Source organism: Pristiophorus japonicus, chromosome 8, assembly GCF_044704955.1.
Source record: "Pristiophorus japonicus isolate sPriJap1 chromosome 8, sPriJap1.hap1, whole genome shotgun sequence".
NCBI lineage: Eukaryota > Metazoa > Chordata > Chondrichthyes > Pristiophoridae > Pristiophorus > Pristiophorus japonicus.
Window position 1 is genome coordinate 206264704 of NC_091984.1, and position 144179 is coordinate 206408882.

General features: G+C 43.6%; 1 protein-coding gene across 2 annotated transcripts; it reads left to right on the forward strand.

Moving 5' to 3' along the window:
* The first annotated feature begins 9853 nt into the window (after positions 1–9853).
* On the forward strand, positions 9854–120881 carry LOC139268952 (sarcoplasmic/endoplasmic reticulum calcium ATPase 2). 2 transcript variants are annotated; one of them, XM_070887837.1, is made up of 21 exons: positions 9854–10455; positions 11102–11119; positions 11227–11309; positions 29677–29781; positions 41414–41552; positions 80360–80440; positions 81923–82008; positions 86873–87337; positions 88493–88581; positions 92557–92659; positions 93547–93678; positions 93763–93888; positions 94304–94522; positions 97377–97712; positions 107840–108060; positions 111238–111440; positions 112211–112296; positions 113370–113503; positions 114590–114707; positions 116043–116163; positions 120084–120881. In XM_070887837.1, exons 1-21 carry the CDS (start codon positions 10338–10340, stop codon positions 120110–120112), a joined length of 3012 nt encoding a protein of 1003 aa, XP_070743938.1. In that variant the 5' UTR covers positions 9854–10337; the 3' UTR covers positions 120113–120881. The 2 variants fall into 2 exon arrangements, with proteins under 2 accessions (XP_070743938.1, XP_070743937.1); XM_070887836.1 differs by lacking the exon at positions 120084–120881 and having other exon boundaries at positions 116043–117190.
* The last annotated feature ends 23298 nt before the right edge of the window (positions 120882–144179 follow it).

Below are 144179 nucleotides of genomic sequence, written 5' to 3' on the forward strand. Positions count from 1 at the left end.
ATGCAAGTCTTTCAAATTTCATAAAATCTTTCACCCAACACTGGATCATTTAAGAAAGATCAGGTTGCGAGCTGTCACATACTAAATTGTTATATTTTTCTGTTGCCTCAAAGTTGGATATACTGGTTTATTAATTCTCTCTGCAAATAAAAAGAAACTTCAAATTCCAGCCACTTACATGGTGATCCCTTGTCAAACATGTCCTTCCCTTCCCTCCCCTCCCCGCTTTATTGGGGAACCATTTCCTCTGGGACACCCTTGTTTATTCTCCATCACCCTGACTTGCAGATGCTCTGTCCCATGCAATAATAGCAAATTCAACTCTGTTACTTCTCCTTTTCCCAGAGCGGGATGTGGGCACCGCTGGCAAGGCCGGCAATTATTGCCCTAATTGTCCTTGAGAAGATGGTGGTGAGCCACCTTCTTGAACTGCTGCAGTCCTGTGGTGAAGTTAGGCCCACAGTGCTGACTTCGTCGTAGAGTTTTGATACAACTAAGTGGCTTGTTTGGCCAATGCAGAGGGCAGTTTCATTGCAGTGGGTCTGGAGTCACATGAGGACCAGACTGGGTAAGGATGGCAGGTTTGCTTCCCTAAAGGACATTAGTGAACCAGTTGTTTTTTTTCGACAATTGGTAGTTTCATGGTCACCACTACTGATACTAGCTTTTTAATTCCACATTTATTTAATTAACTGAATTAAAATTCCCCAGCTACTGTGGTGGGATTATGAACTCATGTCTCCTGGATTATTAGTCCAGTAACATTAATTACCACTATGCCACAATTGCAATTGTGTGCAATTGGCTGCTGCATTTCCTATCTTAAACAGTGCCACAATTGCAATTGTGTGCAATTGGCTGCTGCATTTCCTATCTTAAACAGTGACTACACTTCAAACGTATTTCATCGGCTGTAAAGCACTTTGGGACATCCTGAAGTCATGAAAGGCGCTATATAAATGCAAGTCTTTCTTTCTTGTGCCATCATGTCTTCCCTCCTCATTTTATATCTTAGTTGCAAGTCACTTCAAAATATATTTTACATCAACTTCTCCCTGCAGTGGTATTAGGGAGACCTGCTCTCGTGGCACCTCAAATCGGAGCAGTGGATGGTGGGCAGCACAAATCATATTTTTCTTCTCTGACGTAGCTCCCAGCAGTTCCACTGAAAGCAACATGCACAACATGTGCTAGGATTGCATACAGACTATACAAATGTCACAATCTGGCAAGAAAATAGTGGCCCAATCAGGATGCCACCTATCCTTTGTAGCTTTTATTTTGTTAATTGTTTGGGCATTTTGACAAGAATACTTGAGAATAAGCCTGTTATGGAGTCTCATAGTCGAATATGTCTTTAAGTGGCTACCATAGGGTTTCTATGCTCTAAGCATCCACCAGAAATAATTACATGAGGCATCTGTTGTGAAAGTTGTCACTGGGTGCATCCTGTTATTATGCCACCTAAGATGCAGACCAAAAAAAGTGCATAAGAGTGTAATTACAAATGTTAATTAGATAGCACTGCTGTTGGATAAACTGGGAACATGCACTATAAAAAGATTTGAAAATGACCTGCTTACAAGTCAGTGAAAATTAAATGTTATTCAAAGTTAAATAGCTGATTATTGGCAAGTGGGTTTGGGCCCAAAGTATACCCTGTGATTTAACAAAAGCATATTTGAGACATTGACCCTTGACCTGTGCTGGGGAAAGAAAGCCAAAAAAAGTTTGCATGTAAGAATAGTATTGTGAGGGAGCCTGTTATCATGCAAAATAACTGACTTACGGTTAATTTTCACAATCTATTAAAGAATATTTATAATTTCCTTGACTATCTTGTATAAAAGATGCTATAATTTAGGAAAAAAATTGATGTCAATCCTTCCCTTAGGCTGCAAATATACTGTAATGGTGACATCAATCTGAAGTCAGGCTTCACAACACCAGGATGAAGTGAAGTGAGATCCCCTGGAGTAGGGAGTCTCACTTTGCTTTACTCAGGATTTACAGCAGGCACTGACTCTGGATTTACAACTAGGGGTCACAGTCTCGGGATAAGGGGTGCGGCCATTTATGACAGAGATAAGGCGGAATTTCGAATTTCTTCACTCAAAGAGTTGTGAATCTTTGGAATTCTCTGCCCCAGAGGGCTGTGGATGCCGAGTTTCTGAATATATTCAAGGCTGAGATAGATAGATTTTTGGAGTCTAGGGGAATCAAGGGATATAGAGATCAGGTGGGAAAGCTGAGTTGAGGTCGATTATCAGCCATGATCTTAGTGAATGCGGAACAGGCTCGATGGGCCGTAAGGCCTACTCCTGCTCCTATTTCCTACGTTCTTAACTTTTGTACTGCTGCTGCAATTGCAGTGTAAATACTGCAGGCCAAGTACTCTGTAGGAAAGGAATCACAGCCCTTACTGGAACTTTCAAATCCACAACTTGGAGAAGGGAATATTATAAACAAAACTGCATTTGTAGTATAGAATTATACAACATGATCTATTTTAAAGGGAAATGAAGAAGTATTGATTAATGTCCACTCTGTAGACTGTTTGCTGTAGTGTGTTACTTAAGTAGACTCTGCTGATTAAACAAACTTTTGTAGTGTATTTACATCATGGATTGTTTGCTTAAAGAATTCACAGCTGCACAATTGCTGCAAAGAACTAGCTGGTTTATTAATAAAGGTTTAACAATCAAACTATACACTACCAGTTAATCCACCATGTTTACAACTGCATGCCTCATCGTGAAGAACCTGAACTCAACAGACTGGGGTTTTATTGAGTCTTTTGAATATCACATAACTGGCTAAGCCCCTCACAGTGCAACAGCTCTGCAAACCTTTGGGCATGCTCACAGATGCATACATTACAACTTTTTTTGTTGAAAAATAGACTGTTTGCTTTGAGTCCTGCCGTCAGTCCCACCCCATCTCCAACTCATTGGTTGACACACTGCTACTGATTGGCTGACACAGTTGTGTCACTAGACTCTGATGAATTTACAGGCAATACATATATTATGTAAAATTCCAAAACTCTTTGGGTACATTTGTATTTTTACTTGGAGAAAGTATATTTTCTCCCTCCACAAGTTGATGAATTATCATGAGGTATGATTTAAAGAGTGCTGACAGCTCCCTGGCACTTTACTCATTTGACTGTTCTTCATCGGTGAGGCTAAATAATGAGTGTTAGTAAGCAATGGGGGCATCAATGCCAAATCCAACCATGTACTGATCCGACATCCACATTTGGACTTTTCAGCAGTAGTGGTTAAAAAGGCATACAGGTTACTTGCCTGTATTAGTCGAGGCATAGAATATAAGAGCAGGTAGGTAGGTTATGCTTGAACTGTATAAAACACTAGTTAGGCTACAGCTAGAGTACTGCATGCAGTTCTGGTCACCACATTAAGCAAAGATGTGATTGTACTAGAGAGGGGACAGAGGAGATATATGAGAATGTTGCCTGGAGTGGAGAATTTTAGTTATGAGGAAAGATTGGATAGGCTGGGGTTGTTTTCTTTGGAACAGAGGAGGCTGAGGTGTATAAAATTATGAGAGGCCTAGATAGAGTGGATAGGAAGGACCTATTTCCCTAAGCAGTGGGGTCAATAACCAGGGGGCATAAATTTAAAGTAATTGTACGAGGTTTAGAGGGGATTTGAGGAGAAATTATTTCACCCAGAGGGTGGTGGGTGTCTGGAACTCACTGTTTGAAAGGGTGGTAGAGGCAGAAACCCCCAGTAGCATTTAAAAAGTACTTGGATGTACACCTGAAGTGCTATCACCTACAAGGCTACAGACCAAGAGCTGGAAAGTGGGATTAGGCTGATAGCTCTTTATCAGCCGGCACGAACACGATGGGATGAATGGCTTCCTTCTGTGCTGTAAATTTCTATGATTTTATGATTACATGAACAGCAATCAACAGCGGGATACCTAGCCTGGGGATTCTGAAGCCAATTGCAGTGTTGCCACTGCTGCCCCAGTTAAGATCAGCTAACTCAGGAAAGAGGGATGCAGTCTGGGACCTTGCAGGCCTGCATTGCGGAGAAGCAAGGTGGCACCTGTAGTCACTGAGCCAGAAATGAAACAACACAGATTTTTAATAATGGATAACTCTGTTTGATATTTTACTTTGAGGCAGTCAATGGAAGACTGTTTGCTATCTGCTATATAATTTAGAAAAAATGTGAAATAAAAATACTAGCCTAAAACAATTGTGTCATTGTTACTATTTGTGATCAAGTCTCAGAAATGGAAAGTTTTGTTAAATGCAGGTAATCATAACATCAATACTCTGCCTTGAAAACAATGTTGTCAATTACATTGTTGTATATTTATGGTTATTCTTTGGGTCTGTGTTGTTGATGTACAATAAACTAGTATCTTACAGCACAGAAGGTGACCATTTGGCCTGTTGTGCGTGTGTTGGCTCTCAAGAACCAACTCCCACTCCCCTGCTCTTTCCCCAAAGCCTTTAAAATGCTTCTTTGTAAAATATTTATCCCATCCCTTTTAAAAGCTATTCTGGTTTCTGCTATCCCTCTGCTCGGGCATTCTACGTCCCAGCAACCCTCTGCTTAAAAACTTTCTCCCAAGCAATCCCTTCATATTCTGGCATGATCTTAAATTGATGCCCTCTAGTTACCAACTCACTGACCAGTGGAAAATACTTTTACCTGATCAAAAACCCTCAGAATTTTTAATTCCGATGCATTTACAACTTGCATTTATATAGCACCTTTAACGCAGTATAAATGTCCCATGACACTTCATAGGCATGTAAATCAGTAGATATTAGGGCAGGTGACCAAACGCTTGGTCAAAGAGAGTTTGTATGAATGAAAACTCACAACTATTCTGGTCCTGTGGTTCATGAGTCAAAAAATTGTAAATTTGATATATTTTTTCATTCGCTGAATACTATATCCTATTTATACCATATCTTTCAGTGGCTGGCAATGAAAGATTTCCACCTTCAGTGGCACTTTTAAATAATAAAAAAACATTAAGACTATGGTTGCTGCATATCGCTTCTTTATCACTCTATGAAGAAATTTTTGATGAAGGAGTAAATGAAATTCACGTGGAAAACCAACAATGCTTTTTGTTCTTGTAATACACAAAAGATATTCACCTGATACTGGAAACCAAAGTAAAGTGCTGTGGAATTGTTTCCTGCCAGCCTATTTCATTCATAAATCTCCACCTATTCAGTGATCATTATTGTGATGTCATTCTATAATATTTCTGCAGATTTTGAACCTCCATGCGATTTTGGCTAACTTGCTAATTCTGGTATATGTGAAACAGAATTTGTACTTTTCCCCCTTTTTTTCTCCTCTCCTTGAGGTTGTGAATCAAGTTGGGGTATAACTATACAGGTGTTAGCAGCCCTCCAATACTCACCTTCATATGTATTCTAGACAATGCATGTTCGCTGGCTTTGACAAGAGGAATTTTGCACCTGAGCATAATCCTGTAGTCACCTAACTCCCATATGTGAACTCTATGACAAACATAACTGGATAGTGATAAAGGAAAGGGAACCCTGGCTAATTTTGCTCTTCTAACTGTAGCATCTCTATTGTCACTCTGGCTGAGATTGAGCCACCAATTACTCTTATAGTTTATTTAAATGTTTTTTTGTGTTTTTTAATTATTTACCCAACAATGTGGTATGGTTTATTTACTCTCAGTTTTCTTCACTCCTCTCCTGATGCTGTTGGTGTACAATTCCATAGGTGCCAGCAGTGCTCGGATACCTCACTCAAGTGGTTATTCCTCTTGTGTTGCATGAGCCTAGAGAGTGAATGACTACAGAGGGTATCACAGCCAAGCCAAATCCTGTTCTCTCACAATATCCAAAGTTCGCACACATGTATTTTTTTAGCAGGGATCACAGGATAAGAATTATGAGTGGGAACTGAATGTTATTTTACTTCCCCTTTCCTTATCAAGGGCAGTGAGGCCAACAGTTATCCTGGTTAAGATCAGATAGTTTAGCACAACAAGATATTGAACCTAGGGCTTCCTGATCTGAATGGCTTAGTATTATTACATTGGGTACTGCCCGTAACCACTAGGCCATCAGGAAGCAATTCATGATTATAAACTACTAGTAAAAGCCTTTCTTGGATTTAAAAATACATGGAGGCTGCTGGTTGTTGCATTTTATTTTACTTGATAATTAGGCCTTGGTACACTCTATCATGTTGTGACTGGTAACATTGTTATTAAGACAATGTGAGTAAAAATTGTGCTGGTTGCAGTGATAGTGCTGTGGAAGTAAACCGCTACCATAGAATACACAATGGGGAACAGTGAACTAGCTAGCTTATTCCACAAGGAAGGAGGGAACCTGATGAGTCTTCAGTAACAAAGTCACAACAAGTGTGTGTTTCATCAGGAGAATGAAGAATAAACACAAATTCTACTGTTCCTCATTCTATAGTCTTTCATATAAGTAATATAGTAACATTATTCAGGGAGAATCTCTGTGTCACATTGGTGCTCATTTTCAAACAGGGTGACCAAGCAAACAGGCAACTGCAGTCTCATTACCCTTAATCCATTCAATACTATATCACATAATTGAACTGATTATCAGGTATAATTCTAAGGATTATCTTCAAATTAATACCATCATCATAGGTGGTCTCTCGAAGTGAGGATGACTTGCTTCCACGTCAAAAAGGGATGAGTTCACAGGTGTTTCAATGAAGGACCTAATATTCCAGGTCCCAAACTGCATCGTGAAGGGTGGAAGATGCCTGTGCGTGGATTGTTTTAACGTGTGGTGGCTGTTGCACACCAGCCACCACACGGGCTTGACAGAGCTAGGTCTTGGTCCAGTGGCAAGGGTTAACCAGGACGACTGGAGGCCAGTTCTGCTGCACAGAGCGAGCGCGCACATCTATAACAGTGTGGGCTGGCCCGTTCTGCCCTTGGGCCCTTGCCTCTTCTGGGCCCCAGATTCATGCCTCTCCTGGGCCCTGGTCACTTCCCTCTATGGACGCTTCCCTCTAGGGACTCTTGCCGTTCCTTCGCCCCTCCTGCTATGCCTGCCCGCACTGCAATTAGCGACCTGACTTCGCAGCCGTCACCCTCCTGCAGTGGTATGCCACCGCACGCTGCTGCCTCCAATGGCCCCGGCCTGCTGATGGTCTTGCAGGCCGGGGCCACTGGAGGGAGCAGCGCGTGGCGGCGCGGTCGCGCAACCTAGTAATTAATAGTCAAGGTGGATTCAGATGGAGAAGATTCTACCTGACCAACATCCTTGAATTTTTTGAGGCAGTGACATTCCAAGTGGACTGTAGTAAGCTCTATGATAATCGTTACCTAGACCTCCAAGAAGTACTTCACAAACTTCCACACAAATGGCAGTTAGTTGATCTCAAAGCTGTGGGAGTTGGGGCAAATCTTGGGAATTAGGAGAAATTGGTAAAAGGGTAGAAAACAACAGATATTTTTAGAGGAATTGCATCAGAATTGGGAAGGGGGAAAAGTGCTGAGTGCAGTGGCCCAGGGACTTGTATTGAGACCACTGTTGTTTTTCATTTACATCCATGACTTAGTTTAAATACTCAATTCAAATTGGTAAAATGTGCAGATAACATTAAATTATGAGGGGCATTGGATTTGGTAGTAGCTCAGAAATTACAAAATTAATTGGATAAAATATGTAAGTGGACCTTTAAAGTACGGCACATCAGAAGGAAAAATGGTTGACCGAAATACTCCATGAATGATGCTGAAATAGCTAAGGATGAAGTTGAAAGAGACCTAGGGACATTAATAGACTTGATATTCAACTAGTCCAGCCATTGCAAGCAGCAATCAATAAAGCAAGTAGGATGCTGAACCACATAGTCAAAACAATAATGACAAGTCAGAGGAGGTCATGTTCAAACTGTGTAGTGGTCTGGTCAGACCACACCTTGAGAACTGTATGTTTACTGGTCCCTGAAACACTGGGGATCTCTTCAAGCTTTGGAGGCAGTACATGAAGCATGAAGCCACAAGGCCGATGCCTACTAAAATCTCAGTTATAAGGCAAGACCAGTGAAACTTGGTTTCAACTTTGAAAGAAATTTCTGAATTACCTATTTACCTTTTCTTGGATATATTGCCCTGGTCTGGAATTCTAAGCAGCAGAAAGACTCACTTACTTCCAACTTATCAACTCTTTCTAATCTTTCTAACCAGAAATCTGGGGACTTAAAAAAAAAGTTCCATCTTTAAATTACCAATTTAATGAGTTTTACAAGCAAAGAAAGCACCTTAATACTCCACATTGTGTCATGCAAACTAACTCTTGCCAGATATGACCGTCCACTATGTTAATTAAAGCCCTTAAACAAATATTCAGTTTAAAATTCATGAAATGCTGCAACTCTCATTATTGGATCAGGAAGTATCTCTGTTACACAATAGAAAGATAAGAAGTTTAAATATATTATTGGCTAAATTAGTTTATCCAATGAATAGCCACAAACTCCGTTCCCTAGCTGCCGACTCCATTCCTCTCGCTGGCCTGAGGCTGAATCAGATGGTTTGCAACTTTGGCATCCTATTTGACCCCAAGCTGAGCTTCCGAAGCCATATCCTCTCCATGACCAAGACCGCCTACTTCCACTTCGGTAACATCACCCCTCTCTTCCCCTGCCTCAGTCTCGTCGTCAAGAACATGCAGAAACCAAATGCAGACAGCGGAAGGAGCGTGCGGGAAACCAGACTACCCACCCACCCTTTCCTTCAACGACTGTCTGTCCCACCTGTGACAGAGACTGTAATTCCCGTATTGGACTGTAGAGTCACCTGAGAACTCACTTTTAGAATGGAAGCAAGCCTTCCTCGATTTCGAGGGATTGCCTATGATGTTGATGATTTGCTGACCTATACTGGCTCCCAGTCCAGCAATGCCTCTCTTTTAAAATTCTCATCCTTGTTTTCAAATCTCACATGAGCACTTGGGTGAAGTACAACAGCAGGGCTGGTACCTGTGGAACAGTACTCTAGCAAAGTCAATCGAAAGAAGAAAGAAATTGCATTTATGCCTTATCACATCCTTGGATATCCAAAAGCCTTTTACAGCCAATGGATTACTTTTGACGTACTGTTATGTAAGAACATGTCGCGCAAACAGCAAATGAATGAATGACCCCCAAATCTATGGCAATGTTAGTTAGGGTGCCAGGAGAATTCGATCGTGGAATAAATATCTTCAGAAGAGAGCAGGAGAGAAAATTCATGAGGACAAAAGTGTTGAGATTTTCTTTTGGCCAGTGCAGGTATAAACGCTGATCTGTGACTCGTGCTGTGCAGCATGGTGCAAACGCGGTAGAACTACATGAAAAGCGCCTGAAAATAGCAGATACATTGCATTATTCAGGAAGTGAGAAATCGTTACAGTTTCTGACATTAATAAAGTGTGACATTTTCGGTTACAATGCATTAGGGTTTTTTTTTCTCTGTCTGATGGGATTTATCCAAACACCTGTTGTATAAATAACACAAAAGAAGCACGTTAAAGTTATGTAACTTTAAAAAGTTACTTCACTTGTAACTTATATAATAGAAAAAATATAGTCTTTCTTCCGTCATAAGGCTGAGCAACCCCCGAGACAAATGATACTGTTGCACTTCACCGTCGCCAATATGTTTGGCGAACGTCACTCCTCCTCAGCTTGGACTTGCTCCCCTCCTATTTCCCGGGAATTCAGGAACATGAGGAGGAGCCGCCGGGAGACGTCAGCTCTGCGGGGTCCTGACGGCTGTAAACTGGGCCAATGAGCTCTCTCCACATGCGGCCACTCGAGGAACCGCCGTGAGAAAGGCCCCTGCCACTCGAGTGTTATAAACGTGCTGCTGCCGACGCCTGGCTGCTCACATTCATTCAGATGAGCGAGGCGTTGCGATCTTGCCGGCTTTAGAAGCGCAGCACCAACTCGGGTCCCCGTGTCGCAGTCCAGTCACTGCGGCTCCTCGCTATACCCAACCTTCTACATCAAGGGGGAAACAAAAACATAACAAAAAAAAAAGCCAAGGACATCGATCTCTGTTTAAATTATATTCACTGAGGGAGAGGAAGAAAAGAAGCAAGAGATAGAGTGCAAAAGAAACATTTAAAAGTATTTTTTTTTGTTTAAACCTATCAAAGTGGTTGACCCGAACCTTGCCTGCCTCCGTCCAGCCCGCTTGTCTTTCTCCCCTTTTAGTGTGTGTGTCAGCTTGTTTCTCTGTGAGGAAGGAAGCCTCTCTCCCTCCCTCCCTCGAACAAGAAACCGCAACAGTAAAGGAAGGAAACCTGGAGTGAAACCATGGAGAACGCGCACACAAAGACTGTGGATGAAGTTTTAGCCCATTTTAACGTCAATGAGACGACGGGGCTGAGTTTGGAGCAAGTCAAGAAACAGAAGGAGAGATGGGGACCGAATGGTATGTGTCGGGACGCTGCTTGCCGTTTATCTCGATGCTGGATGTGTTTGCGTGTTTTTTTTTTAAAGTTGTCTTTCGCTCATTTTTTGTGTGTGTTGCATTAGGGCCTTCCTGCAATGTGTGGAGCCGGCATCTGTGCGTGAGGCAACCCGAACATGGCTGACTCACCGCGATCTCTGAATTTTAAATTGTATTGAAAGTCACAGCTTGTGTGGGGGTGGGGGAGATGCAGTCTAATCTAAAATGTTAAATATTTTGTCTTTTGTTTTGCTTTTTAAAAAAAAATCGGGAGATCGCAAAACCTTTACATTATTAGAAACCAAAATCTTGCCGGTTCCAATCGCCAGTCACAGCGGAAATCTTATAATTTGTGTTCCAAAATGTAAACCTCTTAAGTAAAGGAGTCGTCGTAACGCAGTCAGTTGGGTTAGCATCATGTTTTTTAAAAATTAAAACTGCGCTTTCTACCTCGGTTGTGCTGTACATCTCTTTATGGCACGACGATTGCAGGATACTCATGGTCTAAATGGTTCCGTTTTCTCTCGAGCGTGACTTTGTGCCCTTGTACAGAAGTCCAACGAATTTGCATGTTTTAACGCAGTTTTCTCTTTCTCGCATATTCCATGGCGGCGCTACTCATTAACAGAACTACCAGCAGAAGAAGGTATAGCAGATCGCAATATTTTTCTTTTAAGACTATAATAATTTTACAAAATATTGAGTTGAGAGATTATTTTTAATGTTGAACTGACAGCTTGTGTTTTTTTGCAGGCAAATCGTTATGGGAGCTTGTGATAGAACAGTTTGAAGATTTATTGGTCCGAATTCTACTCCTGGCAGCTTGTATATCATTTGTAAGTATTTTCTTTTATCAAACAAAGTGTCTCCATGTCCAGCCTTTTCCCCTACCCAGGATTATGTATTTTTTTTATATAGGCATATTTAGGTTTATTATTAGAAAATTGAGTACTGTGGGCTGAGTACGAACTAATCTGTACCCTTGCACAGTAACCATGACTGGAATGGTGTGTGGAATTCTGGTCCAGTCTGTCTTGATAAAAGTAAGGTGACAATTGCAGCTTTTTGACGAGGACAAGACTGATGTCTGCAAAGATGATATACTTCTGTGACCAAATTTGGCCAGTGACCTTCATGGGGGACATGTGTGGTATCTCCACTCTCCTTGACTTTTAAGGTTTATAGGACACCAGTTAAAATGGTTTTGGGTCGGCATGACAATAATAGAAAACAATGTTCAGTGCTGGATTGGGTTACACTATTTAATGCAGTAGCTATACTTGTTGCAATGGTTACCCAATGGCAGACAGAAATAAATGTTCTAGGCAGATATGTGTGTGTACCAAATGTTCTGCTAAATTGAGTTTTAATTGAAGTAGTTATCAGTTGCTACTTTGGAGGTGCAAAGCAAAATCTTCATGAGGTTATTTGCACACATGAGCTAGTCATAGTGAGTTTCTCTTATGAAATGGGAATTAAACGCTTTGTGAAATAACTTGGACAAGTACATAACCTTTAATTTATTCAGTTTGTTTAAACTCTGGCTTTATACTGTTGTCACAATTCTGCAGAAAGCATGAACCGTTTGCAAGAAAACTAGTTTTAATATTTTGTGCGTGTGGTTGAACTCAGACTTCAGAAGGTAGAGCCCTTCTCATTGGATGAAATGCTTCACTCCATGGTAACACACTCACTCAGTGTTTCCATTTATCAACAACATTATTGCAATTGATACTATCGAGCTGTGGCTTATCTGTAAATCACATAAGTGACATTGAGGTATATAAATTTCCAGAGTTGAGTGGCTTATCCTGCTAGTGAGTTTTGTAATGTCTGATTTCTAACTGAATCTAGGTCACGTATATCCAGTTTATAATCATAAACACTTGGGAAGAAAGAACAGTTGAACATGTAGAGTATTAATGGGAGAGCTCTTATTGGGGAGAGTGAAATTATATTAATAATGTCCAAGTTTTGTAAAAATACAATCTCTAAAGGATAATAGCTTTTTGAAATACAATCTTGGAGAGCAACTATTTTGAACAATTGAATAAGATTTCTTTGATTTAGTATACAGTAATGACTTTGCCAAGAGACTTCAACAGTAGGGAATATTGCTTATATATTTGGTGGGTGGGGGTGGTGTCTATCAACAGGCTGCTAGAAGAGTGAACCCTTGGCCAATGATTAAAGATATTTTGGGGAGAAGAAGTGCTAGAAATGGCCAGGGTATAATTGACTATAAATACGAGGTTCAAGTTCAAATGTACTGAAAAGAAGAGTTGAAGCTGTGAGTCATTTATAGCCTACAGTATTATACATGGGTTTAAGGAAGTTGGTGCAATGTGCAAGAGTTTCTAACCATCTTGGAAATTCACAGAAAATCCATAAAAAATTAAAACACAGAATATAATGTGGGAACAATGTTGAAGTACTAGAATATGAGAAATGCACTGAGAAACAGTCAGACAGACATATAATGCCAGTTTGTACTTTCAGTTTTTTTCAGGGGTGTGGCAGCTATGTTAAATGTTGGACATTCAACTAATAAAGAACCTGAGTTTAAGTTTCACTTTCTAGTGCCAGAGGGGGCTTGTTCTGCTTGTCATAGCTGGACTTGTTGGGGAAGAAAGAAATGTTGGAGAGGAAGATTACATCCTTCGTTGCTGAAAAGCACCTTTTCCCACCTTCCTCAATTTTTCTTCTCTCCTGAACACATTAGTTCCTTGCGGGGTCATCCTCCAGTACATTCCCCAAGTGGCCATTCATCAAGCGTGAGTGTTGGCAGAAGCCACTATAACTAACAGCTTAATGTTGCTGTTGCCCAGTCCCAGTGTTTGCACGTGTGCACTTTCAAGAGGGGGTGGGGGGGAGGAACCTTAAAAAAAAAAACAAATGTATTAAATAGAATAAAACGGTATGAACAAAAAATCAAAACAGTTCCTTTAACATCAAAACCTTGGATTGAAACTACAATACTAAACTAGTTCAAATACTAAAATTAAAACACATTGTTCAAAAAACGCAGTGGGCAGTTAGCATCTGTAAAAGAGAAAACACTGGTTACAGTTTTGGCTGTGGATGCTTAGTCGGAACTTAAATTTAATTGAACTGAACAAAGAGAAAGGGGGAAATTAAGTTTTTAACTAGTAGATTGGCCACAAAGATTTTTTTTCAATGGCTGGAAGAAGTGAAAGCTGGTCATCTTAGTGAGGCAGTTGACATTAAAAGAGCAGCAGGCAGTGAAAATAACTAACTAAGGTAGTGAAATTTAAAGAAAAAATATTGAAACACCCAAGACAATGTGCCAGTCCCCCAAAAGAGACCAGCATCCTGGGTGCAGACCTCATGTCAGAATTGAATATTGATGAAGGCTCTGCATCCAAAACACACTACTACTGTACTTGCCTACTTTCACTATCATTTTTATGAATTGCTACACTGAGATAATTTTTACTATGCTTCAGCTTTTCAAAAAGCCTGTTTTTTGTCTTTCGAATGAGACGTTAAACCTCTCTCTTAGGTGGATGTAAATGATCCTATGGCATTATTTCTAATATTTCGAAGAGCAGCAGGGCAGTTATCCCCAGTGTCCTAGTCAATATTTATCCCTCAATCAACATTACTAAAACAGATTATCTGATCATGTCACATTGCTGATGGTGGGAGCTTGCAGTAATCAAATTGACTGCTGTGTTTCCTACATTACAGCAGTGACCACACTTCAAAAAGTAATTCAATGGCTGTAAAGCATTTTGGGACATCCGGTGGTCGTGTAAGGTGCTATATGAAGTCTCTTTTGACATTTGTACCAATTTCCCCTCCCCCCCCCCCCCCCCCCGCCTCTGTGCGTCACTCACTCTCTCTCTCTCTCTCTCTCTCAACGACACCCAAATTGTTAACCTGCATTGTCTCTCTAGATGCTGATGGACTTGCTGTGTGTACTTCTAGCATTTTCTGTACTATTGTTTAGATTTTCAGTTTCTTTCTATTAGTACCAGTAGTATCTCGGAATCCACTGCTGTGATCCACTGTATTTCCAGCACATTCCATCATTTGTATGTGTAATACATGCCCTGGTAATAGTGGAGTCTCATGCAAGGCAACAGCAGCCCTGATCATGGGGTTTAACTCCCACTTAAAAAGAAATTGGATCAGACTTGTATTATTTTGGTAGCAATCCAAAACTCCTTCTTCTTCTTCTTCAGTCCCTTGGAGTCTAGGATGATTTGCTTCCACACTAACATGAGTTCTAAGGTCCATGAGGGTCGTGGCGTTCCAGGTTCCAAACTTCATTTTAGGGGGTGGAAGATACCTGTGCGTGAATTCTTTTAACGTGGGGTAACCGTTGCACACCAGCTACCACACGGACCTGACAAAGCAAGGTTTTGGTCCAATCGGGACCTAATACGATTGACACATGTTAGCATCGCTAGCTCAGTACCAGTTGATATTGAGTAATTATGACTTTTAGGCCTAGATTTCCAAACGAATCTGTTCCTACCTGGAAGCAACAAGTTACTAAGACTTAGCCAGCTGAGTACAGGAAAACAACAATGAATGCTGGGGTAATAGCAAATAAATTCAGATTTTGGGAAATAATTCAGACTCTAATGGGAAACTGAAAAAGCAAGTGGGTTATTTCTAAAACTGAAGATGAATAGAGAAGCAAAGTATTTTTCTAACACTCCCTTTCAATTGAGGCTATGTTAAAGCTGCTCATCAACTAAAGGGTACACTACATATTAAGGGTAGGGGCAGTCCCCTTACTTAGCATGTCAGGAAATGCTGTGAAGATGTTATAGAATGTCCTGCTGCAGTGGAAGGTTCTTATTATTCTAGCCTGTCAAAGCATGCTGTAGTTCTGTATTGCACCCTACAAGAAGTCATCCCACTTAGCTCTTGAGTCAAGTGCAAATGTTTGACCTACAATTAAACTTGTCTGTTTTTACCATCTCTTGCATTGCAGTGTCTGTATTGCTGAAGCACATCAGTGCAGCTTAGTATGGCTGTCTGAAACGCATCTTTTATTTAGGCTGAGATTTAGGAAAAAGATGACTGGCTGGAGTAATGTGGATTTAGGAGAAAAACAAACATTTTGCTGCAAAGTTATTGTACTCTCCTTCCATTATTTCAGCCCAAATGAAGTTTATTTTGGTTCCTCTAACCTCCTGATCAGAGTTGAGTGTGTACACATTTTTTTTTTGCCTATTGTGTTCAATCTGCTGACTGGCTTCAATGCAGTGAAGGTGTATGGAGAAGGAAAATTGGCGACCAAGTTGCATCAGGCCCTCGCACACAGTCAGTTATTAAGATGCATTGGTGGAGGTCTGGTAGCTGGTCCACCTGACTGGGAAGAAGATGCATAGTGCCAGGAAGAGAGAGAAAGAAAGTTTGTGTCCACAAAGAGGGCCCAAGTTTCCACATGATTTGTGCCTGATTTTTAGGAGCAACTGGTGGAGAACGGACTATCTTAGAAATCGCAATTCTCCACATTTTTTTTCTGCAGTTCTAGTCAGGTAGAACAGTTCTACTTTGGAACAGAATTTTTTCTTCACAAGGGGGCATGTCCGGCCACTGACGCCTGATTTCAAAGTTTCCACAGTGAAAACGTACTCCAAACTAACTTAGAATGGAGCAAGTGAAGATTTTTGTAGAACTGAAAAAAACCTGTTCTACACATTAAAAATTCAGGCGCAGGTTACAAATTAGGTGTCCAGAACGAGAGGGGAGGGGGGGGGGGAAGTCATTAAATTCTACAATAAATCCTTATTTATACTTCTACAAATATTATACAAATAAATCCAACCTGAATAAACATTTATAAGCAAAGAAAAGATTAAATAAACCATCTTCCTACCTGTGTGAAAGTACTTCAGCCAGGGAGAATGCTGCAGGCGTTCGTTCCCGGGGGGGAGGAGGAGAAATGGGGGGGGGGGTGGGTGAGGAGGAGAAAGCCGTTCGTTCCCGCGCGGGGGGGGGGGGGGGGGGGGAAGAAGAAAGCCGTTCGTTCCCGTGGCGGGGGGGGGGGAGGAGAAAGCCGTTCGTTCCCGCGTGGGAGGGGAGGGAGGAGGAGAAAGGTGTTCGTTCCCGCGCGGGGTGGGGGGGAGGGGAGGAGAGGAGAGGAGAAAGCCGTTCGTTCCCGCGTGGGAGGGGAGGGAGGAGGAGAAAGGTGTTCGTTCCCGCGCGGGGTGGGGGGAGGGGAGGAGAGGAGAGGAGAAAGCCGTTCGATCCCGCGGGAGGGGGAGGAGAAAGCCGTTCGTTCCCGCGGGAGGGGGAGGAGAAAGCCGTTCGTTCCCGCGGGAGGGGGAGGAGAAAGCCGTTCGTTCCCGCGGGAGGGGGAGGAGAAAGCCGTTCGTTCCCGCGGGAGGGGGAGGAGAAAGCCGTTCGTTCCCGCGGGAGGGGGAGGAGAAAGCCGTTCGTTCCCGCGGGAGGGGGAGGAGAAAGCCGTTTGTTCCCGACGGCGGGCGGGGAGGGGGAGGGAAACGGCTGCCTCAACTTTGAGGCTTCCTGCAGCCTTCTCAGTGCTGATGTGCTGATGGCAATGTGCTTTTATTAAAAAATGTTCAAAAATTAAACGGCTACAAAGAACTACAAAAATGGCCGAGTGCCAATGTTTCCTTCACACTGCGCGAACGCTCCAACGCGCACGCGCAGCGTTGCCGGCAGGAAAAAAACTAATTTAAATGGTACCCGCCCCCTTCCACTTACAAAATCGGCTCCACCCCCCTGGGCGCCACGCCAAACAGACGAGCTGCAGGGCGCTCCAGAATCGCAAGTTTTTTTTCCGGCGCCGTTTTAGGTGCAAAAAACGGGCGCCCAGCTCGGAGGGGCGCCCGTTTTTTATCGTGTGGAAACTTGGGCCCGTAGTTCTTAAAATTTTATTTTCCAATAAAGATATCTAAGAATAACTTAATTTCTGTACTGTACATCTTGGATTTGTAGTTTGATCCATTTATATGACTCTAGTAAATTGATATTCAATGTGTTGCCTCTCTTTTTAGTGGGTGACTTGAAGCTCCTATCTAAACAAAGTGTGGCTTGATGCTCAAGAATGCAGTTAGTTTTTCTGTGGGTTAAATATAAATGTTTTCGCATTCTCTGCCTTTCTGGCAGTGTGTCTGTGCGCATGTGTTTATGGGTGGGTTGTTGGTGCATTTAATTTATGCTGGTTGTACTTTTTAGTTTTAAGCCATCCATTTACTTCTGCAGTTGCAGCTCTGTGTAATATAATATAAATTGTTTAATAACAAAAACTAAAATACTAGCTTTCATTTATGTTGCAGCTATTGGTCTTAGACCTGGGTTACATCCAGACAATACGCTGTTAGTGCTGTCTGGCTGCAATTCTTTTGCTCGGGAGTGAGCTCTGTACATGTGTGGTTAAGTGTATGTGCAAATGTCCTCTCAGCAATTTGGGTTCGTGTTTACAAAAGTGATCGGTCCATACTTGCAACATTTCAATGAACTCCAGATAGGTTTAAATAGTGCCCAGGATGACCACGGTACCACCCTTTAACCCTGATTTCATGCCACAGTAGAGATGCACATGGATAGCTGAAGGGATTTAAAAAGACAGTAATTGGACCGTTCCATTGTTTAGACATGTTTTGCCTTGTTACCTTTTTAGGAAGTAAATTTTCCAAGGAGTTTTACACCACTTCAGTCTGGATTCAGGACAGGCCCGGACTCTGGATTTGTACCTCGACTTTTAAGTTGTTATACAAATGTACATTTAAAACAACTCTATGTCCTACAGTGTTGAGACATCGATCAATTTTTACTCCTCAAATGTAAGATGCTCGGTAGGTTATGATCTTTTTGGTGTGGGGAGTCCCTGATGTCTCCACTCTTAACTCTGATCAAGCAAAGGCAAATATGTGTTCTACTTGAAGCAGTTACACTCAAAATTAGGTGTTAAGCTACCACGTGTTGATTGTTGATCGTTAAGCAGTGAAGCCTATGCAGGATTAATTAAATAGCAGTCCCTACAGTGCAAGACCGCATTACGTTCTGAGGTCATGATTGATAAAAATTTGTACCTCAGGAGAATGAATGCATAGAAGGTGTTTGTGCATCAAAAGTATACCCAAGGAGAATAAATACTATCAAGTGGACTTGCTGATCCAAAGGGATTCAAACAGTTAATCAGGCCTTTTGCACTGCTTATAATCTCATGTTTTGGCTTGTGTTGCCTTTTTGGAAGTAAACTAAAAGGAAACGTTAATGAGACAGTGCAGCTGCTAATCATGGATGGCATTTCAAATGAGGCAATGTTGAATCAACAGTGGATATGGCATTAAATAAAAACATTTGGAATGTCAGAACACTTCTTCTTCTGCCCCCAAAGATAAATCAGATTAGGGAATCAACAGTATTTCATACTCTATCCTACTGGATGCTATACTACTGGATTCTATACAGTGGTAAACGTTGGGTCAGAAATGAAAATATGTGAACAAGGCTGGAACAGCTAAGATGGGAGTTTAAATAAAGATTAGCAGCCAAGGCAGTGGAAATGCTAATTAAATTTGATTAGTAGTAAACACGTCTGGAAAGTATTCAGAGTTTCTTGGGGGCTGGGGGTTGTGCACGTCTATTCATTAGAAACGGAAAATTGTTGGTTTAGACATGATTGTTCCTGTGTAGCAAAATGAAACATCTATTTATAAAGAATGTGTTTGTGAATTCATGGCATACAAATTTCCCCCAGTGTATTTGCCAGGACGATCAAAATGGTGCATTGTGTTGGGGACTGGCTTAAGATTATCTAAAAATGGTTGCAATTGAGCTGACAGTGTGATGAAGATGGGCGTATCCGGTTCCAGGCATTTTGTGTGTCATTTTTGAAATGGTGTCAAATCTCTGCTGTGGGATTTTGCCCTGAAACTGAGAGGTGAGTCCTGATGGCAAGTAGAGAATATCTAAAAAGGCCTGCACCACAATGGGGTGGGCATAAGTTGTACAGTCTTTGTTTTAATGTAGTTCAGCATTTTCATGTTTTGAATTCCACTTCAGAGTTTGTACTTTAAAGTACTACCTGAACGTTTATGCTGATATACCCTCACAGCTGCAGTAACCCTTGAAGATTTGCATTTTATTTGCGATTTGGGTGTGCGTGTGCACCTGTAATGGGTTGGGTCTTCTGTTTTCCTTCTCATCTCATTGGGTTATGATCCATTCTGAGCAAGTGATCTACTCCAGGCATGATTCATCAGTTCTTCTCTTCCCAGAAAGATGTGCTTGACACCATAAGATTATGACTGAGCTATGATTGTGCATTAACTCTGCCTTACCATGCTGTTGTGCATTCTTTTGGTTGTTTCTCAGTCTTACTGTCCTGTAAGATAATTTATGACTGTCATTCATGTGGATAATGGGAAATATAATCTCCCTTAACCAAAAAGCCAGTAGGCAACACCTCCCAGGCTTCTCTCGATGCTGCTGGGGCTGAGTAACCTTGCCTATTCCCTTCCTCCTATGGAAAAGTTATGGTTTATGTTTGGTATATTCCAATGTTTGTACGATGGTGATCAGAAATTCAACAAGTAGGAATCCTAAAGGGAACTTCCAATATGCTGTCACCACACTTGCCATTGTGTAGTTTCAATAATTCATAGGAATCCTTCTTGCTTTTGAGTTCTTTATTATACAACTCGTGTATATTATTTTGAAAAGTGCATATTTTTAAGGGAAATAGCTGGTGCAGATAGTTGGCAAACTGCCTTTCATTTCTAGGATCTGAATTCAACACGAGTCTGTTAAGGTACTGTGTTGAAATTCCGAGTGAACCATGGGGGTCACAAGGCAAAATTGACTTGGAACTAAATTGGCAATTTTGCTGAGACTATAATGGCCAATATTGGGAACCATGTCATGCAACAGCATTACAGGGTGCTCTTCTTGGGGTATAGAGTACAGGTAGTTTTATTTTGCATCTTGCTTTGCTGTACATAGCTTAGGAGTACTTTGACGTGGAAACTGGGGAAGTGCTCCATGCCCCATCATTAAAATCTTTGTCTGCATCAGTGCAAACATATACCAAAAATTTAAAATTCATGGTTTCCTAGCTACAGTCGTCCCTGGTAGGTTTGGCACTAACTAACTAGAATCTGTTATTAAGGATGTGTTAACCGGGCACTTAGAAAATAATAATAGGATTGGGATTTATGAAAGGGAAATCACATTGAACAAATCTCTTTTTTTGGAATTTTTTGAGGTTGTAACTAGCAGAATAGATAAGGCGGACCAGTGGATGTGGTGTATTTTGGATTTTCAGAAGGCATTCGATAAGATGCCACACAAAATTAGGGCTCATGGGATTGGGGGTAATATTGATTGAGGATTGGTTAACAGACAGAAAACAGAGTAGGAATAAACGGGTCATTTTCGAGTTGGCAAGCTGTAAATAGTGGGATGCCGCAAGAATCTGTGCTTGGGCCCCAGCTATTCGCAATCTATACCAATGATTTAGATGCGAGGACCAAATGTAATATATCCAAGTTTGCTGATGATGCAAAGCAAGGTGGGAATGTAAGTCGTGAGGAGGATGCAGAGAGACTTCAAGGGGATTTAGACAGGCTAAGTGAGTGGGCAATAACATGGCAAATGGAATCTAATGTGGAGAAATGTGAAGTTATCCACTTTGGTAGGAAAAATTAAAAAATACTCTGCTTTTCTAATGATGAGAGATTGGGAAATGTTGGTGTTCAGAGGTACCTGGGTGTCCTTGTACACAAATCACTGAAAGTTAACATGCAGGTACGGCAAGCAATTAAGAAAGCAAATTATATGTTGGCCTTTATTACAAGAGGATTTGAGTATAAAAGTAAAGACTTCTTCATGCAATTATATAGGGCCCTGGTGAGACTGCACCTGGAGTATTGTGTACAGTTTTTGTCTCCTTATCCAAAGAAGGATATACTTGCCATTGAGGGAGTGCAACAAAGGTTCACCAGGCTGATTCCTGGGTTGGGGGGAATTGTCCGATGAGAGATTGCGTCGATTAGGTCTATATTCTTTAGAGTTTAGAAGAATGAGAGGTGATCTCATTGAAACATACAAAATTCTTACAGGGCTTGACAGGGTAGATGCAGGGAGGATGTTTCCTCTGACTGAGGAGTCTACAACCATGGGTCACAGTCTCAACATAAGGTATCGGCCATTGAGGACTGAGATGAGGAAAAATGTCTTTACTCAATGTGGTGAATCTTTGGAATTCTCTACCCCAGAGGGTTGTGTAGGGCTCAGTCCTTGAGTATATTCAAGTCCGAGATCGATAGATTTTTGGATATTAAGGGAATCTAGGGATATGGAGACAGTGCAGGAAAGTGGAGTTGGGGTAGAAGAACACAAGAACATAAGAAATAGGAACAGGAGTAGGCCATTTAATAAGATCATGGCTGATCTGATCATGGACTCAGCTCCACTTCCCTGCCTGCTCCCCATAACCCTTTATTCCCTTTATTGCTTAAAAATCTGTCTATCTCTGCCTTGCATATATTAAATGACCCAGCCTCCACAGCTGTCTGGGGCAGAGAATTCCACAGATTTATAACCCTCAGAAGAAATTCTTCCACAACTCAGTTTTAAGTGGGTGGCCTTTTATTCTGAGCCTATGCCCCCTAGTTCTAGTTTCTCTTATGAGTGGAAACATCCTCACTTCATCCACCTTGTCGAGCCCCCTCATTATCTTATATGTTTCGATAAGATCACAACTCATTCTACTGAACTCCACTGAGTATAGGCCCAATCTACTCAACCTATCTTCATAAGTTAACCCCTCATCTCCAGAATCAACCGAGTGAACCTTCTCTGAACTGCCTCCAATGCAAGTATATCCTTTCTTGAATACGGAGACCAACACTGTACGCCATACTCTAGATGTGGCCTCACCAATATCCTGTACAGTTGTAGCAGGACTTCTCTGCTTGTATACTCTCCCCATTGCAATAAAGGCCAACAATACCTTTGCCTTCGTGATTACTTGCTATACCTGCATACTCACTTTTTGTGTTTCAGCACTGCAGCACTTTGCAATTTTTCTCCATTTAAAAAATAATTTGCTTTTCTATTTCTGCCAAAGTGGATAACCTCACATTTTCCCACATTATACTCCATCTGCCAAATTTTTGCCCACTTACTTAACCTGTCTAAATTCCTTTGCGGATCTTTTGTGGCCTCCTCACAATTTGTTTTCCCACCCATCTTTGTATCATCAGCAAACTTGACTATATTACACTCGTTACCTCCATACAAGTCATTAATATAGATTGTAAATAGTTGAGGCCCCAGCACTGGTCCCTGTGGCACCCCACTAATTACTGTTTTTGCCAACTGGAAAATTACCCATTTATCCCAACTCTGTTTTCTGTTAGTTAGCCAATCCTCTATCCATGCTAATATATTACCCCAACCCCGTGAACTTTTATCTTGTGCAGTAACCTTTTATGTGGCACCTCATCGAATGCCTCCTGGAAATCCAAATACACCAGATCCATTGGTTTCCCTTATCCACCCTGCTCGTTACATCCTCTAAGGACTCCAGCAAATTTGTCAAACATGATTTTCCTTTCATAAAACCATGCTGACTCTGCTTGATTGAATTATGCTTTTTTAAATGTCCTGCGACTGCTTCCTTAATAATGGGCTCCCAGCATTTTCTCAACCACAGATGTTAGGCTAACTGGTCTATAGTTTCCTGCTTTCTGTCTGCCTCCTTATTCAAATAGGGGTGTTACATTTGCTGTTTTCCAATCTGCTGGGACCTCTCCAGAATGCAAGAAATTTTTGTAAATTACAACCAATGTATCCACTATCTCTGCAGCCACTTCTTTTAAGACCCTCGGCTAGAATTTCCTCAAAGCCCGCCAGCGCCCGATTGCCGCCCAAAAAAACGCTAAGGATGGGAAGATTGTTGCCGGAGCGAACTTCCCGTGGGGAAAAAAAAATGGAAAATCTGCCCAGCGAAAAATCTGGGCAGAAAAGTGCAATTTCGGCTAGATTGGGCGATGCCTAAAGAAAATGGGCGAAAAATAATAACATCTATAAAAATTTACACCGAGGCTGCGGGTTGGGCCTAACACCAAAAAAGAATAAAATTTTTTCAAAAAACCTAACTCAAAAATCCAAAAAACATTCCCAAGACACTTTAAAATTAAATCACCCCAACAGATTTTGAAAATAAATAGTTAAAAAAAACAATCACGTACCTTTTTCTTGCAGATCTACTTACCTACCGCCCAGCTCCGCTGATCCTCGTGGGCAGTTTTTGACTTCTTTTTTTTTATACTTAATTACGAGTCCCCGCTCAGCCAAAGATCGCGCCAGGGTGATCTGTGGAAGTTGCACGCCGGCGGTCTTCTCCCCAGCGGGACTTTGAAACCGCCAGCGTGCCTCAGGTAGGGAATTTTTCGCTGAACCGGTTCTCGCCCAAAATGGCCAATACTGCCGAGAAACCGGGCGATGATGGAGTGCAAATTCTAGCCTCGGATGTAAGTCATCAAGTCCAGAGAACTTGTCCGCCTTTAGTTCCATTATTTTGCCGAGTGCTAGTACTTTAGTGATTGTTAAGTTCCTCCCTCCCTATAGCCCCTTGATTATCCACTATTGGGATGTTTTTAGTGTCTGCTACAGTGAAGACCGATACAAAATATTTGTTCAAAGTCTCCGCCATTTCCTTGTTCCCCATTATTAATTGCCCTGTCTCATTCTCTTAAGGGGCCTCCGTTTACTTTAGCCACTCTCTTTCCTTTTTATATACCTGTAGAAACTCTTACTATCTGTTTTTATAATTCGTGCTAGTTTACTTTCATAATCTATATTCCCTTATTTTTTTAGTCGTTCTTTGGCTTTTAAACATTTCCCAATCCTCTGGCCACTTTGTATGCCGTTGTTTTCAATTTGATACCATTCTTTATTTCCTTCGTTAGCCACGGATAGTTATCCCTTCTCTTACAGTCCTTCTCATCAGAATGTATTGAGAGTTATGAAATATCTCCTTAAATGTCCGCCACTACTCATCAACTGTCCCACACTTTAATCTATTTTCCCAGTCCACTTTAGCCAACTCTGCCTTCATAGTCTCCTTTATTTAATCTTAGGACACTGGTTTGAGATCCAACTTTCTCACACTCCAACTGAATTTGAAATTCAACCATGCTATGGTCACTCATTTCAAGAGGATCCTTAAAGGAGATCGTTTATTAATCCTGTCTCTTTACACAGGACCAAATCTAAGATAGCCTGCTCCCTGGTTGGTTCCGCAACATACTGTTGAAGGAAACTATCCTGGATACATTCTATGAATTCTTCCTAAAGGTTACCCTGGCCAATTTGCTTTGTCCAATCAATATGAAGGTTAAAATCACCCATGGTTATTGCCATTCCTTTTTTGCAAACCTCCATTATTTCTTGATTTATACTCCGTCCACCAGTGTAGCTCCTTTTAGGGGGTCTATAGACTACGCCCACCAATGACTTTTCCCCTTATTGGGCCCAAGTTTCGAGCCGCGCCTAGAACGGCGCAGTCCCGACCTGGACGCCAGTTTTTCGCGCCACAAAGTGCGCCTAAAAAAAACCCTCCAGATTCTCCAGCTCCCTGCAGGTCCTCTGGCCCTCGGCGCAGCGCAGCAGGAGCTGTAGGGGGCGGAGCCAAGTCCCTGCGCTGAAAACAGTGCCGGGACCTCTGCACATGCGCGCTACAGTGGGCGCGCATGTTCAGTAGCTCCAGGCGCCCAAGACTGTGTGGGAGGGGCCAAAGCACGCAGCCCCTAGCCCTGGCAGAATGTCCTCACTGGGACTGCGTGAATAAGGCTCCTCCCACGGCCAGCTCCTGCTTCCTCCCGACGCGACTCGACTCCCGCTTCCCGCCTCCGGACCGGACCCGACACTGACCCGACTCCCGCTTTCCCCCCCTCCCCGGCCCCCGGACCCGACCCGACCCCCCGGACTGGACCCGACCCGACTCGACTCCCGCTCCCCCACCCCCGGACTGGATCCGACCTGACCTCCCTCTCCCTCCCTCCTTTCCCCCCCCCCCCCCATCTCCTTTCCCCCCCCCCCCATCTCCTTTCTCCCCCCCCCATCTCCTTTCTCCCCCCCCCATCTCCTTTCCCCCCCCCCCATCTCCTTTCCCCCCCCCCATCTCCTTTCCCCCCCCCCATCTCCTTTCCCCCCCCCCCCCCCATCTCCTTTCCCCCCCCCCCCCATCTCCTTTCCCCCCCCCCCCCATCTCCTTTCCCCCCCCCCATCTCCTTTCCCCCCCCCCATCTCCTTTCCCCCCCCCCCCATCTCCTTTCCCCCCCCCCCATCTCCTTCCCCCCCCCATCTCCTTTCCCCCCCCCCCCATCTCCTTTCCCCCCCCCCATCTCCTTTCCCCCCCCCCCATCTCCTTTCCCCCCCCCCCCATCTCCTTTCCCCCCCCCCCCATCTCCTTTCCCCCCCCCCCCATCTCCTTTCCCCCCCCCCATCTCCTTCCCCCCCCCCCATCTCCTTCCCCCCCCCCCCCATCTCCTTCCCCCCCCCCCATCTCCTTCCCCCCCCCCATCTCCTTCCCCCCCCCCCATCTCCTTCCCCCCCCCCCCCATCTCCTTCCCCCCCCCCCCATCTCCTTCCCCCCCCCCCATCTCCTTCCCCCCCCCCCATCTCCTTCCCCCCCCCCCCATCTCCTTCCCCCCCCCCCATCTCCTTCCCCCCCCCCCCATCTCCTTCCCCCCCCCCCCCATCTCCTTCCCCCCCCCCCATCTCCTTTCCCCCCCCCCCATCTCCTTTCCCCCCCCCCCATCTCCTTTCCCCCCCCCCCATCTCCTTTCCCCCCCCCCCATCTCCTTTCCCCCCCCCCCATCTCCTTTCCCCCCCCCCATCTCCTTTCCCCCCCCCCATCTCCTTTCCCCCCCCCCATCTCCTTTCCCCCCCCCATCTCCTTTCCCCCCCCCATCTCCTTTCCCCCCCCCATCTCCTTTCCCCCCCCCCATCTCCTTTCCCCCCCCCCATCTCCTTTCCCTCCCCCCCCATCAGATTTCTAAGATACTCCGTTCGACACCAGTTGCTCCTTAAAAAATCATGTGGAAACTTGGGGCCATTATTCCTTCTATTTACCTAAACTTATTCAACATCTTGCTCTTTTGAGCCAATATTGTTCTCACTATCACACTGATCTTCCGAATTGTCAAATATCCCATAATATTTAGTTCCCAGTCTTGGTCACCTTGCAGCCACGTCTCTAATGGCTATCAGATCATACCTATTTGCAACTCTTTGTACCGTTAACCCACCTATTTTGTTACGAATGCTGTGTGCATTCTGATAAAGAGCTTTTTAAATTTGTTTTTTTAAACATTTTTTCCTGCTTTGACTCCACTTTCTGATTCACTTATGTTTATACATTCTGTCCCTTCATGGCATGCTCTGCTTTTCATTTTCCCAAGTGCCACCCTGCTCTATTGCCTTCTCCTTATTTAACTTTTGAAATTTCTGCTCACCTGAACCCTCCCCCCTCGACCCCCACCAATTATTTAGTTTAAAGCCCTCTCTACAGCCCTAGTTATTTGATTTGCCAGGACCCTAGTCCCAGCACGGTTTAAGTGGAGCCTGTCCTAACGGAACAGCTCCCTCTTACCCCAGTACTGGTGCCAGTGTCCCATGAACCAAAACCCATTTCTCCCACACCAGTCTTTGAGCCACGTGTTTAACTCTCTGATCTTATTTACCTTGTGCAAATTTGCTTGTGGCTCAGGTAGTAATCCAGAGATTATTACCTTTTGTGGTTCTGCTTTTTAATTTGGCCCCTAGCTGCTCAGAATCCCTCAGCAAAACCTTTTTGTTTGCCTTAACTATGTTGTTGGTGCCCATGTGGACCACGGCAACTGGATCTTCCCCCTTCCTCTCCAGCCCAGAGGAGATGTCATTAACCTTGGCACTGGGCAGGCAACACATCCTTCAGATCTCATGCTTTCGGCTGCAGAGAGCCTTATCTATCCCCCTAACAATGTCCCCTACCACTACAACCTTTCTTTTCACCACCCCCTCCCCCCAACTTGACTGTACCATGCTGCTGTGGTCAGTTTGCTCATCGTCCCTGCAGTCTCTGCTGTTATCCACACAGGGAGTAAGAGCCTCGAACCTGTTGGACAAGAGCAAGGGCTAAGGCTCCTCCATCATTACCTCCTGCATCCCCATACCTTCCTCACTTGTAGTCACACCCTCCTGTCCCTGACCACTGACCAAATTTGAATTAATTAATCTGAGGGGTGTGACTGCCTCCTGGAACACAGCGTCCAGGTCACTCTCCCCCTCCCTGATGTGTTGCAGTGTCCGCAGCTCGGACTCCAGCTCATCAACACAGAGCCGATGTTCCTCGAGCTGCAGACACTTGCTGAAGATGCGGTCACCGTGGACCTCAATGGAGTCAACCAGCTCCCATATGCAGCAGCAGAAACACATCTCCTGCCCTGCCATCCTAATGTATTTAATTAAGTTTTCAAGTTTTGTTTTCAGTCGCAGCTCTTAATTCAAACCAGTGTCCCAGAAAAGAGAGAACAAGTCACCAACCAATCACTTCCCATCTTTCCTGTGATGTCACACTTTGATTTTGGTTCTTTTTTGCTGCTTGTCTTCAGGTCAGTTGGTGCTGGTTGAGCCCTGGCTCCTGCTCGCGCTCTCTCTATCTCTGCTCCGATCGGCTGCTGGTCTTGCGGTGTTTTGCCCCAGCTCCTGCGCGCGCTCTCGCGATCAACCATGATCTCATTGAATGGTGGAGCAGGCTTGAGGGGCCAAATGGCCTACTCCTGCTCCTGTGCCTGTTGCCCCAAAACATTTTCCCATTAAAGTTAGAAATGTGATGTTTTACGCAGAGGAATAAATTTCTATTAAAAAATTGTTATTGGAAAAATTTAGAACTAAAATCAATATGCTGTCACCTTTTTATGACCTCCAAACTAATAGAGATTATTGAATTTTTTACTGATTTTTTTTTTTTTTGTACTCTAGTTTCTGTTTGAGGGCCGTAAGTTGCGGCCCGAGTGTGTACGAGTTACGCAGGCGCCCAAAGAGGCCTCGCAAGTTCCGGGTTTAGGGTGCACTGCGCATGCGCCTAAAGGGCTATTTGCCCATCTCTAAAACAGACGCAAGGCCTGCTTTTACCAGCGTAAGAGTTTCAAAAGATAGAAAAAATACATTTTATGACTTATTTTTATATTAAAAACCCTGTCCATTAAGGTAAGTTTATTTTTAATACTATTAAAACATATTTAAATATTTAAAAAAATATATTTTTTCTTTAACAATAGAAATTGAATTAATGTTTAATAAGTGAGGTGTATTTTATTTATGTGAAGTGTTTTTTTTTTGTTTTGGGGGGTATTTCCATTCATAGTAGCTCAAGACTGGAGTTAAAAGAAAATCGGGGGCGTGGCCTATTCAAATGAACCTCTTTTACAGGTCATGTGGGCGGTACTGTTTCCTGAATGAAGCCACAGGCCTCGCGCGTGCAGTGTTCCTGGGCAGCGTGACGCCATGTGCTGCCCAGGACTCTGCCGGTTGAAAACGGAATTCCCTGCGTGGTGGTCGGAGGCTTCTATCCGCGGGAAGCCTCCGACCATAACTTTTGCCCCAGAGTATAACCAATAATTCTTCTGTGAGCTGTTATGTCAATTCACAAGTGAGATTCTGTTCAGCTATATGATTTTACATTTTAACTAATTTATCCACTTATTACAGTGTGTAAATTATAAGCACTTTTTTATGATGTTTATATCTTGTATGTTATAATTGTCCAAGTTGAAATGTAGGCAACAGTTTTATAAGTGAACCTGCTTTGTGTTATAAGTTAAATGCATTCACCAGTCTCCTTTCATGCTTTGAATTATTTTAATTAAATATGCTTTTATAAAAAAGAAAATGCATCCAGAAGATACAAAAAGTTCCAAAGGGTTCATTTAAAAGTCTTTGAACTTGGAGTGCTGCAGTTTGCATTCATGAAATGTATTTGGGTACAGTAAATGAGAGAATAAAGAAAAACCTTTTTTTTATCAATATGTGTACTTTTTTCAATGCTTGAAAAGATAAAATACAGCCTGAAGACACTTCAAAAAGAAATTGTGTAAGAAATACAATAAAATGAGTTAAATACAAACAAATGTTTGTGTGCTACAGCCTTATTGAGTAAGCCGTACATTTCATAAAACCTTATCTTATCATTTGCAGGTTCTGGCCTGGTTTGAAGAAGGTGAAGAAACTGTAACTGCCTTTGTGGAGCCTTTTGTAATATTATTAATTCTAATAGCAAATGCTATTGTGGGTGTTTGGCAGGTAAGTGATCTTTTTAAAAATCACTTTGCCGTGGACATATTTAGGAATATTTAGCATTGCATTTTAATTTCTGACAAACATTTATTTCATGCATTAAAGCCATTGAGGAGGTCAGTGCAGTAACATCATGTGAGGTTTTACCCTATTATGTGTGTATATAAAATTGGAGTGGCTCCCCTTAAAAGAAAGTGTTGGTATGTCCATGTCCATGTGCATTACCACCTGGAGGGGAAACCTGGCAGCAGATATACTGCTAATATTGCCACTTCCTGAGATCAAAGAATTGCTCATAAAACAACCTATTACCCCCCCCCCCCCCCCCCCACTTGTGAGGCATTTTCATCCTGCTTTTAAAATTATTTTGCTAACTTTATAAACTAGGTTCTATAATTGTGCACATTTCTGAATCATGGGCTTGGGTCCTTGTACTAATTATGCCTGGGGGGGGGGTGGGGGGTGGGGGGGGCGGGGGGCGGCATAATCTTAGATTAGAGCTAGACCGGTTGGGAGTGAAATCCGGAAACATCTTTTCACAGTGCTCAGTCTTTCTACCTGCACAATGGATGCTGGCCAATTGAAAATTTAAAGATTGAAATTGATAGACTTTTGTTGGTAAGGGTATCGAGGGACATTGGAGAAAAGGCAGGTAAATGGAGCTGATGTACAGATTATCCATGATCTGATTGAATGGTGAAGCAGGCTTAAGGGGCTGAATGGCCTCCTTCTTTTCCTTTGTTCCTACAGGATTCTTCCCTGGGGAAAATATATTTAATATTTTGTTTTTTATTCCCTAGACTTTGTCCAATTTTCTTTTCTCCAAGTCTGTAGCTGAGAAAGTGGAAGATACTTAACTGCATAATGGGAAATAATAATGTGGGACAAAGAGCACTGTTAATAAGATGTTGGGTTCTGGTTTTTTCAGCAGCAAGGCACCGTTGAGCTATTGCATTTTGAGCTGCATCTGTATTCATCAAGTTCATGGCTGTGAGGAATGGCAGGCAGCTCACTTTAAATTGGTAGTCTACCTATTTTTCCCAGGTGAAGATTGGTTGTAGAGCGGCGTTCTATTTTCGGTTGTACTTCCAGAGCTACATCTTAGAGTTCAAATACAGACAGAATTTTGATCTTCTTCGGTATTTTTGCCCCCATTCACCTCTCTTCCTGCATTCCTAACTGTTGTCCTAACATTTGAACAGAGTATTGCAGGGTAATGCGAGGCTTGTTGGGTGCAATTAGCCTTCATCCAGTTCAGTTTTGCTGACATGGGTGAGGGCCGATTGAGAAATGTGAGCAGAAATGTGTGATGATTTCATCAGAATTGGTGAACGTTTTAATCATTTGCAGTATTTTTTCCATTTTAAAAGTTGTTGAACTATAATTACAAAGTTCAGATACTTCAGCTAATGAAAGTGTTCCTGTTTGCAACTAATAACCTCCCTAATGTTACATTCTGTTCTTGAGAAAACAAGATGAACCATAAAGTTTCAAGTTTTATTTTGAGCAAAACAAATGGATGTTATTCAGGACAAGGTGTGATCAGTGTGCTTACACTGATGTAAAGAATAAATCAAAGTGTTGCAAACATACAAAACTGATGGACAGGAAAACCAGCTGGTCGATTGAATCTGTCCCACCGTCTTATTACAAAGAACCATCTTGACCCTAAATTCTCCCCACTCACCTGTGGGGGTTGGGTTGGGGTGGGCTGGGATGAAAACCCAGGCCAATTCAGCAAAGAAACAGTTCTAGAAAATTCCTGATCAAATCGCCAAATCAAAACTAGTTCCATGAGGCACCTCACCCAACACCCCACCTACCTCTTGTGTCAACGTCGGTCATGAACTCATCTGACTCACTGCACCAGCCAGAAACTTGTTGCAAAGGGCATTGACCCTCTGAAAAGAAAAGACTTCTCGCATCTAGCCTAGTTCTCTGCCTACATAATTTCATCTGCTCAAAAAAAAGGGTAAGCCAGGGAGTTACAGGCCAATTTGTTTAGCCTCCATTGCAGGGTAAACATTTAGAGTTCATAACATGGCTTGAAATTGGTGAACATTTCTGAAAGCAAGGACAGTCGACATAAATTTGTAAAGGGTAGGTTATGTTTGACTAATTTAAACTTTTTTGAGGGAATTGATGTAGTTAAATAGAAAGCAGTGGATGCTGTATTTCTGAATTTTCAGAAAACATTTTGATAATAGACTTGTTACAAAAATTGAGGTTTGTTGTAGCTGCATGGCTAGGGGATAGAAAGCAAAGACTTGGGGTAGTGAGCGTCTTTAAGATTGATGGAGTGTAGGTAGTGATATGGCTTGGAGATCTGTGCTACAACAAGGTTTGTTTCCATTTCTGAGAGTTATTAGAATGAATGTTTTATCACAAATGAACATTGAGGCAGAGACCACAACTTTAAGGGAATTGGATGGAAAAGGCAGAATGTAAAGAGTATGGGGAAAGGGCAGAAAAATAAGATTAGACTAAACTGATTTACTGAAAAGCACAGGCCTGATGGGCTGAATGGCAGCCTTCTGTACTGCACTTTTTATGTATCCACGAAAAAAGTGAATCTTCAGCATTGAGCTGAGATCTTGCAGCATATATTATGTTGCTAGTTCTCCCAAGCGAACAGAGCAAGTGTATCTCTATAGTCTTTTTTCAAAAAAAACTTGCTCCTGAAGGTCAAGCAGGGAACAACAGATCTTGCAGTGGTAGCTTAAATTGGGTCGCATGAAAGTTATGCGATCGCTGTGTAGACCCATTCTAAAACCAATTGAGGTGTACAAATTTGGATAACAAATTATTGTCATTTTCAGCAAGAACTGTCAGGTTCAATTGAACCTTTCAACTTGTTTACAATCTAAAATAAATATTTGTTTAATGACTTGATTTAAGTGGAAATAAGGAGTTCAATGCAGAATCCTCACATTTGCTTTGAGAAAAGGTAATGAGCTACAGTTTAAAATGGCTTATTTTTCTTATACCTAGGATTATTATTGACAAAAGGATGGGTTTAATGTTCACAACAGTCCATTGAATTTTGTTTGATTAGCACTGGCATTGCCACAGTTATTTGCCATTGTGCTATATTGGGGTATTCTTTGACAGGATCTGCCATATGACCACAGACAGCTTGGAGGCGAGATATAATTATCATAAACCAGGTCCCTGGCTGTGTTTTAAGTAGATGAATTTGATGAACAAAAAGCATGCACATTCCCTGGTATTGTGCTAAGAGAGATGTTCAAGTGGTTGCTATGGTTCGCTGTGGCTTTGAAAATGATTGCATAATTATGAAATGTAGAAATTGAGCACAAAAATAAATCCAAATGTTTAACTGTTGCACCACGGTAGCCCATTTTTATTACCAAATGCATAGCAATGGGGATAGGCCATTCGTCCCTCGAGCCTGTTCTGATGTTGCAGTGCACCAAATTTGCCTCCTTAGCAATATTTCACATGTTTTGTGTTGCAGTAAATTTGAAATAAATCTGACCACTCAAGTAATTGTATAGACTCATTTTGTGATGAAGCAAAGTAGCAAAATATAATGCTACCAAGCCTGGTAACGTGTCTGTAAGGTGTTGCAGGAATCAAGAATGCTTGTAATCTCTTGGTGCAGACCTGCTACACCAAGTAAGAATTAATACTGTGTCGCCAATTGCATCTCTGCTTTGATGTGGGGGGCCAGAAAAAGGGAATCTGTCCTTTCAATTCAAGGAATCGACCATTTTTGTTCGTTTCACATCACCTTATTGTGCATGTTTGAGGAGTCTTATTTGTATTCACAGCAAGGCAGTCTTGATGTCCTTTTGACTGACATTGTTTTATTAGTAGGGATGACGAGAGAAAAGGTTTGATAACGTGCTCTGACTGTCAAATTTTAATTCACAGCAGTTTGTGTATACTTTTGTAAAGGCACTTTATGATTTTTTTAAAAAGCACACAATGTTGTCTCAGTTAATATTACTGTCACAGAATCAGTTTTACAGTTAAATCCTTTCTATTCTGGAAGATTAGCTGGGCAGTACCGAAGGCAGAGCACATAAAGGTGGCAAACCTTACATAATCTAGCCGTACAGTGGCATCTATATATTAAAGGGTAGAAGTAAAATGGAAACAACGTGCCCCTTCTCTGGCTCGCTCGCTCACTTGCTCTCTGCCCTCCCTTTCTCTGGCTCGCTCGCTCTCTGCCCTCCCTTTCTCTGGCTCGCTCGCTCTCTGCCCTCCCCTTCTCTGGCTCGCTCGCTCTCTGCCCTCCCCTTCTCTGGCTCGCTCGCTCTCTGCCCTCCCCTTCTCTGGCTCGCTCGCTCTCTCTCTGCCCTCCCCTTCTCTGGCTCGCTCGCTCTCTGCCCTCCCCTTCTCTGGCTCGCTTGCTCTCTGCCCTCCCCTTCTCTGGCTCGCTCGCTCGCTCTCTGCCCTCCCCTTCTCTGGCTCGTTTGCTCTCTGCCCTCCCCTTCTCTGGCTTGCTCGCTGGTTTGCTCTCTGCCCTCCCCTTCTCTGGCTCGCTCGCTCGCTTGCTCTCTGCCCTCCCCTTCTCTGGCTTGCTCGCTGGTTTGCTCTCTGCCCTCCCCTTCTCTGGCTCGCTGGCTCACTCGCTCGTTTGCTCTCTGCCCTCCCCTTCTCTGGCTCGCTCGCTCGCTCTCTGCCCTCCCCTTCTCTGGCTCGCTCGCTTGCTCTCTGCCCTCCCCTTCTCTGGCTCGCTCGCTCGCTGGTTTGCTCTCTGCCCTCCCCTTCTCTAGCTCGCTCGCTTGCTCTCTGCCCTCCTCTTCTCTGGCTGGCTGGCTCGCTCGCTTGCTCTCTGCCCTCCCCTTCTCTGGCTTGCTCGCTCGTTTGCTCTCTGCCCTCCCCTTCTCTGGCTCGCTCGCTCGCTTGCTCTCTGCCCTCCTCTTCTCTGGCTGGCTCACTCGCTCGCTTGCTCTCTGCCCTCCCCTTCTCTGGCTCGCTCGCTCGCTTGCTCTCTGCCCTCCTCTTCTCTGGCTGGCTCGCTCGCTCGCTTGCTCTCTGCCCTCCTCTTCTCTGGCTCGCTCGCTCGCTTGCTCTCTGCCCTCCCCTTTTCTGGCTCGATCGCTCGTTTGCTCTCTGCCCTCCCCTTCTCTGGCTTGCTCGCTGGTTTGCTCTCTGCCCTCCCCTTCTCTGGCTCGCTGGCTCGCTCGCTCGTTTGCTCTCTGCCCTCCCCTTCTCTGGCTCGCTCGCTCGCTCTCTGCCCTCCACTTCTCTGGCTCGCTCGCTTGCTCTCTGCCCTCCCCTTCTCTGGCTCGCTCGCTCGCTGGTTTGCTCTCTGCCCTCCCCTTCTCTAGCTCGCTCGCTTGCTCTCTGCCCTCCTCTTCTCTGGCTGGCTGGCTCGCTCGCTTGCTCTCTGCCCTCCCCTTCTCTGGCTTGCTCGCTCGTTTGCTCTCTGCCCTCCCCTTCTCTGGCTCGCTCGCTTGCTCTCTGCCCTCCTCTTCTCTGGCTGGCTCGCTCGCTCGCTTGCTCTCTGCCCTACTCTTCTCTGGCTCGCTCGCTCGCTTGCTCTCTGCCCTCCCCTTTTCTGGCTCGATCGCTCGTTTGCTCTCTGCCCTCCCCTTCTCTGGCTTGCTCGCTGGTTTGCTCTCTGCCCTCCCCTGCTCTGGCTCGCTCGCTCTCTGCCCTCCCCTGCTCTGGCTCGCTCGCTCTCTGCCCTCCCCTGCTCTGGCTCGCTCGCTCTCTGCCCTCCCCTGCTCTGGCTCGCTCGCTCTGCCCTCCCCTGCTCTGGCTCGCTCGCTCTCTGCCCTCCCCTGCTCTGGCTCGCTCGCTCTCTGCCCTCCCCTGCTCTGGCTCGCTCGCTCTCTGCCCTCCCCTGCTCTGGCTGGCTCGCTCTCTGCCCTCCCCTGCTCTGGCTCGCTCGCTCTCTGCCCTCCCCTGCTCTGGCTCGCTCGCTCTCTGCCCTCCCCTGCTCTGGCTCGCTCGCTCTCTGCCCTCCCCTGCTCTGGCTCGCTCGCTCTCTGCCCTCCCCTGCTCTGGCTCGCTCGCTCTCTGCCCTCCCCTGCTCTGGCTCGCTCGCTCTCTGCCCTCCCCTGCTCTGGCTCGCTCGCTCTCTGCCCTCCCCTGCTCTGGCTCGCTCGCTCTCTGCCCTCCCCTGCTCTGGCTCGCTCGCTCTCTGCCCTCCCCTGCTCTGGCTCGCTCGCTCTCTGCCCTCCCCTGCTCTGGCTCGCTCGCTCTCTGCCCTCCCCTGCTCTGGCTCGCTCGCTCTCTGCCCTCCCCTGCTCTGGCTCGCTCGCTCTCTGCCCTCCCCTGCTCTGGCTCGCTCGCTCTCTGCCCTCCCCTGCTCTGGCTCGCTCGCTCTCTGCCCTCCCCTTCTCTGGATCGCTCGCTCTCTGCCCTCCCCTGCTCTGGCTCGCTCGCTCTCTGCCCTCCCCTTCTCTGGATCGCTCGCTCTCTGCCCTCCCCTGCTCTGGATCGCTCGCTCTCTGCCCTCCCCTTCTCTCGCTCGCTCGCTCTCTGCCCTCCCCTTCTCTGGCTCGCTCGCTCGCTCTCTGCCCTCCCCTTCTCTGGCTCGCTCGCTCGCTCTCTGCCCTCCCCTTCTCTGGCTCGCTCGCTCGCTCTCTGCCCTCCCCTTCTCTGGCTCGCTCGCTCTCTGCCCTCCCCTTCTCTGGCTCGCTCGCTCGCTCTCTGCCCTCCCCTTCTCTGGCTCGCTCGCTCTCTGCCCTCCCCTTCTCTGGCTCGCTCGCTCGCTCGCTCTCTGCCCTCCCCTTCTCTGGCTCGCTCGCTCGCTCTCTGCCCTCCCCTTCTCTGGCTCGCTCGCTCGCTCTCTGCCCTCCCCTTCTCTGGCTCGCTCGCTCTCTGCCCTCCCCTTCTCTGGCTCGCTCGCTCTCTGCCCTCCCCTTCTCTGGCTCGCTCGCTCGCTCTCTGCCCTCCCCTTCTCTGGCTCGCTCGCTCGCTCGCTCTCTGCCCTCCCCTTCTCTGGCTCGCTCGCTCGCTCGCTCTCTGCCCTCCCCTTCTCTGGCTCGCTCGCTCTCTGCCCTCCCCTTCTCTGGCTCGCTCGCTCTCTGCCCTCCCCTTCTCTGGCTCGCTCGCTCTCTGCCCTCCCCTTCTCTGGCTCGCTCGCTCGCTCTCTGCCCTCCCCTTCTCTGGCTCGCTCGCTCTCTCTCTGCCCTCCCCTTCTCTGGCTCGCTCGCTCTCTCTCTGCCCTCCCCTTCTCTGGCTCGCTCGCTCGCTCTCTGCCCTCCCCTTCTCTGGCTCGCTCGCTCTCTGCCCTCCCCTGCTCTGGCTCGCTCGCTCTCTGCCCTCCCCTGCTCTGGCTCGCTCGCTCTCTGCCCTCCCCTTCTCTGGCTCGCTCGCTCTCTGCCCTCCCCTTCTCTGGCTCGCTCGCTCTCTGCCCTCCCCTTCTCTGGCTCGCTCGCTCGCTCGCTCTCTGCCCTCCCCTTCTCTGGCTCGCTCGCTCTCTGCCCTCCTCTTCTCTCGCTCGCTCGCTCTCTGCGCGCCTCCCCCATCTCTCTCGCGCGCGCGCTCACTCTGCGCGACAACCCTTCTCTCGCTCGCGCGCGCGTGCGCTCTCTCTGCGCGACGCCCCTTCTCTCGCTCGCGCGCGCGCGCGCTCTCTCTGCGCGACGCCCCTTCTGTCGCTCGTGCGCGCGCTCTCTCTGCGCGACGCCCCTTCTGTCGCTCGTGCGCGCTCTCTCTGCGCGACGCCCCTTCTCTCGCGCGCGCGCTCTCTCTGCGCGACGCCCCTTCTCTCTCGCGCGCTCTCTCTCTGCGCTACGCCCCTTCTCTCGCGCGCGCGCTCTCTCTGCGCTACGCCCCTTCTCTCGCGCGCGCGCGCGCTCTCTCTGCGCGACGCCCCTTCCCTCGCGCGCTCTCTCTGCGCGACGCCCCTTCTCTCGCGCGCACGCGCGCGCTCTCTCTGCGTGACGCCCCTTCTCTCGCGCGCGCGCGCTCTCTCTGCGCGACGCCCCTTCTCTCGCGCGCGCTCTCTCTGCGCGACGCCCCTTCTCTCGCGCGCGCTCTCTCTGCGCGACGCCCCTTCTCTCTCTCGCGCGCGCGCTCTCTCTGCGCGACGCACCTTCTCTCTCGCGCGCGCGCTCTCTCTGCGCGACGCACCTTCTCTCTCGCGCGCGCGCTCTCTCTGCGCGACGCCCCTTCTCTCTCGCGCGCGCGCTCTCTCTGCGCGACGCCCCTTCTCTCTCGCGCGCGCGCTCTCTCTGCGCGACGCCCCTTCTCTCTCGCGCGCGCGCTCTCTCTGCGCGACGCCCCTTCTCTCTCGCGCGCGCGCTCTCTCTGCGCGACGCCCCTTCTCTCTCGCGCGCGCGCTCTCTCTGCGCGACGCCCCTTCTCTCGCGCGCGCGCGCTCTCTCTGCGCGACGCCCCTTCTCTCGCGCGCGCGCGCTCTCTCTGCGCGACGCCCCTTCTCTCGCGCGCGCGCGCTCTCTCTGCGCGACGCCCCTTCTCTCGCGCGCGCGCGCTCTCTCTGCGCGACGCCCCTTCTCTCGCGCGCGCGCGCTCTCTCTGCGCGACGCCCCTTCTCTCGCGCGCGCGCGCTCTCTCTGCGCGACGCCCCTTCTCTCGCGCGCGCGCGCGCTCTCTCTGCGCGACGCCCCTTCTCTCGCGCGCGCGCGCGCTCTCTCTGCGCGACGCCCCTTCTCTCGCTCGCGCGCGCTCTCTCTGCGCGACGCCCCTTCTCTCGCTCGCGCGCGCTCTCTCTGCGCGACGCCCCTTCTCTCGCTCGCGCGCGCTCTCTCTGCGCGACGCCCCTTCTCTCGCTCGCGCGCGCTCTCTCTGCGCGACGCCCCTTCTCTCGCTCGCGCGCGCTCTCTCTGCGCGACGCCCCTTCTCTCGCGCGCTCTCTCTGCGCGACGCCCCTTCTCTCGCGCGCTCTCTCTGCGCGACGCCCCTTCTCTCGCGCGCTCTCTCTGCGCGACGCCCCTTCTCTCGCGCGCTCTCTCTGCGCGACGCCCCTTCTCTCGCGCGCTCTCTCTGCGCGACGCCCCTTCTCTCGCGCGCGCTCTCTGCGCGACGCCCCTTCTCTCGCGCGCTCTCTCTGCGCGACGCCCCTTCTCTCGCGCGCTCTCTCTGCGCGACGCCCCTTCTCTCGCGCGCTCTCTCTGCGCGACGCCCCTTCTCTCGCGCGCTCTCTCTGCGCGACGCCCCTTCTCTCGCGCGCTCTCTCTGCGCGACGCCCCTTCTCTCGCGCGCTCTCTCTGCGCGACGCCCCTTCTCTCGCGCGCTCTCTCTGCGCGACGCCCCTTCTCTCGCGCGCTCTCTCTGCGCGACGCCCCTTCTCTCGCGCGCTCTCTCTGCGCGACGCCCCTTCTCTCGCGCGCTCTCTCTGCGCGACGCCCCTTCTCTCGCGCGCGCGCGCGCGCGCTCTCTCTGCGCGACACCCCTTCTCTCTCGCGCGCGCGCGCTCTCTCTGCGCGACGCCCCTTCTCTCGCTCGCGCGCGCGCTCTCTCTGCGCGACGCCCCTTCTCTCGCGCGCGCGCGCTCTCTCTCTGCGCGACGCCCCTTCTCTCTCGCGCGCGCGCGCTCTCTCTGCGCGACGCCCCTTCTCTCGCGCGCGTGCGCTCTCTCTGCGCGATGCCCCTTCTCGCGCGCGCGCGCTCTCTGCGCGACGCCCCTTCTCGCGCGCGCGCGCTCTCTGCGCGACGCCCCTTCTCTCGCGCGCGCGCGCTCTCTGCGCGACGCCCCTTCTCTCGCGCGCGCGCGCTCTCTCTGCGCGACGCCCCTTCTCTCGCTCGCGCGCGCGCTCTCTCTGCGCGACGCCCCTTCTCTCGCGCGCGCGCTCTCTCTCTGCGCGACGCCCCTTCTCTCGCGCGCGCGCTCTCTCTCTGCGCGACACCCCTTCTCTCGCGCGCGCGCTCTCTCTGCGCGACGCCCCTTCTCTCGCGCGCGCGCTCTCCCTGCGCGACGCCCCTTCTCTCGCGCGCGCGCTCTCTCTCTGCGCGACGCCCCTTCTCTCGCGCGCGCGCGCGCTCTCTCTGCGCGACGCCCCTTCTCTCTCTCTGCGCGACGCCCCTTCTCTCGCGCGCGCGCTCTCTCTGCGCGACGCCCCTTCTCTTGCGCTCGCTCTCTCTGCGCGACGCCCCTTCTCTCGCGCGCGCGCGCGTGCGCGCTCTCTCTGCGCGACGCCCCTTCTCTCGCGCGAGCACGCGCTCTCTCTCTGCGCGACGCCCCTTCTCGCTCTCGCTCTCGCTCTCGCTCTCGCTCTCGCTCTCGCTCTCGCTCTCCTCTAGGAAGCTTGGCACAATTAGCACCTGTGTGGGCCAAGTATGGTGTGTTGTTGATTAAGCAAGAGTGTGAAACGTCATGTAACAGTCAAAAGATTTGCATACAGAAAACCTTTTCAAGTATTTGCTTGTTCACAAGAGATAAAAGAAGAGGCCATTTGGAAACTCTCCCTTTGGGCATAGCTAGCTTGTTGACTGTAAACTGTCTAGCTTACTTCCATTTTTTCCCCCATGTGCCCATATGTGATGAGGAAGTTCAGTAGAAAGTGAGTGAGATCATTGGCCTTTTTCTCCTCTCTCTCCTTCCACAAGTCTGGGGATGTTCAAGCCATTTTATAATGCTCTTCTCTTTAACCACAGCCCCTCTTGCCATTCAGGTTGAGAATCAACTTGGCAAAGGATCAAAACCTTGCTGGTGCATGTGATTCAGTACTGCATCGGGTGGAGCAATTACTCATTGAGGCGGCCACTTTGTAAATTGTTTGGTTACGCAGTGAAATTTTCAGTGTTGTGAATGGAGCAAAAGGTTTTGCAATTGGAAATACCATTGCAATCCATCCACTTAAAAAAAAAATTATAGAACATATAAGATCTACATTTTAATGCATATAATATGGAACAGCTGCATTAATATAATGCCTTTCATGACCTTAGGATTTCCAAAGTGCATTGAAGTACTCTAAGTGTAGTCACTGTTGTAGGGAAAGTGGCAGCCAATTTGTGCACAGCAAGCTCCCACAAATAGCAATGTGATAATGAGCAGATAATCTATTTTTTTAAATGATGTTGGTTGAGGGGTAAATATTGGCCAGGACATCAGGGATTAGTCCCCTGCTCTTTGAAATAGTGGCATGGGATCTTTTACGTCCACTCGAGAGGGCAGATGGAACCTCTGTTTAATGTCTCATCTGGAAGATGGATGAACAAAAAGAATAAACAAAGTTATTAAGCTTTAGAGCAGTCAGAGTAAAAATACATGTGCTTAGAAGATGGATGATACGTAAAGCACCAAGTCATGAAAGTTAATACTAATTTGACAAGTTAGGCATTTTTATAATCTGTTCCTACAAGTACCAGTGCTTCAGTAGTCCTGAGAAATAACATATTTGAACCCTTTTTGTGGATTGAAAGTTAAACTTTGCCAAATGTGTTATTTTTAGATTAAACAGGAAGTAATTTATAATTCTTGGCTATTCCCATACACTCAAAAATCCTTGTCTTTAGTTGTGATGGCGGATGCTGCCAATGATGTGTTTTGAGAAACAGGCTTCCGTGGTTATTTTTATTGGCACTAGTTCACATTGTAGAACTCCAAACATTGGCACAAAATCTCATTGGCTATCTTCTGCAGTGAAAAGCTGTGTTCGAAGTATAGGTACAGCATGTGGTGAAAATCTGTTGACCAATTTTCTAAATAATGAACAATTTTTCTCCACGCTATCTGCCATTTTAGGAAAGGAATGCAGAAAATGCTATTGAAGCCCTTAAAGAATATGAACCCGAAATGGGGAAGGTTTATCGACAAGACAGAAAGAGTGTACAGAGGATCAAGGCCAGAGAGCTTGTCCCTGGAGATATAGTAGAAGTGGCAGGTAAGTGAAATTCAGTATATTGATGCATAGCCTGGTAGCTTTTTGAAATGCTGATGTTGGTTTACTTGAAACTTTATATATATATATATATATATGTATTATATAGTGTACACAAGTGATTCTTACTGGTTGATGCACATTCATATACATACAATATATACAAGTATATATATTTTATGTATATGAATGTGTGTACCAACCAATAAGAACCACTCATGTAGTCCGGTATCTAGCAAGTCTTAATTTGTGTCTACAGTTTTTCAATGTAACTCCGTAATTGTGTATTTCTTGCCCATGCGTTGGTATGGTTTTGTGCAACAGTTTTCATATTCATAAGATAGAAGGCACAGTAAGTTGTGTAGATAAGAGCAGGGCATGGACAGTCTGGGCAAAATTGTGGCGGCTGGAATTCCATGTGAGGAACGAGTGTGGTCATCCACTGTGGATCTGATGCAAATCAAAATATTTTCTTGCTAGAGCGAGACTCGGAGCTGTGGAAGAAAAAGGGATTTATGTGTCAATGTGCAAAAATCGCAGGTACAAAAAGCCATAAATAATGGCTAATGGAATACAAAATGAGGAAGTGATGCTTCAGTTGTGCAGAGCCTTGGTCAGACCCCACCTGGGGTACTCTTCAATTGCCGAACATCAGGACAGATATATTGGCCTTGGGCAGCACAGGTTCACCAGAATGACACTGGGGTTTACAGGATTAGATTGAGGACAGATTGCATACACTTGACTTGTATTCCCTCGAGTTTATAAGTTGAAGGGTGATCTAATTGAGGTATTTAAAATGATACAAGGATTTAAAAGGGCAGATACCTGGTAGGGGAATCCAGAACAAGGGGACATACTAAAATTCGAGCTAGGCCATTTAGGAGTGAAATCAGGAAACACTTTTTCATACCAAGGGTAGTGGAAATCGGAAACACTCTTGCTCCAAAAGGCTGTGGATGCTGGGTCAATTGAAATTTTTGAGACTAACAACAGTAGATTTTTGTTGGGTAAGTGTATTGAGGGATACGGAGCAAAGGCGGGTAAATAGAGTTGAGTTGCAGATCAGCCATGATCTAATTGAATGGCGGAGCAAACTTGAGGGGCTGAATGGTCTAGTCCTGCTCCTATGTTCCCATTTAAATACAAATGTGATTTCTGCTGGAATGTTTGCATCATTAGTTGGGAATCAGAATGCTAGAAACAAAGGGGTTGAAATTCAGTATTGCTCCGATTGGGGGCGGCAGCCGAGGTGAGGTGGGACTTCCTGCACCTGGCGTGGAAGTCCCACCCCAGTCGCGAAATTAGGGTTACCATCCGTGAGAGGAAGCGGAGTGCATTGTCGGGCACTCCACTTCCTCTCTGGGGCGGTAAGCACGCGCATGTTGCAACGCAATGTGGCCTCCCCGCGTAGTGCTGGTGCAAGCACAGGACCCGCCCCTTCCATTAAAGGGGTGGGCACGCTGTGAGCTCTGCAGTGGGGCGAAGGGTCTCCAGTGTGCTACCGTGGAGCTGAGTGCCGGGCTGCACCATCACGGCACGGACCCTGCTGAATGCAGCATGAAAGGCCGGGCCAGTAAGTCGGCCAGGAGGAAAAAATTACGGCGCGCACTTCCGTTTAAATTTTTGTCCCACGAGCGGAGTACAGCATGGTTCGCGACCCGTGAGGCTGGCGCGAACATCGCCTGTGGTGGCCTCACGATAGACTAGAATCAAACTGAATGGTACGGGCTAAGAGAGAATAATTGATCAGTACTGGTTTATTCTAAGAATGAACATCCCTGGTCCAACATTTAGGACAGAATCCAGGATTGCTGTTTTGGAACTATGGGCCCCAAGTTTCCACACGATAAAAAACGGGCGCCCCTCCGAGCTGGGCGCCCGTTTTTCACGCCGGAAAAAAAAAACGCACAATTCTGGAGCGCCCTGCAGCTCCATGTCTGCTTGGCACGGCGCCCAGGGGGGCGGAGCCTACCACTCGCACCGATTTTGTAAGTGGGAGGGGGTGGGTACCATTTAAATTAATTTTTTCCTGCCGTCAATCCTGCTCGTGCGCGTTGGAGCGTTCGCGCACGCGCAGTGTGAAGGAAACATTGGCACTCGGCCATTTTTGTAGTTCTTTGTCGCTGTTTAATTTTTGAACATTTTTTAATAAAAGCACATTGCCATCAGCACTGAGGCTTCTTGCAGCAGTGAGAAGGCTGCAGGAAGCCTCAAAGTTGAGGCAGTCGTTTCCCGACGGCCTCTTCCCCCCCCCCCCCCCCCCGCCGTCGGGAATGGCTGCTGAACTTGAGGCTTCCTGCAGCCTTCTCACTGTCTCCTCCCCCCCCCCCCCCCCCCCCGCGGGAACGGCTGCCTCAACTTGTGAGGCTTCCTGCAGCATTCTCTCTGGCTGAATCACTTTCACACAGGTAGGAAGATGGTTTATTTAATCTTTTCTTTGCTTATAAATTTTTATTCAGGTTGGATTTATTTGTATAATATTTGTAGAAGTATAAATAAGGATTTATTGTAGAATTTAATGAGTTCCCTTCCCCCCCCCCACCTCGTTCTGGACGCCTAATTTGTAACCTGCGCCTGATTTTTTAATGTGTAGACAAGGTTTTTTCAGTTCTACAAAAATCTTCACTTGCTCCATTCTAAGTTAGTTTGGAGTACGTTTTCACTGTGAAAACTTTGAAATCAGGCGTCAGTGGCCAGACACGCCCCCTTGTGAAGAAAAAATTCTGTTCCAAAGTGAAACTGTTCTAACTGACTAGAACTGCAGAAAAATAAAATGTGGAGAATTGCGATTTCTAAGATAGTCCGTTCTCCACCAGTTACTCCTAAAAAAATCAGGCGCAAATCATGTGGAAACTTGGGCCCTATAATTCTGGTTTTCAATTAGCTGCTTCAAGGAGGAACTAACTTTGTTGCCTTTGTTCAGCTAATTGCGGAGGGGGCAGAGGGAGCATTGCCATGGATCTTGCAAAAAGCTGAACTGTATTTTTTAATCTCAACCAGTGTGGAAAAGGGAAGCTGTGCAGATGATTTTGAGAATATTTAATTGCACCTAATGGAGATTTTTTTTCTACTGGGAATTCAGTTTTAATTTGCCCTCCATCATTTATCCTTTGCTGTGATAGAACTGTGCAAGTACTTTGCTTGGTTAGAGGACATTAGTTTATTGGTATTCAGTGTATCCTTTATCGTGTATGTGATGAGAATAATGTGCGGTTAGTAACTGAAATGTCTACATGGTATCATCGTCGGAGTGGGGGGAAATGAGAAAAGGAAAATAATAAATCAAATGTGTAACAAAGATTTGAAGGATGATCATGAGCACAAAAATAAAAAATGACAATTTAAATTGCTTAAATCATTGTATTTGTGTTGCTATAAATTTATCTGCCTTATCTTACTCGCCCTACAATATATTATTTTACATTTTTCAAAATTGATCCGAGCTTTTATCCATGGACTATGACTGAGAACACAATCATTTGAGTTAATTTGAAGAAATGGAATGTGCAATCCTTACCCATCTCCAGTCATTGTCAGCTTGGGAAGGAGCAGAGGGTGTTGGCATGAATACTAATGCTACGGTTCAAAAATATAATCAAAAGAATTGTAACATTAAAATGGGATCTTTGGTGAAAGTGATCACACATTTAGAGTAATTATAAGTATAGATAGTGCCTTTGTGTGAATTGCTTGCAGAATGTTGAATTGATATTAATAAACTTCACCTGTAAAGGTTCCCAATTTAGGTCGAGGAGAATTGAGGCTAATATCTCCATTTTGTAGTTATAGTAGTTTTTACTTTTTTTAAAAAGTATCCAGCACCCTGGTTTCTTCCCCTCTCTCCCTCTTCCCTCTCTCTTTCCCCCCCCCACCCCCCTTCTGCTTTTGTTTTTTCCAGGCCGCCTCAGCTAGGCAATTAAACTCTTGATTTTCCTTCCCTGTGAGAGAGAATTTTCCTCTGCTTGATGCCATCCATAGTGGCGGAACTAGCACAGGAGAGACTCCGGTGAATTATGGATCAAACTTCCTTCCCTCTCCCTACTTTGTGGTGTTAATGGCAAGTATAACGGGCCAAAAAGCAATAGAAAAAGCGTAAGCCGAACACAAATGGTAGGCACCAGTGAAACCGAAGAGCTTGAGAATATGAACATGGGGGGACAAACCACCTTACTGCCCCCTAACCTGCACCTTTGGATAGTGAGCTGCCCTGGTTTTGGCTTTTTTTTTTCTGCTTAAAGAATCTGACTTTCGTGAAATTATCTTGGTGAGCACAGGTTATATTTCATCAAGATTTGGTTGGGGTCAAATTTTACCAGACTGCACAATTTCCCAAATGTGATAACAACATTGGCGGTTGGAGCTTTTTGAGTCACCGTCCTGTGACGAGGCTATTTGTAATGTTTGTTTATTGGCTAGGTGAATTGTAGTGCTGCTGAGTGCAAACTTGGTGTATCACCTGATGAACTAGATCTAGCCCGTTTCCCCCTGCAATCAGTGAATTTTCTGTGCCGAGGATGAAGCTGTCCAATTCCATCTTGCCCTCTGATGGATTTATAGGATTGGATGGAATAAAGACTGATTGATGAGCTTGTCATTTAAAGCCAGCTTTTGTTTTGAGGCACTGCGGAAGTGAAAAGCTCTGTGTTAATAAGCAAGTCGATTTAAATCAACCATGTTCCATTTTAATGTGTTTTTCTTTTGGGCTAAAATGTTTACCTCTGAGATGTCAGTAAAATACAGCAAAAAAGATAAATGCGCACTCATCTAGCATATTTGTTTATTCTAGTGTATAGGTATATACAAGTTGTGTAAATAACAACTTGCATTTATATAGTGCCTTTAATATAGCAAAACGTCCCAAGATGCTTTGCAAAAGCGTTATCAAACAAAATTTGACATGGAGTCACAAGGTGTTACAACAGCTGACACAAATCTTGGACAAAAGAACATAAGAACATAAGAATTAGGAACAGGAGTAGGCCATCTAGCCCCTCGAGCCTGCCCCGCCATTCAATAAGATCATGGCTGATCTAGTCGTGGACTCAGCTCCACTTAACCCGCCCTCTCCCCGTAACCCTTAATTCCCTTATTGGTTAAAAATCTATCTATCTTTGACTTGAAAACATTCAATGAGCTAGCCTCAACTGCTTCCTTGGGCAGAGAATTCCACAGATTCACAACCCTCTGGGAGAATAAATTTTTTCTCAACTCGGTTTTAAATTGGCTCCTCCGTATTTTGAGGCTGTGCCCCCTAGTTCTAGTCTTCCCCCACCAATGGAAACAACCTCTCTGCCTCTATCTTGTCTATCCCTTTCATGATTTTAAATGTTTCTATAAGATCACCCCTCATCCTTCTGAACTCCAAGGAGTAAAGACCCAGTCTGCTCAATCTATCATCATAAGGTAACCCCCTCATTTCTGGAATCAGCCTAGTGAATCGTCTCTGTACCCCTTCCAAAGCTAGTATATCCTTCCTTAAGTAAGGTGACCAAAACTGCATGCAGTACTCCAGGTGCGGCCTTACCAATACCTTATACAGTTGCAGCAAGACCTCCCTGCTTTTGTACTCCATCCCTTTCGCAATGAAGGCCAATATTCCATTTGCCTTCCTGATTACCTGCTGCATCTGCAAACTAACCTTTTGGGATTCATGCACAAGGACCCCCAGGTCCCTTTGCACCACAGCATGTTGTAATTTCTCCCCATTCAAATAATAATCCCTTTTACTGTTTTTTTTCCCCAAGGTGGATGACCTCACACTTTCCGACATTGTATTCCATCTGCCAAACCTTAGCCCATTCGCTTAACCTATCCAAATCTCCTTGCAGTCTCTCTGAGTCCTCTACACAACCCGCTTTCCCACTAATCTTAGTGTCATCTGCAAATTTTGTTGCACTACACTCTGTCCCCTCTTCTAGGTCATCTATGTATATTGTAAACAGTTGTGGTCCCAGCACTGATCCCTGTGGCACACCACTAACCACTGATTTCCAACCGGAAAAGGACCCATTTATCCCGACTCTCTGCTTTCTGTTCGCCAGCCAATTCTCGATCCATGCTAATACATTTCCTCTGACTCCGTGTACCTTTATCTTCTGTAGTAACCTTTTGTGTGGCACCTTATCGAATGCCTTTTGGAAATCTAAATACACCACATCCATCGGTACACCTCTATCCACCATGCTCGTTATATCCTCAAAGAATTCCAGTAAGTTAGTTAAACATGATTTCCCATTCATGAATCCATGCTGCGTCTGCTTGATTGCACTATTCCTATCCAGATGTCCCGCTATTTCTTCCTTAATGATAGTTTCAAGCATTTTCCCCACTACAGATGTTAAACTAACCGGCCTATAGTTACCTGCCTTTTGCCTGCCCCCTTTTTTAAACAGAGGCGTTACATTAGCTGCTCTCCAATCCGCTGGTACCTCCCCAGAGTCCAGAGAATTTTGGTAGATTATAACGAATGCATCTGCTAGAACTTCAGCCATCTCTTTTAATACCCTGGGATGTATTTCATCAGGACCAGGGGACTTGTCTACCTTCAGTCCCATTAGCCTGTCCAGCACTGCTCCCCTAGTGATAGTGATTGTCTCAAGGTCCTCCCTTCCCACATTCCTGTGGCCTGCAAATTTTGGCATTGTTTTTGTGTCTTCCACTGTGAAGACGGAAGCAAAATAATTGTTTAAGGTCTCAGCCATTTCCACATTTCCCATTATTAAATCTCCCTTCTCATCTTCTAAGGGACCAACATTTACTTTAGTCACTCTCTTCCGTTTTATATATCGGTAAAAGCTTTTACTATCTGTTTTTATGTTTTGCGCCAGTTTACTTTCGTAATCTATCTTTCCTTTCTTTATTGCTTTCTTAGTCATTCTTTGCTGTCGTTTAAAATTTTCCCAATCTTCTAGTTTCCCACTAACCTTGGCCACCTTATACACATTGGTTTTTAATTTGATACTCCTTTATTTCCTTGGTTATCCACGGCTGGTTATCACTTCTCTTGCCGCCCTTCTTTTTCACTGGAATATATTTTTTTTGCGCACTATGAAAGAGCTCCTTAAAAGTCCTCCACTGTTCCTCAATTGTGCCACCGTTTAGTCCTTGTTTCCAGTCTACTTTAGCCAACTCTGCCCTCATCCCACTGTAGTCTTCTTTGTTTAAGCATAGTACCTCGTTTCTGATACAACTTCCTCATCCTCAATCTGTATTACAAATTCAACCATATTGTGATCACTCATTCCGAGAGGATCTTTTACGAGGAGATCGTTTATTTTTCCTGTCTCATTACACAGGACCAGATCCAAGATGGCTTGCTCCCTTGTAGGCTCTGTTACATACTGTTCTAAGAAACAGTTCCGTATGCATTCTATGAATTCCTCCTCCAGGCTACCCCCTGCGATTTGATTTGACCAGTTGATATGTAGGTTAAAATCACCCATGACTACTGTCGTTCCTTTTTCACATGCCTCCATTATTCCCTTGATTATTGCCCGCCCCACCGTGAAGTTATTATTTGGGGGCCTATAAACTACGCCGACCAGTGACTTTTTCCCCTTACTATCTCTAATCTCCACCCACAATGATTCAACATTTTGTTCATTGGAGCCAATATCATCCCTCACAACTGCCCTGATATCATTCTTTATTAACAGAGCTAACCCACCTCCTTTCCCTTCTTGCCTATCTTTCTGAATCGTCAGATACCCCTGTATGTTTAATTCCCAGTCTTGGCCACCTTGCAACCATGTTTCTGTAATGGCCACCAAATCATACCCATTTGTAATGATTTGTGCCGTCAACTCATTTACTTTATTTCGAATGCTGCGTGCATTTAGGTAGAGTGTGTTTTCATCCTGTTTTTAAACCATGATTTTTAGTTTTTACCCCTCCAGCAGCCCTTTTATATTCAGTGGCCCTTTTTGTTTCTTGCCTTTGGTTTCTCTGCCCTCCATTTTTACTCATCTCTTTTCTGCTTTTTGTTTTTGTCTCCTTTTTGTTTCCCTCTGTCTCCCTGTATTGGTTCCCATCCCCCTGCCATATTAGTTTAACTCCTCACCAACAGCACTATCAAACACTCCCCCTAGGACATTGGTTCCGTTCCTGCCCAAGTGCAGACCGTCCAGTTTGTACTGGTCCCACCTCCCCCAAAACCTGTTCCAATGCCCCACGAATTTGAATCCCTCCCTGCTGCACCACTGCTTAAGCCACGTATTCATCTGTGCTATCCTGCGATTCCTACTCTGACTAGCACGTGGCACTGGTAGCAATCCCGAGATTATTACTTTTGAGGTCCTACTTTTTAATTTAACTCCTAGCTCCTTAAATTCGTCTCGTAGGATCTCATCCCTTTTTTTTTACCTATGTCATTGGTACCAATGTGCACCACGACAACTGGCTGTTCTCCCTCCCTTTTTAGAATGTCCTGCACTCGCTCGGAGACATCCTTGACCCTTGCACCAGGGAGGCAACATACCATCCTGGAGTCTCGATTGCAGCCGCAGAAACGCCTATCTATTCCCCTTATGATTGAATCCCGTATCACTATCACTCTCCCATTCTTTTTCATGCCCTCCTGTGCAACAGAGCCAGCCACGGTGCCATGAACTTGGCTGCTGCTGCTCTCCCTGATGAGTCATCTCCCTCAACAGCACTCAAAGCAGTGTATCTGTTTTGCAGGGGGATGACCAGGTGGGACCCTTGCACTACTTTCTTTGTACTACTCTTCCTGCTGGTCTTCCATTCCCTAGCTGGCTGTGGATCTTTCTCATGCGGTAAGACCAACTCACTAAATGTGCCACTTATGTCATTCTCAGCATCGTGGATGCTCCAGAGTAAATCCACTCTCAGTTCCAATTCCGCAACGCGGTATGTCAGGAGATGGAGGCGGATACACTTCTCACACACTTAGTCCTCAGGGACACCGGAAGCGTCCCTGAGTTCCCACATGGCACAGGAGGAGCATATCACGTGACCGAGCTCTCCTGCCATGCCTTAACCCTTAGATACTCTTAAATTGGTAATAACAATGTTACAGTTCACTTACTGATATAAAAAATAAAAATAAAAGCTACTCACCAATCACCAGCCAATCACTTACCCCATTGGCTGTGACATCACCTTTTGATTCCTTTCTACTTCTATTTTGCTTTCTCTCCCGCTGTAGCTGCACCGGTACGCCTTTTATAGGCCGCTCCGACGCTGCTCCCGCCTCTCTCCAACTGCCGCTGGCTCTCGATCTCCCGCTGGGCCTTTTATAGGCCGCTCCCGCCTCTCACCAACTGCCGCTGGCTCTCGATCTCCCGCTGGGCCTTTTATAGGCCGCTCCCGCCTCTCACCAACTGCCGCTGGCTCTCGATCTCCCGCTGGACCTTTTATAGGCCGCTCCCGCCTCTCACCAACTGCCGCTAGCTCTCGATCTCCCGCTGGGCCTTTTATAGGCCGCTCCCGCCTCTCACCAACTGCCGCTGGCTCTCGATCTCCCGCTGGGCCTTTTATAGGCCGCTCCCGCCTCTCACCAACTGCCGCTGGCTCTCGATCTCCCGCTGGGCCTTTTATAGGCCGCTCCCGCCTCTCACCAACTGCCGCTGGCTCTCGATCTCCCGCTGGGCTTTTTATAGGCCGCTCCCGCCTCTCACCAACTGCCGCTGGCTCTCGATCTCCCGCTGGGCCTTTTATAGGTCGCTCCCGCCTCTCACCAAAGAGGTAGGTTTTAAGGTGCATCTTAAGAGTAGCGAGGCGGTGAGGTTTAGAGAGGGAATTCCAGTAGTAATTTGGCCTGATGACACCACTGTCCATCTCATCTACCCTTCCAAGTCTCTTATCTGTTTACTTGTCTTGATTCTGTACCTAATATTCCCTTTCCTAATAACAGTGAATCCAGTTCTTGTCAAAAACCTGCCATGGCTTTTTGTCCACCATCTCCAATGGTAATCTGTTCCATAATTCCATCACCCCGATTCTTATAAAAAAACAAATTGGCTACATTTCCTTTTTTTTTGACATCCTTAACTGTAAACTGTGTTGCCCTACTCCTCAAATCTTGGGCCTAACTGAACCTGCGCCTGGATCCAACTTCTTAGTCCTCAAGTCCCTTCTGTTCAGTGAGTAAAATCCTGGGGTAGATCATATTTCTTCATAACCCAGTCCTCTCAAATTGTTAATCTACCTCCTCTGGACTGCTCGGATAATTCCATATCTGTCCTGTAATACAGAGACCAAAAACTGAACACTGTATTGCAGATGCAGCCGTACCCTAGTCCAGATACAACTTCAGTGAAGCCTCTTTAGACTTGCAAGTCACACACCATTAGTTATACATCCCAGCATTTTATTTCACTTTATTCATTACCTGTGACCATTGAACTGATGGCTTTAATGACCTACCCAGTAGAAACCCAAATCTTCTATCTTTCAGAACTTAAAGAAGGGTAACTTTGAAGGTATGAGGCGTGAATTGGCTAGGATAGATTGGCGAATGATACTTAAGGGGTTGACTGTGGATGGGCAATGGCAGACATTTAGAGACCGCATGAATGAATTACAACAATTGTACATTCCTGTCTGGCGTAAAAATAAAAAAGGGAAGGTGGCTCAACCGTGGCTATCTAGGGAAATCAGGGATAGTATTAAAGCCAAGGAAGTGGCATACAAATTGGCCAGAAATAGCAGCGAACCCGGGGACTGGGAGAAATTTAGAACTCAGCAGAGGAGGACAAAGGGTTTGATTAGGGCAGGGAAAATGGAGTACGAGAAGAAGCTTGCAGGGAACATTAAGGCGGATTGCAAAAGTTTCTATAGGTATGTAAAGAGAAAAAGGTTAGTAAAGACAAACGTAGGTCCCCTGCAGTCAGAATCAGTACTTTGGTTCGGTATTCACTAAGGAGGACACAAACAACCTTCCGGATATAAAAGGGGTCAGAGGGTCTAGTAAGGAGGAGGAACTGAGGGAAATCTTTATTAGTCAGGAAATTGTGTTGGGGAAATTGATGGGATTGAAGGCCGATAAATCCCCAGGGCCTGATGGACTGCATTCCAGAGTACTTAAGGAGGTGGCCTTGGAAATAGCGGATGCATTGACAGTCATTTTCCAACATTCCATTGACTCTGGATCAGTTCCTATCGAGTGGAGGATAGCCAATGTAACCTCACTTTTTAAAAAAGGAGGGAGAGAGAAAACAGGGAACAGCCTGACCTCAGTAGTGGGTAAAATGATGGAATCAATTATTAAGGATGTCATAGCAGCGCATTTGGAAAATGGTGACATGATAGGTCCAAGTCGGCATGGATTTATGAAAGGGAAATCATGCTTGACAAATCTTCTGGAATTTTTTGAGGATGTATCCAGTAAAGTGGACAAAGGAGAACCAGTTGATGTGGTATATTTGGACTTTCAGAAGGCTTTCGACAAGGTCCCACACAAGAGATTAATGTGCAAAGTTAAAGCACATGGGATTGGGGGTAGTGTGCTGACGTGGATTGAGAACTGGTTGTCAGACAGGAAGCAAAGAGTAGGAGTAAATGGGTACTTTTCAGAATGGCAGGCAGTGACTAGTGGGGTACCGCAAGGTTCTGTGCTGGGACCCCAGCTGTTTACATTGTACATTAATGATTTAGACGAGGGGATTAAATGTAGTATCTCCAAATTTGCGGATGACACTAAGTTGGGTGGCAATGTGAGCTGCGAGGAGGATGCTATGAGGCTGCAGAGTGACTTGGATAGGTTAGGTGAGTGGGCAAATGCATGTCAGATGAAGTATAATGTGGATAAATGTGAGGTTATCCACTTTGGTGGTAAAAACAGAGAGACAGACTATTATCTGAATGGTGACAGATTAGGAAAAGGGGAGGTGCAACGAGACCTGGGTGTCATGGTACATCAGTCATTGAAGGTTGGCATGCAGGTACAGCAGGCGGTTAAGAAAGCAAATGGCATGTTGACCTTCATAGCGAGGGCATTTGAGTACATGGGCAGGGAGGTGTTACTACAGTTGTACAGGGCCTTGGTGAGGCCACACCTGGAGTATTGTGTACAGTTTTGGTCTCCTAACTTGAGGAAGGACATTCTTGCTTTTGAGGGAGTGCAGCGAAGATTCACCAGACTGATTCCCGGGATGGTGGGACTGACCTATCAAGAAAGACTGGATCAACTGGGCTTGTATTCACTGGAGTTCAGAAGAATGAGAGGGGACCTTGTAGAAACGTTTAAAATTCTGACGGGTTTAGACAGGTTAGATGCAGGAAGAATGTTCCCAATGTTGGGGAAGTCCAGAACCAGGGGAACTTGAGGAAGGACATTCTTGCTTTTGAGGGAGTGCAGCGAAGATTCACCAGACTGATTCCCGGGATGGTGGGACTGACCTATCAAGAAAGACTGGATCAACTGGGCTTGTATTCACTGGAGTTCAGAAGAATGAGAGGGGACCTTGTAGAAACGTTTAAAATTCTGACGGGTTTAGACAGGTTAGATGCAGGAAGAATGTTCCCAATGTTGGGGAAGTCCAGAACCAGGGGTCACAGTCTAAGGATAAGAGGTAAGCCATTTAGGACCGAGATGAGGAGCAACTTCTTCACCCAGAGAGTGGTGAACCTGTGGAATTCTCTACCACAGAAAGTAGTTGAGGCCAATTCACTAAATATATTCAAAAGGGAGTTAGATGAAGTCCTTACTACTTGGGGGATCAAGGGGTATGGCGAGAAAGCAGGAAGGGGGTACTGAAGTTTCATGTTCAGCCATGAACTCATTGAATGGCGGTGCAGGCTAGAAGGGCTGAATGGCCTGCTCCTGTACCTATTTTCTATGTTTCTATGTTTCCTCTGTTGACTGAAGCATGTTGCCATATAATATGTTATGCACATTCTTGCTTCTTCCACCTAATCTTATTTTAAAACTATCTGTGTTGAACTCCATCTGACACCTCCTCTGCCTGTTGACCTAGCCTGTCCTGATCCCTTTGGCTTTAATGCCACAGACAACATTCCTCGTGACAGCAACCCGTGAGAATGCCCATCAGGTACAATATTCATCAAATCTTTTCAGGCTCCTTGTATGGTAATAGTAGAATCTGCTGAGTGTTTGTTTAAACTCAAATAGCTGTTTCCCTTTTATCCATGCTGGAAAAAAATCCCACTGTGAACAAAAATTGCTCCAGCAACTGCACCGCCACCAATAGACTGGCCCAAACTGATCAATTAAAACGATCACTGCAGATGTAACCAACTTTAAAAGAAAAATACATGCATGTATCTCCCTCCTCCACTTAACTATATATACTCTTGCTTTGCCTTGGGGCATATCAACTATTCCTTTTTCTTGACTTAAACAGCAGATTTAACATGTGAACCATAGAATAGTACAACATAGGAGGAGGCGATTTGGCCCATCGAGTTTGCGCTGGCTCTTTCGAAGAGCAATCCAGTGAGCCCCACTCTTTCCCCATATCCCTGCAGTTCTTTCTCTTTTTCAAGCCATTTTCTAATTCCCTTTTGAAAGCTACTTTTAAATCAGGCAGTGCATTCCAAATGCTAACCATCTTGGTTTTCACGTTTTGTGTATTTTTTGCAGTTTTGTAATGCTTGTAAAGTTTGAATCAGATGTTTGTGATCCTGAATGACATAATTAACAATTTTCCCTGCCTCTGACATTGTACAACGTGAAGCTTATTCCTAGTTCAGTAGAAGAGCTCGATATGGTCATTTTGCCCAACCCAAATTCAAAAGAATGCAGTGCGCTTGAAACATTTCGCTCAGCTGCAAGTCAGGCAGAGAATCTCATTGCTCAAAAGAATAATGTTCCAAGGATTTACTGGCTGAATAATGCACTGCACCAACTTGGCTCTTTGGGGAGAGATTTGGAGACTGCATTACATTTTTGGGGGATCTTGCAACCGCTTTCACATCTCTCAAAGTTGGTAATCTTAATTGCTTGAGATCTAACGTTGAAACATCCTTGTATCGGCATGTGACGAGGGATCTGGTCAACTGACCACCATGAAAGTGGGATTATCATTCTCATGGTTGAAGCAGCTACTTACACATTAAAGCCATTCAAGAAAGTGGTCCCCAGGGGAGCTTTGACCAGCATCTGGAATTTATTATTGTCCCCGCACATCGCGATGGGCCGTCCCTCAAGGACCCATGCATCAGGAAACTCCTGAGAATGTACATCAAGCCTGTGAAGAAGTTTATCGCAGCTTTTCAGATTTTAAAATGTTGATTTTTATCTACATCATTTGTGGCAGCTCCTGAAGCTTGGAGCATATTATCTCTGCAATAGTCTCCTCCTCATCCCATGTTCTCACTCCCCTTCCCTCACCAGCTTTCTCCTCCATGTGCTCTTAACCCTTTCCTGAACCAACTTCTGATGACACCGTTGCCTTTCCTTGGCCCAGTGCTCACTTAAATCAATAATGGCTTCCTTTTACTCTGTTTGCCACCTTTCAAAACTGCCATGATCACTTTGCTCTTGATGCTTGATCCACCTGTTCTTTACAACTACCACTCCATTTCCTTTTTGAAGTCCTAGATTGTGTCATTGCCACATAGCTTTGCACTGCTCTCTCCCATTATTCCTTGTTTTGAGTTCCTTTTGATCCAATCGCTCTGGCTCTGTGTGTGTGTGTGTGTGTGTGTGTGTGTGTGTGTGTGTGTGTCTCTCGCTCGCGCTCTCTCTCGCTCGCCCTGGCGCTGAGTGTCGCTCGCCCTGGCGCTGAGTGTCGCTCGCCCTGGCGCTGAGTGTCGCTCGCCCTGGCGCTGAGTGTCGCTCGCCCTCGCTCGCCCTGGCGCTGAGTGTCGCTCGCCCCGGCGCTGAGTGTCGCTCGCCCTCGCTCGCCCCGGCGCTGAGTGTCGCTCGCCCTCGCTCGCCCCGGCGCTGAGTGTCGCTCGCCCTCGCTCGCCCCGGCGCTGAGTGTCGCTCGCCCCGGCGCTGAGTGTCGCTCGCCCTCGCTCGCCCCGGCGCTGAGTGTCGCTCGCCCTCGCTCGCCCCGGCGCTGAGTGTCGCTCGCCCCGGCGCTGAGTGTCGCTCGCCCTCGCTCGCCCCGGCGCTGAGTGTCGCTCGCCCTCGCTCGCCCCGGCGCTGAGTGTCGCTCGCCCTCGCTCGCCCCGGCGCTGAGTGTCGCTCGCCCTCGCTCGCCCCGGCGCTGAGTGTCGCTCGCCCCGGCGCTGAGTGTCGCTCGCCCCGGCGCTGAGTGTCGCTCGCCCCGGCGCTGAGTGTCGCTCGCCCCGGCGCTGAGTGTCGCTCGCCCCGGCGCTGAGTGTCGCTCGCCCCGGCGCTGAGTGTCGCTCGCCCCGGCGCTGAGTGTCGCTCGCCCTCGCTCGCCCCGGCGCTGAGTGTCGCTCGCCCCGGCGCTGAGTGTCGCTCGCCCTCGCTCGCCCTGGCGCTGAGTGTCGCTCGCCCTCGCGCTGAGTGTGTCTCTGTCTCCACCCTATCCAAAAGAAAATCAGGTGGAGTGCTGTTTTGGACTACCACCCAAGATGGATTTAAACACCCTTCCGTTCCCCCCCCCTGCCCCCTGCCCCTGGCCCTAGTGTCACTTGGTTCATAATTAATACCAAAACAAAGCAACAGTTTTTCTGAAGCCCAGTGCAGTGATTCTTTTAAATCACGACCCTGTCCTTGCCAGGACATCTAACTTAACTGCCTCAGCCAAAGTCCTCCATCTTCCTTCAGCCCTTAGTACTATTCTAGTCATTCAACATGAATTTGTCATGCAGAAGATTACTGCTTTCATTGTGCCATGCAAGATTTGATGCACCAGATGGCAACATATAACCATCTTCATTTCATCAAGTCTATTTGTGAGACTGAAATGGTTGCTAAACATAAGGCTGTGGAGGAAGTACAGTAAAAGCAACCAACACTGACCAAAGATCTCTTCTTCCTAGTGGTAATATGTTCCACACTAATCTCGCATCTAATTTAATGTGAGAATTGGATCGATCTTGTTTGCATCAGAAATTTTTTTTTGAAAGTAACACCAGACATGTGCGCTTAATGCTTTATGCTGTTCTAGTTTTATGTGATGCTTGAATCATGTTGCTCCCAGAGATGGATGCAGGTACATAGTGCGTTCTAGTGTAGAAATGTGTATGAATTCTTCTTTACAAATATTAAACAAAAGATAGAAGATCTCAAACATTTTTCTATGCTCTGTGTGCATGGATAAATTAGCCTGTGCTATCCTGGATCTGTTGTCAAACCCTGGTGGTGAAAATCAACACATGCTGCAGCACTTTGTTGCTTCAGTGTTTAAGCAGGTGTTAGTGTGGTGTGACATCCCTTGTCTTAGTGACTGCAGACAGCTTGTCCATGTAGGGAAATGACATAGTACCTAGCAGCAGGGTGCATCTTTAGGTCTGGGATTCCAGGCAGCCATCCAATGACATTTGTGTGTCCTGGTGAATATCTTTGTCACCAGAGACACTGCCGGAAGCATTTGGCTAGTTGGCTTCCTCTATGTCATTGCAAGTAATTGAGAACTGTGCACTATCTTGGTAATTGACAGAAAAGCAGTACAAAAATAGCAGCAATTTATTGTTACGTCAATATAGATAATGCCACATTTGTGAAATTAAGATCAAATCTAATGAGCAGTTGATCAAATAACTGCAAGGAAATTATATTAAAGGGGGTGGTGTTGATGGTAGTTTTGACAAATGGTGGAGGAATTAGAAATCTCAATAAAAGTAAATCTGAATGTCACAGAATAATTGTGTTTAGCTTTTGTATGCTCAGTTAGATAGATTAAGCTCTGCCTTGGTGAAAGAAGCAGGTCTAGATTCCCATTGTTGGGATTCATAGAATACCTGACCTGTACTTTCAAGCAGATCTGATGCCTCAGCAGGGATTTATTTGCAGCACATTGAGTGCTAAGCAAAATGTCAAGGTACAAAAATACTGCAACGGTGGTGTTCTTGCACAGTATTCACAGCTGTAGATGATCTGGTGATGGCGACCGCATTGAACCGCACATTTCAATTGGGAAACATTACTTTTGGAGAATATTGAGTAAGCAAAGACTGTTCCACTGTCCATTTGAATACTTATTCAAACATGGAAACAGTTTATTTGGAGTGGGTTGGCTGCAATTTATAACCATCAAAAAGATTGGGCTATAACATTTCACTAAGTTTACTATACACATTCTTTGATTGGTAAGGAAAGTGGGTTTCCATTTCTCAATCTTCCTGAGTTTTCTTCAAATTGATTGTGCCATTTAAAAAAAATTTAGTGTCAACCGCAAGGCACTTTGTCAACTGAAAAATCCGTAAGCAACTTCTATGGGTTTAACTAGTGCAAAGGAATTTAATTAGAGCCTTAATCACAAGTCACATACAGTCTTTAGGGTAGTGCAGTGTGTCATAATTTGCCACAGAGCAGTGTTTGCAAGTTCATGTTTTCAGTTCCTAATCAATTTAAAGGGCAATAAGCCCAGGGAAGGAAAATTAGTTGCTCAATCATTCAAAGCTGAAGAGCCAGTAAAAGATACTGTAACACTGCCGTCATCTCTATAAAGTCGTATCACGTGTTTGGGAGTGCTGTCGTTGATGGTGTTGAGAACTGCGCATCTGTATTCAATGGCACCCCATCAATGTTTTCCAGGCTTGTGTGGCTCTGGACCAACCCTCACGTAATTTGAAGTTGCGGATAGACCGTCACTACTGTTCACTGGCGCTGCTCCAGATCGCTTCCCCATTAATGTGGCCTTATAGGATGCAGGTTCTACTTGAAGGCCTCCATGCCTTTTAAAATGTTTTCATTTCCAACATTTGTGTGGCATAGCCTCCAGCTAGGTAAACATTTTCTGTTTTCAAATCTTCTTCGAGGTTCAGAGGTACTTTTCAATGATACACAAATTATCACATTTATTTTTTCTGTGCAATACTTGACACTTATTTGTTTTTGTTGGATATCTTGGACTTGTTAGTTTGTTTGTCACTGGATTGTGCTCTCCACTGCTCTATGTTCCCTTCTCAATGCTACTTAGGGCCACTTGCTGCCCCTCTCCCTCCACATCCCGCCCCCAAACACTCAGCTGCTGCACCAGAGTGATTCCTTGGTCAGCAGCAGGTCATGCTGGGAACAAGTGTGCGGAGAAATTGACTGAAGCCTGGGCGCGGATTGTCTCCGCCCTGTTGGTCTTTTGTATGGAATTTGCATTTTGGTCACCTAATGTGGATTTTGGTTAAACATTTTCAGTTTAAAACTAGTCCTGTTCAGATGATAAATGGTGCCAGCCCAGTAGTTCAAACAGAAAATTGGGCTCGAAATGGAGAGGTTAAGTTTTTATCCAGCAGTGTACTTCTGTGGGCTGGTCCTAAAGGCAGCATTGATGATTCAGTCACAAAGGTCCAGTGTTGTCAGATGATGATCATCTGTGAAATAAACCCAGCAATGAGACCAAATACGTAAAAGTGGAGGGGAAAAGGAAGATTCATAGTGCAAGGATTATATCTTTTTGGACTTGTAGCATGGCATGCATGGCTTAGCTTTGAAAGAAAAGCGGCCTTTTGTGCCGAGCTACTTTACATTCATGGCAAACCTTTTTGGAGCTTGTGCACCCGTTGGACTTTAATTTGCTGTTGGTGAATCCCTATGGTCTGTTCTGGAATACATTACAAAATGAGTAACATGAGTTTTACTCCTGGAAAAACTTTTATACATGACCAGTTTGAGATGACAACTATTGAGCGGAGTCATCCAACTTAAATTGCTAATGGAAAACATTTTCAAAAGGGGCTGGTTATGTATGCAACCCTATGTAACCAGCATTCTACTGCCACCAGAGGGTGTATCTGTTGGAGTCCCAAGGAGTCCTAGCATCCCCTGGGAGCACTGTATATAAGCAGGCCTCCCATGCTGTACCAGCACTCTGGAGTCGGAATAAAGAGACGAAGGTCACACTTCCTCACGTCTACGGTACTCAATCACATTACTTTATTCTGGACATCATAACTGGCAATGAGATAATGAACCATCATGTGAAAATGCAGAGAACTGTTGGTAACCTGGAGAAATTCTCAGAAGGGAACAATTCGGAGGCCTTCGTGGAGCGAATCGACCAATACTTCCTGGCCAATGAGCTGGACGGGAGTGTGAAATCTGCCAAATCAAGGGCGATCCTCCTCACCGTCTGTGGGGCAACAACCCATGGCCTCATGAAGAATCTTCTTGCTCCGGTGAAACCAACAATAAAATCGTATGAGGAACTGTGTACGCTGGTCCGGGAGCACCTAAATCCGAAGGAGAGCGTTCTGATGGCAAAGTATCAGTTTTACATATGTCAACGGTCTGAAGGCCAGAAAGTGGCGAGCTACATCGCCGAACTAAGGCGCCTTGCAGGACATTGCGAATTTGATGGATTCCTGGAGCGAATGCTAAGACTTTTTTGTGCTTGGCATTGGCCATGAGGTTATCCTTCGCAGGGAACATTAAGACGGACTGCAAAAGCTTCTATAGATATGTAAAGAGAAAAAGTTTAGTAAAGACAAACGTAGGTCCCCTGCAGTCAGAATCAGGGGAAGTCATAATGGGGAACAAAGAAATGGCAGACCAATTGAACAAGTACTTTGGTTCGGTATTCACTAAGGAGGACACAAACAACCTTCCGGATATAAAAGGGGTCAGAGGGTCTAGTAAGAAGGAGGGAGATCCTTATTAGTCGGGAAATTGTGTTGGGGAAATTGATGGGATTGAAGGCCGATATCGCCAGGGCCTGATGGACTGCATCCCAGAGTACTTAAGGAGGTGGCCTTGGAAATAGCGGATGCATTGACAGTCATTTTCCAACATTCCATAGACTCTGGATCAGTTCCTATGGAGTGGAGGGTAGCCAATGTAACCCCACTTTTTAAAAAAGGAGGGAGAGAGAAAACAGGGAATTATAGATCGATCAGCCTGACATCAGTAGTGGGTAAAATGAAGAAGTCAATTATTAAAGATGTCATAGCAGCGCATTTGGAAAGAGGTGACATGATGGGTCCAAGTCAGCATGGATTTGTGAAAGGGAAATCATGCTTGACAAATCTTCTGGAATTTTTTGAGGATGTTTCCAGTAAAGTGGACAAGGGAGAACCAGTTGATGTGGTGTATTTGGACTTTCAGAAGGCTTTCGACAAGGTCCCACACAAGAGATTAATATGCAAAGTTAAAGCACATGGGATTGGGGGTAGTGTGCTGACATGGATTGAGAACTGGTTGTCAGACAGGAAGCAGAGAGTAGAAGTAAATGGGTACTTTTCAGAATGGCAGGCAGTGACTAGAGGGGTACCGCAAGGTTCTGTGCTGGGGCTCCAGCTGTTTACATTGTACATTAATGATTTAGACGAGGGGATTAAATGTAGTATCTCCAAATTTGCAGATTACACTAAGTTGGGTGGCAGTGTGAGCTGCGAGGAGGCTGCTATAAGGCTGCAGAGTGACTTGGATAGGTTAGGTGAGTGGGCAAATGCATGTCAGATGAAGTATAATGTGGATAAATGTGAGGTTATCCACTTTGGTGGTAAAAACAGAGAGACAGACTATTATCTGAATGGTGACCGATTAGGAAAAGGGGAGGTGCAACATCAGTCATTGAAGGTTGGCATGCAGGTACAGCAGGCGGTTAAGAAAACAAATGGCATGTTGGCCTTCATAGCGAGGAGATTTGAGTACAAGGGCAGGGAGGTGTTACTACAGTTGTACAGGGCCTTGGTGAGGCCACACCTGGAGTACTGTGTACAGTTTTGGTCTCCTAACTTGAGGAAGAACATTCTTGCTATTGAGGGAGTGCAGCGAAGGTTCACCAGACTGATTCCCGGGATGGCGGGACTGACCTATCAAGAAAGACTGGATAAACTAGGCTTGTGTTCACTGGAGTTCAGAAGAATGAGAGGGGATCTCATAGAAACGTTTAAAATTCTGACCGGTTTAAGACAGGTTAGATGCAGGAAGAATGTTCCCAGAAAGTCCAGAACTAGGGGTCACCGTCTAAAGATAAGGAGTAAGCCATTTAGGACCGAGATGAGGAGAAACTTCTTCACCCAGAGAGTGGTGAACCTGTGGAATTCTCTACCACAGAAAGTTGTTGAGGCCAATTCACTAAATATATTCAAAAAGGAGTTAGATGTAGTCCTTACTACTCGGTGGATCAAGGGGTATGGCGAGAAAGCAGGAATGGGGTACTGAAGTTGCATGTTCAGCCATGAACTCATTGAATGGCGGTGCAGGCTCGAAGGGCCGAATGGCCTGCTCCTGCGCCTATCTTCTATGTTTCAATGTTTCTAAACTATTGACTGTTGAAACACGGAACCTGAGCAAAGCCATAACGATAACGGCAAATAAATTTTGCAGCATAAAGATGTTTCGGCAAGTACGGTACACAAAGTAACATCCTTTTCAGGCAGGGATGCATATGGCAGAATGTACACGCCAGCAGCTGCACGACCTCAGATGACTGAGTCCGCCATCAAGCGTTAATGCGAGGCAATTAACACCTTGTTGGTGCTGAGGAGGTGATCATCGAGCCCATCAATGTCGCTTCAAACACTATGCATGCAAAGGCTGTGGACCAATGGGACACCTCCAGTGAATGTGCAGACAAGCTGCAAACCCTGCAAACCACCATGTTGCAGAGGAAGACCGATTCATGGCTGATCAAAATGAACTAGAGACTCAAACCGAGGAGGCAGAAGTATACAGGGTACACACCTTCACCACAAAATGTCCACTGATCATGTTAAAAGTCGAACTGAATGAAATTCCAGTATCCATGGAATTGGACATGGGTGCGAGTCAGTCCATCATGAGCAAAGAGGCCTTTGACAGGCTGTGGTGCAACAAGGCACACAGGCCCAAGCTGAGCCCCATTCACACCAAGCTGAGAACTTGCATTAAAGAGCTGATCCCTGTAATTGGCAGCGCAGCAGTAAAAGTCTCCTATGATGGAGCAGTGCACGAACTACCACTATGGATAGTACCAGGAGATGGCCCCACACTGTTCGGCAGAAGCTGGATGGGAAAAATCCGCTGGAACTGGGACGACATTTGAATGCTTTCGTCCGTCGATGACTCCTCGTGCCCAGGTTTTGAGCAAGTTTCCATCGTTGTTTGAGCTAAGCATCGGAAGTTTCTTCAGGGCGAAGGTGCAGATTCATTTGATTCCTGGTACACGACCCGTCCACCACAAGGCACGGGCGGTTCCATATGTGATGCGAGAGAAAGTGGAGATCGAGCTAGACCAACTGCAACGAGAGGGCATCATCGCACCGGTGGAGTTCAACGAGTGGACTAGTCCGATTGTTCCGGTTCTCAAGGCACGCTCAGAATTTGTGGGGACTATAAAGTAACGATTAACCATTTTTCACTGCAGGACCAGTACCCGCTACCCAAGGCAGACGAACTATTTGCGACGCTGGATGGAGTAAAGACATTTACCAAGTTGGACCTGACCTCTGCCTACATGACGCAGGAGCTGACGGAATCTTCAAAAGGCGTCACCTGCATCAACACACACAAAAGTCTGTTCATCTACAATAGATGCCCATTTGGGATTCGATCGGCCGCGACTGTTTTTCAAAGGAACATGAGTTCAAAGAGTCTGTTAGTCGGTTCCGCGCACCGTGCTTTTCCAGGACGACATACTGGTCACAGGTCGGGACACCATCGAACACTTGCAGAACCTGGAAGAGGTTCTAAGTCGGCTAGATCGTATGGGACTCTGGTTGAAACGCTCGAAGTGTGTTTTCCTGGTGCCAGAGTTAGAGTTCTTTGGGAGAAGAGTTGCGGCAGACGGCATCAGACCCACCGACGCCAAAACGGAGGCCATCAAGAACGCGCCGAGACCACAGAATGTTACGAGCTGTGGTCGTTCCTGGGATTCCTCAATTATTTTGGTAATTTCCTACCCGGGTTAAGCAACTTGCTAGAACCTCTACACGTATTGCTGCGCAAGGGAGATGACTGGGTATGGGGGAAATCACAAGAGACTGCTTTTGAGAGCCTGAAATCTGTTATGTTCCAACAAACTGCTTGTCCTGTATGATCCTCGTAAATGTTTAGTGCTAGCTTGTGATGCATCTTCGTACATGGTCGGGTGTGTGTTATAACAAGCAAACAAATCGGGGACATTGTAACTGGTCACTTATGCGTCCAGGAGTATGTCCAAGGCCAAAAGGGCCTCCAGCATGATTGAAAAAGAAGCCCTGGCATCTGTTTACGGGGTTTTAAAAAAAAAAATGCACCAGTATCTGTTTGGGCTTAAGTTCGAGTTAGAAACTGACCAGAAGCCGCTCATATCGCTATTCTCCGAGAGCAAAGGTATCAATACCAATGCCTCTGCTCGCATCCAAAGGTGGGCGCTCTCACTGTCTGCATATAACTATGTAATTCGCCACAGGCCAGGTACAGAGAACTGTGCTGACTCGCTCCGTCGGCTACCATTGCCCACCACCAGGGTGGAAATGGCACAGCCTGCAGACTTGTTCTTGGTGATGGATGCATTTGAAAACGAAAAGTCACCCGTTACGGCCCACCAGATGATGACCTGAACCAGCCAGGATCCTTTACTGTCCCTTGTTTAAAAAAAACTCTGTCCTCCACGGGAGCTGGTCCAGCGCCCCAGCGGAGATGCATGAAGAGTTGAGAAGGAATTTCTTCTCCCAGAGGGTTGTGAATCTGTGGAATTCTCTGCCAAGGAAGCAGTTGAGGCTAGCTTATTGAAAGTATTCAAGTCACGGATAGATAGACTTTTAACCAATAAGGGAATTAAGGGTTATGGGGAGCGGGCGGGTAAGTGGAGCTGAGTCCACGGCCAGATCAGCCATGATCTTGTTGAATGGCGGAGCAGGCTCGAGGAGCTAGATGGCCTACTCCTGTTCCTAATTCTTATGTTCTTATGTTCTTATGTTCTTATGTAGGAGACCTTTACGGTAGCACTGCCGATTACAGGAATCAGTTCGTTTGTATACGTTCTCAGTTTAGTACGAATGGGAGTCAGGACTGGCCTTGAGGCCTTGCTGCACCACAACTTATCGAAGTCTTTTTGCTCATTATGTACTGGCCTGCACATCGTGTCCAGCTCCATGGACACTGCGAGTCCATTTAATTCATCCTTCAGCATTATCGGGGGACAATTTGTGGTAAATGTGTGAACCCCATATACCTCTGCCTCCTCGACTGAGGCTCTGGTTCATCATGATCCACCGTGGATCTGTCCTCCTCTGCAACATGGTGGCTTGCAGGATTAGCAGGGTTTGCAGCTCGCCTGCACATATGTTGGAGGTGTCCCATTGTTCCATAGTCTTGCAAAAGCATCCTTTAAGCCGTTCCAGCGGCGTAAAGACGAAATGTCCATAGAGGCGGACTTTTTTTTTGTGGGGTAATTGCGTGGTTTTGCCCAAGAAAGGCAGGGAAACGTTCATACGCGACCTACACAGCACCCACCCAGGCATAGTAATGATGAAAGCTATAGCCAGATCCCATGTGTGGTGGCCCGGCATCAACTCCAATTTGGATTCTTGCATGCGCCAATACAACACTTGCTCTCAACTGAGCAATGCACCCAGGATCCACGTTGACTTCACTGGCCCATTTCTAGGCAAAATGTTCTTGGTTGTGGTGGATGCTTATTCGAAGTGGATTGAGTGTGTAATAATGTCTTTAAGCACGTCCACTGCCACCATCAAAAACCTACGAGCCATGTTTGCTACGCACGGCCTGCCTGATGTCCTTGTCAGCGACAACGGGCAGTGCTTCACCAGCGCTGAATTCAAGGAATTCATGACCCCGCAATGGGATCAAGCACGTCACATCTGCCCCGTTCAAGCCCACATCCAACGGCCAGGCAGAATGGGCATTCCAAACCATCAAGCAAAGCTTGAAATGTGTGTCGGAAGGCTCCCTGCAGATCCGCCTGTCCCGAGTCCTGCTCAGCTACCGCACCAGACCCCACTCGCTCCCCCAGCCGAGCTGCACATGAAAAGGGTGCTCAAAACAAGGCTGTCTCTCGTCCACCCTGATCTCCATGATCATGTCGAGGGCAGGCAGCATCAACAAAGCACGTACCATGATCGCGCAAATTTGTCGCGCGATATTGAAGTCAATGACCCTGTATTTGTACTCAACTATGGACATGGCCCAAATGGCTTGCTGGCACTGTCGTAGCCAAAGAAGGGAGTAGGGTGTTTGAGGTCAAACTTGCAAATGGACTAACTTGCAGAAAGCATTTGGACCAAATCAAACTGCGATTCACAGACAGCCACGAGCAACCTGAAGAGGACACCACCTACTTTGACCCTCCAACACACACACACACACACGTGGCAACCGACATCACGGTTGACCACAAAGCTGAACTCTCCATGCCCAGCAAGACCAGCTGTGCAGCAGACCAGCAAAGCACCAACCAACTCACCTGCCCCTGCATTTGTACCGAGACAATCGACTAGGGAGTGAAAAGCTCCAGATCGTCTCACCCTGTAAATAAGTGTACTATTGACTTTGGGAGGGGGTGATGTTATGATGATACCAGAGGGCGTATCTGTTGGAGTCCCAAGGGATCCCAGCATCCCTTGGGAGCACTGTATATAAGCAGGCCTCCATGCTGTACCAACACTCTGGAGTCAGAATAAAGAGACTAAGGTCACACTTCCTCACATCTACAGTACTCAATCACATTACTTTATTTTGGACATAACAGGGCTTATGTAGAAAGTTTAAAATCCTGGCTAACTTGTCTAATTGTGTGTTGCTTCCTTGTTGTTAATGAAATGTTCTGGTGATGTGCATTGAATCGGTGATGTGTTGCATGTAACCGTTATCCATATGGTCTTTTTAACCTTTTTTTTGTGCTGCCAAGGAAGTAATGTAATTTTTTTTAGGTAATGAGATTTTGATTTGCTCAATATGAAGCTTTTTTTCAACACTTGCTATTGTTCAATTAGCTATTAACTCGGAGATTTACTGCAATCAAAATGGGTTTTGTAACTGTTTTTCTTGGCGAGCTGTTTAATTTGCGTATTAATTTGGCATCTAGATCATTTGCTCTCAAGTGAGAGAATATGAATGTTGGGGTTCTTGCGTATTTGTTGTTTGCAATTGTATTGAAACTATTTTGAAAATCTGCCGCCCTGTTGTCGAATACCATCTCATCCACACAGTGTAGCAGGGAACATGTGCTTCTGGTGTTTCTCAGTAGGGTACACACACATCCTAGTATCATTAGAAAGAAGTGTCCATCTATCTCGAAGTTGCCGAAATCCTAAATTTAAAATCTTTTGAACATGTTTTGAAAATATATTGGCAGCTTGCAATGAAAATCAAACCTATCCAGAAATGTGGCTTGGATGATGGGGTCACGTTTGTAGTGTGTGCATAATGTCAGGTTCCTTAGTTCAGAGTTGAATTTCTTGTAGAACAAACACAAATGTTGGAACTGATCTAGATTTTTTTAGTTGTACCTTTTTAGCTTTGAGTGTTCTTTCAATGATACGGGTCTCAAAGTCTGCACTTAGATTGACATCAACTGAAAAATCCAAATTAGGCTGGCTTGTTTATGTTCTCACTATTTATTTTTGTTTTTTGCGTCATTTGGCATTTGGGGCTTTAGCATGGCAACAAGTAATCAATGGTTCTTTGCACCAGCTTTTTTTGTTGGTACTTGCTATACACATTCACTACATTTTAATAACTTTTTAATGGTGTCAGCCATGCCTCAGTGGTAGCATTTTTCCCTTGAGTCAGAAAGTCATGGGGTCAAGTCCCACTCCAGGTACTTTGGTGCATAATCTAGGCTGAAACTTCAGTGCAGTACTGAGGGAGTGCGGCAGTGTCTGAAGTGCCATCTTTCGGATGAGACATTAAACCGAGGCCCCATCTGCCCTTGCAGGTGGACGTAAAAGATTCTATCGCATTATTCGAACAAGAGCAGGAAAGTTCTCAGTGTCCGGACCAATATTTATTCCCTCAACCAACATCATGTTGAAAAAACCCAAAATGATTGTGGTCGTTTTTCTCCTTGCTGTTTGTGGGAGCTTGCTGTGTGCAAATTGGCTGCTGCATCTTCCTACATTACAGCAGTAACTACACTTCAAAAGTATTGTCTGTGGAGCACTTTGGGACACCCTGTGGTTGTGAAAGCCGCGATATAAATGCAAGTTCTTGATTTAAAAAAATATATATATGTTTACTAAATTCTTAGAAGTAGTTGCACTGTGATTATTAAATTACTAATTCGTGTTAAATATTTAATGGCATTATTTAGGGGGAGATGAAATTGGTGGTTAAAGCCTCCTTTCTTTTTCCATTTTTGCACCCATCCTTCTGCAGCCTTTCTATACACGAGCGTCACTTGATTTATCCTTTTTTAAAGATTTGGGGCCGCGCTCACTGGGAACTCTTACAAGATTGCACAAACTCATTTCACGTGGAGGCTTACGGCTAGTGGAGAAGAGAGTTTCATTGCATCAGTCTGGGCTACATTTGAACCAGAATCCGGAGATGAAAGGCCACCTTCTAACCCACTGCGCCATCCTGTCTCCTTGTATGTGCATTTGTTTAGTACCTTATCCAGTTTGTTGAAAGGTTTCCAAGCACTTCAGACTAAGGATTACTTTGGCAGTGCAGTGAATATTTGTCTGTTCTGCAGGAAAATGTAGCAGCCATTCTTAACAATCAGGACATGAGTGACCAGTTCATTTTTTTTTCTTGGTGGTATTGGTTAAGCAAGTAATGTTGGTCAGGACATTGACCAAAATCCTCTCTTTTGAATAGTGTCAGGGAGTCTTTAACATCTGTTAGCACCTCCAGTTTAAAGTCCCACGCGAAAGGCAGCACCTCTGACAATCTAGGGGTTCAAATTTCCCCAACCCCTTTTTCTGGCGCCCTCACCTGAGGTGCACCACTTTTGTCTGCCTCCAAGCGCGCCGAAAATCTTTCTCCTGATTCTGGCTGCTCCCCAGCCTCTCCTCGGTGGTGGCGCAGCATGGCCCAGTGGATTGGGGGTGGAGCCAGGTCCCGGCGCTGAAAACACTGCTGGGACCTCTGCACATGCATGCTAGAGTCTGCATGCACATGCAGTCGCTCCTGGCAGGCCGAATCTGAGAGTGCGCGCTGCAGGCTGTGGGAGGGGCCCGAAGCACGCCGTCCCTAGCCCTGGCCGAATGGGCTCCCTCATCGGCGGCCCGCGGCATTCCCTAAGGTAGGACTTCTATTTTTTGTAATTATTTACTGATTGATTGCTTATTACTTTGGTCTTGGTGTTTTAGGTGCAAGGTTCCTTCTATTTTTTATTTATTAATTGTTTATTACTTTTTGTGTTAGGTGCAAATGTCCTGCTTTGATTCGCGACACCCCCCCACCCCATTTCCTTCCCTCCCCTATCCCTGCCCTAATGTCCGCCGATGTACTAATGTGCACTGCTTTCTTCACTGCCCGCAATGTTTTTCAGAGCTGGCCACATATGCTGACCTAAGTCGATTTGGAGTAAATATTTTAGCTGGCCAAAGTGGCATAAATGGCCAAAGCTGGCGTAAGTGGCTGGGAACTCCCATATTTGGGGGGGAAAAAAAGGAACTAAAAAAAATCGTACCTAACTAAGTTACTCTGGAGCAATTTTATTGGGGGAAAATGGCGTTTTTCAACTTACACCAGAAAAACCAACTTACTCCAAAAAAAAATTGGAGCAAGTCATGGCTAAAATTGGGCCCACGGACTCCCTTGGCACTCTGCTAGAGTATGTTCAGTCTTGAGTAGAAAAAAAATCATCTTTAAGTATCATGTTTAAAGCAAGCTTTCAATGTAGGATTTGCAATATAAAAATGTCATTTAAGTTGACGTATTTATATGGAATGTCATGGTAAGCAGTGACTTTGAATGAAAAGGAAATGCTGGTGTGTGAATAAGACAGAATTGGTGTGAAAGAGAGCATCAGATGATATTGGTCTGGTCCAGACACAACCAGCTGCTGTTCTAATTTTGTTATGGTGAATAACCATTTCCACTTATGGAAGTCTTATTGCAAGCATGTTTGCAGCCTTTTATGAAAAGCGATTCCGTCTCATCAAACCGGTCCTGTCGCTGCTTTTTCCAGATGTAGACTCCCATTGTTATAGTTCTTGGATAACCAGACTGTCATATGCTTGTCACTGCAAATATTTTTGTCTGTGCTTAAAGAATTCCTGTAAAGATATTCCTTTCAAGCATGTGTGGGATCCAATTTGAATAGTCCATAGTATGGTCTAATTTCCGTTTTGAAATTCCATCTTGATCCAAGATGAAGCCCGCATTCCGTTTTCTCTACATTAACTTCAAAACTTTGATTAAATAAATGTTTTTTTTTAAATTCTAACTGATTTTGCAACAGATGGAGTGTAAATTTTGCGACATATTTGTACATTTTTTTTTTCAATCTCCTTCTCTCGCTCTCTCTTCTGGAACTCAATTGTAATAATGAAGTTTGAGTTCACTGGTTTCTGCAGTTTGATTTATTTCTATATGTAATGGAACTGATTATAACAGAATTCAAATGTATTTTCTTTGGTTCACACTACAGAAACACTACTGCGTTTAAAAACTCAGGAATTAAATAAAAATAGGTTAAAATGATTACATGTTTTCTCATGAGGATTCGTATAATTTGTCTCTCTTGAACCTAAATTGCTTGCCATTTTTTTCCTACAGAAAAGCTGCTTCATCCTGCCCCGTGACTAGAAATTGAATCATTATAGCTTTTACTCCAAACTTTTCTGAGTAGCTATGGGTGACTTCAGTCAAATCTGATGACATCCCACCCAGTAATTCAAATAAAAATTACACGACAGTAGCTGGTCTGATCTACAGTATCATAAATTTAGTGGGGTAAAAACATTTAACTTTTTAAAATTAAAATTGGTAACCATCTCATTTTTATTCTGCATTCACCTCTCTCTCTCTCTCTGCAAGATGCAGGCTGGAAAATACATTTGGAGCAATTGTCACTGTGGTGTTATCCCATTGCTTCTGTGGAATTGTGATTGCTGGAAACCAGCTGCTATCATACGTCCACATTTAAAGCTCCTCGCGACATCAGGGGAGCACATTCAAATAGTTTTCCCATTTTTGGCCTTGCTCATTGTCTAGGTATTGCTATTTGTTCTCTGCTCAAGGGCACAGAAGCTTAGCTAACTTTTTATCCAGTAACTGCCATCAAAGAGAGTAGATTGAAATATATTTTATACAAAGAGGCATTATCTGCATATGGTTAAAGTTATGATGCACTTAGTTGCTGCTTAATTCATTGTAATCTTCTTAGAAATCAAATAGCTGACATTTTAACTGGAAATTGCTCAGAAATATGCTAATGATGCTTATTTGGTGGCTTAAGAAAGCTGCCCTTATTGGGGAAATTTTTTGCAGGGTGAAGAGCTGATTGGTAGATACTTTACTTTTGAATCTGAGTTTTGTAAATCAGATGTTTATAAATAGTTAGTGCAAAAGATCCACTGATTGCAGCATTTTAATAGCGGTCTGTAATGGAAGTTGCTTTGTGGTTTGTGCCTACTTGTATTGGTTATGACATAATGCAAATGACATTTCATAGTGTCGATGTAGCAGCTGATGGTACTAATCTTCTAGTGTGACATTAGTATGTTCACTGAACTCTCTGTCCCTGATGCAGTTTAAAAGTTTAATCACTTCAGTAATATTATCTATTCTCTCTTTGACACAATTAAAATCACACAGCCAGTCATGCACTGCAATTTAGCAAAGCAATATGCATTTTGAATGTTTTTAATGGAATATTTAAGTGGGAATACTTGTTCATTTTTGCATCCAAGGATATCTGTTCCATCATTTAGTACCTGGTGGAGGTGGGGCATTGCAGCGAACAGCCAGCAAAAAGCTGAATAATGATTGAGCCACTTCGGAAATGTGTTGCTGCAGAGTGAGAAGTGTCCACTTAGTTCGGAAAAGGAGATGGGAGCCAGATATTGAAAAAAAACTCTTTTTATTTTCACACCAGATACCTGCAAAACAATGTCCTCCTGCAGTGTGCCAACACTAGTTTTGTGCTGGTTTAAAGTCCACAGCCATATGGGTTATTTGCTGTGATTCTAATTTGGTCTAGTATAAATGTGCCTTAGTTATGAGTATTCTAGATGCAAGGGTTGTAAGTCAAGATAAAGCAGCATTTGTTGCTTGCTTAATGTAGTTTTTACTAATGCTCAAGTTAAAAATGCATATTGAAATGTAACTAACATTATGGGACCTGTATCTTTTCATGGATCTCTTCATATGATTGGATTTACATTCACTAATGCTAGATGACTGCATTCAGTACCATGAGTGAACGTAGTTATTGCTGGACACATGGGTATTGAGTAGCTGATGGCACTGTAGAATATAAACTCTTGTCTACTCATAATCGATGACAGCGAAGACCTGGTTTTTGCCACTGGTGTTACTACTGCTTCCCACGCTGTGCTCATTAAACACACTTAGCTGGATCATCATGTCAACATTCTTATGTTGAGCTGTAAGATTACATTGCAGTGCAGTCACGCAAGGTGCATTGAAAGACTGCCTTTCTTCGTTGACCCCTTTATTGTAATTATTTTAATGGAAAGACCTTTGAAAGACTTGCATTTATACAACGCCTTTCACGACCACCAGACGTCCCAAAGCGCTTTACAGTCAATGAAGTACTTTTTGAAGTGTAGTCCCTGTTGTAATGTGGGAAAGGCGGCAGCCAATTTGCACACAGCAAGCTCCCACAGACAGCAATGTGATAACAAAAGCAGATTATCTGGTCATTATGTTGATTGAGGGATAAATATTGGCCAGGACACCAGGGATAACTCCCCTGCTCTTCTTTGAAATAATGCCATGGGATCGTTTACGTCCACCTGAGGGGGCAGGTGGGGCCTCGGTTTAACGTCTCATCGAAAGACGGCACCTCTGACAGTGCAGCACTCCCTCAGTACTGCACTGCAGTGTCAGTTTAGATTTATGTGCTCAGGTCTCCGGAATGGGACTTAAATCTACAACCTTCTGACTCCGAGGCGAGTGTGCTATTGGCTGACACACTTGATACAGGCTTGTGCCTCTGCATTGCAGTATATCCTGCGAAGCAGTTGCTGAAAAAGGAAACCCAGTTTTCTTTGCAGAAATGGGGTGTATGCTTTCTGAATTTGCCTCTAAACCTCTACCCTGCCCCCTTTCCCCAGGGCCTTGTGGGGAACAAAGACACAAGTCAGTATAAATGTGGGAGAGTGACACATGGCATGTGGTTTTCCATCGCTTTTCCCAAAACTTATTGCAAAAGTAAAACCACACATAATTAAAGCCTACTCTTTTTCTCTTTTCCCCTCCAGCATATTTTTGTTCTTGGTAATATATCAAATGTACATCAACTCATTGAGAGGAAAGGGTGAATTTATCAACTTTTGCTGTTTGCAGCTTTTGTATACCATCCATGTTCGTGTGACCTTGAGGGAACAGGCATGCAAACTATTGATGGAATGTTGTGTTTGTGAGGAAGCAGAAAATGCTTTTTGTTGGATCTCATTCTGGCAGCTGCAAAAAGTGGTGTATTTTTAGATGGCTGAATTCCAGTTGACCAAATTGCCACCTGTTGGCCACCTGCGGGCATACGTCCAGATATTCACGTCAATCTTCCACTGTTGGGAAACCAATTCAAATTCATTCTTGATGTTCAATTTTATAGATTTTTTTTTTCCCGTACAGTTAGGTGCTTCAAATTTCTCTCGGGGGTTATTGATCAGTGATTTCAGGAGGGGGGGAATTCAGACAGTGTAGAGCAATGTTCCCTATAAACTGTGCAATGCTCTGGAGCTCCCATGCAGCCGGCTCACTGGCTTTTAAATGCAAGAAACGCGCACGCGCGGCTTTTTAAATGGGCTGCGCATTCCGTTAGAGAACATTGGTGTACTGTGATACCATTTTACCTGTGTAAAGCATGCTTGGAGCTGTATGTAAATTTTCATTTTGGGAAGTGGTTCTGGGGCAGTGTCTCAGGAGCCCAGTGAGGTAGGTACCACACCGTTAATATGGTGGAACAACTAAAGGGTGAGTGCAATTCACAGCTGCTTCTGGCAGCAGCACCTTCCATAATAACGGACGAGGATGAAGAGGCTTGTACGAGCACAAAACTGCTTCCCTATCCTGTGCAGACCTGCTGATCTGCTCAGCCCACTGGTAGCAAGAAAACACGGTGTCTCCAGACATTAACTTGCTGCTTGGGACCTCACTGCCTCTGGAGGCACCCATAGAATCCATCTTTTGGTGTGTTTTGAATCTCTGGCGACAATCGTGCTGCTTCACCTTGTGTTACAGTGATGCATGGTAAAGTAAAACACTATCAGGACTTTCCTTGCTGTTGGTTACATGGTGTAGAATTTTAATCCCATGTTTAGGTAGGTGTTGGTAACCAGGTTGCAGACTCCTACAGGGACAGTTTCTCCCCCTGCCCAGAGGCAGCAAATCAATTTATTTCTTTGCTAGAATGCTACTTGTGGACCCAAATGGAGTAGCAGGAAGGAAGGCAGGAATCTGGCACTTTCTCTCGCCTTCCCCAAGTTTCCTCTGGTCTTCTGTTAATCTGCAGTTTCTCTCCAAAGCCCTCGCCTAGTTTATTTTTTTCCAAATGATTGTCCAGTCTGGGACTGCCCTTGTGGGTTCCTGTCTATCTGCAGCCATCATGTCTCCAACAGCTTATTGTCCCACCCTAATGCTGCCATCTGGAATCACCTGCAAATTTATCCTTGGCCCTCTTTTGTTCCTCACTTACATCCTACCCCTTGGTGACCTCATCCACAAGGATACGGTCAGTTTCTATGGGCCCAAGTTTCGGGCCGCACCTAGAACGGCGCAACCCCGACCTGGACGCCCATTTTTCGCGCTCAAAAGAGCGTCTAAAAAAACTTAGCGCTTCTCCGGCTCCCTGCTGGCCCTCGGCGCGGCGCAGCACGAGCTGTGGGGGGCGGAGCCAGGTCCCTGCGCTGAAAACAGTGCCGGGACCTCTGCACAGGCGCGCTACAGTGGGCACGCATGTGCAGCAGCTCCAGGCGCCCAAAACTGTGTGACGGGGCCCGAAGCACGCAGCCCCGAGCCCTGGCTGAATGGCCTCACTGGGGCGACGTGGATCAGGCTTCACCTCCCACTTCCTCCCTTCAGCTGGCTCTCAACCCCTCCACCCCCCGGGAACTGACCTGACCCGACTCGACTCCCGCTCCGCTCCCGGACCGACCCCTGCTCCTCCCGACCCGAGCCCCCCCCCCCATCGCACCCCACCCAAGGACCCAACCCACCCCAGACCCGACCCAACCCCCGGCCACCTACCTTTAACTCCGGTGCTGGGGGCCGCCCGAAGTCTCGGGCCCGGCCCGGCCTCTCCTCTCTCTCCTCTCTCGCCTCTCGCCTCTCTCCACCCCCTCCCTCTCTCCCTCTCTCCCTCCCTTCTTCTCCTCCTCTCCCTCCCTCCCACCCGCTTTCCTCCCTCTCCCTCCCTCCCCTCGCTGTCAGATATACAGACATAGACAGACAGAGAGTGATAGAGACACATTGGGGGGGGGGGCCCGTCCCAGCACACTGTTGGAGGGCTCCCGGTGTTGCAGTCGGTAAATAGAAAATGTTTTGTTTTATTTTATTTTTTTAAAAAAATTTATTAACTTTTTTTGATTGATTTATTGATGTATTTATCATTTATTATTGATGATGGCTCTTTATTTGTAAAACTGAAGTGTTTACTGTTTGTAAACTTCCCTTTTAAAACCCTCCCCATTCCCTACGCCTGATTTGTAACCTACACCTGATTTTCTAAGTGTAGGCAAGGTTTTTCTGAGCGCACAAAAATCTACACTTACTCCATTCTAAGTTAGTTTGGAGTAAGTTTTCACTGCCTAAACTTTCAAAATGGGCGTAAGTGGCAGGACACGACCCTTTTGGAAAAAAAAATCTGTTCCAACTGACTAGAACTGGAGCAAACTAAATGCCGAGAATTGCAATTTCTAAGATACTCCATTCTAAACCAATTGCTCCAAAAAAACAGGAGCAACTCAGGCCGAAACTTGGCCCCTATATACGTGAATAAATCACAACTTCCCAACTGAACTAAGCATGTTGTATTCAGTCATCGCCATAAATTCCATACTCTTGCCACAAACTCCATCCCCCTCCCTGATCACTTGCTTATCTGAACCAGGCCATGCAAAACCTTGGTATCTTGTTTAACTCGGAGCTGAGCTTCAAACTCTACAAAACATCTATCACAAAGATCACTTATTTCCACAATTGTAACATTATGCCTCTATCCATGCTTTTGTTACCTCTAGACGTGATTTCTTTAATGTCCTTTTATCCTTGCCTCCCATGTTTCACCCTCCAGCAAACTCCAACTTGACCAAAACGCAGCTGTCCTATTTCAGTCCCGGTCGCCTTACCCGTCCTTGCTGACCTATACTGCCTGAGCCCCAGCATATTAAAATTAAAATCCTCATCCTTCTCTTCAAATCCCTGCATGGCCTCGTCCCAGCCTAAAACTCTCTCTTGTATCTGCTCTTGCATCGTTTGGTCTTTCTGATTCTCTACTTTTGTGCATTCCCGCACTCCCTTTCCCCCATGGTAGTAAAGTATTCAGCTGCTTTGTCCCCTTTCTCTGAAACTCCCTCCTTAAAGCCCTGCACCTCCAACTCTCTCTCTCCTTTAAAACCATTGTTTCCACCAAGTATTTAGTCATTTGGCCTCATCTCCTTCCATGGTTTGATGACTGTTGCTCTATCTCTCTTCCATGTATGCTGTGTCTTGGTATTATATAAATGTAAGTTTTATTGCTCCTACCAAAATCTGTGTATTACATAGTGTCCTTTGAGTTGTATAGGGCATTACATGTTGAATTGTATTGGACTTTATGTAAAGAAAAGGTCTGTTTTGAAATCTAATAATTACATGGCATAACTGTACATAGAAACATAGAAAATAGGTGCAGGAGTAGGCCATTCGGCCCTTCGAGCCTGCACCGCCCTTCAATGAGTTCATGGCTGAACATGCAACTTCAGTACCCCATTCCTGCTTTCTTGCCATACCCCTTGATCCCCCAATTAGTAAGGATTACATCTAACTCCTTTTTGAATATATTTAGTGAATTGGCCTCAACAACTTTCTGTGGTAGAGAATTCCACAGGTTCACCACTCTCTGGGTGAAGAAGTTTCTCCTCATCTCGGTCCTAAATGGCTTACCCCTTATCCTTAGACTGTGGCCCCTGGTTCTGGACTTCCCCAACATTGGGAACATTCGTCCTGCATCTAACCTGTCTAAACCCATCAGAATTTTAAACGTTTCCATGAGATCCCCTCTCATTCTTCTGAACTCCAGTGAACACAAGCCCAGTTTATCCAGTCTTTCTTGATATGTCAGTCCCGCCATCCCGGGAATCAGTCTGGTGAACCTTCGCTGCACTCCCTCAATAGCAAGAATGTCCTTCCTCAGGTTAGGAGACCAAAACTGTACACAATAGTCCAGGTGTGGCCTCACCAAGGCCCTGTACAACTGTAGTAACACCTCCCTGCCCCTGTACTCAAATCCCTTTGCTATGAAGGCCACCATGCCATTTGCTTTCTTAACCGCCTGCTGTACCTGCATGCCAACCTTCAATGACTGATGTACCATGACACCCAGATCTCGTTGCACCTCCCCTTTTCCTAATCTGTCACCATTCAGATAATAGTCTGTCTCTCTGTTTTTAGCACCAAAGTGGATAACCTCACATTTATCCACATTATACTTCATCTGCCATGCATTTTCCCACTCACCTAACCTATCCAAGTCACTCTGCAGCCTCATAGCATCCTCCTCGCAGCTCACACTGCCACCCAACTTAGTGTCATCCGCAAATTTGGAGATACTACATTTAATCCCCTCGTCTAAATCATTAATTTACAATGTAAACTGCTGGGGCCCCAGCACAGAACCTTGTGGTACCCCACTAGTCACTGCCTGCCATTCTGAAAAGTACCCATTTACTCCTACTCTTTGCTTACTGTCTGCCAACCAGTTCTCAATCCACGTCAGCACACTACCCCCAATCCCATGTGCTTTAACTTTGCACATTAATCTCTTGTGTGGGACCTTGTCGAAAGCCTTCTGAAAGTCCAAATACACCACATCAACTGGTTCTCCCTTGTCCACTTTACTGGAAACATCCTCAAAAAATTCCAGAAGATTTGTCAAGCATGATTTCCCTTTCACAAATCCATGCTGACTTGGACCCATCATGTCACCTCTTTCCAAATGCGCTGCTATGACATCCTTAATAATTGACTTCATCATTTTACCCACTACTGATGTCAGGCTAATCGATCTATAATTCGCTGTTTTCTCTCTCCCTTTTTTAAAAAGTGGGGTTACATTGGCTACCCTCCACTCCATAGGAACTGATCCAGAGTCTATGGAATGTTGGAAAATGACTGTCAATGCATCCGCTATTTCCAAGGCCACCTCCTTAAGTACCCTGGGATGCAGTCCATCAGGCCCTGGCGATATCGGCCTTCAATCCCATGAATTTTCCCAACACAATTTCCCGACTAATGAGGATCTCCCTCAGTTCCTCCTTCTTACTAGACCCTCTGACCCCTTTTATATCCGGAAGGTTGTTTGTGTCCTCCTTGGTGAATACCGAACCAAAGTACTTGTTCAATTGGTCTGCCATTTCTTTGTTCCCTGTTATGACTTCCCCTGATTCTGACTGCAGAGGACCTACGTTTGTCTTTACTAACCTTTTTCTCTTTACATATCTATAGAAACTTTTGCAGTCCGTCTTAATTTTCCCTGCAAGCTTCCTCTTGTACTCTATTTTCCCTGCCCTAATCAAACCCTTTGTCCTCTGCTGAGTTCTAAATTATCCTACACTAATGTAGGATAAGGATAGTTAACTGGGTACTTCTGAACAGCTTGTAGATTAAACGCAATGCTGTATGCAAAAATGGTATGCGTAGTTTAGCAACATCAGTAAACCTGGAAGAACGTATTTGGTGCTATTTTTAGTGTGTATGGTGTAATTGGACACAATGGAAATGTGGATTAAGTTGGGAACGGTTCCAATTATATAGAATACCAAGAACTCTGACTTTTCCAATGTATTTTGAAAATATAATTTATGAAGATTCAACATTGTCTCTGAATGTGGGGAGGGCAAATTCCATTACTTGGACTGAGCTGATAAAATGTCCTTTTTTTTTTTTGCCTTACTTCCTTCTACCTTCCCTCCGATGGAAATTCTAATTGCCCTGCCTGTTCATAATTGGAGTTACATTAAAGCAATAACTGTTAATTTAAAGACTTTGTGGGGATGAGGGTTACACCTTGGAAGTGCAGAAGGGTATTAGATTTTAGATGCAAGACAGACCTTGCATTTAAAAAAGCTTATTGCATTTCTCTGCAATGTCTCAAGTGCCAGTAAGTTATGTGGGCAAACGCAGCAGTCATTATGTATACAGCAAGACCATACAAACAGCACTGAGCTGAATGACTAGTTAACCGAATTGTTTTGCTGATGCTGGTTGAGAGGATTGTTGGTCTGATTTTCCTTTGAATATTGCTATGGGATCTTTAACATCGACCAACACAACAGGAAAATGGAGCTTTTGTTTAACATCCCACCTAAAGAATGGCGCTTTCAACAATGCAGCATTACCTCAGCGTCAGCCTAGGTGATGTGCTCAAGTCCTGGTGTCGGGTGTAGGAATGACGCAAGAATGAAATGCTATGTATTATAGTTCTAAGACGACTAAAGACTCTGATCTGAAATTGAATGCTCTTTTCTTGTTTGTCTTTCCGCAGTTGGTGACAAGGTCCCTGCTGACATCAGATTGACTTCAATTAAATCAACAACCCTAAGAGTAGATCAATCTATTCTTACAGGTAATGTGCTAGCCATGCTTGCTTTTCAAAGGGTTAAGTAGTTTTATTGTATAACTACTTGTATATAAATTCAACTCATTCCTTTTGATAAGTGGTATTTTAAATTGTTTTGTTTTCATCCTTTTACTGACACTTGAGACTTTACAAAGTTAACTGTCAAAATGTTCTAATGAGCAGAATTTAATACTTTATGGAGTTGTGTATAAGGACCCAGTTATACCAGCACCTGAAGTGAATCCCTACCAGTTTCTAATACTTTGTGTAATGTTCCAAATGGATGTCGGATCCATATGCTGAATGGCCCTATTTGAAACACTAAATACCCTGTACTCTGCCAAGACTCAAACCACCTGAGCATATTTCAGATCAACTGGTCATGCCCAGTAAGCAGTTTGAGCTCCGCTTCTGAATCTTCAGCCTTAAAGAAAAAAACTCTTGCTCTCTCGCACTGAGGTTAGGGTGCACTAGACTATTTTTTTAATGCTGGGATAGCTGATGCAGCGGTGAATGTATTCTTTCCCACAATGCTTGGTTGAGATGGAAGCATACAGCTGCAGAACGTTTGGACTTGCATCTGGAATGCAGGTGGGATAGAGAGGTTGCATGACTGTTACAACAGTTGGAATTTAAAGATTTAGATTTTTTTTTCAAAAGCTATTTGATAGCTGATTGGCAGAAATGCAACAATGCATGCAATCTACTCTTAATTCAAATAATCTGACCATTTGAATATTTTAGCACTAAATTTTGATTTTGTATCATTGTTAGCCAATAATTTGAATGAAGCAATACAAGTTGAATTATTCTTAACCACAAAAATTACTTTCAATTATCAGGAGAAGATTGTCAGTGATTCTGACACCAGTCATGTTAATTCAGCTAAGCTAATCTGTGTAATTTTATAATTTCATAGAATCGTAGAAATTTGCGGCACATCGTGTCCGTGGTAACCGAAAAAGTGCTATCCAGCCTAATCCCACTCTCCATCTCTTGGTCTGTAGCCTTGAAGGTTATGGCATTTCATGTGCATATGCAAGTACGTTTTAAATGCGATGAGGGTTTCTGTCTCTACCACCCTTTCAAGCAGTGCGTTCCAGACCCCCACCACCCTCTGGGTGAAAACATTTCTCCACCACCCCTCTAATCCTGCTATCAATTACTTTAAATCTATGTAAAATACTCAAACTATCCTATTTTTTTAAAAAGGGAAACTGGACTCAGACCCATCAAGGATTCTTAATTTTTTTTCACAAAAGACGTTAAAAAAAACATTTTAAATCCTGCTACATTATAAACTGAAAATGGCCTAATCGAACAATGGGTTATGAGACCGTTTGTGAGTCATGAGTTGTGGAATAAATTTGATATTCTACAGTCTCACACTGACTATATTTCAGTATAGATTGCCTCTTACAGGAGACTCCTTACTTCAGGGTGACAATGTTAAATAATTATTTCTCATGTGTGCTTCCTCTTCCCTAGGTGAATCTGTATCGATCATCAAACACACTGACCCAGTACCTGACCCACGTGCTGTGAATCAGGATAAAAAGAACATGCTTTTTTCTGTAAGCAACTTGACTATGTCTGGCTTTTAGCTTGGAAGACTAAAGTTAACTTTTTAAAAATAGTGATGGGTTAGAGACTACCCCTTCAAACTGTGGCAACCCAATTAGAACCCTTCTTTCCATTTCAATTGTGTTTTTTTTTAATTTAAAAAAAAAAGCCATTGTTCACCCCGCAATTATTCAATCGATGGTTATAATGACATTTTCTGATTTTTAGATGGTTGCTGTGATTTTTCAGTGCAATGTGATTTTGAATGGAACTTTAAAACTATATTTTTTAAGTTGAGGATATTGGGAAAAAGACTTGGCCAAATCAGATTTTTTGAACTTTCCCACTCGTTTTGTTGACCGCCTTCCCTGCCTCAGTAGGCAGGAATTAATGGTGCACAATCGTTTCAGTACTGTTGCACTCAATGTTGCTGTCTTCACATACTCAGTATAAAGAGGGTAGCTCTTAATTTCTTGGCATTAGTCCTCATCGGTTTGGCTCAGGACTTTATACTGACCTGCTGCCATAATCCTCTGGACGGTGTTCAAATACTATTGAATGATGACATATTAATATTTTGACATTTTTGTTGCATATGTATAGTACTGAATTTTGTAAAGTTACCACATTTACGAGGCAGATGGGGAATGAAAAATCATGTTTAGTTTTTCCTTTTAAATACAGAGAGTACAACTTAATTGCTTCCTTAAGCTGCTCTTGTTTGCTGTGTGAACGTCACCAGCTCCCGACACTGGTTTTGCACAGCAACACCAAAGTACTGAATATGGACAGTGGAAATATCTCAGCAACATGAGGGGCTTTTTGGGGATGAAGACGAGTTGTTGGACCAGATTCAGCTACACGGGAAACCCGTTTTTTCTTTAAGGAGTCTTCCCAATAGTGGCTTAAGTTTCTTTAGTGCTGTTGGCTATGCAAGACCTGCATATGGAAAGCAAATTTATTAGCACGGGACTGGAGTCAGAAAAAAAAAATCAAAGAGCAAGTTATTATTTAAATGGAGAAAGATTGCAAAGTGCCGCAGTACAGCGGGACCTGGGGGTACTTGTGCATGAAACACAAAAGGATAGCATGCAGGTACAGCAAGTGATCAGGAAGGCCAATGGTATCTTGGCCTTTATTGCAAAGGGGATGGAATATAAAAACAGGGAAGTTTTGCTACAGCTATATAAGGTATTGGTGAGGCCATACCTGGAATACTGTGTGCAGTTTTGGTTCCCATCTTTACGAAAGGATATACTTGCTTTGGAGGCAGTTCAGAGAAGATCCACTAGGTTGATTCCGGGGATGAGGGGGTTGACTTATGAGGAAAGGTTGAGTAGGTTGGGCCTCCATTGGAATTCAGAAGAATGAGAGGTGATCTTATCGAAACGTATAAGATTATGAGGGGGCTTGACAAGGTGGATGCAGAGAGGATGTTTCCACTGATGGGGGAGACTAGAATTAAAGGGCATGATCTTGGAATAAGGGGCCGCCCATTTAAAATAGAGTTGAGGAGAAATTTCCTCTGAGGGTTGTAAATCTGTGGAATTCGCTGTGTGTATAGCACAATCAGATACAGAGGAAATCTTCTCTTTACAACTGGTCGTCTTCTCTCTGACAAGCCCCTCTTTTGTTGGTATGATAGTTCCACTGTCCATATATACTATCTTGTATCTGAGTGAACTTTTGAATTTAGTTGCAAGTTATGGGCAGTTTTACATTTTGGATTTTAGCCATTGGGAATGTGAATTGGAGCTATCCAAGGTTGTTTCATTTCGGGCTTCCAACAGCCAACAGAGGTGTATTTCATCACCTTGCGCTGGACTGAAAACATGCCCTTCAGGTGAAAGAGCAGTATTCTAACTCTTTATGCGAATTAGAAATGGAAGCTACTGCTGAAATGGGCTAATAGTAAGTATCTGATTGTGCTATATTTGCATACTGTATTAACACTGAGAGTCTATAGTTGCACAGAACAGTAATTACAGGGTTTAAACCCTCTACTTGTTTTAATTTTGCTATGGAAATACTGATTTTATGAGCCCACTGTTTCATTACTGATGAATAGCACTAATGTTGTTCCTGGCTTTTGGCATGGTAGTGTGTTGTGCTATGACAGTGTGGATAAAGTACAGATTTGAACCTTCACTTGGTTTCTAATCTTGGTTTGCTGTCTTAGTGGATGCCAGATGAGTGGGAAATAAATGTCTCTGGCTTTATATAGTATGCAAAGATTTGTTCATGGTCTTTTATTAGCGTCTAACTAATTGAATTTAAGTAGCTAAAGTCAATAGCATTTTCTTCCCTAGCAGAGTGTACATAATGCAGTGCAACATAAAGCTTTAAAATTTGTTCCTTTTGGAATATAATTAAATGGAGTTCACATCTGTGTAATCTCTTCCGAACTTGCAATATTATTCGCATTTATTCCTTGGCTTGTTAATCTTTCAGTGCTCTTATACTCAGTTGCAGTATATATTGGGTGGCTGATTATTCACGTCCATCTATCAACATGTTGGAAGTCTAATGCCTTTATAACTCCATGTAAAGTTCCACACTCCTAGATTGTGTTTTAAGTTTAACCGTGGTTGTCCAACACTTGTCATACAAAACCAGGCAAATTAAGGAGGAGGCAGAAAAGAACCCGTCAATTCGAGATTTTAATTATCATTTGCATTCCCCGACCTAGCATTTTACACTAGAGCACCGTTGCACAATTCTTGCCATCGTATCAGGATGGTATCTGCCTGAAGAAGCCTTTCTGCTCTTAATTTTAACCCGTTGGTACACTAGGTTATTTTTCTGAACTGTGTTCATGGGGAAGTGCAAACTTGTTTTCTTAGTGGGCCACTTGAGCTGCTTTTTAAAAAAAAAAAAATACTGGCACTTGATTTGATTGGATTCGAGAGACTGGCCCCCATTTAACCAGTTTGGACCGTTTACGCTTCTTCCAGTGACAGAATTTTAGGCCAGTTTTCTTTTTGTGCTGGTTCTACCACTAGGGTAATGGACTCTGATTTAGTAGTGAAAACGTGGGGATCTGCCTCATGGAGGGAGGTCTCCTTAATCCGATCCAAAAGGTGGCAGCATAAAAATGGTTTCAGCTGTTTACTAGCATTGCGGGCCACATTAAAAATCATTTTAGTCAATCTCTGTTTTTTTTCACCGTGCCAATTTTGTAGTACTTTCAGTTCGGAAGCTATTGCTACTGACCTACTAAATTCAAAATTAAATTTGTGCAATTAAAAACACACGTCCCCAAGCTAAATTACAGCCTTCAATTAAAAATTAATCTTGTGTCAAAATGCTCGCAGCTAAATTATAAAGTTAAGTCTTTGAATTTAGTGGGATTGTTTGAATCTCGCATTTCTGTTTCTAGCTATATGTATGCCACTGGGTTTAGCCCCAGCAGTTTAGAAAGTTTATGCTTAGCTTCCTCATTGATAGATTTAAGATTTATCCATCAGTAAATGGGAACAGACCTTTCCAAACTGCCAGGCCTGCCACATTAAAATAGGTCAGCCTATTGGCAAAAAAACCCCAAAGAAACAGAGAAGCCTGCAGGAGGGTGAGTTACCAAGGCTTTGTAGGTCAGATAGTCGGGGCTTGCAGGATGCTTCATGGACGATGGTTTGAATGCCTCTGTATAAGATAGTTTGAATTTGTCTATTGAGCTACTTTGACAGATCTCTCAATCTGGTGCAAGTGATTGTAATTGAGAGATCATTTATGGTAACCATCTCCTTACTAGGCTTATGCCTGGGGCTACAACGTGGCAGTCACCCATCCCAAGGCTTAACGGTAAGTGTGCTGTAACCACTTGAGTTATGATTCATAACCTCAGGCCAACTGATTCAAATCCTTCAAGACAGTGGCACTAGTCTATAGGTCATCTTTGGGTGGGTGGCTGCTGCCACCTTTGTAGTCTTGGATACAAGACCCATTGGAAAAATAGGTACCAGAAATAACCTGGTATTGTTTTGTAACCTGCCTGTATGTGTAAATACTCATTGAATTTTGTGGCTAATTTTTGGGAGAGAACTGTGTTTGGATTATGCAAACGGTTTGTACTAGTGTTTTGCTTTTCCATTTGGAGAAGAGTTTTTTTTCCTAGAGTAAGATATTTTTTTAAATCCTCCCGATTACTGAATAAGACTCTGATCCTTGGATGTGTTATGAATATTATCCCTCTGGTATATTACAATTCCTTATGGGCAGGTTTAATCCTTTTTTTAAAACAAAACAGAAAATGCAAATGTTTGTTAGTGAAACTACGTTTCTGGTTTTCATCCACTCGTATTTTGCTACTTTGCCACCTTGGCTAAGCAAGTGAAAGTTACCTACAAAAGGACATGGATAATGGGTAAGGGAAAGTCACACACAAAATAATTTTAATGGGGCCAGCAACCCTTGCAGGTTCTCCATTAATCATTCTCCTGACTTGATTTGAAGGGAGAACTTTTTGCTACTTTATTCATTTTTGAGAGTAAAGGTTAACCATGTTTTCAGTAATTCTCTATGAATGAACCTGATTAATTGATATTGAATACACAATCCGATTGCAGGGAACGTCAACCAGCACAACTGTTCTAGTAGGTTCCTTGAACTACACGTGTTTGGCAAATGGTAAAGATGAAAAGAAAACCTCTGAATTCTTGAAATACACATGTTAATCAGCAAATCAAATTACAAATGAAGGGTTTTAACTGAAAGCTTAATTTTTCTTTCTCTCTCACTTGTTAATTAAACTGCTGTGTATATTTCCAGCACTTTGTTTTTGATTTTGGCAGATCACTTGTGTGATTTAACACTGTGGGTAAAAGTGGTTAACTCATCATTTCGAGATGAACATATTGCTTTTTCCCTCGACTTCAGGGTACAAACATTGCAGCTGGTAGGGCAGTCGGAGTTGCTGTTGCCACTGGCACAAGCACAGAAATTGGCAAAATTCGTGATGAAATGGCAGCAACTGAACAGGAGAGGACTCCGCTGCAACAGAAGCTTGATGAGTTTGGTGAACAGCTCTCCAAGGTTATTTCACTCATCTGTATTGCTGTCTGGATCATCAACATTGGCCACTTCAATGACCCCGTGCATGGTGGCTCCTGGATCCGCGGTGCTGTCTATTACTTTAAGATTGCAGTTGCTCTGGCTGTGGCTGCAATTCCCGAGGGTTTGCCGGCTGTTATTACTACCTGCCTGGCCCTTGGCACACGGCGTATGGCAAAGAAGAATGCTATTGTGCGGAGTCTGCCCTCTGTTGAAACGTTGGGTTGCACTTCAGTTATCTGCTCTGACAAAACTGGTACTCTCACTACAAACCAGATGTCCGTCTGCCGGGTAAGTGGTTTTCGTGGATTTTACACTATTTTCAAATTGACTTATCTTTTTTAATGACCTGGTAAAGAGCAGAAAAGTGTCTTAGCACTGTTGGCTGCTTTAATAGTTTGGTGAGGTGGGAAGACAAGCTTCTGTATTGTTCAGTTTGCAGCACAGGGGAGACTTTTCATCTCTCTGGTGCAGCATTTTATTCTTGCATAATCCTTACCCCAGTCTGCTTGTGGTTATTGATTTCTAGTGTCTGCATATATCCTTTTGTCCTCCAATTGGCAGTGCACATGGGGATTGTGTGTCATCCTCTGGAAGGTTCACTTAAATAGCATGACGCAAATGTATAAAAATCAATGAAGTGCATTTATCAAACTTGGTTATCCGTTATACAATTGAACTTTTGTAATAGAAGCTTATTTTATTTGGCATCTAGCTATCTATACATGGCAGTGTGTAGAAGTACTGCAGTGTATGTCGTAGCACATTACCAATTTAGTTGTTGGTAATTAAGAGCTTGAAATATTTTATTTTTTCAAAACTATTTTTGCTGCTTTTGGTTAGGTAAGGTTTAAGCTTGTGCTTATGTACTGGCCCATATTGAAACCGTTGGAAGAGTTTAAATGAGTTCCATATATTTGTCCTTCACGCGTCTTCTGCAGCTTGTAGGATGTGTGCAAGATTTATGTGTGCTGTCCGACATTCAGAATTGGTTGCTAAAACAGCTCGATTGTTTGCCTCATGGACTAAAAATGGACTCCTCCGGGAATATGAGTTCTCTAGTCCAATCTGGTGCAAAGAATCTCTTGACCTACACAGTAAGATTGACATGGCATTCTCCGCTCTCATGGGGCACTTAAATGGATTTTAAAGTCTGTGTATATAAGATTAGATTGAGCTTCATTTACTGTATCTTGAAAAAAAACTTTTTTAATATTTCCATAAAAAGACTGTGTGCATGTAGCAACAGACCTAAATTCTAATCTGATATCATTCTTGCACAGCCGTGCCCTGTTGTGTAAAGGAAGCTTTGTTCATCTGTCAGACAATCCTCTTGTCTGAAACATGAGGAGTTTATATCATGCTAGCCACTATGATGTGCAGTGATCAACAGCTGACGTGCTATTCTTCACCTAGAGTGTCTGCTACTTTGTGTCATTCCCATAGATGTTCATTATTGACAAAGTTGAAGGTGACCAGTGTGCTTTGAAGGAATTTACAATAAGTGGCTCCACCTATAGCCCAGAGGGACAAATGTAAGTACATGTACTCATTCTTTTTTCAACCTACAAGTCAAGCATATGCAGTGTTCCATTTAAAAGCATGGTTCAGCTCCCTGTGCACTGTAATCTATATTCCTTTTTAAATTGTGTGTACATGCATGTATATATACATCTTAAAAAAAAAGTTTGTACTGCAACTAACCTGTTTGATTTATTCTGTTTGCCCCCTGTAAGCAGTTTGGTTTCTGACTCCAGATATGGATGCAACAAAAATCCAGATACACACACTATCTTTAAGCAGTAGACATACAGAAAAATAAGTGATATTTACCAGTGGTTCCTCTGGGTAGAGATGTAACCTGCATCGATCCTTTCCAAACCCTCTCTCCCTCTCTCTCTCTCTCTCTCTCTCTCTCTCTCTCTCTCTCTCTCTCTCTTGTAGAGAAAAAACTTGAGAGCGTTTATAGTCTGTGTATCTCGAAATATAGTCAGTGCTAACTGATTATGGGATGGCAAGTATTATTGTGAACAAGACCCCCAGAAAGGATGCATTTCCTGCAAAACAAGATGCCAACTTGTTTTGATCCTGTTCTCCATTGTCCCATCTTTTATCTCAAAACTGCCTTGGCTAACTGTTTCCCAATATGGCTGTGAAAATTCGCAAATCTTGCATCCTGTAGTTTTAGCAAAAACCTAAACCATGCTGTTGGCTAAATTGTACCCCGACAAATCAAATATTAAAGCATCCTGGGAATGAACAACTTTTAACCATTTCATTAAGTAAAAAGAAACCAAAAACTTCAGTCAAGAGATTAAACCAAATCCTAATCCTATGTATATATGTATACACAACTAGGGTATCTCACACCCCACATGCTATGGACAATCAGAACTAAAAGCAGCAAGAATTAATTTCAAGAATGTTTTGACGTCTGTCACTGAGGAAAATTTGCCACAATTGCACAAAAACAATTATCGTTAACTTGGTGCCACTTTCATCGGGGTAGGTTGACGAGGATGGAGTGAAAACCATATTTGTTGCTCTTTCCAAGAGGATATAGTGGGTGTCCCAGATAGCCCAATAATAGCACACAATGTTAATCCAAGTGAAGACCTAAACCGGGATAGAACCTCTCCACAAGTGAGCTATCAGAAATGGCAGAATTCAGACATGACCAGATATCTTCATTATAATCCTGCAGATATTTTTGTGACCTGCTTTTCTCCGGTGTCTCTTGACCTGCCTCTTGTAGTAGTAATTATAGAATCCAAAAACTTCTCTCTTCAGGCTGTATATTTCAACAAATTGCAGAGCTAAAAGGAGGAGAGTATTTTATTCACAAATTCCATTCATATCCATTGGACCTTGGTTTAAACCAAACTTCCTCAGTGCACCTGCTTTTCACTCTCGCTTGCATAGGTTTTCAATGCATCGATGCCTATGTCCCATATTTGTCCATTTCCTTTTTGAAATCTTGCGCATGCTTGCAACATTCATCTCTAATCCAGGAAGGTGACTAATATTGTGTATCTGGTCTCTAGTCAGTGAATTATAATTTAGTTGCCTTTCTATTGTCTCTGAACATTGATCTGGGAACAACTATAGGTGACCTTGATCTTAATAAAAAAATATCCTGTAAAAATTTGCAAAGTAGATGGAGTCACCTTCAGGCAGTTGTCAAATGTTGATAGATATATTCAGGGCTCTGTTGCAACATCAAGACCAATCCCCACCCATCTTTAGGACAATAACCTAGGATATGTGGAGGGAACACATTACAAATATATTAAGTCACTGAAGATATTATTCAACATAATGTTCTATTTGCATACAGGTCGAGTGGCCAAAATCCGGAGTTCCGGACACCAGACTGATTGATGGCAGGATCGTCCGGAATCCGGATCCGCCGACCTCGAGGTCCCGCCACTGCCCAACCTCGGACTTGCTTCGCCCCTGCCCAACCTCGGACCTCGCCTCGCTGCCACTGCCCTTACCTCGAGGTCTCCTCTCCAGCCCGCCCGAACACCACCTCCATGATGGGCCCGCCCAAACTCTTTTACGGCGGCGGGGCCCCGCCTGACTACACCATCGCCCGCCGAGCACCACCCCCGATGACCCCATTGCCCGCCGAGCACCACCCCCCACCCCCCTCTGACATTCCAAAATCCGGATAGACCCGAACCTGAGCTCGGGTGTTTCTGGATTTGTGACGTCAGAAAGACGTTCCGGATTTTGCGTTTTGCCGGAATTTGGAACGGCCTCGGTCCCGAGGGTTCCGGATTCGGGGCGCTGCACTTGTGCCTACCTTTCCAGTCTCTTCACTTTAATCAGAAGAATATTTTTTTTACACTTGCTGGCTTATTCAAATGCATGTTGGGAAATCTTCAAGAATAAACTGACAACTTAATTTTAAATGTTGTATGTTTAAAAATTTTTGTCAAATAAAATGTTTACAAAAATGTAAGCAAAAAGAAGTCTTCAAATGAGGGTACTGTGATTTCTTCTCTCTTTCTCTTTCTTCCCCCCCCCACGCCCCTCCCCCAGCAAACTGAGGTGTTTTTAACATGATGTTAGTTAAAGCACAAGTAGGATACTGGGAGATTACTCTTGCTCAATTAGTGTCACATGATCTTCTGCATCCACCTGAGAGACTGGATGAGGCCTTAATTTAATGTTGCATCTGGCCTCCTGACTGTGCAGCCCTCCCTCAATCCTGCACTGATGTGTTAGCCTAGCTTTTATGCTCAAGTCTCTGGAGTGGGGCTTGAACCCACAACCTTCTGACTCAGAGGCTTGAGTGCCATGGCTGACAATATGGTGCAGAAAGAGGAAATTGATGGGAGTAATTTGTACCGTTGTAATGGAAAGACTATCTCAAACTGTGTAAGCAGCTGCCGGTGGGATTTTATTACCATTGGTGTATGCACGTGAACATTATTTAATTTAAATTCCTAATAATTTGTGAAATCATGATGAGCAGTGAGACGTACTTATTTTTCTTATCTGTGCTGCGTTGGTGCTCTTTTCATTAATTGGCTGTTTGAAACTTATCGTTTGTAACTGAATTTATATTTCAATTGAAAGTGAAAATGAATACAGCACTAAAAATTTATTTTCAAATCCGAAAAATTAAATACTAGCTGGGTGTTCATGCTCTACTCTCTCACAATGCCTTAGCATGTTAAATTAAGTTTGAATGAAATAATTCTGGTAAGGTGAACTTAATAGCCATTACCAATGCAGATGTGATCTACACTTTGCATACCTAGGGCAGTAAATTTTAGCAGTTGATGAGAGAGAAACGGTTATAGGACTTTGCATTTCTGGTAGCAAGAGTTTGCTTTTAACAGCTGATATTACACACTGGTTGAGCATTACTACAATTGGTGTAATGCTGACTTAAAAAAAAAATATGGGCAGTAAAAAATAATGTTTTGTTTTGGAAGTGCCAGGTTCCTGACCTCTGAACTATCACTGACAGAGGCCAATGAACAGAGTCTCTGCATCTTTGTGTGGAAATCTTGCCTTCAGTAATATGAGTGGTGCTATCAGGCAGCATAACCACATTGCATGTCAAAAATGCCTGACCTTGCACCAAACGATTCAGGATAACTGGGACATATTTTGCATGTCATTAACTAGAGTGGGTGAGGCTGCTAATTTCAGCAGCACTTCAGTGCAAGTAGCTATATTGCAGTGCTGGAATTTAAATACTGTTTCAGAAGCTGGAATAGAAATGTTAGCTAAATCCGCATGGCAATGAGATCTTATCAAGTTGCATTAGAAGTGATACTGTAACTGGATTGCACAGCTTTAAAATGGTTTGCAAATCACAAATGTTTGTTGTTTAGTCATGGTGGTTTGCCAAAATAAAAATTCAAATTTATGAAATGGAGTCTGGCTTGAGGCTACAGCCGCTCACACTGCTCCACCCATTTACAAATAATTCCTTAATTCAATAGAATATTTTGGTCTGGAAACTGTAAAGTTTAACTTTTGTTTTGCAGAGAATTGGATAACAAAATAGTGAAGTGTGCTGAATATGATGGCCTTATTGAGCTGGCAACTATCTGTGCACTTTGCAATGATTCTTCTTTGGATTTTAATGAGGTATGAATTAAATATATATAACTTATCAACTTCCCATGACTTTGCACGTGGCGAGTCAAGACAGAGTGCAGGTCCAGCGGGGGGGGGGGGGAAGAAGATGGAACAGGGAGAGGGAGCAGATGAGAGGTGGATGGAATGGCGAGGAGAGGGTAAAAGGAGGAAGATGGTGGTGGTGGAGGAGAGGAGGCAATGAGAGACGGGGAAGGGTGGGTGTCCATTACTGCACGGAGTTGGGTTCCATTTCAAGGGGAGGGGGTGAATGGTGTTTTTTTGGGGGGAAGGAGTTCCAGAGAGCAGGCTAGTGTTCATTTATAGCAAACGTTCATATTTTATGCCTAGTTGATCATTTTGAAGTACAGATGAGGTAAATGCTACCTGGATGGTGTATCTGCATGCACTAAGTCATGGCAAAGGTGTTGGAACCTCATAAATCTTAGTAAAAAAATTTTTAAAGAATTAAAATGGGGAAAACATTGTGCTGAAGATTTCTTTTTTCACCCTCCGGAAACTGGCAAAACTTTCAAGAGAAGCCGGTTCCCGGTCAACACTTGCGTAATCTAGTGCAATAGTGTATTAGTGACTCAATATTAAATCTCACTTAAAACTTTTCTCTGCCAAATTGGAACAGGTATTAATTGCGCTGCATTATAATTCAAATTTCTAATGTGTGTTTGGTTTTGATCCTTCAACTAGTCGCAGCACTTGTTTTGCCAACCATGGGAGAAGTACTCCAGTTGCCATGTGTAGTGACATCAGACATTATTCAATGTGTTTCTGTTGTCACTGCATATATGAACCAGAGAAATCTTTCCCTGCCCAACATAGTTAGATTTTTTAATTACATTTGAGTATGATTTTTCTAATATATTTTAACCCCCATTTTTCAGACTAAAGGAGTGTACGAGAAGGTTGGGGAAGCCACAGAGACTGCCCTCTGTTGTTTGGCTGAGAAAATGAATGTGTTTGACACAGACTTGAAGAATCTATCCAAGATTGAGCGTGCCAATGCCTGCTGTACCGTAAGTTTTAATTCTGAAGCAGTTTGCTTTTATTAGAAAAAAACTAAATAGGAACTTTAGCTAAACCATGCTTTGTTTCTCCAGGTCATCAAGCAATTAATGAAGAAAGAGTTCACTTTGGAGTTCTCTAGAGACCGGAAATCTATGTCAGTGTACTGTTCCCCTAACAAACCCACTCGTTTGTCTATTGGCAACAAGATGTTTGTTAAGGTAAAACTTCAATGCATTCCATTTTTCCCCCTGCAGCTACTCTTCATGCTTTTTATAGATAACAGGCAGCATATCAGCTTTGCTAATCCCAGTAACTGGAATAGTTTTTATATAGATCGGCATCAATACGCCTGAGTACTGCCATAAACAGGCTGACTGAATGCCAGAGTTGTGCTGTTCCAGCAGCTGAGTCTGTCTTGTGCTTGCAACCATTGCCTCATACTAATGAATAAACCCGGACTGATGGAATTAATGTTGAGAGTTTGAGAGTTGATCTTATCAAATCCACACTCTTAATTGGTTTGCAGAAGCAAATCCAGTATCTGAGCTGCTGAAGTACTATAGAAAATGGCAGGGTCAGCGCAGCCAAGATGTGGTAAAGATACTGTAATTCTGTTTTGCTTTGTTTCCATAGGGTGCCCCTGAAGGTGTGATTGATAGATGCACGTATATTCGTGTTGGTACCAATAAGGTTCCCCTCTCAAAATCTGTGAAAGAGAAGATTTTGACTGTTGTTAAAGAATGGGGCTCTGGCAGGGACACGCTGCGCTGCTTGGCACTGGCTACACATGATAATCCTATCCGAAAAGAAGATATGAATCTGGAAGAGTCATCAACGTTCATTAACTATGAGGTTAGTATTGGGCAGAATAAAGAGCCTTACTATGTTGTAAACTTTACACGGGTAACTGCTGTTTTAAAAAGTAATTACTGTCTGTTGGGTCTAATAGAATGGCAGTTAAATGTTTCCTAGTTAGAACCCAAGGAAAAGGCCATTTCTTAAGCCACAATAAATTCTCTCGCTCACCATTTTCAAGTTCTCAACAGGGTATCTGTTCCAGGCACTTGTGAAAGAATTCCAACATTCCCTTTTTACAGATGATGTTTTGCTGTTTGTGGACTTGTCTGAGAATCTAGTGTGCTTTATTAATTAAGTTGAACAATTGGCTAACTAGTGCGAGATATGATGGTTGGTGTCCCCAGAGTGTATTGTTATGGACTTGCACAACTCTAGTGTGACTGGGAGGTATAATGGATGTCTGTTATTTGTTTTAAATTGATACCCAGAGGTTCTGTTGCATGTCAACTTTAGCCTGGGCACATGTTGTATGGAAGAAGGGCTCCAGTATACTGGCCTGCCATTGAGCACCCCGGAGAGGAAGTCAGCTTTACAATCAGCGCATATCATTGTTAAAGTATTTGGTGACAGGCCCTTGGGTTTTGGTGTTTCAAATATCCAGGTAGTTGGCATGATGCAAACTGTGTTTATAAGAAGTATCCATCCATCACTTTGAAAGTAGATATTGATTGTATAGCTAATTAGGGAAGTCTTGATGACAACTAATAGAAGACGTTATCCAGTGGCTGGTTACGAGAACACATACTCTTATGTCCAGGGTTCAGTGGCTACCATGATTGAGTTGCAGAGTGAGAAGCGGGTGCTGCTGAAACTCCACTCTTCCACCAAGTGAAACCACCATCTGCTATGCTAGCGCATGTGTTCATTGTTGTGCTCAGTAGGGTAATTGCATTGTACTCGTACATTTTATGGTGAGTTGTGTTACTCACCATGCCACTTGAGGAATTCTTGCCACCTTGTACGTAGCAAAACCTCAAATCCACACTTCAGTTGCCTTAACACAAACCTGATAATTATTCTCCTTTGTGGGGGGGGGGGGAGGTGGAATAAACAGGGTCTCTTTGGGGTTAAGGTGACTCTGTGGTTTTGTGTGGTTAACAATGCTCTATGCTGGTAAACTGTCTGGTCTTGGTTAATCCGATTCCAGGATTACTGCAGTACTCACACATTTCCAAACTCTTGGCTTTTGCTAACTTGTCTTCTAAGCTCTCTGGATCTGTGTAAATATGGTATCGCTCTACTGGAAGAGGGGGTGTAATCCATATTTAACAAGTGGGATGTATACCTGCATAGCTTTCTTAGTAGTTTGGTTTGGAGACTCTTGAGCATGATGATGGGTTTCCATGTGTGTCAGACATCTAGGTGACCAGAAAAAGCGCAAGTATTTAAGGAAAGTTAATGCACCTAAAACTTACGGGCCGAAATTGCGGTCGGAGGCTTCCCATGAGCAATTGCCTCTGACCTAAAACATTTCTACGAATTTACCTGGTGGTCCGGGAGGAGCGTGAGATTCCGGTGGGGAGGCCTTCTCTTCCCGAGCTGCGAAGCGCGCTCCCGTCCTCCAGGTTCCCGCGCAGAAGGTGCGCAATCACTTGTGACTGCTCAACCAATCAGGTACCGTATTCCACAGCTTTCTCATTAATAGCAATGAGAACTCCGTATCTACGAGTTGCTAATAATGAAAAAAAACCACACTAAACACATATAATAAAAAATAAAAAACACACCTCACATAATTAAAATTAAAGTTAATAAATATCTTGGAGAAAAAAAATCCGAGTTTTTAAAATTATAGTTAAAAAATAAATGTAACGTAAGGTTTTAAAAATGTTTTTTTTAAATGTAATATTATCTTTTTGTATGTTTTTAAACTCTTGTGCCTGTCACCTGCTTTTATCAGGCGCAAGAATTTTGAGGACAAATACCACAATCTTGCCCATGCCAATTTCTCGCTCCCGATATGCATTGGATCTCTCAAGCTCCAGTTCGACAGATCGGAAAAGCAGGTTTTCAGCACATGCGCATTGTGCGCTGAAAACCGGCTTATGCGGTACCTTCCCGGGTCCGTAGACGCTCAGTACGGACACAGGGTGGCTGGGATTTTCAGCCCAATGTGTCTGCCTGGGCTGAAAGTGTTCCATTGTGACTTTTTTTAAAAACCTCTCCCCCCCCCCCCCCCCCCCCCAGTTGCATGGTAACATTCTCAAAATATTTTAGGTGTGACTCAATTGAAATATGTTAACTGGAAGGTAATTAAACCCATAAGTATTTATTAAATTAATGCATTTCAGTTTATACGATATTACGCCATATTGATCAGAAAGTTGCTCATTTCATGCTTGGCCTGTGTTGTGTGTTAGCCGATCTTAGCGAAGGAAGTAATTGGATACTGCAATTGCCCTCTGCTTGGGAGGGGAATATTTAGCCAGGGTTCCCACGACTGATTGATGTTCAGTAACTCCTAATCAAAAGGACAGCTCATATGCACAAAGACCGAACAACACTCGTGGAACTGCAATCTAGCAAGAGACGAAGGTAAAGGGGAATAATAATATATTTATGGGCTTAAGGCCTCTCTGACGTGTGATTTTTATTTGATGGTGTGATGACAGTGTTGCCTTATCAGACAAGTTCAAAAATGACTTTGCGTTAAGCTAGGCCTTCCTCGGGTAGAAACACATTGGGAATCCAGTTGGCCTCAGTATGCCTATAATAGGAGTTAAAGTACATTTATCAAAACATTCCCTTAGTTTGAACATCGTAAAGTTACCAATATGCAATGTTGGTAATCTCTGTGGAAGTGTAGCAGAATGTTTTGTAAAATGACAACACTTGTCTCCCATTCCAGAATGACCTGACGTTTGTTGGATGTGTTGGTATGCTCGATCCACCGAGAACCGAGGTAGCTGCTTCAATCAAGATGTGCAGGCATGCTGGCATCCGTGTCATCATGATCACCGGTGATAACAAGGGCACCGCTGTCGCCATTTGCCGTCGTATTGGTATCTTTGGGGAGCGAGAAGATGTCGATAAGAAAGCTTTCACGGGCCGTGAGTTTGATGAACTTCCCCCAGCAGAACAGAGAGAGGCCTGTTTGAATGCTCGCTGCTTTGCTCGAGTAGAACCTTCCCATAAGTCTAAGATCGTGGAGTTTTTGCAAGCGTTTGACGAAATCACAGCTATGGTAGGAACACGGGTTTTTGAAGTACTTCAGTCACACTTGCTTTGGGTGCTTTACTTGTTTTTTTTTAAACTTTGTTCAGTTCTGGCTAAAGTGATTCTATGCCTGATTCCACGGGTTGATATTTTCCTTGTAGGCAAACAGCTTAAAGGGCGACTGTCTTCATGGGGTGAAGAATGCATTTATAAACACATTACCCAGACTCACCACAATTGATGTTTATTGCATTAAAATGCATAATAACTTGCAATTATCATGAAAATGAGGTGTTGCTTTTCCTCCTTAAATAAGCTTTATCAAACATTTCCATTAACACAAAAAGGCTTCTTTCATCAGAATAATAATACATTTTCTACACTAGGTGTAAAATTAGCCACTCAATTTGATGTATAAGTGCATTTGTTTAATTCAAGTTGTGTTGAGGTTATTAAATTGTGGGCTTCCTGATGACTCAGCTAGTTGTCGGTGAGTGGCTGAACCACAAAGACCAAAAGATCCTGGGTCTGTGTATATTGAGTGGTGCTGCAATTAGCCTCAGTGCCACAGGATTAGGGAAGAGAAATTCAGCCAACGTTCTCATTCCTGATCACCAAGCAGGCACTCTTGCTGAAAGTTTCCATGTCTAGCCATCAGGTGAAGACACAATTGGGCTCGGCTTTGATGCCCACTTGATAAAACAGCAAACACTTGCAATCTAGGCTCAACTCTTAAGTTTAAAAAAAAAAACAGCCTTTTGGATGAATTGCTGGGGGTGCCTAGCATCCTTGGGGCCTTATTTCAATAAGAACTCAATGTCTTCAGGAGAAATTTGGTGGAAAGGGGGTGGGGGAGTTTTCAAGACTTGTTGCATGTCAAGTAATGGTATATTTAATTGTGCTTAATTTTGCTACCTTTCCATGTTAAAGCCTAATCATCGTTTTCATATTCTAGCATTATTTGTAAAGCACAGTAAATACTAATGGCTGTTTTAGAACTTATTTTCCCTGTTCCTTAAAAGCGTCAGTTGCTGTTGATGGGTGTGGGGAAGTTGTAAATGTTGCAACCGATCAGTCACTGATGCAAAGCTGTCACCAAGATTAATTATGTGCTTTAAAAATAATATAATTGGCCATTGAGCAATTCCTTCTACTAAATGCTGAAGAGTGCAATGTATTGCTGCATCAGCTTGCTGTAGCATAGTGTTGGGACAGGGTTCACAAACATAGCTCCTTATTCAGGGCACTGGGTTGAAAGCCAGACATGCCTTCGGTAGGGGGCGGAACACTTCAGCATAAGTCAGTCAGGCTTATCTCAGTGCCTCCTCCAAATCTTTTTCTAAATTCCCACGCCTCGGTTATTGACCACTTGACATCTGGCTAGTCCCTATGGGATCAATTCTCAACCCCCCCCCAGTGTAAAACTGATCTTGTGGTTCGCTGTCCATTATATAAACCATCCAATTTTAATTTCTGTTGCTTTTCTGTAATGGTCAGTATATCCTCAACACCATTTTTGCACTCTTGACGACGAGCTGAAAGTCTACCTTTTTATATTTCTTAGAATCCTGTGGTATATATTTACTATAACTGGGGAGGAAAGAAACTCCATAAATATACAAAACCTCAAGAGTTGCCTGTGTCTGAATTAATTCTTTTTCATCTCCTTTTGCCCTTGTATCTAATCTGGTAGTGTGCTTTATTTTCATTCAAAATTGAACACCGTTTCTGAAGGAAAAGAAGTAAATAGTAACCCTAGGGCAAGTTGGCTTTTTGAGAGGAAAATATTTGTTGTGATGGCATCTGTCTTAAAGGGGCAAATGTTAATCTTTGTCGAATGATACAGAACAGGAGGAGTCCATTCGGCCCACGTGTCTGTGCCAGCTCTTTGAAAATGTTATCCAATTAGTATACTCCTGCCCTTTCCCCATAGCCCTACAAGTTTCTCCACTTCAAGTATTTATCCAATTCGCTTTTGAAAATTATTATTGCATCTGCTTCCACCCTTTCAGGCAGTCCATTCCAGATCACAAAAGCTTGCTGTGTTTTTTTTTAATTCCGTCCTGTTGCCTATGGGGTTTTCTTTGCTAATTATCTTAAATCTGTGTCTCTGGTCACTGATCTTTCTGCTACTGAAAGTAGTTTCTCCTTATTTACTCAATCAAACCCCTTCATGATTTTGAACACCATTATCAAATCTCCCCTTAACTGCTCTGCTCTAAGGAAGAAGAAAGACAGACTTGCATTTATATAGTGCCTTTCACGACCACTGGACGTCTCAAAGCACTTTCAGTCAATTAAGTATTTTTGGATTGTAGTCACTGTTGTAATGTGGGAATAAAGGAGAATAACCCCAGTTACTCCATGTAGCTCAAGTCTTTCATCCCTGGTACCATTCGAGTAAATCTCCTCTTCACCCTCTCAAGGCCATGACATCCTTAAGTGTGGTGCCCAGAATTGGCCACAATACTCCAGCTAGGGACTAACCAGTGTTTTTATAAAGGTTTCACATAATTCCTTGCTTTTGTACTCTATGCCTATATTAATAAAGCCAAGTATCCCATTTGCCTTTTTAAACAACCTTCTTGACTTATCCTGCCATTTTTAAAGACTTGTGTACATAGACCCCCAGGTCTCTGTTCCTATACCCACTTTAAAATTAGTTTATATTGCCTCTCCTCATTCATCCTACCAAAATGACAGCGGGACACCACTGTATACCTCCCTTCAGTCTGAAAAACAACCCTTCACCTCTACTCTCTGCTTTCTGTTTCTTAGCCAATTTTGGATCCACGCACCCACTACCCCTTTAATCCCATGGGCTTCAATTTTGCTAACAAGTGGTACTTTATCAAAGGCCTTTTGAAAGTCCATATATACATTAACCACGTGGCCTTCATCAACCCTTTCTGTTATTTCATCAATCAAGTTAGTCAAACACGATTTGCATTTAACAAATCCTTTCAAGTGCCAATTAATTCATGTCTTAAAGTTTCCCCACTACCAATGCTGGGCTGACTGGCCTATAATTGCTGGGTTTATTATGCTCCTTTTTTTTCTTCGGTTCAAACATTGCAACAGTACTTCATTGCCTGTAAAGCACTTTGGGACGTCCCGAGATTGTGAAAGGTGCTATATAAATGCAAGTCTTTTTTTTTGTAACATTTGAAATCCTCCACTCCTCTGGCACCACCCCATATCTAAGAAGGATTGGAAAGATGGTGGTCAGTGTGATGTATGTAGCACTCAAATCACTGACTCCACACAGTCTGGTGTTATAGTAGCTGCTGTGACCTTGGTCCTTTATTGTGTAACTCCAGAGTGCCCCTCAGGTGTGGTGGGCAGCCTTTTATACTCTGTCTCGCAGGTACTTTCGGGTCTCCCACCACAGTGCCCCTTGTGGCGCACCATTGTAACTATACATTTAATGTACACGGACAATACATAACATCTCACTCCTCCTCCCTCCTCCCTGCCCCCCGCCCGCCCCCAGTTCCAAAAGCAAATTGCCGGTAACCTTGGCCTTGTTCGTCCTGGTTAATTTGTGAGTGTGAGTCCATGACCATCCACTTCCCTCTCTTCTCTTTTTTTTCTCACCCCCCCCCCCCCCCATGTAAAGATTATGCTTGCGATCCGGTGCCAGCATGTGGCATTTGCAGTCCTTACATGGATGATACAAGTACACAAACATAATCTCCAGTAGAAAGCAGGTACATATAGACAGTACATTTGTATGATACATATAGATGCGTTGAAGAGTTATATCAAAAAGTTGCAGGTACACTGAACGGTTATTAAATCCCAGCTCCACTGGGTGAGGTATGGTGGCGGCATACTGCCCCTTTTTGCCCGAGGTAATGGGCTGTGCTGAGACAGGCTATCGCAACTAGTGCGTTGCCTCTGTTCTCAGAAAATAGTTGCCGTTGCGGCTTGTCTGCAGCCGCTGAACAATTGCATAAATCACACAAAATCAGAAATCGCATTAATCCATTAGTCATGTTAGTCACAGATTCATTAACCCTTTTAACTGTGCATTGTGATATTAACTCTCCATCAATCATATCAATCATTTTAGCATCAAAATATTAACTCGTCATAAATCACGTCGTCATACAAATCACAGTAATCATTTTTGACTCACTCTTGCCCTTACAAAAGTCTCTTTGTGGGGACTGCCAACGGTGTAAGGCCCCTTTAAGATTCCGGGTACATTTCCCTTTTAAGACGCCATTTTGTTTTTCCCACAAGGTTTCTACTGGGCACCGCCATTTTAGGTGCTCTGGTTGTCTGCCTGCCTCTCTCTGCAGAACTCTGCTGCCACGAGGCTCGCTGTGCTGCTGCTCTCTCTCTCTCTCTCTCTCTCTCTCTCTCTCTCTCTCTCTCTCTCTCTCTCTCTCTCTCTCTCTCTATAGAGAGAGAGAGACTCTGAACACACCGGCCCCCGCATCCTCCGGAGCACACCACGCAGCTGACCTTTGTGTACCGGGAGCCGCCTCACACACACACGTCCTCCGGAGCCGACCTCCTCACTGCCGCAGCCGATCCTGGACGAGCCCCACTCCTCGGAGCACCGGCCCTCACTATGTCGCCGAGTGAGTCCCGCTCCCGAAACTGCCGATTCACCGCTCCTCCCGCTGCAAGCCCCGCGAACGGCCGCCTCTGCCTGCGGGCCGACGGTGCCTGCTGGAGCAGCCCATCGAAGCCCTTCTCTCTTCTCCAGCTCGGTCGGCGCTGCTGCTGGTTCCAGCGCCTCTTTCTCACTCTCGGACTTTGCAGGGGAGAGTCGATGGCTGTCGCTGCACTGCCGAACCCCACACACGCTTCCTTCGCTGCCATCCGATCCGAAGGTGGAGGCCTGCTCTGCCTGTGAACACGGGGGACAGCGGTCTGTGGAGGAATGAAGTCTTCCCAGCTCCCACGGACCTTCCCCATCCATCTCCTGCCGATTAGCATCGGCCCATCGCCTGCAATGATCCACAAAGGTAAACCGTGCGTCTCGCCCCCGTGAGATACCTGCACATCCGCTCTGCCAAGAACAGGTATCAGTTCCTTGGTGTAGGTACACGGCTTCGCAGTGACCGGGACCAGCTTGGGTCGTGCAGCTGGGTTAATCCACAGTTTATCAAAAGTTTCCTGACTCATCAGCGACTGACCCGACCCCGTGTCCACTTCCATACTCACTGGGACTCCGTTAATCTTGACTTCCATAATCACTGAGGCCGAATCGTCAGTACAAGTATACAGTCCAAACGCCTCATCTTCTACCTGGGGCTGGGCTGCCCGTCAAGCCAAACTGCAATGCTCCTCACTGGATAGCAGATCATCTACCATCTCCTCAGCCACATGGTGAGTCGTGTTTCTTTTGCACATACGCTAAAAGTGGCCTTTCGTGTGGCAGGTATTGCACGTATACTCCACAAACCTGCACCGGTGAGTCCCATGGCTTCCTCCTCAGCGCCAGCATGGTGCTACTCGATTAGCCTCCCTCGGCGGACTCTTGAGTTCCAGGACCCTGAGGTCCGTGCTCTCTGCCCTGGGCAGAGCCACGTTCTGCAGTTTTGTCCGTGAATAGTACCTGCCGGGTTCGAGACCGTGTGGATCATCTGCTTGGTGCTGCGGGTCGAGGTCATAAATGCCCGGCTGATGTTGATGGCTTATTGCAGGCTGACTGTAGGTTCAGTAGATAGCAGCTTGTGAAGGAGACCCTCATGGCCAATCCCCATAAAGATGTCTCGCAACGCCTCGTTAAGGCGTGTGCCAAAATCACACAGCGCGCAAGTCTCCTGTTGACCGCAGCATATTTTGTGACATCATGGTCCTCAGGTCTGCAGTGGTGGTAGAATTTGTGCCTGGCCATGAGGATGCTCTCCTTCGGTTTCAGTTGGTTACGAATGAGTTCAATCAGCTGCTCATATGACTTGTCCTTGGCGCTCGTGGGTGCCAGCAAATCCCTGACTAGATGGTAAACCTCATCACCACAACTGGACAGCAATATCGCCGTACGCTTCTCTCTCAGTGCGTTCGTGTTCCGTGTCAGGTTGTTTGCTATAAAATAGTACTCGAGCCTTTTTGTAAAGGTATCCCAGTCATTACCCTCTGTGAAATCCTTTAGCGTGCCCAAAGTAGCCATGGTTGCGTGAAGAGCTCGTCCGTGTCCTCGTTGCCAATTTGTGATGTATGTAGCACTCAAATCACTGACTCCACACAGTCTGGTGGTGTTGTAACTCCTGTGACCGTGGCCCTTTATTGTGTAACTCCAGAGTGCCCCTCAGGTGTGGTGGGCAGCCTTTTATACTCTGTCTCGCAGGTACTTTCGGGTCTCCCACCACAGCGCCCCTTGTGGCGCACCATTGTAACTATACATTTAATGTACATGGACAATACAGAACAGTCAGAGCCTCTGCCATTGCCACCCTTGCTCCTCTCTGCAACCTAGGATGCATCCCATATGGACTGGGTGACTTTTCTAATTTGAGCGTACCACCTCCTATCTATTTTTAACCTATCCAATTTCTCTACTACAAGTTGAATCTCTCAAATCCGTTACTCTTTTTTTATCCGGCTACCACCCTCGTCCAGCATTATTCCTGGCAGTGGGGGGTGGGGTAGCGACCCTCACTGTGTCCTGGGGCTGGCCGCTCCTCATCTCCCTGCCGCCTCCGGTGCTCCCTCTGAGGCCGGGTCGGTACGCTGCGTCCTAAGGCCAGCCGAATTTCTGGCCCAGCTTCGTCCTGGCAATCCTCCTGCCTGTCACACCGCCACTGCTCGAAGATTCTGATCTTGGTGCCGCAGTGGAAGTTCCCCGACTGGCAGGAAAAGCAGTTCTTCTCGTCTGAGCCGTCGGGGCAGTTCTTCTGGTTGTTGCAGCGGTCTGCCGGCGGGTAGCACATGCCGCTGGTGCCCCCGCACGGGTACTCGTCCTTCTGGCAGGCCGCGCAGCTCTCCTCGGCCTTGCCGTCCAGGCAGTGTCACCACCCGCTGCTGCGCGTCGGCGAAGCAGCCCCCATCGTTGCCGCTCCCGCGGGAGGCAGTCGTCTTTCACCTGGCAGGTGGCGTTGAAGCGGTGACCGGTGCTGCTGGGCTCGGTGTGGTAGGAGACGGCGATCTGACCCCGGGAGGACTCGAGGGTGACGGGGCGACCGTTGTCGCGGAAGGAGAGGGTTTGCAGCAGCCTGCCGCGCTCCTGGGCCGCCCCGTCCTTCACACGCACCCTGTCGCTGTAGGCCGAGCTGCAGCCCGATGCGTCGGCTGTCCTGCGTGTCCACCGCCCAGGTGCAGTCCAGCTGTGCCGTGGCACGCTGAGGGCGGGAGCAGTCGGGCGACGCAAAGGAGCCGTAGAAGTCACCCGGCCTCTTGCTGCAGCTCCACCTCTTTTCCCCCCCCCCCCGCTGCCTCCGGACCGACTGAAGCTTGGGTCTGAAATGCTGACCTCCTGTCGTCAGGTAAATTCTCAGGCCAGGTCCCGAGGGTGCCGGATAAGAGCGGTTTAACCGCTACTTCCTTTTATTGAGACATTGGCAGCAGCATCTTTAGTGAAGAGATGCAAAGTCCTCATTTAGTACCTCAGCCATGCCCTCTGCTGCCACAAGCTCTTTTTGGTCCCTAATTGGCCCTACCTTTTTTTTTTTGACTATCCTTTTTGCTGTTTATATATTTATAGAAGACTTTTGGGTTCCCTTTTATGTTACCTGCTAATCTATTCCCATGCACACTCTTTGCCCCTCATTTCTTTTTTCCGATCTGCCCTGTACTTTTTGTATTTAGCTTAACTCTCCACTGAATTATAAACCTGACATTATCTTAAGCCTCCTTTTTTATGTTGCATTTTAATCTCTCTTTTTAGTCATCCAGGGAGCTCCACTTATAAATGCCGTTCCTTTTCCCCTCATAGGAATGTGTCTAGTCTGTACTCAAACTATCTCCTCTTTGAAGGCCTTCTATTCTCATTTACTGTTTTACCTGTCGATCTTTGATTTCAATCCACTTTTCAAAAGATCCCTTTTCAACACACTAAAATTAGCTCCCCTCCATTTGAGTATTTTATATTTGATTTTCCTTGTCCTTTTCCATAACGACTCTAAACCTAATATTGTAATCCCTGTTTTCCAAATGCTCCTCCTCTGGAACATGCTCCACCTGCCCCACTTCATTCCCTAGAATGGGATCCAGCACTGCTTCCTTCCTCATTGGGCTGGAAACATACTCATCCAGAAAGTTCTCCTGTACACGTTTCAGGAATTCTCTCTCTCCTTTCTCTCCCTACCCACCACCAGCACCATGTGACTACTTGTGCCTGTAACTCTCCAACCTAATTTATCATGTTTGGTGTATTTACGCACATGAACTCTAAACCTATCTTAGTCTGCCTCACAACAACAAACCCCCCCCCCCCCCACATCTGATCATCCTATCTTCCTATCTTTCAACTACTCTTTAATCTAATGCTCTTTGTCTCTTCCAATCTTCTGCATCTTGTATCTCCTTTCTAATGCTTCATCCTGCTGCCCTTCCCCCACAGCACTAACCTCCCTACGAGAACATTGGTCTCAACCTTGTTGAGGTGCAACCTGTCCATCTTGTGCAGGTCCCTCCTGCCACAGAACTGGTCCCAATGCCCCAGGAATCTGAAGCCCTCCCTCCCGAGCCATTTTTCCAGCCATGCATTAACCTGTATTATCTTGCTGCTCCTTTACTCACTAACAGGTGATACTGGGAGTAATCCAGAGATTACTACTTTTGGGGTACTCCTCTTCCACTTTCTCCCTAGCTCCTGAAATTCTGTTTGGAGGATCTCGACCCTTTTCCTACCCATGTCATTGGTTCCAACATAAATCACGATCTCTGGTTGTTCCCCTTCTCCCGCAACACGCAAAGTTCTGCATCTGCTCGGTGATGTCCTTTACCCTGGCAACACACCATGGGAGACTTGCGTCAGCAGTCTATCCCCTATGACCACTGCATTTTACACATTGCTCTACACCCGTGACGGTGCCATGGATGTACTTTAGACTACATTCCCCTGAGGGGTTGTCACGCTCACCAGTATTCAGCACTGAAAACTGCTTTGAGAGTGCCACACTCCCGGAGGATTCCTGCATTGTCTACCTCTTCCTACCCTGCCAGCTGACCATCCACTTGCTATCCTCCTGAAAGCACTATAGCTGCGGGGCAACTACCTCCTGTATGCCCTGCGGTGACTCCAGCTACTTCAAGAGCAGAAACCCTGAGCTTGTTCGAGTAATTGGAAGCACTTCCTGCACACGTGGTTATCCCGGACATGTGAAACGTCATGAAGTTCCCACATTGCACAGGAATTGCAGGCAATGGGACTTAGCTGACCCATAACTTCTTGCATTATGTACATATTGTCTCATGTTTTATTTGTGTATGTGTATGTTATCCCCTTAACTCCTATTTGTTATTTAAGGAGATCAGATTTTTATTTAATACAATTTAGATTACTTTAAAGTTGGTATCCTCTACTTAATTTTAATTTTATCCTCTTGGATCTAATTAATTACTCAGATTATTTATATATTATTATTTACTGTTGCCACTTGGTTTAAATTACTTGGCATCTCCTTCCCCCTATACACTGAATTCCCACTCACCAAATTGCTGTATTTTAAAGTCTTGCTCCACTTCTTCCAGCTCTGTGCTTCTGCAGATATCCCTCTAATATATATCCTTCAGAAACACACGAGTTGCCACTGGTCAGCCACAATAATTAACACCTAGTCAGGGACCCACTTGTAGCTGGTTGACTGTTGACTGCCACTGAATTGCACTTTAAAAAAAAAAGTTATAAAAATAGGTTAACATTCAGTTTGATTTATTATACATTAGCATAAACATTCTTTGCTTGTTAGCAAATTGTTTTCATTACCATTAAGTGATCTTTGGCCAAATTGAAATGAAGGGAATAATGTTCTATTTATTTCTATATCCTGTTTGCTCACGATATTTTGGTCTTTCAAGTACTTGAACCCTAGTAGAAAGCCACCTTCTAATAATCAGCCCTATCTGTCTTTTAGGGTCCTTCTGGAAAATTTTCAACCAGTGAACCTTGTTAAGTATTGCAAAAAGTAATTTTCTTGAATTCAACTATTTTTGTATACCCAGTAAGGTATCATTGGTCTTTTTTCTGGTCTTTAGACTGGTGACGGTGTGAATGATGCTCCTGCCCTAAAGAAGGCAGAGATTGGAATTGCCATGGGATCTGGTACTGCTGTAGCAAAATCTGCCTCTGAAATGGTGCTGGCTGATGACAACTTCTCCACAATCGTAGCAGCCGTGGAGGAAGGCCGTGCTATCTACAACAACATGAAACAATTTATTCGCTACCTCATCTCTTCCAATGTTGGAGAAGTGGTCTGGTAAGTCAGAGGTCCTGGAATCATCACTCACAGTTTTGATTAATCATTCCTGTCAATGAAAAGAACACATTGAAAAGCTAATAATTCAATCAATATTTCTGAATCTTATAAATTAAGTTTGAGTGCAAACCGTTTGAAATAGCAGTTACTAGTATTGTGGAATCAGCGTATGCATTTGTACTGAAGTCGCAAAACTAACTAATCTGAATTTAACCAGTTCTCATCTAGGGTGCTAGGTGGAATATAATCTTAGGAAGAGGCAAAAAGCACTGGGTCCAAGAAGCCTAATAACCAAACCCATGAACCTGCCTTCTCACCATACCCTTTACCCTCTTTCAAGTTTGCAGTTCACTGTGTTGAGCTTATTTCTATAATCTGGTTCAGTGCCCTTCCCCAACTAACCTATTTCACAACTTCACTTCCTCATTTATTTTAACTCTATTTTTGCTCCTTAGTCCTTGAGACATTTGCCACAGTGAAGATAATTACCAGATCAATTTTCAGTTTGCTTCACAATCTTAAATATCAATTAGCTCATCTCAAAAGTCTCCCCATTTCCAATGAAAAGAAGCCAACTTCTTTAAATTGTTGGGAATGCAAATTCTGATGCCATCGAATTGTCTTCAGTCTTTGTCTCTTGTATTCTCTCCAAGGACAATAATATATTCCTGTGATTGGGTGAGCACAACTTCAGAAAGTAGTGTGTTAATTTGATCAGACAAATGGCTTACACAATGGCAAATCAACCTTTTTGTAAGTTGTACAGATTTCCACACCTGCCACAGTACCGAAACGGCTCTTATCCTAGTCACAAATGAAATCCAGTGTGACTGTGAAAGTGGTAAACTATTCGTGCTCGTCCTTTTCAACTTGTCTGCAGCCTTTGACACCCAGTTCTACCTCTCCAACATCTCTGTCAACCCCTCCACTGTCTCTACATTGTCACACTGCTTGTCCGATATCCAGTGCTGGATGAGTAGAAATTTCCTGCAACAAAATATTGGGGAAGACCAAAGTCAAGCACATTGCTTTGGGATTGGCGTCCAGACCATGTAGGCCAGACCAGGTAAGGATAGCAGATTTCCTTCCCTGAAGGACATTAGTGAACCAGATTGCGACAATCCAGTAGTTTCATGGTCACCATTACTGATGCTAGCTTTTTATTCCAGATTTATTTAATGAACTTAATTTAAATTCCCCAGCTGCAGTGCTGGGATTTGAACCCCTGTCTCCAGATCATTAGTCCAGGCCTCTGGATTACTAATCCAGTAATAACCACTATGGTACCGTACCTGTAAATGAGTCATTGGGGAAGCATTATTTCACACCTGTCAACCATTGGCCCAGTTGTGTGAAAGATCTAATGAATCTGATTGCATATTTCCTCTTTTTTAGCTTAGATTTTATTTAATGAGTCCTGCTTCAAGTCATTAATATAATAAAAATTCCAAAGCTCCCTAATGCCTGGAGATCCTCACTCATAACAACTTTGCATCTCAAAAATTTCTAAGCCAAATTTGTAAGCAGCTGCTTATTGTATGTCAATAACATACTATTCCTTTTATGATGAAGTGTTTCACCTTTGGAACGAAAAATATGTATGTCTTGTGTTGCTTCAGATGTCAGTGAAATTCTTTGCCATCTGTTCCCTTGCCTCATCCTTGCTTTTTTTACTTCCAGCCGTGACTATTCCAGTTCTCTCCTGGCTGACCTCCCATCCTCCACCCTGTATAAACTTGAGCTTGTCCAAAATTCTGCTGCCCGCATCCTAACCTGCACCAAGTCCGGCTCATCCATCACCTCTGTGCTTGTTGATCTACAATGGCTCACAGTCCACCGACAACTCAAATTTAAAATCTTCATCCTTGTCTTTAAATCCCCGCAAGGCCTTTCCCCTCCCCATCTCTAACCTCCTACGTCCCTCCGAGAACACTGCGGTCCGAGAACTCTGTCCTCTTAAGCACCCACCATTGACTTTTGTGCCTTTGTTTCCATTTTAAATTTGTTTAGTTTTAATGCCTCTCTTTATCCATAGAATTCTTGTATTTTGATGTACTTATTTTTCCATTTTGAGAGAATATATCTACTTTGTTTTCTAGCATCTCATATTTGAAGATTCCCTATTGCTGAGCAACTATCCTGTTTGCTAACTTTTCTGCCCATTTAATTTGGGCCACAGTGCTTTTTGGACCATTTTAGTCCAGCACCCTTATTTTCCACTCTTCCTTATCCCTTGTTTTCACTTTGAACCTGATCATGTTATGGTCATTATTTCCCAACTTTCTCATCAGTTATTTGCCCCATTTCAGTTCCCAGAACTAAATCAAACAATGCTTCTTTTCTTGTTGGACTAGAAATCAACTGGTCTGGGAAGCAGTCCTGGCTGCATTCTGAAGAGGCAAGCCACATACAATATCTTTTTATTCCAGTCTATTTTCGAATAGTTAAAATGTCCCAATATTACTGGCCTGTTCTTGTATATCTCATCTGAATCTCTCATCTCCACTGTTTGCACACCAAGAAATTGTATAATTCTCCTTTCTTTTCCTTAACTCTATCCATATGGATTTTGCCTCAACACAATCTCCAGAACATCCATGTGTTCTGGTGCTGTTCCTAATTTTCCCAAACAATGATTTGAGGGAAAGTTTGCATAATGCTGATTTATTTTGCTGGGCTAGATTCCAAATTGCAGCATTTGAAATGGATAGAGTTAGGTACAAAGTACTGTATTTGGACATAGAGAGCCCTTCCAAGCACTGTGAAAATGCATTGAAAATGTTGGCATTCTGCTGAGTTATTCTGTATTCCCAGTAAGGGGGAGTCTTTCAGGTAGTCATGCTTGGTTGCCCTCCTTCATAAATGTATCTCTTCTTGAATTGAGAGCAAGGACCTAAGCATAACGGTGGAAATGGAATTATAACAATTCTGGTACTCTTATCCACAACACTCTTATATTTTGATGTACCTATGTTTCTATTTTGTAAGAATGTATCTACCTTTGTTTTCTAGCATCTCGTATTTGAAGATTCCCCTATTGCTGAGCAATTATCCTGTTTGCTAACTTTTCTGCCATGGTGCTTTTTGGACCATTTCAGTCCAGCATCTTATTTTGCATGTAACACTTTACTAATAGAAAGTAAAACTGATCGTGTTTTTTTTTCCTTCTCCCCTCAGCATTTTCCTAACAGCAGCTGTGGGCTTTCCTGAGGCTTTGATCCCTGTACAGCTCCTGTGGGTGAACCTGGTGACAGATGGACTGCCTGCCACAGCACTAGGCTTCAATCCACCTGATCTGGACATAATGGACAAAGCACCGCGCAGTCCGAAGGAACCCCTGATCAGCGGCTGGCTCTTCTTCCGCTATATGGCTATCGGATGTGAGTACTCATATTAGAGAGGCAGTAAGAGCTTCTGCAAGATGTATTCTTCAGCCACCTTTTGGGTTTAACTGTGAGGGTGCACTGTACGTTCCTCACCTCAGTATAAACTTAAATATTTAGGTTTGAGAAGCTTTGAGTGCTTTTTTTCAAAAAAGCGAATATACTTTCATTCCGGTTTTCTATATTTGAAGCTTATGTGACTAAGTGCCTTGTAGAATGTCTTTCTGTCTTTCCCCTTGTACAAAAGAAAGTTATTTTAAATCTGTTTCGTTATGAACAAAATATAATCGTAATAGTGATCACCTTCCTGCAACGGGGATGATTTTATTTGGTCTTTCTCTAGAGATGTGCTTACATTACAAAGCTTGTAATGTAAGGGGGCTTCATGGGGATTCTACGCCAGAGCAGATTCAATCCAGTGTAGATTCCTTACCAATATGAAAAAGCGCTGTGAAAGTTTTCATTCGGAGCCTGTATGATTTCATTATGACCTAGGGTTGCCTAGCAACTCTGACTGCATAAATCAGACACATTTGATCTCTCTTTTTGTGCATTTAGCAGCTAAGTAGAGCAGTTTTTTGTGCAGGCAGTTATCCATCAAAGGGATGGGATCTAGATACTATAATGTAAACAGGATATCTTCTATCTTCATTGGCCTCACTGTCTGCAATAAGCTATGTAGTACCTACTCTGGTACAATGTCAGCTAAGTATGAAATCTAGTATCGCTACTATTAAAAATTAATTTATCCTTTCATCTGTTTTCAGGTTATGTCGGAGCTGCTACAGTTGGTGCTGCTGCTTGGTGGTTCATAGCTGCTGAAGATGGACCCAGAATTACTTACTACCAGCTGGTAACATTTAGTTCAGTTACATTTTAAACATGAAAGCGCTTCAGTGTACACATTCCCAATTGCAAATCTCTCTATCTTTTAACACTGCAAGATAAAATAATGCCAGGCAATGAACTAAAACTGTTGTATGTAGAGCGGTTTCCAAAATCTAGTAATTTACCTTGACTACCTGTACAGTACTAAGTTTACTGTTCTTAAACTAAGGCAGGCAGTGCTAATATCTGCAAAGTCCTGTCCTACCAATGACATTGTGTAATTTAAAATTTATATTGCTCCTTTATTACTGAAATTGGTGGACCGGGGTGGGTGTAACTGTTCCATAGGCGCAGGTAACCTGCCAATACTTCACCCAAGTGACCCATTCTTCATGTATGAGCCTAGATTGTGAGTGCTGACAGGCTTTCACCCCGTGCAGTACATCGTAGTTGAGCCTGAATTTTGTCATCTAATGTCTACTTGTTAGCAAAGTATTTTTTTTAATGATTGGAATCTCATATCCACTTTGTGCATCTTCTAGCTGAGCAAGCAAAACTTTGTATTTTCCTAAACTAGGTAATAACAGGTAATGGCTTAAAATAATTTAATAGCTAATTGTTTTTAACAAAATGTCTAGATAGTCATGTTTGATGATACAAAAGTGAAGACAATAGAATAACAGCAAAATTATATGGTACAATATAAATGTAGAATTAAGTCGATGTGCAGAACCTTCAATTTTCCTTTTATTATGGAGCAAATCATTCTTGATCTCCTGTGTCAACAAAGTACAGGCTGTCAGCTCTCCTTTCAGACACAAGACTACTGAACATAAGTCACTGGATATTGATCAGGAGAGAAAACTACGACTGATTTTCCTCCTCCTTCCCCTTCCTCCAAGCCTTGGGACACTGAGGCCAACTATGTCCCCATTGTTAAAATTGACTAACTCCACCCATATTACAAACTAAACCCGGAACTTCGCTTTCCATATGGAAAAGAACCTCGTAGCATAATGCACTCACCCATTGAAGAATTAGAGTCTAAAATTGTTTGTAATTCATGCTTGTGTATATTTTGTCTTTGCTTTGCTACAGAGCCATTTCTTACAATGCAATCCCGAAAACCCAGATTATGAAGGCATTGACTGTCAAATGTTTGAATCTCCTTATCCCATGACTATGGCACTCTCTGTCCTGGTGACCATTGAGATGTGTAATGCTCTTAACAGGTTAGAAATGTTGCTCTCTTGTCCCTTGAAATGATGCACTTTCTGCTTGTAACTTCTGCTGTGGGAACAAGAAAAAATAACTGATGATTAGATTAAAATGTATGCAACTTGCCACAGCGAGGCAGATGGTTGAGCACTGGATGTTTTGATGACTAATCTACTGATGCTCATCCAGAACAAAATATATTTACGTAATTAAAATGGCAAGAATGATCATCATCAAGGGCATACCTTACACTTTTTTGTAAATTGATTGGTTTGTTCTGTGGATAAACAAATGTAGCTGGTTGTTTGTTATGAGATATCCATAAAACATTACAAGTTTCAAATGCACAAATACTGTTATGACTCCTGTTGAGAATCCTCTGTCCAACTTGCTGTGAAGTTTTATGCTAATACCAGGTTCACGTACCAGATGTTAGAAATAGTTATTCAATCATTAATTCATGCCAGTGTGGGGTAGGAAGGACTTTGTTTTCCCAATTTCATCACATTTAATATATATATATATATATATAAATGTTACTGTTGAAGCTTGTACATCTTTTTGTGTAGTAGGTGTACTTGATGTGTCATACAGCAGTAAGATGCTGATTTATGCCCACCACAATGTTCCATGCTAGTAGTTTTGCGTTTGTTTGTGAGGGGGTGGTGGTGGGACAAAGGAATCATGCTGTGTTTAGGCGTTTCCGCAGGTTGTTGATGGCAGAATCTGGAAGGTTAGTCAACTTGTACACCTCCTAGCAGCTAGCTCAGGAGTGACACTGGCAAAAGCCTTGGAACAGATTTGTACAGACCTTTTGTAAAAGCCTAGGAAGAAGCTTGTTCCCCTAGTCAGAAACTGAAGTGTGAGGCCTAAGAAAAACTGCACAATTTTTGGGGGGAGTGGGAAACACTTAAATATACATATCCAAGAGCTCCAAGCATTCATCAACTTTTGTTTTAACCTTTCAAACTAGCTTTGTTTTTGGTAGATTCGATGATGCATCTGGGCTGGGGGAGATTTAAACAAGGGATTTGAGTAATTGTTGCTTTTAGGAACAACTGGTTTACTTTTATCACCTTTTCTTTTTTTAATTCCTTCAGTTTGTCGGAGAACCAGTCATTGTTGAAGATGCCACCTTGGGAAAACGTTTGGTTATTGGGTTCAATCTGCCTGTCGATGTCTCTTCACTTCCTCATTTTATATGTGGAGCCACTACCGGTTAGTCAGATGGCATTATACAATGTTATGGCTTATACACCACTTCCTCAGTCACTTACAAATTTTGCATTTTACTAAGAATTAATCTGGCAGTTTATTGACGTCGAAGACTGTGTTCTAGAATACTATGCCAATGGCTTTTGCTAGCAATAGTACTTCACAGACTAGGTTTTAATATGTTTATACAACCTATCCTACATTTCATAAAGTTTTGATGACATAAGCAGGCCAACAATTTTGTGCCAGTACTAACTTCCCACCTGTTACTTCCACTGATGCTTCAGTGCTTTTCCTCGTGTTTCTCATTTCTGCATAAATATTGAGTGAGTCGGCTACAATAGCTGCACAGTATCCAAATAACATTTTGCAAGAAAAAAATCATCATCAAACCTCCCTCTTTACTAGTGCTTGAAGCAGCAGTTGAGCTTGTTGCTGGTTCACTGACCAGTGGAGAAAAACAATCTTTCACTATTTATCCCCTCAAGCCTTTTACAGTTTTGAGTACTTGTGTTCAGTTCTGCTCCCCTTCTCTTTCAGTAAATACATTCCTAGTTCAGATCACTCATAATTATATCCTCTTGGTATCAACATTTTCCTTGGCTTTGATAACCTCTTGTACAAATTCATCAACATCTTTTTTTAAATTTAGTACGCTGATGTATAAAACATGAATTCCATTTGGCTTTTTTTTTAGAACTTTGCTTATCTGCAGTCCCACTTTTAATGTAAGTGTTGAGACATTATTGATCAATAAATAAGTGGCTCATTTATCTTGGGTATTTGAGCACCTCAGTTCTAACCAAAAGATTGTCTGCTAGGCGCAGGTCTGTTTGATGCTCAAGTTTGGGCACTTTGTTTTAACGATAGCATTGAAACACAGGACTAAGAATTGCAGAACTTCCCATCATGTAATGGTTCCTACCATGATGGGACTTGCAGTACAGACTGAGGTCATTTTCCCCATCATGCCTGTGTCGGTGGTAGCTCTTTAACTGAAAATCTTTAATCTCATTTCCCTGCCCTTTTCCGGTATCCTTGTCATGTTTTTTTAATCCAATTCCCCGTTAAACAATGTTGTACCTTCTACCACAGTACCTAGTTGTGTAAAGCATCTCGTGCTCTAATAACCCTGTTAGTATGCAAGTGAAAGATACAAAATTAACTAATAAAAGAGCTTAATTTAGGAAGGGTTTTATACTTGTACTTTTCTGCATAATTAAAGTAATTGAAAGGTAAAGTTGGTTTTGTGTTAATTGGTTCATTCTGTAAATTATTTCAAAACATTGTCTCTAATGACAGTAAAGCAGACATTTACTTTCCTTTGTTTCTTTGCAGCTCATCTTCCAAATTACACCATTAGATGTAACACAGTGGCTGATGGTGCTGAAAATCTCTGTACCTGTCATTCTGCTGGATGAGACACTCAAATTTATTGCTCGTAACTACCTTGAACCGGGTAAAGAGTATACTCTGCCTAGTGACAAACAGTGTGATTTCTCAGCATGTACAGAGGGGATTTCCTGGCCTTTTGTGCTCATTTCTCTGCCCTTGGTTATCTGGCTTTACAGTACAGACACTAATTTTGCTGAAATGTTCTGGTCTTGACTGACATAGAGCTGTCGTTGGCATAGTGAAGACATGGCATTTGATTAACTTCTACCAAAATTTTTATCATTTAAACACGTGATTCCAAGAGTCTGTTTCTGCTGAATTTCATACGAAACCCATGTATGGATGAAGTTAATATTTTTTTCCTGAACTCCAGAATGAAACGGGATTGATTTTTACACACTTAAAAAAAAAACTTTTAAAAAAAACTGTGCATTGATGTGTACAGAGATTAATACTATTTTCTGCAATATTTTGTTTTTGTAGATGAAACAGCATGTACAGATGTGTTCTGTTTACTAATTTGTTCATCTTTTGTGTATAAATTAAGAACCAATGAGCCGACGGGTGTAATTTTTGGCTAAAGAAATGGAACGAGTACTTGAGAATGTTAAATTCTTTGGAAAACATTTTTTTAAATAACTGATTGCATGGTGTGTCACCGCATGGCTATTTTGGTTGGGTTCTATTTTAGACTTTATTTTGTGCCTTCTGTCAAACAGTTTTTAGTTCAGAACTCCTTATTTTCTGCACTCAGCAGAGTACTGCTACCTCAACCAGCTTTTTAGTTTTGTTTCCTGTAATCATTTCTGTGTTCATAACTGTCTTGTTTACAGTCCAACCCTGTTTGAGGTATGCTAATTCCTGCCTGTGCAGAGCACTCTATTTACCCCTTCCCCTCCAATCCACCAATATTGCTGTTTTTTCTCCCGACGAGTTTAAAGGGTATTTATTTAAAATGCTGATTGTATTTTGTTGTAACAGTCTACAGGTTTCTTCACTTTTATTTTGCCAGTTCACCTTGGATGTTGCTACATCAGGGGTTAATTCACATGAGTCAAAAAATAAAATGTTTTAGACTAACTGAGAGTAAATTCTCAATGTCTCTCTTTTAACCGGGCTGGTTCATGTAGATTCTTCAAATGCAATACAAAAAGCGCTGCAAAATAAATTGTTTTTAGGTCTTATTTGTTAGACTCATAAACTTGGACGTGGTTTGAAGAAATATTTTACTCACATGTATTTGAAAACACTTAAGTAGCTGGAAGCTAATTGTTATGTTTAGATGCTAATGCTGAGCACAAACATGCAACAGTGATATTTTAAAACTAGAAAGTGTAGGTGCAAGCTGTACGTAACACATTACCAAATATTCATTTTACATAATGTATAGAACTAAAAGTAAATTTTAACATACTACATCATACTAACTGTTTACAACTGTAATAATCTAAATGTTGGGTAATAGTGTTCTAAAGCATGTTTTCTAAAGTGACAAAGTCAGGTGGTTTTTACATGTGTTAACAAACCTAACAATGGTGTTTTCTTCAACGCTTTCCAAAATTCATCATCTGAAGTGAGTATATTTACATTTTGTAATTGCTTAATTCCAGTTCTGGATGTCAGACACACTATCCTGAGTTTAGTCCAGGATTCTGGTATATTAGATCAGCGCAAGTGCTTTTTGTCGATCTTTCAAAACCTGCAGTGTTTTATTTTTAAATTTTAATTCCTCTACTTTTGCTGTTAAACTTTTATTATATTGACTAATGCTGTATAGTTCTGTAAAATGTCTGTTTTTAAGGGTTAGATAGAACTATGGAAATATTTTCCAACATTTGAGTGGTAAACCATAATCTATATATTTTTGGGTATACAAATAGCCATTGTATCTGAATCCTGGATCAGACTACTTGAAGCATGCTTGTACGATAACACTTGGCTTTCGTACACATTAATCCAGATGGAGAAATAAAATGAAAGCAGTTGAGATCCTTTTACCAATTTAAAAATCTATGCATTAGTGATTTAAAAAAAAAACTTTTTAAAGTAGAAACTTGATTTTACTGAAAGATGTTTATCTCAGCATTCCACAAGGAGACGGATGTTTCTTCAGCTGCTTTCAACATTACATGGTAACATAGATGGCATGTATCACTAAATGACCCACGGTGCTTACATTAGGCTTGTTCTGAGGCCTTACAGAATAATGTTGACTGGCCATATTCTCTTTTTTTTAAAGCCTATTGCATGCTGCTTGTTTTACTGAGGTGTGATCAAGTGTGCATGTGAGGTTCTGAAGGATTGACAGTGGCACCTAATCTTAATTGGGTCATCCCTCATTTCTGAATGTCATCTGCATCATTTGGCAGCAACACTGCCCTACTGCAAATATGAAACTTGCTGTCATTGGGGAGGTATTTATTGAGTTAAATTTGAGAAAAGCTCTGGATTGTTGGTTAATTGATGACCTTGTTGATGAGAACATTTGTTCAAAGGCAGCATTTCCCCCATGTACAATATTTGCTTAATGATAACAGATGAAGGCAGTGTTTTTCTTGATATTTAAATGCTTGCATCTTTCTATTAGCTTCATTCCCTTCTTCCTGGGGAGAGAGTTAGGAGGAAAAAAAAGACGAGGAAATTCTTCTAGTTTCACTTTAGGTTTTCTGGTTTTGTACCCAATGATTCTGCGATTCCTGCTTAAATCTCTATAATTTATTTTTAAATATTCCCCATTCATTTTTTTTCTTCAATGGAAGTGGGTGACATCAATGGAAGAGGAAATTGGGCATGGTGTGATGCAATGTGAGCCCTTTTCCTGCTACTGGAGTAGACCAGTTTCACCCCCAATGTTTAGAACTGTAGTGGGAACAACATTGACAAAACAGCTATTCGTAGAATCCTGTTTTAAAAATTATTCTGAAATAGTAAAGGATCTGAGAATTGGGGTGCCCAGGATGGCTTAGCCAGTTTACCCAATGAGTAGCCAGACAGACTAGGATAATCTCTGGTTTAACCCCCACTCTGTGCTGATCTCAGCCATGGTGGTGTTCGGGTGCTACAGTTGCCTATTGGTGGAGAATATCAGCCAGGATTCCAAGTCATCAATGCTGGAAGTAAGCATGTGATGTTGGGTGAGAACAAGATCAGACTTGGCTATGGCAGATATCCTCTTCAACATTGAAGCTTACGTGTAAATAATGCTCACTTGGGTGACATACTAGAGGACATCTGCAATCTATAGAATCATACCCGAGGAATCAACTCATTGGTGGGGCGGGGGGAATAAGGCCAGCATTCAAACTTGTGATTCTCCACTTGCCAATTGCTATTTTAGCCCCCTCAAGAGAACATCTGGAAATCAATCTCACAGGAAGGGAGAGATGGATAAATGATCAAGCTAGTGATACAGAAGCCTAGCAGATTGGCTGCTTTGTGGCATAAAAGAAAACCCCATTTTAATAGTGCGTAAAGGGTGAACATATAGTTTGATAATTCTGAAAGAAAAATAATGGAAAAATTGGCATGCTAAAATTGAGACCAGCTTTTTGTCGATGAAAAAACGTTTCAATGGACTAATACGTATCCCTTTCCCATGGGATAGGAATATAAACAGCAGTGTTTGCACTTGGTGCCAGTAGTCTGTCATTCTTTTTTCCAAGTTTTAACAAACTTGTGTGCATGTTTCTTTCACTTTTACTGCACCTTTAAAACAAATCTGGTATGTGGTATCTATCTGCAGCACTGTTGCTTTAAGTGTTTACAAAACAAAAGTTGCCTGTTTTAAGAAATGCAGTTCATATTCCTCAGAATGGCTGTGTATTTTCCTCCTATTGGAAGTGCTTTCTGTCACTGTCAGCAGGCAGTGTCCAGCACTCTGCTCACTTTCATTTCTAGAGCAGTTTGTGTAGTTTGAAGACTTTTTTTTTCAAAAACATGTTATTTGAGCAATTTGGCTGATGATTTTTTCTCCTTTTTCAACAGCTGTGGATGATGAAGAGGAGTACAAGTAATTCCCTTATAACAATTCTCAGAAATCTAAGGTTCTTTTGTTATTGCGTGCATGAGTGTTAAGCACAACTACCAAGACCATTGCATGTATAATGTGCAACAATAGTATGCTATTTGGAGGAAACGTGTGTTTAAAATTTAGGACTTCAGAGAAACTGTACATTTGTGCAATACATCCTCGTGAACTTTACAGTACTCCAGAGAAGTTGGGTTCTTTGCTGAAAAGATGAGTCACCGTCACCGACTGTGGAGGACCCACATCTCTGTGTAAAATTTCATTGAATTTATAAATTGTACATTATGAAAATGCATGCCTTCTGTTTAAGTAACAGAATCTGTGTATTGGGTCATCAAGACAAATGAAGAACTACTTTATAAAAATGGCTATGTACAAAATGCAATTCTATTTATGAAAAACTTAGAGAAAAGATACAAATCCTGAATGTTTGAACTGTAAATTACATCCTATAGGTTGGCAATTTCATAACTTCAATGTATTTTTTTCTAAGGAAAGTTTTTTTTTCTCTTTAGTGTGAGACAAAAGGAGAGAATTCCCTCTTGCACTGTAATTTAACTATTTTAAGTTGTAACGCATTAACAGAAGCATTGGTGCAATAAGAATATTGTGATGCAGATTTAAAAAGAACCTGTCAGTTGCCAGAAAACAGCATGTTTAATGTTGAAAACCTGTAAATAAGATCCTATGTTTATTTCAGTGCTGACATTGTAACATGCATCACGCAGATTTCATAAATTCAGGTAAATAAAGTTGCTCTACATTACATCCTCTGTTTCCTATTTAAGCATAACCATAAGTATGTTGTTCACTCCAATTCTTCTTTCAGCCAAGTTAAAAACTGATTGTGGTACCCTGTACTGGAAGGATTGGAAAATGATAAATAATTAAGTAGCAATAACCCCTCCAGAATTCTGCAAATATAAAATATGGCACTGAAATTGTAGTGCAGTTCAGTAAACTTATCCCTGCAAGTTTTTTTAATTCATTCTTTAGAGTTGGTTCAAATCTTAACTTTATAATGAACACTGGTTTAATTAGGGTGCTTCCAAGCTTTGTAGAAGTTTTACTAAAGTATAAAATCGTTATCTATGTTTTACTCTTAAGATCTTAGCAATCTCATCATTTGAAAGAAAGTGCTGTGGAACAATCCATTCTGCGCTGTATAAAAGATGGATAAAGAGTCCTACATTATGCTTATGGTTCCATGTCCTTGTGATTCTGGAGAATTTTAGCCGCCTCATTTTTTCCTTATTTTCCTTGAGTTTCCCCGGTATCATTGTTTTCAGTCCACTCGTAATTATATTGGAACCAGCACCTATTGTTTTGAAAGCAAATGGTGTCTCTTGTCAGCAAATTTTGAATCTCTCTTCATTTGTTGCTTGTTCATCCACATAGGGGAGGGGTGTATTTTGTGTGAAACTGGATTAGGAGAAGCTACGCACGTAATTATAACCCATCTGCTAAATTTAACTTGAGGAATAACTTCAAGTTATAGATCAATGCAGTGATGGAATCAGACATACACACAGAAAGCAAAAAGAACTTGCATTTATTTTTATTTTGAATGTGATCCTGACATCAAGACTGGAGTTTCAGTCGAAGATGAACTGAACATTCAGAAGTGTGAGTGACATGCAGCTCTTCTTTGGCTCTTTACACCTACCCACATATTCAGTGACTCAGAGATATGTACTAAATAACATAAAGCAGATATATTGCAGGTGCTCTTTTTTTTGAGTGAAGGAGAGGGGGATCAGATCCTATCGATTTTGTGTTCTTTTAGTGCAAAAAATATTTGCCTTTTTTTGGTTTTTTTCAAAATGTGCAGTAAATGCTGTCTTTGATTTTGTATTATTGGTGACTGTTGTGTTACATCTGCCCATTTTCAGCTAACTGGTAAATATTTCTCTGCCCTTTATAATGCTGAATGTCTGATTCACCTCAGGAGTTCCCCAAGGAACCAGACTGTTCCCAACCTCCAAGTTCTATTTAGCCCCAATTCCATATACTCTCCATCGCAAAGACTGCCAACTTCTACCTCCGTAATATCACCTGCCTCATTTACACATGCTCTTTTATCGTTATGCCCGTATCCTAACTCTCAGCAAGTCCCTCTTGCCCATTATTATTGTCCTCGCTGACCTACATTGGCTCCCAGTTGCCTCATGAATCAAATTTTTTAACTGGCAATATTGTATTTAAATTCCTCCTTAGCTTTACCCCTCACTCGCTATAACCTCCACCAGCACTACATACCTTCTCTTTCCCCCCCACTTCTCTCCAAACTCTCCATTCCTCTGATTCGAGTCTCTGGTACATCTTCCCCCTCCATTCACATTTGGCAGCTGTGGCATCAGCAGCGTAGGCTAGCACACTCCCTAAACCCCTCTGCCTTCCCATTGCTCTCTCCTTTTAAGACACTCTTTAAAATCCACCTGTTTGTTCATGATTTTGGTCGCTCCGATCTTTTGACTCCGCATCCATTTTTGTCTTGCACCTGTGTAAAGTCCCTTGGGATGCTTTTCTGTTAAAGGTGATATAAAAATACAAGTTGGTTGTAGTGACCTGTCTCCCATGAATTAACATTGATTTTTAAATTATAAAAAATCAGCTATGAAGTAAAATGTCATTCTAAGATTATCTGAATGCACCATTTAATAAATCTAAATATTCTGGATTGTTGAGTGCCTTTGAAAACCCCGAACAGTTGGAGCAAGTCTTCCTCGATTGTGAGGGACTGCCTATGATAGTGGTGACTATATGGAAAGTAGTTTGCCCAATTTTAAATTTGCTATCTACACTCTCTTGTCTCAATGAGCAAGAAATCGCCTCAAGGTATAATAAATAGTGAATCACTTGAAACGTTCAAAAAGGAATTGGACTGATTCTTGACTTCAGCAAAAGGGGATTGCATTTGGATTGAGTAGATGATGAAAAATCAGGTCCTAAAACAAAACTTGCATTAAAAAAAGTAAACTTGATCTGAACTTTTCTCATCTTTGTATTTGAGAAGTCTGAATTTGGATCACCAGTTGAGTGCCTTGTTTAAAAAATATATAATAAATTTCTCCAGATATGCATGTATGTGCTGTCATCTTCCACCTCCTGTGAAATCAATATCTGTAACGAGGAGTGGGTGGGAGAGAGAAATTTGTAGTTTGATTCGTCTGCTTTCTGTGGCTTCATTTTTTTGGTCTGCTATGAGACCAGTGGTTGTGGGAAGTGGTGGATGAATATATTTTTTTTTTCCTGCTCGAAGATTGAATTTCGGCTTTAAATTCCAATTTGGACCCTTGGAAATTTGTTGCCTGGAAATCCAAATACATTATCCCTTCCAGTTAGCTGTTTGTTTCAGGAAATTAATGTTCATCAGGAATTCATTTACAATAACATGCCATAGAATAGTGTTGTCGTGTGTGCGGTGCTAACTGGGTTGCTTGGATCTATAATTGTAGTGCCCTGGGGAGTCCTGAGAGCAGCAATGCGTGCAGTGCGATGGCGATTTTTGGGGTCTCTGCGATGGCAATTTCTGGGAGTCTCGGTGGGATGGGGCCCAGTGGGATGGGGATTTCTGGGAGTGCCAGTGGGATAGGGATTTCTGGGAGTACAGTGGGATGGGGATTTCTGGGAGTGCCAGTGGGATGGGGATTTCTGGGAGTGCCAGTGGGATGGGGATTTCTGAGAGTACAGTGGATAGGGATTTCTGGGAGTCTCTGTGGGATGGGGATTTCTGGGAGTCTCTGTGGGATGGGGATTTCTGGGAGTCTCTGTGCGATGGGGATTTCTGGGAGTCTCTGCGATGGGGATTTCTGGGAGTCTCTGCGATGGGGATTTCTGGGAGTCTCTGCGATGGGGATTTCTGGGAGTACAGTGCGATGGGGATTTCTGGGAGTCTCGGCGCGATGGGGATTTCTGGGAGTCGTGGTGTGATGGGGATTTCTGGGAGTCTCAGTGCCCAGTGCTATGACAAATGCTGGGAAGCACAGCCTGTCATCATAGGCAGTCCCTCGAGTCGAGGATGACTTGCTTCCACACCAAAAAGTTCACAGGTGTTTCAAATGAAGGACATAATATTCAGATCCTGAACTAAATCTTGGATTTAGGAGCCTGTAATCTGATTAAAGCGCAGCCTGTAATACGATGGGGAAAGCTAGTTGCTGCAATGACTGAAAATTCATCCTAAAAGTGTGAACAGAGAATAAAATGTGACCTCACAAAATGCAGAAAGTGTTTAAATTGTCGCACTGCAATAACAATAGGGAGAGATGTGAAATCCTTTATGTTGGAGTGATCATTCTGTGTTAACCACAAATCTGGCTTGAAGTAACCTTGTCCCGAATTATTGCATGTAACAGGATTACACTGTGTACAGACATGGACCCGTGAGGCCCGTACTGTAATATCTTTGCAATGAGTCCCAAGCTGATGATTGGAAATTTTCTTTAAAATAGAATGTGTAATAAGGACACTTTTTTCTCCCAGATATGAAAGAATAGGTGAAGGTTCATCATCACTCTTAATGAGTTACTAATCGTAGAGCAGCTTTCCTATAATTGTTGACCCAATTACATTAATGAAAAATGAGTAATCCATTTCCTCCTTTAGTACCAGATGTGTGAAAATAACAAATGTTTAATTTATTTTTTAAACTTGTCTGAATTCCTATATAGAAATATTTTCCTTTTTATTCTGTTCGGAAACTGAAAGTGTGAGCAGCAGTGCATTTGGTTTACGGTTGTAAGATTTGAGAGTAATTTATCCCATTTTGAATTTGGGTTAAACATGTTTGAGGCTTTTTTATATACATTGTTATTTTTGTATTAAAGTTGCTCTGTTTATGTTGGGAATTATAATTGTTCAAGCCTCCCTACTTATGTGAATGGAGTGTTGGAAACATTGCTGTGCTTTCACTTCTGTCTCAGATTTTAAGTCCACTTGAGTCATCTGCTTGGCATTTAGAACATAAAAGGCACCTACTTTCAGCTCAAGTACAGCCCACCTATGTAATTCAACCCTCTGGTGAGTCAGTGACTCATTTGTACCATAAATTATATTCGTCTGTTTGAATTGGTGGGTGGTGCCTGATAAGTTACCAATCAAATAACCGAATAAGGTTATTTGTGCATTGTGCAAGATTTGGGTTACTGCTTGGTTTGAGCGATTAATTTTCTTTACAATTGTTTGTATGTGAATCCTTGCTTCACACATTCTCTAGGATGTGTAATATAAGCTATTTGCTTTCTGGTATTTGACTTGCACAGTCTCTGCAGAAGATGGCTTCTGGTAGTAAAGACCAATTTTTCTTTTAACTTTCCTGGTAAAACAAGTTGGCTTTTAATTATTTTTTTAAGAGAAGCATGCAGAAAAGATGTTTGATTAAATGATTAAAGTGAAAACCAAGCCTGCTCCCTTTAGCGAGGGATGGTGGTGGGATAGAAGGGAGGGAGTGTGTAGGAAGGTGGGGGGCGGGGAGGGAGAGAAAGAGGAGAAAAAGCCAGTGACTTGGCCAATCCATGCAGCTCTGTGGCATCTAATGAGTGAGTGCTAATGACCTGTAAACTAGGTAAAAGGGTACAAGATGAGGAGAACCAAATCTTTCCTGTGCGTTGAGCACAGCTGTTGCTTCTTACGCAAAATCAAGCCCAAAAAAAATTGAATAAAGGTACTGCCACAGACCCTTCCGAAATAAAATGTTTTCTCACTAAGCGTTTATCGACACGGCATCTTTGTACAAGATATGTTGATGGAAACTGCTATTCTATGAACAGTGAGAGGTAAGTCAATGCCTGAAATGAGAATAAAAATTTGAAGATTTACTTCCATATTCTGTAAAAGAATTAAAAGGAAATGGGAGTTACTCATGCTGTAGAAAGAACCTACTCCAAATACACTGCAGTGCTGTGCACATCCTTCCTATTGGTAAATGGAGTTTTTTGTTAATGCTGCACAGGGGTAGTTGTAACAAAGTGTAAGGCACTTGTTTGTATAGAATGGTGGAACACTAGATGCCAGGGATGAGTCCCTCCCAATTCTTGAGAGTTTTTCTCTCGTGTCATGTACTGTCATCCACCTGAGCCGGCCAGTGGGTGATCTGCCTGCGGTGCACCACCCAAGACTCTTGCTCGAGGTGACTGATGGGATGTACATGAAGGAAGCCAATGGCCACTCATTTCCCATTCACATTGTATAGAGAAATTGGAAATAACTACAATTGAAACTGACTGCAGAAGTTTTAACATTTTGTTAATGCCTGCTTTAAACTTCACCTGTAAAGACCAATTCTTAACCAATGTAAAGATGAACTGCAGCACAACTATTGCATTACATACAGAGCTATCTCGCTGTCTCTTGTCAAAGCTACCCACCTACCATCCCCCAAAATACAGCACTGAATTTCCTCCCATTTTATTTCCATCAATGAAATGGCAGCTTCAGTGCCTGGTTTTAACCAACATGCAATGGTGCAACAAATAGTTCTGTATTGAATACTACTTTGTTCAGCCACTAATTATTACTGAGTACCTGCCTGTGTAACTACTGAGGTGCAAATTATAGGCACTGCATTACAATACATGATGCACAAATAAACTGTTAAAAATATAAAACGTAGTAGGTTTCCATTTGTCAAGTGACTGTGTAAGCAATTCTCTTTCAGAGCATAGCTTACTTTCAGTCCCACATGGTTCCCTATAGGGGGGCACTTTGATGTGTTGTCATTCTACTTGTGTGTATTAAAGATGGTTGCAAATCCCATAATAGTTGGAGGACAAAGGTCGGTGCTGGGAGTTGTAGTTCTTGATCTAATATTTTAGTCAAATGGGTCTGTGCAAAATATCAAACCTTTACAGTTTTGACCCTCCAGAAACGGCAAACAGCTGTTAAACCAACACTGACCTTTGTCGGCAACATTCAATCTACACATAGCAACGTATGAGTCAATTTTAGAAATGGGTATACTGCATTGTACATTATGGAATTTGAGAAGCCTGGGTCTACCCAAGAAAATCTTTACATGGTGCATTTTCCAGCATTTTATCATTGATGTAAATATTTTCGAATGTGTATGCTACCTTGAGAGAATATGCCCTACTTAAAAGGGTCAGAAATTATAATGGTGAATCATACGAGTTGTAATCTATTAACAAAATACATGAATTTTTAAAAATTCTTGTTTCAAGTTGTTTCTTGCGTATACCTCTGATTAAATAGTGGACAAAGAAATGTCATGAATGAATCTGTCCTCTAATATTGCTAACTTCTGGATTTTGTTCCAAAATGAATAATTGATGCAGGAATAGTATTTAAAACCAAAAGTAGCTCCTCGTAACAGTAACTGCCTTACGAAGAAGCCGTATAAATTTCATAGAAGATGATTGCCTGCATCGCCCTGACCGTGCGCTATTTGCGCTCTTGTGCTTTTGGAGCCGGCGGCTGATGTACTTCAGATCCTTTGAGAGGAAGTGGTCCATCCTACTTCAAAGCTGAAGACTTGCAATGTTTGAGATACAGCACTATTGTCATTTCTCTCTCGTCTGCAATTTCTTATAGCTCTTCAAAATTAAAAGTGGATCAGTGAGCTCACTGACTACTGCTTTATAGTTTCATTCTAAATGAATATGGACTGCACATCTTTAATCTGATGCCACATTTAAGCAATAGGTAGGGAAACATTTAATTATAAACCAAACTATTTATAACTACCATTTTAATGGGGAACAAAAAAAGGAGAGGGATAAGCACGGCAATTCCAGGCCAGTCTAATGTGGGTGGTGGTGAAACTTTGAGAATATTTGGGGCCAAAATTAGTTGGCTTTGGAAAAGTATGGGCTAATAAATGACTTGGTAAAGGCAAATCATGTTTAATTAACTTGATTAAGTTCACTGATGAAGTAGTGGAGAGGTTTGATGAATGTATTCCTGTTGATGTGTATATGAATCTTCAAAAGGTGTTTGATAAAGTACCACATAATAGACTTGTAAGCAAAATTAAAGCCCATGGGATTAAAGGAACAGTGAAATTGACTAAGGGACAGAAAGCAGAGATTAGTGATGATCGGTTGTTTTTCAGACTAGGGGGAGGTGTACAGTGGTGTTCCTCAGGGGCCGGTATTAGGACCATTGCTCTTTTTGATATATCACAATGACCTGGAATGGGTATACAGGGGAAAAATTCAAAGTTTGTAGATGACATGAAACTCAGAAATATAGTAAACAATGAGAAAAGTAACAAGATTTCAGGAATTCCTAGATTGGTGACATGGGCAGACACATTGCAGATGAAATTTAACACAGGTGTGAAGTGATAACAGTTTGGCAACAAGAATGAGGAGAGGCAATATAAAACAAATGGTAGAATTTTAAAGGGGGTGCAGGAACAGAGACCTAGGAGTGTAAGTACACAACATTTGAAAGTGGCACGACAAGTTGAGAAGGCTGTTTATATTAAAGAGCAGAGGGGAGCCTTGGCTTTATTAATGGGCACTGAGCACAAAAGCAAGGATGTTCTGCTAAACCTTTTATAAAACACTGTTTAGGTTTCAGATGGAGTAGTGTGCTCAATATGGGGCACCACACTTTAGGACAGACGTCATTACCTTAAGAGTGCAGAAGAGATTTACTAGGATGGTACCAGAGATGAAGGACTTCAATTTAGAGAAGCTGTCCTTAGTGCAGAGGTGGTGAAGGTGAAGATGAGATTTGATGGAGGTGTTCAAAATCATGGAACGGTTTTGAGTAAATGAGAAACGGTTTCCAGTGACCGAAAGGTCAGTAACCAGAGGACACAGATTTAAGGTGATTGCCAAAAGAACCAGAGGCAGCATGAGGGAAAAAATATTTTATGCAGCGAGTTGTGAGATTGAATGCACTGCCTGAAACGTCAGTGGAAGCAGATTCAATAGTGACTTTCAAAAGAGAATTGGATAAATACGGAAGAGAAAAAATTTACAGGGCTATGAGGAAAGAGCAAAGGAGTGGGACAAATTGGATAGCTCTCAAAGAGCTGGTGCAGGCATGATGGCCAAATGATGACCTCCTGTGCTGTGTCATTCTATGATTCTATAATATGGAACGTATTCAAATGACTAGTAAGCATCCCATATAATGTCACCTTGGTTTTCGTTTAGTGATAGCACTCTTGCCCGAGTCAGAAAGTTGTGGGTTCAAGCTTCACTCCAGGATTGAAACATGTGATTTAGGCCGATACTTCAGGGTGAGGGTGTGCTGCATTAAGGTGCTGTCCTTTGGATGAGATGTTCAACTGAGACCCTTTATGCTTTTTTAAAAGATCCTGTGGCACTACCTAAAGAATAGCTGGGGAACTCTGCTATACTGGATAATATGTATTCTCAACCATCATCACCAATGGGGTTGTCTCATGAGGAAAGGTTGGGCCTGGGGTACTCATTGGAGTTTAGAAGAATGAGAGGTGATCTTATTGAAACATATAAGATTCTGAGGGGGCTTGACAGGGTAGGGGGTGGAGGATCTAGAACTGGGGGGCATAGTTTCACAATAAGAGGTGGCCTATTGAAGACTGAGATGGGGAAGAATTTCTCTACCTGAGAGCTGTGGAGGCTGAGTCATTGCATATATTCAAAGCTGGGAAAGACAGATTCTTGAACTATAGGGGAGTCACAGGTTGTGGAGAACAGGCAGGAAAGTGGAGTTGAGGCCAAGATTAGATTGAATGGCTCGAGAGCCGTATTGCCTACTCCTGTTTCTATTATGTTCTTATAACCAATTTACCTGGTCATTACCTTATTGCTGTTTGTGGACCTTGCTGTGTGCAAGTTGGCTGCTGCAAAACAACAACTCCCCTTCAAAAATTAATTCAATGTCTGTGAAATGTTTCTGAAGGCATGAAACGCGCTATATAAATGCAAGTTCATTATGCATAGTGTATAATAATTAGGATAAGGTAGGAATTGGGATTAAACCTATGGATAAGGAAGGCAATTTGTCCGACCTTAATTCATATTTCTGGAAAGATCATCTAGGTGCCACATCCATTTTCTTAAATAACTGCAGGGTTTGCCCCTCCATCACTCTGTCTGGAAGTCCATTCCAAGTATTGATCACACTCTGTGAAGGTGAGCTTCCTGAATCAATCTTAAAACTACATTTATTAATTTGAAACTCCCATTTTCTTACTCCCACAAGCTGAATCAGACCGTTCTCAACCTTGCTGTCCTATTTGACCCTGACTCCAGCCTCTCCCATCCTAAAGACTTGCCTACTTCCATCTCTGTAACATTGTCTGCCACTGCCATGCCTTAGTTAATCTGTTGCTGAAACCCTGCTTTTGTATTTCTAGACTTGACTGTTCCATTGCTCTCCTGACCGACCACCCATCATCCACCCTCCGTAAACTTGAACTCATCTGCTGTCTATATATTAGCTACCAGTCCACCAATGCCTTAATTTAAAAAAATTCTCATCCTCGTGTTCAAATCCCTCCTCATGTTCAAATTCCTCCCTATCTTTGGGCTCTAGTGGGGCAAACTCGCTTTGCCCCACTATTGGCAGCCATTCCTTCAGTTGTCCAGGCCTTAAATTCTGGAATTCCCTTCCTAAACTTTTGTCTCTCCATTTCTCCTTTAAGACCCTCCTAAAACCCAACTCTTTGACCAAGCTATTAGTCATCCTCTCCTAATCTCACCGCCTTTGGCTCAGTAATAATTGAAGGTACAAGGGGTTGAAATTCTTAACTAGGAGTACATTTCACTACAAAACCAGGGTATTGTTCAGTGATCCTGATCACTATGAAGAAAACTTAGGAAAGAGACTCCCCAGATTAGGTGCAGTAAATAAAGACCTTCAATAATACAACAAATCATCTAAATTGATATCAAGTATATATATTACTATTCTGTCTGTTTAAAAATGAAGCTATACACTAATAAAAATATGATTTATCTGCTGTAATTAGTCAAATATTTACTAATGTTTTTGTTTGAATAAAATTGTATCTATTTTTGTCTCTTTGAAAGTAACACACACACGTAGCAAGACATGAAGAGGGTGATTATGTAAATTGAGTTCTGAATTTGAGGCCTCAGTTGAGCAGTTGTAGTATTAAGTAAATGAAAGGGTGAGTTAGCCACTCCAGGAAGCTATCTCACACTTCCTCGCAACTGGCAAAGTGGCAGCAGCAGGGACCTGGGCTGGGGCCTCTGGCAAGTGAGGTGAGGAGGGAAAAAAACAGCAAGGAAATGTGGTGCACAACACAAAAAAGCAATTATACAACTTTTGTAATTTATTAATAAATATTTTCTTCTTTATGTGGAATTCAATGCTGCAGAGGTAAGTGGATTTTTCTTACATCTCTGAAGCACCTGGTGACACTTCATCTACACTGTAGATGCTAGGTGCTATATAAATGCAAGTTAAGTGTACTTTTCACGACTTTAAATTCATAATCATAGGCGGTCCCTCAAATGAGGATGACTTGCTTCCACATGAGTTCACAGATAATTCAATGAAGGACCCGATGTTCCAGTCCTGAACTCTAATTGGGGGGTGGAAGATGCCTGTGCGTGGATTTTTTTAACGTGTGGTGACTATTGCACACCAGCTACCACACGGGTTTGGCAAAGCTAGGCCTTTATTCAGGGCAAGGGTTAACCAGGATGACTGGAGACCTGCTCAGCTGCAAGGACCTCACAGTGGGGCAGGCCCATGTTGCCCCTGGGCCCTCGGCTCTTCTGGGCCCCGTACCCTCATTCATTGCACTTCCACCACGATCTCTCGCCGCGCCAAACATTCACCAAATCTCCGTCACGATCACCCACCAAATCTCAGCGACGATCCCTCATCGCTCCTCTGCCCCGATCACTCGTCGCAAGTCCGCCACGACCTTCCTGCTTGTCTGCTGTACCAGGGCCCGCCCCCCGATGCTCCTGCTCATGCTCCAAACAGCGACCTGGATCCTGATGACGTCACCCAGCCGCCCACCTCGAAGCCGTCGCACATTTGTGTCCGCTCGCGCTGGAAGCTGCAGTGGCCACATCGTGGGCCATCCTGCCCTGCGAGAGAACAGCTCTGCAGGTCGGGTCTATAAAAAGAGCTGGAGCATACAAGTTCAGCTTCCAACTTTTAAATTATGCCTTGTTCAATTGACTTGGCTGTTACAGTAATATTGTGGGCCTGCCTTATCTATAACTACTTTGTATTGTGTATATACCTCAATGAGGCCATCGCTTAACATTCTTCCCTTTAAAATGTAGAGCTTGAGCATTCCTAGGTTTTCTTTGCAGCTTATTTATTTTACCATTGGGGTTAGTGTTGTCTTTCTCTCCACCCTTTCCAATAGATGTACATAGCTTCTGAAGGGTGGTGACCAGCACTGCACCCCCTAGTGAAGTTTAACTAGTGTATTATGAAGACACCGCTGTAGACTTCTGCACTATTCTAGCTAATTAGCTCAACATTGTATTTGCTTTTTTAATTGTTCTCCACATTGATAATGATGAGTTTATTGTCCCAGGTCCATTTCAGTTTCCCTATACGAATTGTATTCCCTTCATTGTATACTTGTGTTTCATCCAGTATGCAATACTTGTCATTTTGCAGTTAAATGAGAAATTAATTAACAAATGCTAAGATTGTGTTGTGTAATTTCCTTTTATTACTCTTCCAAACAATTAAATTAGGTTTTACTTGGCAGAAGCTTTTATGTTCCACAGAAAGCTTACAATTTAGAAGGGTAATAAAGTGATGGCAATTCAATTTATGTTAAGCTCTTGCGGTTCAAGTTGGCTGGGCCACTGAATAGGTGAATAAATAAACTGCTCATTTAGTTTATATTGCATCTAAATGTTTATCAGATTAACTTTAGCCTTGTTTCTTATTTAAAGAATATCCTACATTTCTTTCTGAAGAAGCTTGTAAGATCATATCTGTTCTATGGCAATGCTACAGTTTTGGCTATGATAATTTCCCAAGTATTACATGAATCATCAGTTCACAAGGTTCTTCACTAGAGTATTACAATGTTCCAAGTCATTGAATCAATCGTATGGAAAAAACATTAAACACAGTAAGTGACAATTGTCTGAAGATAAAAGTCAATATGTTGCATACTCTACAGTAATTAGTGCATACAATAACAAGAGTGCCCCATACTGCCATCTTGTGGTATATTGCTGCGCAGTTTAATTTTTCTTTCCACCCAATTTTCCAATACACTGCTGGTTCAACAGCAATAATGTACATTTATCTAGTTCCTTTTAATACAGAAAAATGGCTCGAGGCTCTTCATAATGGCATAACGAGAAAACAAATGACCGTCAAAGAATTAGATATTAGCAGGGGCGGTTTTAAGCAGGGACCTAAATGAAGAGTGATGCAGGCTCGAAGGGCCGAATGGCCTACTCCTGCACCTATTTTCTATGTTTGTTTGAGAGGGAGGTGTAGTGGAGTGAAAAGATGTTCAGGAGGCCAAGGAATGGAGATTGTGGGGGGGTGGGGAGGGGAAGAAGAGGGGGTTCTTGAGCCAGAGGAGATAGGGAGGGGCAAGGCCATGAGGGATTTGTCTCTGAGGATGAGAATTTTATATTGGAGGTGTTGGAGGACCAAGAACCAATGTAGGTCAGTGGTGAAGGGTGAATATGCCTTGCTGTGGGATAGGATACAGGCAGTAGAATTTTGGATGAGTTTTACGGCTATGAATTTACAAGTTTAAGACCAGGTGAGAATTCGAATAGTCAAGTCATTCGGTAAAAGAAAGACTTGCATTTATATAGCGCTTTTCATGACCTCAGGATGTCCCAAAGTGCTTTATAGCCAATGATGTACTTTTGAAGTGTAGTCACTGTTGTACTGCAAGAAACGCGGCAGGTAGAGCGAATTGTAATAAGCTTGATGTTGGAATTCAAATTGCTATTTTTGTTGTTTACATAGCATTTCTACCAGTAACTAATCAATTCCAAATAACCCCTCGGGCTTTAGCATCAAAAGTTCATTGAAGAAGCTAAAGTGGACAATTTAATTACAAAGGTCTGAAAGCAATTTGTCTGTACTAAAAGTGAGCTGTAAAAAAAACATCACTAGAAGTGGATAAGGCTGAGCTAGTTTATTTGTAACATCATCCTCAGAGAACAGCTTGAGTGAATGATGCACCATTGCTGAACTCAGTCTGGATACAATCTGCCACAGCTTGGCACAAAATGAGACAAGTCACTTGTAGGATTCCCAACCCTCCTGCAATGATGGAGTTTCCCCAGAATTGGGTATTCCTCCCCAAATGCTGCTTCCAGCAGTCCAGGAGATCAGTGATTTAAACTTCCCAGTACAGTGGCATCACCAGTTGCTATTGGAAAAGCTTCCGGCTTGGTAACATCACCAGCAGAGAGCCGCGACCATGTGGAGTGTTATGTCTGTACTGTACTTACGAATGACTCCACGAGGCAATGTGTTGTACTCAAACTGCAGTGCCCTTGGTCCTTTACTTGTAACTCCAGAGTGAGGCACAAGCATGATGGGCAGCCTTTTATAGTGGGCCCTGCACACCTATGCAGGTGACCCTCTGGTGGACAGCCTCTGCCACAGGGGCAGGAAACCCCGGTCTCCACTCGTGGTGCCAGCATGTATACACACAGTGTAAACCTTATTGAAAGTACATCAGGTAACAAGTCTCCATCTTATGAAACTATACAGTGACTACACAGAGAGTATAACTACAGTCTGCATATATAACATGGAATGCAGTCGGGCTGGAGAGTCTACAATGGGGAGAGTCAGAAATTGTGGAATCTTGGCATTCAAGGGGGGCTGTGAAATGGGGGCGTATCTGAAATGTGGGTCTCCGAAATTTGGGGTTCCTCGGTTTCCCCTGCTCTCAGGTGAGCTCCTAGTTCTTGTCACACAACAGCTGCTGTCACAAAACCACAAGCAAAAATACTCAACTACAGGTAACAACCTTTTATAAGGTAAATGCAATAACATGTAGAAGCCGCATGATCAGATGTCATGTGATCAGACATTGCATGGCCAGATGTCATGTCATCAAAATGTAACATGATCTATCCTGCAGGAATGCCTCCAACCAGAATTGGCAACCCGAGTCACTTGTTAAAGTCTACGTGCTCCCAAATGAAATGGGGGGTATGTCAATCATGTATCTGTGCCATGCGAATTACTTTAAAATTCATCTGTCAAATGGCCTCCAAGTCACACTAATAAGTATCATCATCATCATAGGCAGTCCCTCGATTTCGAGGAAGATTTGTTTCCACTCAAAGTGAGTTCTCAGGTCCAATACGAAAGTTACAGTCTCTGTCACAGGTGCAACAGACAGTTGTTGAAGGGTGGGTGGGGAGTCTGGTTTACTGCACACTCCTTCCACTGCCTGCGCTTGTTTTCTGCATTCTCGACAACGAACCTCGAGGTGCTCAGCACCCTCCCCGATGCTCTTCCTCCACTTAGGGCGGTCTTGGGCCAGGGATTCCCAGATGCCGGTGGGGATCTTGCACTTGATCGAGGAGGCTTTGAGAATGTCCTTGAAACGTTTCCTCTGCCCACCTTGGGCTCGCTTGCCATGTAGGGGTTACATAAGAATTAGGAACAGGAGTAGGCCATCTAGCCCCTCGAGCCTGCTCCGCCATTCAACAAGGTCATGGCTGATTGGGCCGTGGACTCAGCTCCACTTACCCGCCCGCTCCACATAACCCTTAATTCCCAAAAATCTATTTGTGATTTGAATACATTCAATGAGCTAGCCTCAACTGCTTCCTTGGGCAGAGAATTCCACAGATTCACAACCCTCTGGTAGAAGAAATTCCTTCTCAACTCGGTTTTAAATTGGCTCCCCCGTATTTTGAGGTTGTGCCCCCTATTTCTAATCTCCCCGACCAGTGGAAACAACCTCTCTGCCTCTATCTTGTCTATCCCTTTCATTATTTTAAATGTTTCTATAGGATCACCCCTCATCCTTCTGAACTCCAACGAGTAAAGACCCAGTCTACTCAATCTATCATCATAAGGTAACCCCCTCATCTCCGGAATCAGCCTAGTGAATCATCTCTGTACCCCCTCCAAGGCTCGTATATCCTTCCTTAAGTAAGGTGACCAAAACTGCACGCAGTACTCCAGGTGCAGCCTCACCAATACCCTATACAGTTGCAGCAGGACCTCCCTGCTTTTGTACTCCATGCCTCTCGCAATGAAGGCCAACATTCCATTCGCCTTCCTGATTACCTGCTGCACCTGCAAACTAACTTTTTGGGATTCTCCTCGTAGGACTGCTCCTGGGCACGGCCAAGGGTGCCATCAGCCGGTCCAGGCAGCGGGCGGTCGAGGGGGTCGTTCAGCCAGACTGCCTGCCTCTCTTCCGCGCATACATCCGGTCCAGGGTGTCCCTGGAGATGGAGCACGTGGTGTCCACCGGTACGCTCGCGGCCTTCCGCGAGAGGTGGGCGCCGGAGGGACTGGAGTGCATCATCACCCCCGGCAACCAAATTTTAATTTGATTTTATGTTTTTAAGTTAATTTGTTTTAATTGCCGGTGCTTCTAGTGTCCCCCTCCCCTTTTATAGGGGGCACTTGGAGAAAAATATGTTTTTGTGCCCCAAAAAAAACCAAAAAAATACCATAAAAAAATAAAAGGGTGTAAATGTTTGGTGTTTCCCCCAGATCGGGGGGGCACGGTTTCATGTTTTTTGTTTACTCCCAAAAAGAGTTTCATGCACAAGGACTCCAAAAGAGTTTCATGCACAAGGACCCCTCTGCACCGCAGCATGTTGTAATTGCTCCCCATTCAAATAATATTCCCTTTTACTGTTTTTTTTTCCAAGGTGGATGACCTCACACTTTCCGACATTGTATTCCATCTGCCAAATCTTAGCTCATTCGCTTAACCTATTTAAATCTCTTTGCAGCCTCTCTCTGTCCTCCACACAACCCGCTTTCCCACTAATCTTTGTATCATATGCAAATTTTGTTACACTACTCTGTCCCCTCTTCCAGGTCATCTGTGTATATTGTAAACAGTTGTGGTCCCAGCACCAATCCCTGTGGCACACCACTAACCACAGATTGCTAACCTGAAAAGGACCCATTTATCCCGACTCTCTGCTTTCTGTCAGTTAGCCAATTCTCTATCCAGTCTAATACATTTCCTCTGACTCCGTGTACCTTTATCTTCTGCAGTAACCTTTTCTGTGGCACCTTATCGAATGCCTTTTGGAAATCCAAATACACCACATCCATCGGTACACCTCTATCCACCATGCTCGTTATATCCTCAAAGAATTCCAGTAAATTAGTTAAACATGATTTCCCCTTCATGAATCCATGTTGCGTCTGCTTGATTGCACTATTCCTATCTAGATGTCCCGCTATTTCTTCCTTAATGATAGCTTCAAGCATTTTCCCACTACAGATGTTAAACTAACTGGCCTATAGTTACCTGCCTTTTGTCTGCCCCCCTTTTTTAAACAGAGGCGTTACATTAGCTGCTTTCCAATCCGATGGTTCCCAGTAGGGTGCTTGCTTTGGGAGTCTCGGGCCAGGCATGTGGAGCTGGTCAAGTGTGGTCAGTGCTTCGATGCTGGAGCTATTGGCCTGATTGAGAATACTAACTGAGTGTCTATGCTCCCAATAGATTTGCAGGATCTTGTATTTTGTAGAACAGTTTGGGCCGATCAGGGTCCATGTTTGGGGCAAATATTTAATAATGTGCTCTTCTCTTGCAAGAAATGGCTGAGACCTCAGCAAATATCCACACGGAAATGTTCTGAATCACAAAATGTATGACTGTATTCCTGAACTCTCTCCCTAGACAGGGCTATTAGTGGAAAATAGGACATTGTCGAATGCAACTAGTTATCTGTCAAGAGACTATTTCGATCACAAAAATGGTCAATGGGGCTAGATTTTAAAACAGCCTTGTTCTCTGTTCTAGTAACTTATTCAGTACAATGTTCAGATATCATTTTGGCAGTGACCTAATATTGAATTGTATTTTTTTTTAAATCAGAATAAGAAAATATTTTTTGAAAATTGCTTATAGCATTGAATAGTGTTGGGGCCTCTTTCAGTGAACTAAGCACAAGCAAAATTCTGCTTTATTTCCAGTTTGAATAAACTTGACAGGTTGACATAACTATACATAAATAAATCTTTTGAATTTAATTCTCCTTCCTCCCCAAATCTTCAGGTTGAATGAGGACATTAAAACCAATAGACAAGAAAAAACATTCTGCAAGACAATAACAACAACTTTATATAGTGCCTTTAACGTAGTAAAACATTCCAAGGCGCTGACAACCGAGGTAAATGTCAGAAAACAAACTCATATATATATATATATATTACAAGAAAGGGCTGCATGTACCATATAACCTGTGGTCATGGAAGTTTGTAGCAAATACATTGCAACAATCATAATGGTCTATGGTGGGAAGAATTACAACAACAATTAACATTTACTTATGATTTTAAACTTTATACAAAGAAAACCTCCACTACTAAATAGCACAACTCAGGTTTTTTTGTGGCGGCACTGCGGGAAGTGCTTGCAAACCAAAGATTAAACTGAAGTAGTTTCTTACCAGTTGACTAAAGGCAACATTCCTATTTATTTTGTTAGTTCATCAGTTATTTATTTAGTGCTAAAATAAGGCCTCAAAAATGTTATGGGATCTAAAATGTGCTGAAAGTGTACAAAGCTCATGCACTTCAAACTGCCATTCAGAACAGATTTATAAAGAACCATTTTGTTACAGGCGTAGTGTGCTTCAAAATATACTTTCACTTTACTTTCAGGTCGTCATTTCAAACGGAGTTTATGTTTACGTACAGACGTGACAAATTATTAAGCTGAGCCGCCAACTTAGGAGCAAATCTTTCTGGACTCTCTGGTTCCGCTTTCAAAATTGTCCAATAGAATTCTTACTAAAATTTCCTATAATCCGACCGGACTGAAAAAAGGCCCAACCATCGAGAAATTAAAGCATATCATTCCTGCCCTTAGTGCATTGTAGATATCTGAAAGATGACTGCCAATACACCTGTTTTAACAGTAATCTACTGTAGTGAGTGCAGATACCTTTCTAATCTATCTATCTTTTTGCACATGTAATGTGGATATTGGCAAAGTACAGGATCTTTTACAAGTATGAATCTTGCAAATAGCCAAAAACAGCAGCTTGTTGAAGCTTGGAAACACCCTTGGACCCTTTTAGAAACATAGAAACATAGAAAATAGGTGCAGGAGTAGGCCATTCGTCCCTTCTAGCCTGCACCGCCATTCAATGAGTTCATGGCTGAACATGCAACTTCAGTATCCCATTCCTGCTTTCTCGCCATACCCCTTGATCCCCCTAGTAGTAACGACTTCATCTAACTCCTTTTTGAATATATTTAGTGAATTGGCCTCAACAACTTTCTGTGGTAGAGAATTCCACAGGTTCACCACTCTCTGGGTGAAGAAATTCCTCCTCATCTCGGTCCTAAATGGCTTACCCCTTATCCTTAGACTGTGTCCTCTGGTTCTGGACTTCCCCAACATTGGGAACATTCTTCCTGCATCTAACTTGTCTAATCCCGTCAGAATTTTAAACGTTTCTATGAGGTCCCCTCTCATTCTTCTGAACTCCAGTGAATACAAGCCCAGTTGATCCAGTCTTTCTTGATAGGTCAGTCCCGCCATCCCGGGAATCAGTCTGGTGAACCTTCGCTGCACTCCCTCAATAGCAAGAATGTCCTTCCTCAGGTTAGGAGACCAAAACTGTACACAATACTCCAGGTGTGGCCTCACCAAGGCCCTGTACAACTGTAGCAACACCTCCCTGCCCCTGTACTCAAATCCCCTCGCTATGAAGGCCAACATGCCATTTGCTTTCTTAACCGCCTGCTGCACCTGCATGCCAACCTTCAATGACTGATGTACCATGACACCCAGGTCTCTTTGCACCGCCCCTTTTCCTAATCTGTCACCATTCAGATAATAGTCTGTCTCTCTGTTTTTACCACCAAAGTGGATAACCTCACATTTATCCACATTATACTTCATCTGCCATGCATTTGCCTACTCACCTAACCTATCCAAGTCGCTCTTCAGCCTCATAGCATCCTCCTCGCAGCTCACACTGCCACCCAACTTAGTGTCATCCGCAAATTTGGAGATACTACATTTAATCCCCTCGTCTAAATCATTAATGTACAGTGTAAACAGCTGGGGCCCCAGCACAGAACCTTGCGGTACCCCACTAGTCACTGCCTGCCATTCTGAAAAGTCCCCATTTACTCCTACTCTTTGCTTCCTGTCTGACAACCAGTTCTCAATCCATGTCAGCACACTACCCCCAATCCCATGTGCTTTAACTTTGCACATTAATCTCTTGTGTGGGACCTTGTCGAAAGTCCAAATATACCACATCAACTGGTTCTCCCTTGTCCACTCTAATGGAAACATCCTCAAAAAATTCCAGAAGATTTGTCAAGCATGATTTCCCTTTCACAAATCCATGCTGACTTGGACCTATCATGTCACCTCTTTCCAAATGCACTGCTATGACATCCTTAATAATTGATTCCATCATTTTACCCACTACCGATATAATTCCCTGTTATCTCTCTCCCTCCTTTTTTAAAAAGTGGGGTTACATTGGCTACCCTCCACTCCATAGGAACTGATCCAGAGTCAATGGAATGTTGGAAAATGACTGTCAATGCGTCCACTATTTCCAAGGCCACCTCCTTAAGTACTCTGGGATGCAGTCCATCAGGCCCTGGGGATTTATCGGCCTTCAATCCCATCAATTTCCCCAACACAATTTCCCGATTAATAAGGATTACCCTCAGTTCCTCCTCCTTACTAGACCCTCCGACCCCTTTTATATCCGGAAGGTTGTTTGTGTCCTCCTTAGTGAATACCGAACCAAAGTACTTGTTCAATTGGTCCGCTATTTCTTTGTTCCCCGTTATGACTTCCCCTGATTCTGACTGCAGGGGACCTACATTTGTCTTTACTAACCTTTTTCTCTTTACATATCTATCGAAACTTTTGCAATCCATCTTAATGTTCCCTGCAAGCTTCTTCTCGTACTCCATTTTCCCTGCCCTAATCAAACCCTTTGTCCTCCTCTGCTGAGTTCTAAATTTCTCCCAGTCCCCGGGTTCGCTGCTATTTCTGGCCAATTTGTATGCCGCTTCCTTGGCTTTAATACTATCCCTGATTTCCCTTGATAGCCACGGTTGAGCCACCTTCCCTTTTTTATTTTTACGCCAGACAGGAATGTACAATTGTTGTAGTTCATCCATGCGGTCTCTAAATGTCTGCCATTGCCCATCCATAGTCAACCCCTTAAGTATCATTCGCCAATCTATCCTAGCCAATTCACACCTCATACCTTCAAAGTTAGCCTTCTTTAAGTTCTGGACCATGGTCTCTGAATTAACTGTTTCATTCTCCATCCTAATGCAGAATTCCACCATATTATGGTCACTCTTCCCCAAGGGGCCTCGCACAATGAGATTGCTAATTAATCCTCTCTCATTACACAACACCCAGTCTAAGATGGCCTCCCCCCTAGTTGGTTCCTCGACATATTGGTCTAAAAAACCATCCCTTATGCACTCCATGAAATCCTCCTCCACCGTATTGCTTCCAGTTTGGTTAACCCAATCTATGTGCATATTAAAGTCACCCATTATAACTGCTGCACCTTTATTGCATGCACTCCTAATTTCCTGTTTGATGCCCTCCCCAACATCACTACTACTGTTTGGAGGTCTGTACACAACTCCCACTAACGTTTTTTGCCCTTTGGTGTTCTGCAGCTCTACCCATATAGATTCCACATCATCCAAGCTAATGTCCTTCTGAACTATTGCCTTAATTTCCTCCTTAACCAGCAATGCTACCCCACCTCCTTTTCCTTTTATTCTATCTTTCCTGAATGTTGAATACCCCTGGATGTTGCGTTCCCAGCCCTGATCATCCTGGAGCCACGTCTCCGTAATCCCAATCACATCATATTTGTTAACATCTATTTGCACAGTTAATTCATCCACCTTATTGCGGATACTCCTTGCATTAAGACACAAAGTCTTCAGGCTTGTTTTTTTAACACCTTCAGGCTTGTTTCAAAAGTCTTTTTGCCCATGATGGACTGGTTCGCGCCTGTGTCCAGCTCCATTGACACTGGGAGTCCATTTAGTTCAACATTCAGCATTATTGGGGGACAATTCGTGGTGAATGTGTACACCCCATGTACCTCTGCCTCCTCAATCTGAGGCACTGGTTCGTCGTGATCCTCCGTGGATCTGTCCTCCTCTGCAACATGGTGCTTTGCAGGTTTAACAGGCTTTGCAGCTCGCCTGCACACTCGTTGGAGGTGTCCCATTGTTCCACAGCCCTTGCAAGCGTACTCTTTGAATCGGCATGAATGGAAATGATGATCACCCCCGCAGCGCCAATAACATGTTAATGGCCTTGCATTCATCACCCTTGATGGTGGACTCTGAGACATCTGCGGACATGCAGCTGTATGTATGTGTGACTGCCCTGTACGTTACGATTCGAAAACAACATCAATCTTTTCCAGTTTAAAAGAAAGTAATTATATTGCAAAACATATCTGCTACATTTCTAATAATATAGATTGTGAAATATACAAAATATGATTTTCCAATATTGAGTAATTCTAACAGGTATTCTGAGATTTGAAATGTAGTCTCTGATTTCCACAACAGCCTAAACAAACAGCAACTTGCCCATTACAACCGTATTGAAGCAATTCATCTGACATGAGAGATATTTTACACATTAGTGATTCTGAAAGATGCAGGCATCAGATACATTTGTAATACTATTTAGGTATATCAGTGGTAGCATTCTTACCTGTAAGTCAGAGGTTGTGGGTTTGAGCCCTGCTCTAGGGACTTGAGCACATAATCCAGGCTGACACTTCAGTGTAGTACTGAGGGAGTGCTGCACTGTCAGAGATGCCATCTTTCAGAGGAGACTTTAAACTGAGGCCTCAGCTGTTTGTTGAGGTGGATGTAAAAGATCCAATGACACTACTTGGAGAGGGGCAGGGGAAATGTCTTGGCCAACCACCATGGCTAAAGAACAGATTATCTGGCAAATTGTTTGCTGTTTGTGGGGCCTTGGCGAGTGCAAATTGGCTGCTCTGTCTCCTGACATAACCGTAACCACACTTCAAAATACCTAATAGGCCATGAAGCATTTTGGGACACTGAGCTCATAAAAGGCACCATATAAATGCAAGCGCTTTCTTTAATTAATTTAGAAAACATGCTCAAGATTCAACAGGTCAAGTTTCCGTTCATTTAGCCAGTAATATCAGCACAATTTGGCAGAGTTGGCCAAATCACCGGGGAATTTTTAAACATAAGCGGGTTACACCCAAATCCACTCGCATTTGTTTTCAGCGATCTTTTACGCTAGTTTAAGATTCAATTCGCCCGGATCAGGCCTCGCCCCAAACTGCCCACACCCCCCCAGGTCAAAATTGCGAGTTTCTACTATTTGCGCTGGTTTCGGAAGGTTCTTCAAGTTGTGCTAATTTTCTTGGAGCCCAGAGGCAGTAGTAGAATTTTTTTTTAAACATGCCTATCAAAATATTTAATTTACTAAGAAGAAACTGACACCAATGACATTAAAGAAACTATTCTGAAACATTTTAATAAAGTAATTTTCAGTGATTTTAAAAACAGGTTACTCACAGGTGGAGGACTAGACACTTATTAAAAATGCTTATTTTTGGTGATAACCTGGTGCAGTTTTATTAATAGTTGAAAATGGGCTTATCATTCTTAAAGACATCAAGGAATACTTTATAATGGAAAGAAAAAAATTACATTCTATTACGCTGCCCGATCGCACTGTTTCATTACAGATTTGTGTTTGTGATTATGCAAATTATTTTATCAGAAACTTGGAACTGTAACCTTACCAGCATAATTTTGAGCACATTTTGGGCAATTATCCAACCCCCCCAGTACTTATTTACTTTTCCCATCTCTATCTCCAAAATCTTTATCATTCACAATTATAAAAAGATTTCTAGTTTTTGTCTTTC

Coding starts and splice junctions, on each gene's coding strand:
- LOC139268952 (XM_070887836.1), top strand. CDS start 10,338: ATGGAGAACGCGCACACAAAGACTGTGGATGAAGTTTTAGCCCATTTT. Junction 11,310..29,676: donor TGGCAGCTTGTATATCATTT/GTAAGTATTTTC, acceptor TATCATTTGCAG/GTTCTGGCCTGGTTTGAAGA. Junction 108,061..111,237: donor AATGTTGGAGAAGTGGTCTG/GTAAGTCAGAGG, acceptor TTCTCCCCTCAG/CATTTTCCTAACAGCAGCTG.